At 51.1% G+C, this 106,529-nt stretch overlaps 2 protein-coding genes and 1 non-coding gene across 6 annotated transcripts; 1 reads left to right on the forward strand and 2 right to left on the reverse strand.

Annotated features, from left to right (window-relative positions):
* Positions 1 to 7,496: 7,496 nt before the first annotated feature.
* TRNAC-GCA (transfer RNA cysteine (anticodon GCA)) lies at positions 7,497 to 7,568 on the reverse strand. Its single transcript has one exon. It is a non-coding gene; the product is annotated as a tRNA-Cys (tRNA).
* Positions 7,569 to 9,556: 1,988 nt separating this feature from the next.
* Positions 9,557 to 72,462, forward strand: LASP1 (LIM and SH3 protein 1). Its single transcript, XM_075911465.2, has 7 exons — positions 9,557 to 9,714; positions 17,168 to 17,262; positions 45,509 to 45,593; positions 58,190 to 58,297; positions 67,185 to 67,335; positions 67,618 to 67,718; positions 68,439 to 72,462. Exons 1-7 carry the CDS (start codon positions 9,646 to 9,648, stop codon positions 68,610 to 68,612), a joined length of 783 nt encoding a protein of 260 aa, XP_075767580.1. The 5' UTR covers positions 9,557 to 9,645; the 3' UTR covers positions 68,613 to 72,462.
* Positions 72,463 to 83,288: 10,826 nt separating this feature from the next.
* Positions 83,289 to 105,384, reverse strand: FBXO47 (F-box protein 47). Of its 4 annotated transcripts, none has more exons than XM_025186191.3 (12): positions 103,083 to 103,126; positions 102,190 to 102,214; positions 100,390 to 100,427; positions 99,596 to 99,766; positions 95,896 to 95,972; positions 94,467 to 94,544; positions 92,037 to 92,145; positions 90,748 to 90,924; positions 89,005 to 89,151; positions 86,886 to 87,028; positions 86,289 to 86,448; positions 83,289 to 83,520 (listed from the first exon to the last, which is right to left on the reverse strand). In XM_025186191.3, the coding sequence occupies exons 4-12, from the start codon at positions 99,750 to 99,752 to the stop codon at positions 83,408 to 83,410; spliced, it is 1,161 nt and encodes a 386-aa protein (XP_025041976.1). In that variant the 5' UTR covers positions 99,753 to 99,766; positions 100,390 to 100,427; positions 102,190 to 102,214; positions 103,083 to 103,126; the 3' UTR covers positions 83,289 to 83,407. The 4 variants fall into 4 exon arrangements, with proteins under 4 accessions (XP_025041976.1, XP_075767615.1, XP_006126273.1 ...); XM_075911500.2 differs by having other exon boundaries at positions 100,221 to 100,427; positions 103,083 to 103,121; XM_006126211.5 differs by lacking the exons at positions 102,190 to 102,214; positions 103,083 to 103,126 and adding an exon at positions 105,305 to 105,384 and having other exon boundaries at positions 100,221 to 100,427.
* Positions 105,385 to 106,529: the final 1,145 nt, after the last annotated feature.

Consider the following 106,529-nt stretch of genomic DNA (forward strand, 5'->3'; position numbering starts at 1 on the left):
GGCACCTTGCTCTGGTATAAATTGCTTTGTGATGGGCAGGACCTCTGTTTTATTCCCATCCAAGCACCACTTAATCCAATGCCAAATAGTTCAGAGGTAGGCACTAACCCTATTGGTCTAACTCTGTAGCTTTATATCCACTGACCGTGTGTGTGGATTACAGATCAACTGTGGATACACATTTCGTATCTGTACCAGGCTCTGCCTACTCATCCCACGCTGGGCTACTTGTTTCAGCAATCTGTGTTGCTGGCCTGGTCAAGTGCAGACAGTCACATCTTACGACTGTGGTTCTCCTCTTGCAGGATGTGAGCTGGAAATTAACCGGAGCAGACTTAAATTAAAACCACTGCGGGAAAATAGAGTATGTGGCCAAAAATGGCAAATAATCACAGGGAAAATATAACACCTGTGGGAGCATCAGGACGGACAACTAGATACCATCAAGCTTACATCTATTGCCTGCAGAGCAACATGTCAACAGCTCAGACAAACAGATTTTTCCACAATGCAGAGTTCCATAGTGCAGGATCTGGATGAAATCTGACCCTAAATATCACATTACATTTATGATGATGGATTGTAAAGAAGCTTTTTTGGGAGGGGGGGGGGGTTCAGAATTCACTTTGCAATTTTGACAGTTATCAAATAGATTTGTTTTCTCCTCCCTGCCCTGCCTCCTCCAGTCACATTTTCCCATTCAGGATCCCATTGAGTGAGCTAACAATGTGGAATGTGTGACCTCTCACACAGATCTAAGACAGCCAGTGTGGTCATACCAATGGGGACAGGTCCACACCGGTGCTGGAAATTACTGGAATGTCCAGTATTGTGGGAGTGCATGAGTGGCCACACTAGCAGGCAGCAATGTCATAAGCACAGAGATGTGACTTTGCTCTGGGTTCAAGTAATAATTCATTTCACGTCTATAGCACTTTTCATGCGCTGCATGAAGAAAAACTTCCTTTTGTTTGTTTTAAATCTATTGCCTATTAATTTTGATGGGTGTCCCCTAGTTCTTATGCTATGGGAATAAGTAAATAACTTTTCCTAATTCACTTTCTCCATACCTCCATATTCTCTAACCCAATGCAGGGCAGGCCCAAGCATAACACTGCAAAATGTCCCTCATGTAGGCCAATTCTTTCAGTCTTCCTTCACAGGTCATGCTTTCTGGACCTTCCATCATTTTTGTTGCTCTTCTCTAGACCCTCCCCAATTTCTCCACGTCTGTTCCGAAATGTGGTGCCCAGAACTGGACACAACACTCCACGCGATACTGGAAGGGTTTTAAGTGTCTTTATTAATAACGTGTGCAGGTGTTGAAGTAGTTGCTTTGCAAAGCCTCTGAATTCCTGGTTGTAACAGTCCCTTGTCCCCAGAGCTTTAAACTGTAAACCAGAGCAGTTTTGGGGGATGCGGGCTCTGGGAACAGGCAGGCTGGAGGTAGAGAGTGCCTGGATTATAGTGTGTCACTTCTGGGGAGGAGAACTGAGACAGGGAGTCTTTACCCAAGGAGCTGGAGAAGCCAAAGGGAGAGCAGTGTACGGCCCAGCAGCCTGATGAGTGTCCACCAGGGGAGCATGATAAAATCTGTGTATATGACCATATGTCATGGGTGGGGCACTTTTAGGGATGAAAGAGCCACTTGGAGCAGGGGGGGAGCATTGCCATGAGAGGATCATCAGGGGGATCTGATTCCTGCCTCCCCTTGGCTGGCAGTCACATTGTGAAATCCTAAATGGAGCAAGGCCCATATTGCCCTGCAGATGTATCCAGCACCGGGTAGATTTGAAACTGGGACCTCTGAAGCTTAGTGTAGCAGTCACTACAGAGATAAAGCCAGCTGGCTTTCAGCTTAGGCCAGCGTTTCTTAAACTTTTTAAGACCGAGGAACATCAAACAATAATTTTTTTATGAGAAAAAAAAAAGTCACCTGCCCCTTTAAGGGTGGCCATTTTGAACTCTGTTGTTCTCCGTGGCACACCTCCGACTGCCTCGCTGCACACTGGTGTGCCGCGGAACACAGTTTAAGAAACACTGTCTTAGGCTGTAGCATTCCCTTGTTCTTATCTCTCACTCTAAGTGCCACTGCATGGTACAGTGAACCACACTAGGTCTACATTACAGAGTTTTGTTGGAAAAACAGCTATTTTTCTGACAAAACCTGAGAAACGTCCACACTGCAATCATGTTCTTTTGAAAGTAAATTGAAAGAACAGAGGAGTTTTTCTGGAGTTGGTAAACCTCTATGAAGAAGAAACCTTTTTGCGAAAGAGCTCTTTCAAAAAAAGGTGTGTGTGGACGGGGAAGAGGGAGTTCTTTCGAAAGAAGAGGAAAGAGGAAAAAGCACAGGTGCCCTGGTGGCCATTCCGCCCATAGTAATCACAGCTTACATGCGAGACAGCGTCTACTCAGTGTGGACTCTATCTGTCGTAAAAACAGATCACTTTTTCGATGCACTTTTGCAGTTTGGATGCTCTCTTTCAGAAGTTTTTTCGGAAGATCTCTTCCAGAAAAGCTTCTTCCGAAAGAAACCTGCAGTCTAGACATAGCTAGTGTGTGGGTTACACAGACTCTGTCTTTGCCGCTGAAAAGGATGGGTTGGTTTTCACGGTGTGATTAAAAAACATGAGACTCCTAAGCAGAGAAAAGCTACTTGTTGCAATTACCATGAGGTAGCTAGGCAACGTCAGCAATTATCCTCTCTCGGGCAGTGGGGGAGGGGGTTCTCGCCTCATTTGATTAGTACAACGTTAGGGCAACGAGAAAGCTCCCCCATGCCCGCCTGTCTCTGGCAAGTCTTTCAATGGTTTCCTAGCTGTGCCCCAGGTTTTTCAGCTCTGCCTAGTTTACCTTGGAGTAAACCCAAACCCCTCTTGCCTCCTCTTTGGTTTTGTTTACAGCAAGCCACCAAATAGGCAGGTGCATTATCCCACAGTAGAAACATCCTTATTTGTCCGTAAGGACAGGCCCAGAAGAGAGACAAGCGGTTAAGCAGTGTCCCATGTGCACGGAGAGGGGCTGTTATTCAACACATTTCACAAGTTTAACCAGAAGGGGCTCTGCCAATTAGCCAGGATTCACAACAGTCATTCGTTTTTTTTTAAATTTTGAGTTTTTGGCTGCGACTTGCTAGATGCAGCAGATTTAGCCCATACCAATGGTTAGGCCAGCGGTCACCAACCAGTCGATCGGGATCTAGGGGTCGATCTGGGAGCCTCTCACAGGTGATCCTGATTGGTCTGGCCAAGAGGCTACCAAGTGCTGGCACGTCAGCTGCCCCTCCCCACAGGGCTGTGCTTTGCCTGGGAGCTGCCCCTCCCCTTGAAGAGCCTTCTGCTTTCTCTGCAGGGCAGGAGAGGGAGAGGAGGGCGCTGATGTCAAGGTGCCCCCCCCCCCACACTTTGTAGCCCATCTCCACAGAGTAGAAAGGAGGCCCAACAGGACTTGGGATGGAGGTTGCTGACTGCTTTAGGGAGTGGGCCAGGGCAGAGGTGAGCCTGGCTTAGCCCCACTGCACCATCAACCAGGAGCCACCTGAAGTAAGCTGTGCGCCGCTGGAGCCCACATCCCACACTCCTACCCCAGTTACCTCCCTCCTGCACCCCAAGCCCCTACCCTAGCCCTGAGCATCCCTGCATCCAAACACTGTCCCAGAGCCTGTACCTAGACCCCCCCCCCCCCCCGAACCTCAGTTGGCTGCCCCAGGCTTACCTCTGAGCCCCTCTCACACTCCAGATCCCTTAATCCAAGACCAGCCCTCTGCCTCAGACCAGGAGCGGCCCTAGACTGGCTGCCAGCAACTGGCGCCCTAGGCGAACCATGCAATTGGCGCCTCCACCTCCAAACCCCTCAACGATATTGCGCCACCATTTGGCGCCCCATTTAACTTGGCGCCCTAAGTGACCGCCTAGTTCGCCTATATGGACGGGCCGCCCCTGCCTCAGACTAGTGAAAGTGAGGGAGGATGGAGTGAGCAGGGGGCGGGGCTCACAGAAGGGGCACGAAGGAGGCGGGGCAAAGGTATATGGGTGTGACAGAGATCTTGGATTGCACTTAAATTCAAAAAAAGTGATCTCGTGCTTAAAAAGGTTGGAGACCACTGGATTAGGCCCAGAATATCACAATTCCTGGTTGGAAATTTTTTCCATGCACCCACTGCTGCTACACACACGCAACACATGCTCACACACGCACACACAAAAAGTCAAGGAGGGTCACACACGAGCTTCTAAAGAATCCTTGTGTGGTTGTCATAAGGGACTACCTTGTATGTGTACATTTCCCCCTTAAAATTATATTTCAGTCCTATTGATTTTGTGAATCTCAAAGCATGTTAGCCAAAACGTGAAAGACATTTTCATCTAGAGGCAGTAAATTCTTATAATTTATTCTGGGATTGTCTAAACCTAATTTCCAGATAGAGCTACAAGCAAAACTTGAATGTAATATTTCATCTATCCTGTCTTCCAAGCCCTCCCTGAACAACACTAGCAAAATAACTTGACAGCTCAAAAGTCAATAATGGGAAATGCATGTTTAAAATAATAACTTCAGTAGCAAACAAATATCTTGCTTTTTCATGGCCACAGAATTAATCACTGACAATAAACATGTGGTTTGTAATAACTGAGAGAAATGCAATGAAACGCAGCCCAAATGCTATACAATGCACATTTCTGTAATATAAATTGTTGGCTTTGCATTCATAGTATGCAGCCGCAACGGTTGCCAAAGCTATGCTTAGAGGAGTGGCGGGGATTTTTCATATACATTTTCTTCTTAGTTAGATTTTTTGCTTTCACTGGGTTTCTCAGAATTGGAATATGATTAGATTTAAGTTTACAAATGTAAATCCTTAATCAAGCTGAGATCAGAAGTCATTAATAAACACCTCGGCGTGGAGGTTGTTTCCTTCATACAATCTCAGAGAGGTAGAGCTGTGTTAGTCTGTAACTTTAAAAACACCGAATTGTCCTGTGGCACCTTAGAGACTAGTCAAACTAAACAAAATCATGAGCTTTTGTGAGCCAAACCCACTTCATCTGATAAACTCTCTCAACTATATGGTAGATTAGGACTTGACGATGTATCTGTGAACTGACCGATTGTTCTATTTGCATAGTCAACCACTAAAGAGGAAGGTGGATGGTTTCATTGGTTTATGTTCTCTCTCACATTTTAAAATTCTGGATTTAGTTTTAAGTTTTGAGCGTAATATAGTTTGGTGCATTGGCCAATGGCTCAATCACTATTCATAAACTTGGCTTGGCTCTAGCCATTCATCTTGTCCGATGCTTTGCGTGGGAACCGTCGCCCAAAATACTATCACTTAACGGCCTCACCCTGGCAAGCCAGTAATGGAAATATACTGGCCCACAGACTCTGTTTGCCCTTTGCCATCTAGATGGAAACAAGGATTTTTTTTAACGTACCCATGAAAAAAATGACTCACTCGTGAGTCTGTGGACGAGAAGAATTTTACAAGGCTGTTGAAAACAATGTATTAGTGGTAGAAAGATCAGGAGATGTGAAGAGGCAAGAAATAAAAAACTTGCTTTCAGGTGGTTTCTAAGTTAATCAAGCAGAGAGATACAACCTATTTCCAATGACAGGTACTATAGACGGGCCCATACGTGGCAGGGTGTGTGTGCGAAGGGTGTGAAAGCACCTCCCCTGGTCCTCCATGGTCCCCCAAGGGGCTGATTCTGGCTGGCCGGGGGAAGGCAGGAGTGGCGAATTGCTCCAGCCTTCTTCCCCAGTGCTTTGGCCAGCCAGGGAAGGCTGGGGCTGATTTCCCCACCACCAGGAACGAGGTCGGGGGCGGGGCCCCTGGGGGAGGAGGGTGGGAAATCATCCCCAGCTTCTCCCTCCCCCCCCCCCCAGCTGGAGGCACGCTTACTTGGGGGACCATAAGGGGGTAAACTTGCGGTCCACATTTACAAAAAAAGCACCCATCCATAGAAGTTCCTGCCTACAGGCCTGATAGAAAAGACATTTCAGAGGGGCAGCTGTGTTAGTCTGTTTCAGCAAAAACAGTGGGGAGTTCTGGAGCACCTTAAAGACCAACATTTATTGGGAGAAGAATATACAGAGAAGAAAGTTCTTGTACCGACAGCAGGGAGGTTATATAGAGAGACAAGGAGATGGTCCAGTGTCTCCCGGGGGTTTTCACACTTCCAAACAGATCAACTCTGGAGTTCAACTCTGGAGTTCTATACTGCACCTCTCTTCCGCAAAAGCTTATACAAATGAAGCGCAGATTAGCATATTGCTGCGCTGCATTTGCATAATTAATTAGGGACCGTTTTTTGTGCAAGAGGCTTTTGCGCAAAAAGGAGCTGTGTAGAGGGCTCCTTTTTGTGCAAAAAACCTCTCTTGCTCAAGAGCCATTCTTCCTAATTTTTTTCAGGCGTTTCAGATCCATGTCTCTCCAAATGATCACAAATAAACGCAAAAGGGTTTGCAGAAATGGTTGTCTGCCTGAGCATGACCATTTGGAAACTGAATCTGATCCATAGACAGCCTGTTTTCTACAATAGGAAATTCCAGATATAGAGTGATAATTTGACCCTTTTGCCTGATTGGCTGGTCACCGTATGCCCAGCAAAAGAAAAACTACAGAGAAAAAAAATAAAAGGTGGTTAAATTATTGTGAACTAATCCTCATGAATGGGTTATTTGAATGATCCATTATTTAGTATTTCATGACCCTAGTTTCAGGCCTAGCATGTTTTTTGTTTTGTTGATGTTGATATTGATTAGTAGAGCCCTGCGAGGATACAAAATGGATTGACAACTGATGGGGTTTTGATAAATGTTAGCCAGTTGGGGCTTTGGTTGACAATCACAAAACTGCTGGGGGTCTGGGTTTCATTTTAGCCTAATTTCCCAAATGTAAGGTGAATCAGAGAATTGGTTCTGATTTTTGTGGGTCCCAGTTGGATCATTCCCTCCTCATGAATGAAATGCTAATTTTTGCATCTGTCTTTCACACTTCCAAACAGATCAATTTTGGAGCTCCAAGGGGTTTTTACTGAAAATAACATATCAGTTTAGAGCAGAAATTTCCTGAGCTTATAGAAAGAAATTATTATTGGATAATGTAGCCAATTGTCTTGCAAATGCAAGATATGATGCCCCTGACTGATACACAAATTATATAAATTGCATTACTCTGGGCTTGTAAACTGCTATGGAAATTTGTGACAATAGGCATCTTATTTTCTATGATAATAAAAACTGTTCTCCTTCAATGCACTCAGAATTTTACACACACTAGGCAAATAGTGTATCTTTGAGACATACACCCTCTACTGGGCAAAAAAAGAAAGCTGAAAAGGCTTTTCTGCAGCAGTGAGGGACTCGATGACGTTTAATACTTTTTGTAATGGCACCTAGAGGGTTTGTTTTTTTTCCTTTTGCCCAAAATGTGCAAAAATGATGCTTTCTTTTACATATCATTTAAGATAAAAAGTCACCAAAAATTTCGAAGGGGGCACCCGGATTTGAACCAGGGACCTCTTGATCTGCAGTCAAATGCTCTACCACTGAGCTATACCCCCGATGATGAACAGCAGCTCTCTAGGACGCTTTTTGAGAGCGATGCAACAATCTACTGGCAAAGAATGTGTTGTGTATTGTGTGTGTCAGTCATGCACTGCCAAAAGAGAGCGGCATGTGAATATTAAGTGTGTGAGCTTTTCATCGTGAGAAGGGAAGTGTGTGTGTTTGGGTGAGAAGTGTGTGTTAGATTTTTATAAAGGGATGTGTCTGGAGTGTGACTGTGTGCAGCTGCTAAGTGAGGCTTTGGTGTGAAGTGTGTTTAGGTGGGGCTGATTGTACACTGTGTGGTGTGTTGGAGTGTGCTGGGATGAGGAGTCATATGGTATGTGTGTGTCTATATCTGGAGATGTATTCATTGTGTGCGTAATGTGGGTGAGTTGTAGTGTAGGGTGTATCTGAGTGCCACTGTATGTGGAGCTGTTGTGTGTGTGTGTGTGGGGGGGGGGTGATTTTGGAGGGTGTGCGTGTGTGACTATTTGGAGATGCATGTATGTGAGGGAGACTGTGAGAGGAGGTGTCCCATGTGTGAGAGTGTGTGTCTGACTGTGCCCCTACATGTGTGGTGTGTGTTTGGATGAGGAATGCGGGGACTGTAGGTGGAGATGGGGTGGTGTGTGTGATAGGTGGTGGTGTGCTTGTGTGAGGGGTATGGCGATATGCTTTGATGCATGGTGCGCGCGGGGGGTATGAGTGTGTGGTGATGTGTGTGTAAAAGGGGTGTGTCTGAGTGTGTCTGTGGGGGGATGTGCATGAGACTGTGTGGTACGTGCATACTGAGTGTGTGTCTGTGTGTAGTTGTAGGCTGGGGTGTGTAGATATGAGAATGGCAGTGTGGTGTGTGCATGCTGAGTGTGTGTGTGGAGCTGTGGGTTGGGGTGTGTAGATATGAGAATGGCAGAGTGGTGTGTGCATGCCAAGTGTGTGTGTGTGGAATTGTGGGTTGGGGTGTATAGATATGAGAATGGCAGTGTGCATGCCGAGTGTATGTGTGTGTATGTGGAGATGTGGTTTGGGGTGTGTATATGATGAGTGTGTCGGTGTGGGCAGTGGAGATGTGTGGGGGGAGTGTGTAGCTATGGGAATGGCGGTGTGGTGTGTGCATGCTGAATGTGTGTGTGTGTGTAGTTGTAGGCTGGGGTGTGTAGATATGAGAATGGCAGTGTGGTGTGTGCATGCCGAGTGTGTGTGTGTGGAATTGTGGGTTGGGGTGTATAGATATGAGAATGGCATTGTGGAGTGTGCATGCCGAGTGTGTGTGTGTGGAATTGTGGGTTGGGGTGTATAGATATGAGAATGGCATTGTGGAGTGTGCATGCCGAGTGTGTGTGTGTGTGTGTGTGTGTGTGGAGTTGTAGGCTGGGGTGTGTAGATATGAGAATGGCAGTGTGGAGTGTGCATGCCGAGTGTGTGTGTGTGTGTGTGTGTGTGGAGTTGTGGTTTGGGGTGTGTATATAATGAGTGTGTCGGTGTGTGCAGTGGCGGTGTGTGTGGGGTGTGTAGCTATGGGAATGGCAGTGTGGTGTGTGCATGCTGAGTGTGTGGAGTTGTGGGTTGGGGTTGGGGTGTGTAGCTATGGGAATGGTGGTGTGGTGTGTGCATGCCGAGTGTGTGTGTGGAGTTGTGGGTTGGGGTTGGGGTGTGTGTGTGTGTGGAGTTGTGGGTTGGGGTGTGTATATGATGAGTGTGTCGGTGTGTGCAGTGGCGGTGTGTGGGGGGGTGTAGCTATGGGAATGGCAGTGTGGTGTGTGCATGCTGAGTGTGTGGAGTTGTGGGCTGGGGTTGGGGTGTGTGTGTGTGTGTGGAGTTGTGGGTTGGGGTGTGTGTGTGTCTGCGCAGGGTGTGTGTGGATCCGCAGCACTGTGTGTGTGTGTGTGTGCGCGAACAAGCAGCCGCGTGTGCCCGCCGGCCCCCCCCTCCCCGCGCGCCCCCGCGGCCCCCCTCCCGCCGCCGCGCGCGCCCCGCCGGCCCCTCCCCCCCGCGCGCCCCCGCGGCCCCGCCCCGGGTTTATTAGGGCGCCGCGGCGGAGGCGGAGGCAGAGCCCGCTGCAGCCGCCCGGGGAGACGCGCGGAGCCGGCCATGAACCCCAACTGCGCCCGCTGCGGCAAGATCGTCTACCCCACCGAGAAGGTGAACTGCCTGGACAAGGTGAGCGGCCGGGGGGATGCTCTTGGGGGGGGGCTGTAGGATTTTGGGGGGTCTAGGTCTTTGGGGGCGCAGGGCGTCTGGGGACTCGGGGTGGTGAATGCGGGGGATTTGGGGGAGCAGCGGGAGGGGTGCAACTTGCACCGTGCAAAGATGTTGCACTCCAGAGCGTGTTACTATTGCAACCCCCCCTTTCTTATCGCCCCAGGTCCACGCCCCGTCCCCCGCCCCTGGGATGCTACCTTTCCCTTTCGCTTTAGGGCACCGGAGATTGTGCTCAACTTTCTGCCGAGTCTGTGGGTGTCTCTTAAAAAGTCAGGCTCCAGCCCTGCTCGCTGGGCTCTTCTCGGAAGAACAAGTTCAGAGTTGGATACAAAAACACCTTCCTGGCCCCTCTGTGACACTCCCCAAGGGCTGACTCCGGCCCTGGGATTTACTGAATCCGACTCTTTTCCAGGCAAACTCTTGCCAGACTGTTTGAAGGTCAGAGGAGTTAGTTTGGAAATGACACACTGAATTAAAGCAACTTTGTTCATTAGGCTCTCCTAAGAGCCGGCTTGAAAAAGCAAATGCAGGCAGCATGCAATCGCCGATTGCTGGGGTTTTGTAATGTTTTTAGTCAATTCTGAGCACCAAGGCAATTAGCGAAGGAAATCGTAGCCACTCTTCTGGGGTTTTTTCTTCTTCTTGTGTTGGGAGTGAAGCTGGGTGTCTAAACAAATAAAATGGAAAGAAACAGTTAATGTTTCCCCTTGAAGTTGAGAACCCCTCATCTGTTTTAAGTTAAAGGGGTTTTTCATTCTTGTGTTCCAACTGATATGTCTGGACTGCACCAGATTTACATCTCTTATCTATAGATTCTGGCATGGCTCTCCTCTCCACGGTATCTGAATACTTTGTTTTTTAGTTACAAAATCAACAGTGGTGCTGTAGCACCTTAGAGATTAACCCCCCAAAATTATATAGATAATATCATGAGCTTCTGTGTGCACAACCCATGTCTTCAGATGACAAATATAGAGCAAGATTTCAAAATGCTCCAACATAATCCTGGCCTATAGCACAGGATTCCTTATTTATTGCTCCTAGTGCCTCTAGGACTTTGAAAGAATGAAATGCAATATTTCTCAGGGTTTTTTTAAATAAGCAAAATTCAGTTTTAAAATCTTACTGTCTGGCAACCAGCAATAGAGACTTTTGTTCCTTTGCAGTCTACATGATGGTGGGTACAGACTAGGGTAGCACTTAATAAGGAAAATTGACTGAACTAATGTCTTTCTTTCCCCCCCCCCCAGCCAGTCAGCCAGCCACAAGCTCTGCCCTTATTTTTTCTTCCAGCCTTCAAAGTGAGAAAAATAGCAAAGATCAGAGAAAGTAAATCTATTCCCTCTAATGCCTTCCTCAGGAAAGAGGTTTCTGCTATGGTGTAGAATTATTTCCTTTTACAGGAATGATCTTTCAGCACTGAGAGAATTAACCTGCCTTGACAAAATATGTGGATACTGATAAAGAAGCGTTAGTTTTATATAGACTTTATTTTGTTTTGGAAAGACCTGATTGCAATACAGACTTGTGGTGATGGGTTCTGTGTGTATCAGCCTAGGGCTGGCAAGCTGGGTAAATCTTGAATACTGGCATCTGTTTGTCACTGCCCCAGAAAAGTCTTCCATCAGTCCTCCTTGTGGCTAAGCTTCCCTGTGCTTTTCTCCACCCTCTTTTCCACCCACCACATCCCGGCCAGGGTCCTGGGATGACCAGTTTAGGCAGGAAGGAGAGAGCTGACTTCTCGCTACAGCATTCCTGAGTCACAATGGACCCTGTTGCTCACATTTTTAACACATGATGTTGCAGTTGGCCGATTTCATGAATCATTCTTTTTCAAGCTGAACTAAATAACTTTCCTGTCCCAAACCCCCTTCCTTCCCATTGTGTTGGGTCTTAATTGGGTTGTGACCACATCTTCTTCTAGACTTAAAGATCCAGTGCAAGAATAGTTGTGATCCCTGCTGGAGTTGTAGCTACAAGGCAAGAAGGAAATTGTTTTTCATTCCTTCTGCTGTGCAGCCTGCATCCATGGGTGCAGGTTTGGCTTAGTGGATGCTGTTTTCCTCTGAGCTGGCAGTTGCAAATTCCCAAGCCTGCCCAACGAATGCTGACCTTCATGTAGGGTGTTCTAGCAGGATCTATGCTGATCTTTTTAATGCTGCCTCTCTGTGCTTGATGTAAGCTGAAATCTGCAACAAACATCAACCGCTCACTTCTATTCTTTTCCCCACCCCCTCGTTCATGGACTCCTATCAGCTCTCCAGATATAGTGTCGGGTGAGGTGGCTGCAACTTCCGTTGTGGGAACGATCTGTCCTGTGCCACTCGTAAGGGGAGCAAGTGTGGCATGGTCTAGCAGTTGTGGCTGCCATCGCTAAGTTAATAAACCCACCAAAAAACTGGCGTCGGGTGACTTCATGGTTCTGACTTTTTTTTTTTTGCTTTCATTCCATTTGCACACTCAGTGACGATTGTTTCAAACCGTCTGCGGTGGGGTGTGTGGTCTCTGCAGTAGTCTCACAGGGACATACTAATGCTTTATTGCAGCTTTAGTAAGGGCTAATGATGCTAGTGGTGGTGCTATATACTCAGCTGTGCTTAGGCCGCTATATAGCCGCTTGCCCTTGTCAGGGCTGCCAATGCAGGGGGGCAAAGAGGATAGTTGCCCTCAGACTCAGCAGTTTTCAAAAAGGCCTGGGTCTCTGGGTCCTTTGAGTTGCTGATGGAGCCCCATGGGCCACAGTCCGGGTGGTGCTGGCTGACCTCAGTCCCCGCCCCTTTCTGTGGTCCCTGGAGCCCAGCCGCTCCCCGTCCTGCATAGGGCCTGTCAACAACACCACCAGCATAGTTCCCGCTAAGGTGCCCGTGCCTGCATGGCCATGCACAACAAATTCTTCCCCCACCCACCTCCTCTGGAGAGTCGCCCACAGCAGGCGGCTGCTCTGGAGGGCAGGGCTGGCTGAGGCAAGGTGGTGAGGGAGCCACTGGGGTGGGAGGCCAGGACCTGCCATGGCCATGTAGCTGGGGCCGCCATGTGGCGGGGGCCAGCAACGGGACCTGCAGCATGACAGAGGGTGTCTACTCTGGCGGCTAGGAATGGGACATGCCACCTGGCTGGGAGGCTGCAGGTCTGCTCCGGGGAACGTGTGTTAATAAATTGGGTGCCATGGTGACCCACCTCCAGCCCAGCCCACGTGACCTCCATATTGGTGCACAAGCCAAAACTCAGTCCGCTCATGGTTGGAAAATCTTAGAGGGAACACTGATCCCCAGCCTGGCTAACTGACTTGAGTGGATGCTTCTTCTCAAGGCGTGTTCTAGGGCAGGCAAGCAGAACTGCTTGGTTCCCCAACAGTCTACGAACTAGCAAATTGCAGTAGTCCTCCTGAGGATCCAGGCACAACCTGCTTGGGATGCAGCTGGCTGTGTCGTGGCGCGCGCTGTATCATGCAGCTACAGCCAGAATCTGCTCTGCCATGATGACCAAGGGGGTTGGAGGATGTCACGGGAATACAGCTGCTTTTGTGGGACTCCTCTCCTGTTCAGCTAGCTGGCAAGGGGTCGCTTTGCTGAGAACCTAGCGATATCTGCCTGGCATAGGTGACCCATGCGGTGCTGCTGTCTCCACCCACTTTCCATGCTAGCGTAAGCTCTTTGGGTTGTTTAAGACCACCCAGATGCCTCCTCCTGCAGTGGGGTATTGTAGCAGTGCCCATGGCAAACAGCACTAGGTTGCAATCGGTTTGAGGTGACAGTGGCTGGGGAAACACCCCAAATGCAGCTATAGAAAAGCTGGGTACCTACCGCTGATGCGTGCTGTGCTAGGCTGCCTCTTGGCTGGGTGATAGCACCAGCCAGGAGGGAGTTCAACAGCCAGAAGGGATGGAGAAGGCTGAGCATTCCTCGGAGAGGAGGATCAGTTTATCTGCCAGCTTGGCTCCAAAGATTTGTGGCATGATCTCCAAGGTATTTATGATCCCCCGCTAGCCTGGTAGTGGAGTGCCTTGCAAGCCTGAGGCTAGGCCTAGCAACAGCTCTGTGAAAGTAGGCCTGTTTTTCCTTCCCTCCTCCCCCCACGGTATGGGTGGGGAACAGAAGCACAAAGATAAGGCTAGAGGCGGGGTTGGGGAATCTCCGGCACGGGCTGGATGCAGCCCCTGGCTTGCCTGGATCTGGCCCCCAAGGCTCAGGTCCCACTCAGTACTGGGGAGCCTGTGCTGGTGCTCCAGCCCCCCTGCTGCTCCCCCATGGGGCTGAAGCCCACAGTCTACTAGGCTGAGGCCCCCCCCAGGCTCTGGTGTGAGACCCTCTCCACCTTCTCCTTCTCAGTTGGGGGCCATGTCACTTGTGTGTGGCCCCAGACTGATCGGTGTGTGTGTTCGTGTTCTTCTTCTGTGGTTCAGTGGTCCCTGACCCAAAAAGTTCCCCATTCCTGGGCTAGAGCCTTAAAGGTATGCACATAGGTATGGGGGTGGTGGTGGTAAAAGTACCTAAATATCCTTAACTCTGCCCTTCAGCCATTTGTCCAAGGACACACAGGGAGCCTGGTGGCAGGGAATTACACCTAGTTGTCCAAGCCTTGCATCTTGACCACTACATCATCTATGCTCTTGGGGTTTGTTTTTTAAGGATGGAGGAAAACGTGTCCGGGGTGTGGGAAGACCAAGGTTTTAGCTGAATCAAGGCTAACCATGGCCAAGGGCAAGGAGCCAAAGTCAAGAGGGATAAACCTGACCGGCTGCTAAAGAAAGCCCCCTTCCACTTGGTGGTGAAAACTTGTGGGGGAATTATGACATGGATATGCATGGGGACAGGGCCGGATTATGGCATGGGCTAGCTGGGCACCAACCTATGGGGGGGGGGAACAACCTAATGGCAGCTATAAGGAGCACTGTGTGCCCCTTACAGCTGCCATCACGCGCCCAGCTCCCAGTGGCCACCCTGCAGTGGCCGCCTGGGGTGGGGGCCACGTTAACCCCCACGGTGCCGGCCAGCAGCGCCCTAACCCATGCGGCCACGGGACTCTGCATGGCTAGGCTCAGCCCGACCCGGGCGGCCCTGGGTTGCGCACCAGCGGCGGGGGCCGGACACATGTGTCCTGCTGCCGCCAGCCCCGCGCACCCTCCCCCACGCACCGGGCGGGAGCGGGGCCGTGCATGCGTCCTCCCCCAACTTGGGGCACAATTAAACTGTCTGCCCGGGGTGCCGGAATGGCTCGGTCCAGCCCTGCGTGGGGAAAGGACAAAGAGGTTGCTCTAGGTAACTGAAGTGAGGCCGCTACCCTCTGCTCCAGCTGAGTCATCCTCGCTCTTTTGCTGGGCTGCAGCTGTGTTGATACACCAGGGCGTGGTGTCCACAGGCAGGTAATGCTGCCTCCGTCCTGGTCTGCACATGGTTCCTCTCGAAAACACTTCGCCTGTTGTGCTGGACCAGCGGGGCTTGGGGGGAGTTCAGAAGCTTAATGCTAGCACCCCAGCAGAGCAGCAAATTCAGCAGCTGTCCATGCTGAGCTTGCAGATTTTTATCTGGCGTTGGGAGTTGAGCTATGTAGATTAGCAGTGACTTGTAGCATAGGGTTGTTTCTTAAAGATTCTTGCATGATGGGCTGTCGAAATTGTTGGATCTCTCTCAAACATGTTACTCCACTAGGTTTTCAAGTGTCTCCCCTTTAGCCCCCTGTGTGGGGGGCGGGGAGGGAGGAGGGTGATCTGACCCTGGAATGAAGCTTGTGCTAGCCTGGGTGGGGTTAGCTCTGGGGTGGCTTTTAACTTCCTGCCCTACCTGCAAAGTCTCTGGGCAGCTCCCCTTCGGGTGACCAGCACGCTGAGCACTTGTGGCTGTTTCTAGGAGCCCCGCTGGGTGGCGGGGCCGCAGGCGTTGGTTTCAAGGTTACCATAGGAGGGGGGGGGGGATCTGGATTGTTTCTGGACTGGTGCTAGAACTTTGTCAGGACTCGTCAACCTCCCTGAGCTGTAACAAGTGTAAATATTTCTTTCTAATCCAGCTTAAGTAGTGAACTGGCTATATGTTAGTGTAACCGGTTAACCAGTTAAATGGGAGGGCAAGGGGGGGCTGTCCACGTTGGGCCCGGCCCAGAAGGTACCAGGCCCTGGGGGATTGGAGCAGACTCCTGCCCCTGGCGAGAGGGGCCTGTTCTAGCCCGTCACTGGCTAACTATAATGCCTCACCCAGTTAAGTCTCACCCTGATTAACCATTAACCTGGCTACTTCTAAGCAGCATCTTTGAGCCTTGAAGGCAGGGTAGGCCAGTCACCTGTACTGCTGGCCTGTTAGACGTGTGACTCATGCACCGGATTTCAGCCTCCATTTAAGTGCCGGACTGTGCATTTGGTGCCCATAAGGGAGCATCTGGCGCTGGGGCTGTCACTCGGCTCTGAGCAGGGGGAGACGAAAGCCTCTGGCAGGAGCAGGAGGATGGGGCAGCCTTTGTATTGCCCCACTTCTTATGGGCCCCTCCCTGAGATGTTTCCCTCCGGGATTTCAGCCTAGCTAAATGATGCCTTGTCGGGCAGACGAGCCATTCCGCTACTGCCTCTCTTCTCTGTGGCATGGCGGTAGGACTGATTTTTCTGGCAGGGCCAGTCACACTCGGCTAGCAGGAGAGGAGAGAAAACAACTAACTGCAGCTGTGCCGTAGGGTGGGAGGAGGAGGAGAGTGGAGCTGATCCAAGATGCCCCCCCAAGGGGGTGAGGATTTCCCTGCTAGGTTTCAAGTCGCTCTGCCTCTCTCCAGCCATATCAGCTCAGGCAAAACTGCTGCAAGGAGGCCAAGCATGCCTGGAGCCCTTTGGGTTGCTGAGTTTATCTTATCGCTGCTCTTCTGTTCTAGACGTTCTTCCCCATCTGTTCCCTCCCTCACTTGCCTGGTTTCAGCCTGGCTCCATCTGCCATTCATGCTTCCCCCCCCCCCCCTCTGTTTTCTATTTCCTCACGGTCTTTCTCCCCTCCCATAGATGTCTTCTCCCTCTTGTGTCTGGTCAGCAAACTCCCTCCCAATAACCACCCCCTCTTGGCACGAAATTAAGCCTGGCCCTAATTGAAACCATTGTTCACGCTGTCGGTAAATTGCAGCCTCTTGCTTTTGTCTCCTGTGTGTGTATTGTCAACTCTGTTGTGGGGGACTGTTTCAAATGCCTCGCCCGCTTTCTCCCCGTCCTGTCTATGTGTAATGGACTCCAGGTTTGCTCAGGTCCTAGGCTGGTAGGAACACTTTCATCTAATCTCGTCCTTGGCATGTTCCTTGGAAGGATCCTGTGTTGACTGCAGGCGTTTCTGAAAAAGCACTCAAAGCTGCTGCTTTGAGGAATGGCCTTTCTGAGGACAGGAATCTTGGGCTGTTAGAATTGCAATTCTTCCCACGGCTAACTGTGTCCTTGTTTGTCTGTTTGCAGTTCTGGCATAAAGCATGTTTCCACTGCGAGATATGCAAGATGACCCTAAACATGAAAAACTACAAGGGCTATGAGAAGAAGCCGTATTGCAATGCGTAAGTCTCTGCTCCTCATTCTAAAAAGTGCCATGCTGGAAATGTCATTCGGGCTGTGTTGGATCTGCAAAACTTTGCAGGGCTTGGTTTCTGGCTCCCTTGAACTTTGCTTTGGCACTTCCTGACTGCCAGGAGGTTCGAGCTGATGCCCGGGGATGCAGGAGACCTTCTGGGAAAAGGTCTCTTGATTCTGGAATTTGCTTCCCCCCGTTTTTTGCTCTTACAGAACTTGGGTGCACCAAAAGCTATTCTTGACTGCTCCCGTTCTGCTCTTATTTGAGGGGTAGAGACCAGTCACCTCTCAGTGGTAAGCTGACATCGTCTTGAATTGTGTAGCTTTGACAAGTTAGTTATCTTCTGTTCCATAGTGGAGCACTCTTCAGACAGGAAAGCAAACATCCACTCTGACTTAAAGACTAATTCCGGGTCCCTGGACAGGGTGGCTGTACTTTGGGGAAATGTCTGAATCCTCACCACATGGATGCATTGTGGTGATCGGTGTGGATTTTGCCTTAAGTCAGGGGTCTCCAACCTCTTTAAGCACAAGATCGCTTTTTGAATTGAAGTGCAATCCAAGATCTATCTCAAACCCAAATACCCTGGCCCCACCTCCTTTGTGCCTCTTTTCTGAAGCCCCGCCCCTGCTCACTCCAGCCTCCCTCCCCATCCTCTCTCATTTTCACCACACAGGGGCAGTGGGTTGGTGTAGGCTCTGGTCGTGGATTAAAGGATTTGGAGTGCGAGAGGGGCGCTGAGCTTATGGCAGGCAGTCAGTGTGCTGGAGGACGTTCTAGGTGCAAGCTCTGGGAGGGTGTTTGGATGCAGGGGTGTTCAGGGCTAGGGCAGAAGCTTGGGGTACAGGAGTGGGTTCATGACTGGGGTAGGGTTTCAGGATGTGGGTTCCAACTGGGTGGTGGGGCATTGGAGCTAAGGCAGGCTCATCCCTGCCCTGGTCCTGCACCACTCCCAAAAGCAGCCAGCAAACTCCCTCCATCCCAAGCCCTGTTGCCCCCCCCCCCTGCTCTGTGGAGATAGAGGGGGCACCTTGACATCAGTGCTTCTCTTTGCCTTGCCCTGCACGAGGGGGCGGGGGGCAGCTCTAAGGGCAGGAGATGTGCAGCAGTAGGGGGAGGGGCAGTTGAAGTGTCTGCACTTGGACCTCTGACAGGGGATCCTGACTGGTTTGGCCAAGAGTCTGTCAAGATCGACCAGTAGATCCCGATCGACTGGCTGGTGACCGCTGCCTTAAGTAGTTTCTGCAAAATCTCTTCAGGGAGGATGTCTTGAGCATTGAGTCCGTGCTCAGCCTAGGGAAAGGGGCAGGGAAGAATTCTGTATGCAAAGAAGAAAACTGGCCCAATGATTGGGTGCTAGTGAGGTCTTGAGAGATCCAGTTTCAATTCCCTGCACTGCCATATGTTTCCTGACTTGCTAAAGGCCACTTAATTTGCCCACGTGTAAAGTGAAGAGGAAAATAGCACTTCCCTATTGAGCAAGGACGTTGCAGTCACAAATACACCCTTTTGGTGCTTAAACCCTGCAGTAATGGGACTGAAATGACCAGGGAGAGATGGGGGGCAGGGAGGCTAGAAAGGAGTGAGCAGAGGGACTGGAAAGCAGAGCACAGCTCTGACCACGGGTACTTTGACAGGAAAGGCTTGAAATGAGTCTCTTCTCCCGCCAGGGCTTTTGTCGAATGCCCAACACGGCCCTTGAGTGCAGCATCCCTTCCAGAACGACCCCAGGCTTGCATTCTGAGTTGTTCTCGCCCTCTTGCTGCTGTCCAAAGGGACTTTCCAGTCCTCGTCCTGTGTCCATTCAACTTAATTCAGTCGCTAGAGAGGGTTGCCCCTTCCTCCTGAGCCGCCTCATTTGGAGTCCTCGGCATAATGCAACCCTAGCAAGCGCTAACACTGGGTCCCTGGTGAATCTTCTTTTAGCTGACCAGTGATAAGCTTTTGGAGCCAAACCAAGGGAAGCCTTTTGCGGAAGCCCTATTTCCAGTTGTACTGTAAACCCCTCTTCCTGTTCATAATCCTCAGTCTCCCTTAGTCATGGGTTCCCCCCCCCCCAAAAAAAAATCCTCAGCGTCAGACACACACGTAAAACTGATCGTTGTGGTTTCTCTGTGCAAGCTGAGATGTGCAAAAGCTAAATGAATCGAGAGGAATCTGGCTGTTTGCCCACTTCTGGGGTTACGTGGCCGGATCCTGCACCCTTGGGGGAGCCATCGTGCTCCCCCTGAATTCACAAGTAGGAATTGGACTGTCAGTTTGACATGGGGTGTCTTGCTAATGACTGTAAAGCAGCTTGTATCAAGGGATTTTTTTTTATAGCTGCTTTTCATACACCAAGTAATTCTTTCTAAGAGCTGTTAAGCTAAAGCTATTTAGCATTTGGATGGCGTGTTCCATTTACAAAATACTTTAATCCCGACACCCACTTTATTCCAAGAATGGTTTCCCCCTCCAGAGCTCTAAAATGGGGCTAGGGCAGAACTGGGAGAAGACCAGCCTTGTTACACCAGTGTAAGGCCACTCCTGTTGCTCTAAAGAAGGGCTCCCCTGTCGACAACCCTGTGGCCTATAGCAATAGGGGTAGAATGGTGACCACAGGCTGGATTGTGAGACTGGCCGTTTAGTGCCATCAAATCTGGGTCCTGCAGGCTCTTGCCTTGAATTTGTCACCTTGGTGACCAGCCGCCTGCGAGGTGGGGACTTTGATAGTTAAGCTGGGTGAACAAGTTGTCCCTGGCATGCAGGACAGGATGCGGGCCCAGCCATAGGACAGGCCAGCTGGATCTCAGTCCTGAGACATCCCAAACCTCTTGTCGTGGCTTGCAACCCTCTTGCAGTTGGGCTGCAAGATTGGGGCTCACCCCTCCACCGTGCTCCTCCCCCTGCTCTAGCCTCATCCTTCCCCCCCCCCCCCCCCTTCTTCCCTCCCACCCTGCCAGGCTAGAGTGCCATACCAGCTTCCTGCTGTGGAGGGAGGCCTGGCAAGGTGGATCTGGCTTGCAGGGACAGAAAGCAGCTCCATGTGCTGCTGCTCCCCTTCCCTCCGCTGGGGGGGAATGGGAGTGGAGGAATCCGCTTGCTTGAAGGCTTTTCCCACTGCTCCCATTGGTCAGAATTGCAGCCAATGGGAGCAGCAGTGGGCAGTGCCTGAGAGCAGCGGGGGTGTCAGAACCAGGTAAGGGCCCCCCATCCCCTCACACTGTTTCTGCACCCTCCCTCCTGCCCGGACCTTGTACCCCCACCTGCACCTCACCTCCTGCCCAGATTTGTTACCCCCACCCCCTCCTGCACCCATTTCATCATCACAGGTGGTTGGCTGGTGGTCCCCAGAAAGGTCTGCATGGAATTGCTCTACTCTGCACTAGTTAGGCCTCAGCTGGAGTACTGTGTCCAGTTCTGGGCGCCACATTTCAAGAAAGATGTGGAGAAATTGGAAAGGGTACAGAGAAGAGCGACAATTATTAAAGGCCTAGAGAACATGACCTATGAAGCCAGGCTTCATGAACTGGGCTTGTTTAGTTTGGAAAAAAGAAGATTAAGGGGGGACATGATAGCGGTTTTCAAATATCTAAAAGGGTGTCCCAAGGAGGAAGGAGAATTTGTTCCTCTTGGTTTCTGAGGACAGGACAAGGAGTAATGAGCTTAAAGTGCAGCAGGGGAGGTTTAGATTGGACATGAGGAAAAAATTCCTGTCAGGGTGGTCAAATATTGGAATAAATTGCCAAGGGAGGTGGTGGAATCTCCCTCTCTGGAGATATTTAAGAACAGGTTGGATAGACATCTGTCAGGGATGGTGTAGACGGAGCTTGGTCCTGCCTTGAGGGCGGGGGGCTGGACTCGATGACCTCTCGAGGTCCCTTCCAGTCCTATGATTCTATGAGTGGGGTAGGCCGTGGGCCAAAGCGTTTGAGAGCCCCTGTCTTACCTCTGTCCTGACAAGCCAGTTCTAATGGCAGCAGAGGTACGTCTACACTGCACGGCTATTTCGGGATACTGGAGGCTTCCCGAAATAGCTCCCTCGCGTCTTAACAAGCCTGTCCATTATTTACACCTTTTTTTCCCCAAAACAACAGCCACGCTGTTCTGGCATCCCTGTAACCTTCATTCCACAGGGGTTAAGGGATGTCTCAGAATAGCCCATCGTTTCGAAATTTGGCGCTGTGTAGACGTGCCAAACTGCAAAATGTGCAATTGGTGTTTCTTACTTGGCGTTTAGGATGCTGTGGAGATGCACCCCAAAGCTCTTTGAGGTGTCCATGGCTAAACTCTAGTAGATAAGGACGTTCTATTCAAGGGTTGTGCTTGCTGTCAGTCTCCAATAAGCAACCTCTCTCCCCTTTTTTCCCCCTTCCCCCTGGTCTTTGCTGGGTCTCTTGTGGTCAAGAACCCTTTAGTGGTTACAAGAGGGAAGTGGGTAGGACGGCCCGATGACTGAGTGGTGTGAGTGCCGCACAGAAGTGTTGGGCGCATTGCATGCTGCAAAAATACAAGATACAGGATCCGCTCTTTTTTTTTTTTTTTTTTTTTTTCTTCTAAAAACAAAGACCTCAAAGCAATGAATAGCTCCTTCCTTTGCATCCAAGACCTAATAGTCTCCACTTCTAGAGCTGAGCCCTCCCCAGCCCTTCGGGTCTTGAGGCCTAATGTGCGATCGCATTACTGCTGATTTCATGGGCTCTCTCTTCTTAATGCAGTGCTGCTACTAGGAGGCAGGGTCCTGGCTTTACAAGCGGTAGCTGAGCTGCTCCGAGGAGGGTCTGCTTTCTGGGCTATGTCTACACAGCAGTGTTATTCCGAAATAACAAAGTCCGCGTCAACTGCTCGTTGACAATGTCGAGCTGGAGGACTTATTCCAACTCCTGTAACTTTGCTTGTATGAGGAGTAAGAAGTCGGTAGAGCGCTCTATCCCAGACTTCCTGCTCGGCAGACCGCTTAACTCGGGTTTTGGCACTATTTTGACTTGATCTATGTCAGTTGCACTGCTCATCTCGGCTTTAGCCCTGCTGTGTGGACATGCCCTGGGTGTCCCTGTGTGTGAGACTGGGACGTGCAGGGAGGTTCAGTCAATAGCCAGACCTCCGCTGGGAAATGCTGCTGAGGAGGGGGTCTGATCTTGCAAAGCGGAGACCGCCTGCCTTACCCACGTAAGCCGTTCACACTCCTGATGTGACCCTCTGGGGGTGGGGGCAGTGGGGCGTGTGAGAACCAGAGCCTGCCCCCCAGAGTTCTGCTTTTGCTCTGAGCAGAAGGAACGGCCCGGAGTCCCCTCACCCTGCCGCTGGTGAAAGGGAAGTGGGGATAATGGTGGGAAATTCCTGAGATTCCAAGGCCTGTGCGCAACCTTCTCCCCTCTCGGTTTCTCAACCCCTTCCGCTCAAGAGACCCCCCTCGGCGGCAGAGCTGGAATCTTAACCCTGTGGTGACCCGAGGAGATGGTCTGCGCAGAAGAGGCAGCGGCGCTGTCCCTCGGGTGGATGCAGAGGCTGGAACAAAGCAATGAGATGCCCTAAACCTTGAACTTCCAGCTCCATGAACCATCCTCTCCACAGGGGCTGGGCTCTGTGTGGGAGGGTTCAGGGTGGCCGCTCCATGCCATGCCCTTTGTGGGGTGGGGCCCCATGGCAGCCACCTCAGTCGTCCTACAGACCATGGGGTGGCCTGGGGGTTACCTGAGCCTGGCGGTGGGGGGGGCAGCAGAAGTCAGGACCCACCCTCCCACCCATCCCCACCCTGAAGGGGTGGCAGCATGTGAAGCAGCTCAACCCTCTACCAGCTGGGCCACTTTGCTTCACTGAAGTGGGGGGCCCCAGCCTGCTCTGTTCCCCCCCCCCCCGGGGTAGCGTAGAGTGGGGGTGGGCCAGGAGAGTTGCCCAGGGCCCTGCATCTGGAGCATGGGGGGGTGTGTGTCTGGGGATGGCCTTGGTGACTGGGCACCCATAAGAACAGCCACACTGGGTCAGACCAAAGGGCCATCCATCCCAGTGTCCAGTCTTCCGATGCCAGAGGGAGGGAACAGAACAGGGAACCCTCAAGCGATCCCTCTCCTGTCCCCCATTCCTAGCCTGTGACAGACTAGGGACACCATTCTCACCCATCCTGGCTAATAGATTCATGGAGGTTAGGTCCATCAGTGGATCTCTAGCTCTCTTTGAACCCTGTTAAAGTCCTAGTCTTCACCACATCCTCTGGCAAGGAGTTCTGCAGGTTGACTGTGTGTTGCATGAAGCACTTAGTGACTCACTTAGGCTGCCCGTTACCCCATCCTCTGCCTCAAGACTGGCCTTCAGGGCTGCTCTAACATCTTGCCTTATTTATTGGGGTAATGGGACTTGGCACAAGTCAGACCTGGGCTCAGTCCTCTTCTGACCAAGATCGCACGAGGGCGGTGGAGGCTACCTCATCTCCGCTTCAGTCAGCGGTCTGTGAAATGGGTCCGTCGTCCTCACCAGGGTGGCTGGATACGATGGTAGTGCGAGACGCAAGTACCAGAGGGTGGACCAAAGCTGCCTGCATCTAGGGCCACGCTTGCCATTAAATCTGTGCTCCAGCCAGGTCTGTCTCCATCTAGCTCAGCTGTTCCTGCTTTCGCTTTCTGCCTTTCACGTCCCAGGAGCTACGTGGCTTTCTCAGGGTACTCTGGGGAGGAGGGAGTGGCAGAGGAAGGTGAGTGTTGCCTCCCTGTGACTCTGTTTCTGGCACTGGGAGATGGGGGGGGGGGCCCTTTTCTAAATGGCCCCCATCAAGGCGACAGCCGTGAAGGGAGCAGCTTCGGTCTGCCAAAGGGAAAGAAAAGCGGCGTTTACACACACACTGGCTACGTTTTCCAAACCCGACGTCCCCTCTGCCTCCAGGCTGGCCTCCTGCCAGCACCTAAGCGTCTCTCTCGGCCAAGGCAGTTCGGAAGAAGGCCGGGCTGCCGCGCGATCTGCTGTTGCTCCGTAATAAATCGCTGCCTCGCCTTCCGAAAAGGCTTGGCTGTTGGACGCAGCCCCTCCCCCTCCCCGCCCTGACGGAGCCGTGTGCTTCCACATCCTTTATTTTCCCAGCAAACTTGAGTGGCCGCTTTTTTTTTTTTTTTTTTTTTTAAACTTCCTTTTGCGTCTCTTTCTCCATTGGCTTCTGGCGCAAAGCGCGAGAACCACCGACACAAACCGTTCCGAGGCTAGGCCAGACCTGCCCCTCCGCCCCCGTGGCATTCTGTTGGGTCTCACGCACGCCTGGGGGTGTCAAAGCTCTGTACAGTTACATACCATAACGCAAATGGAAGTGGCTTTGGGGGAGGGGGGGGGGGCTTATTTAGGTTTTTTCTTTGAAGTAAGATCTTGTCCAGAGTGGGGTTTCTGTAAGAACTACAGAGGAGGGTGTTGCCTAAAGCTGAATATTTGCCAGGGGTCTAAGCCAGGCGTGGGGAAGCTAAGGCTTGGGGGGGCTGGATCTGGCCCCTGAGGCTTGGGGCTCTCTCCCCAGCATTAGGGAGCCCATGCTGGTGCTGTAGTCCCATGCTCCCCCTCGCAATTCTCTCCCCTCCACCCCATGGGGCTGGAGCGCCTCCCGACTGTGTGGGGAGGGGTCAGACCAATTGGATCTGATCAGGGGCTCTGCCTGGTGAGGGAGGGGAGCGACTCCATATGCTGCCCTCCCCTCCCTTGGCTGGCTCAGTAAAACGCTGCCTGGAGGCTCCCCTCCATCCCCCCCCAAAAAATCTTCTAGCCCAGCCCCCCCACAGTTCTGCTTGGCGAGGGGCTGTGTGTTTTTCTGCTTCTCAATCAGGCTCCATGTCGATGGGGGCAGGTTGGGAGGAGATTTCATGTGCTCCCCCAGCCCTGATGTTTTTTTAGAGGGAGTGGGGGGAGGGGAGAAGAGCATGCCAAGTCTACTCGCACCACCAGGCCCACAGGCACCTCGAGGGAACTGCCAGCTGTTCAGAACAGCTGGGGGCGGGGAGGCAAAGACTTTGTGCTCCCCCAGACCAGTCCGGGTCTGTAGGAGGGGAAGCATGGAAGTATCCTGGTCCTTCCCCAAGACCCCACCCCTTCCGGGGTGGCCCCCCCAGTCAAAAATTGCCTACCCCTGTTCTAAGCCCCCGTGCTTGCAGGTGTCTCATGCTTATTGTCCATAGTCCCAGGTCGTAGGTTTGGTGTCGCTGCAGAATAAAGCTCAGCTCGGATCTGCTGGGATGGGTCCGTGTTTTGCTGGGGCCATTCCCCCTGCTCCCAGCTGTGCGACTGCCTTCACTGGTCGGACCTGGAGAGAGCTGCTTGTTCAAGGCTTCAGCTGTGTATATGTGGTCCTTGGAAGTAGCGGGAGGGACAGCGGCCTCCCCTGCCTGGAATTCTTGCATGGCTCTGCTCCCTGGGATATGGAAATGCGGGGGGAGGGGGAGGGATTTTGGGCTCCATCGGTGGGTGCACGTGATGCTGAGCTGCATACATCCTTAGTCAGATCCATTCTGTGTCTCCCGTCGCTGTCTCTGCAAAGTCCCTTCCTCTGCCAATCCCAGGCCAGCCAAGGCAGGGCCCCTTCTGAGGGAGGGTGTCTTAACCCTATGAAAGGAGCAAGCCCTGATTCTTGGTTGGGGTTCGTGGGGCGGATTTGGGCTTGCAGTGATGTAACAAGCTAAGCAGTCTCCCTGGCATCAGACCTGGCCAAAGGTTCAGTGCAAACAAGCATCCGCCTGGGTAGGATCTGAGTGTGGCTAAGCGGAGGGGCTGTCTGTCTGCCCTACTGAGTTGGCTGCTCTTAGTCCTTGGCTGCTGTGAAGTAGCTGGCAGGAAGCTAATGGCCTAGTTGCTCAGCAATTTCCCCCCCCCCCCGGGGAAGAGCACACAGTGTCCTTTGAACTTGCACAGGGACGCTGGCGCTGACGGTGCTGCTCTCCACCTTTGCTGCAGTCCTCCAAAGTACCGAGTCTCCTGACCTGAGCATCAAAGGAAACCCTAATGCTCGTGTGCACAGCTCGCTGGTCTTGGCTTCCCCTCCGCCTCCACACCCCAAACAAGCTGTTTCTCAGCCACGGTGGGCTGGGGAGGGGGGGCGGCTTCTGTGGGGTGTTGGGTGAGAGGTGGGGCAGAGCTGTATCTCCCTCCCCCCCGCTGCACTGTTTGGGGGTGCTGGCTCCCTGCAAAGCCGGGTTGGCTGCCCTGCCTCTCTGGAGCTGGTCGGCGTGGGAAATCCAAACCCTCTCCGGCTCGAGCCGTCTCTGCGGAATCCAGCTGGCTGTGCTGCACCATACGTGGAACCTTATTGCTGGGGATTCAAATCTAGGCCAGTGGGTTTTTTTCCAATGACGGGTCGCCACCCAGCAGTGGGAGGTCGGGTCCTGGGACTCGTGGCTGTGGGGGGGCTGAGGCAGCTCCCTACCTGTCCTGGCACTGCAAACTGCAGGCAGGCCTGGGTCCTAGGTGAGGTGTGGGGGGAGAACGCACAGGGCTCCATGCAGTGCCCCAAGCACTAGCTTTGCACTCGCATTGGTTGGGAGCCTGCTTCTGGGGCACAGCCTGGTCTGGGGTGCTTGGAGAGGCAGGAACCTGCCTTAGCCCCCTTGCTGCACCACTGACTGGGAGCCACTGGAAGTCAGACCCTCCTGGCCCCCAGCCCTGACCCCCCCCTTACAGCCCAAAGCTCCCATCCTCCGCCCCACCCCGCAGCCCACACACCAGTCACATTGTGCTGGGTTGTGGCATCGACCATTTTCTTCAACTGGGTCATGAGAGAATACGTTTTAAAACTGCTGGCTTAGGTGCCACGGCGGGGCCCACGTTAACACTCCATCCCATGCCTGACCCGTGTCCTTATGTCTGAAACGTTCTCTGATTCCAGGGCACAACTGCAAAGACAGGTCTGAGATTCCCTCTAAAGAAAAATCTCTAATTTGATCACTTTTTCTTTTCCCTTTCCGTTCAGCGCAAACGGGCCGTTACCTCTCGGGCCAGCTTCCCTCTTGGAAAAAGTTAGTAAGCGGCAGGCAAAAGCAGAACTGCTTTGAATTTCAAAACAAGCCAACGATCTTTGTTCTTGGCACTCCTAATCGCTCCATCTGGTAGCAGCATATTACGCTACCGTGACCCTTCCAAGCTGGGGGTGGGGAGGCAGGGAGGAATAGTGCGGCTGGGACCCAGTCCAGGTGTTGATGTGATGCCTTTTTGCTGAGTTCCTGGAGCGGAGTAACTGTCGCTAGCTTTGCATAGCCACGTGGCTCCGAACAAGTGCGCTCTGTCTCCTTGCAAATGGGAGCTGGCACTTGGGTTTGCTGTTGGAAGGGAAGACGCCGCTATACCTGGCACGGAGTGGGGGCGGCCGCAGAGTGGAAGGATGCAGACGAGAATAGCTCCCTTCCTCCTCTTGCAGTAGAAGTTCAGGGTGGGGATTTTCTGGTGCATCGGTTTCTGGGTGGCGGGGAGAGGTGGTAGACAGACGTTCCTCTAAAGCAATCTGTGGGCTGGATTAGAAATCTGGGCTGGATTAGTGGCTGGGGGCGACAGCTGAAGAGTGGAGGAGCTTTTTGGGGGTGGCTTTATAGAAAGAGCGTGGGAACGACTTGTTCCGCTTGGAGTCAGACTCCTCACTGATAACGCCACTGGCCCCAGCTGCCATGGCTCTGCACAGGGAGGTACCAGGAGGGCCGGCTCTGTGTCCCTTGCTTGTTCTCCCTAGTGTCAAAGCCCTCAGCCTCCTTACTGAATTGGGGGGGGGGGGAGCCAGCCTGTGTCTGTGGGAAGAAACTGGGAAGCTTGCATGGCACAGGCGTGGGATTCTGCCGTAACCGACCTTTCTGGGGTCGGCTCAGATAACCTCCCCGAATGTGTCTATTCGCCTCTGCTGGGGGAGTTTTATCACCAGAGTCACGAGTGTAGCCCTGGCTAACTATAGGACACCGTAGAAATGCCGTAAAGCAGCACTGTGAAGCCCGGCAGAACTTGCTGGTGGTTCAGATCCCCGCTTGCTCCCTAGCGAGGCCCGACGCGTCTGCCCGCAGGCTGGGCCCTCAGGTCGCCTGGCCCAAGGGGCTCCGAACATGCTGCTGCCCTCCTTGAGGGAGAGCATCTCTGAACTGGTGCCCGTGGGTGAGGGGAGCTGTAGGCGCTTGCTCTGGCAACCTGCGGTGGGAGTGGAACAGGAATTGGCTGCTTTTCCCCTCAGGGAGAGGACTCCCAGGCTGGCAACCTGGGGGCACCGGGCCTATCCCTCGGTGGTCCGTTGGCTCGGCTGTCCCAGTTCAGTCGGAGCACGGCGGCAGGTGGGGCCGGCCGCAGTGTGAACTAGAGGCAGGCAGAGCCAAGCCTGAGGGGCGGGTTTGGCTTTGCTTCCTAGCAAACTCTCTCCCTGAACCGGGGCGTGTGAACGGACTTGTGTGCAGGGCGCTCTGAGCAGCAGCCTTTCTCTCCGGCCCGCAAGCGGCTCCCCGTCCCGGCTTTGAGGGCCCAGCGCCCGTCTGCACTGACGCGAGCCTGGAGGGGTCTCCTTTTCCCCCCGGAAAGTCGAGGGAGCGTTGCCCTTCCCAGGTCTCCTCCGCGAGCAGCAGACCTGCTTGTAACCGCTCCCCCACCCTCCACCTCACAACTCTGACTCCTGCGGCCAGCCCGGCCCTTCCCCAGGACCCGCTGTGCAGGCGCGTCTCCTGGCGTGTTTACCCACCTCGGCCTCCCTGGTGCCAAAACAACCCTGGAAAAATCCAGCTTCTCTGCGGCTCCCTTTTTGTGCCCACAAGTCCCCGCCGAGGCCCACCCAGGCTGGCTTTGTTCCACCCGCTCACTCGTTGCTGTCTCCCTGGGGAGGGCGCCCCGTGGTGCCAGATGATGAAAAGGGAGTGGGGATGAGAGTGGGGGTGGCCCTTCCTGCAGGCCATTTTCCTCAGCTGTTTGCTACAGGTCTTCCTGGACACCGTGGGGGTTGAGGTGAGCGCAAACGGCTCCCTGGGCTACCTTTCCTTTTTCCAAAATTATGGAATGAATCAGCCTCTACAACGGGGGTGTAGGAACCTTTTTTGGGGGGTTGGGCCACTGACCCACAGAAAAACCAGTTGGGGGGGGGGCTGCGCACGAGCGAGAAGCAAGAAAAAAACCCTCATTGACGTGACCCCCAGAATTGCGAAGGAGACAGACCCTCCCCATGTTCCCCTCGCGCACCAGAGTCTGGGGGGTTGAGCTATAAAGTCCAGTGGGCCCAGGCTAGTGGGTTTTGTGTGCTCCAGCCCTGGGGTGGGGTGGGGGTGGGGTTGGGGGGGGCTGAAGCACCAGCGCAGGCTCCCCTTGCTGAGTGGAGGGGGAGCCGTGAGCTTTGGGGCCTTAGGTTCCCCATCCCTGTGCTAAAAGGTGTTTGGCTGGCGCTAGCTGACAAGTCATTTGAGCCACCCTCTAGATTGGCAGAGAAGCAGTTACTCTCTCCTGCCTGGCTGGGGGGCTTGTGCCCTTTGCCCAGGGGCCAGGTTGCCCCATATCCATCAGGATGGCTGCAGGCTGGGACTCGGGTGGGGTGGGGCTATCGCGCTGCCTGCTCCCGTCCCAGGGGAAAGTCACTTGGAGGGTCTTTCTCCCGGGGGCTAGAACCTGGCTGACTGCGCAGAAGAGCTGAACTCTTGGGCGGCTGCCCTGGAAAGCTTCCAGTGCCGCCCCGCGGACTAGCAGAGCGCCCCCAGCTCGCAGCGTGTTCCTACGGGTGGTGCACGTCCGCACATGCCTCGGTGCCAGAGGGCACGTTGGTGCAGAGAAAAAACACTCCCTTCCCCTTGACGCGCGTCAGGAAGGATTCTGTGCCTGCCTTTGTATTGTCGTTGGTACAGGAGGGGGGATTCGTTCCCGCTCTGAGGAACACGGGGAGGGGGTCCCGCTGAGTTAGCAGAGGACGTTCTGTGGCGGGGTCCCCCCTCCTCCTGCCCTAAGGCTAAGCTGGCCCGAATCCCGAAGAGGGGTGTGTGGTGGGAGGGAAAAGGTGGGAATCTGCCTCTCTCAACTACTTAATTTGAATCCAGTTCCGTAGGGAGGCTGCAAATGGCTTTACCCATGGAGACGGGCACGGCAGCCTTTCCCTGGAATGCTTCGGAGCAGGGGTGGGGAATCTTTGAGGGTCGGGGGCCGCACACGAGTGAGAAGCAGGAAGACATTCCCCTCGCACCCCACAGCCTCAGGGCCTGGGCTAGTCAGTTTTGTGCGCTCCAGTCCTGCGGTGGGGCAACGGGGGGGAGGCCTGGGGCGCCAGTGCGGGTTCCCAATGCTGGGGTCTGGATCCAGGCAAACCGGGGCCCACATCCGCCTTACATTCCCCACTCCTGCTGTTGAGGAATTGACCTCCTTTCCCCTCAGCGCCAGCTCCCGGTGCGCTAGGGCCCTACAGGCCTGCTGCAGAGCGGAGGAGGTGTCTTTAAAAATAAATTAGTCTTTACGTTTTTGGGGGGGGGGGGGGGAGGGATCTTTTGTTTTGGTTTTTGTTTTGTTTGGTTCCCAAGAATTAGCAACTCACACTCTGCCAGGGAGGATGTGTATTTCTGCTCTGCCAATACTCCGCAGCCTGTTACTTCCGTTAACTTTTTCATGAGCCTTGATATAGCTGTGAAAAGGGGCTCGGGTCCCCTCGGAGGGGAGGCATGCTGTAGTCTCCTGGAGCTGTGGGTAGCAAGGGAACTAACCCCCCCCCCCCCAATCAGCTTGCTGTTCAGATCTGTCCAAGGCACCCACCATTATGTAGCTCAGGTGAGAAACCTCAGGCCCGGGGGCCGGATGCGGCCCTCCACTTGGATGGGTCCGGCCCCCGAGGCTCAGGGCCCTCTCCCCAGCATTGGGGAGCCTGTGCTGGTGCCACATTTCCCCCCCTGCTGCCCACCTGGGAGCTTGAGCCCACAAAAGAGGCTGCCCCCCAGGCTCTGGTGTGCGAGGGGAATGTGGGGGAGGGTCTTTCTCCTCAGTTGGGGGCCACAACAAGAATTGTGGGGGGTTTTTTTGCGCTTCTCTCTTGTGTGTGGCCCCCGACTGATTTTTCTGTGGATCAGTGGCCCCCGACCCAAAAAAGGGTCCTCACCCCTGTGTAGCGGGTGTGTTAGTCCCATTCCAAACAACTGTGGTTCTAACTGCTTTGCTGTCTGGACGAGTCATGTTCGAACTAGTCCTCAGAACGACATTCTGCTCTGTTCCCATCACTTGAACAGCAGCCAGGGCGGCCTGGATGCTCCGAAGGGAGTTACGTGCCTACTTCCATCTCTTCTGAGGAGTGAGGTGCCCAGATACCTTCTGAGGATCTCGGGTGACACGGTTAAGGCTTCCACCTTTTGGAAGCCTGCTTCCTGGTTTATACATTGGTCTTAAAGGGCAGGTCTGTCTGGAGAAAGGGACAGAACAGTTCAGTCTCTGAATTCAAAATAAACTTGTTCTCCGCTGTTGCAGATTGACAGACCTGGGTCTGGAAAAAAAAACCAATTGGGTCCTTTCTGGTTCATGAGTTCCCAGTAAACCTGAAGGGTAAATTAAACCAACAGAAGGGTAAATTTGAAAGGGTTATCGCTGCTCTCCCGACTGGGAAGTGGCTATTCCTGGTAGGGAAGCTGAAGCTTGTGTAATGGGGTAACCGTGTAACTGCTGAAAATCTCAGAGCTTACACCAGGGCTGGCATCCGGCCCCCCTAATGCTTTGATCTGGCACGCGATGCATCGGGCTGCTTTCTATTTATAGCCTGCTGGCGGTGCCATCGAATTTCCAGGCAGCCAGATCCTATTGAAATGGCTCCCAGTCGCGACGCTACCCCGGCAGAGGCTGTAGCTGCGAGCCCTTTAAATACCCGTAGTAACCCCGGGTGGCTGCTAGGCAACGCAGTAGCGGCAGGACCTGGAGCCAGGAGCCCTTTGCTGTGTGTTTAATTCAAAGCCTCCCATCCCAGACAATTCTGGGCGGAGGCAAGTCCTAAGCTCCGCCCCTTGTATCCCAGGCTCCGCCCCTTCTGCTTATTAAACAGTTATTTGTTTACACTCAAACATCCCTAATTCTTGTAGCTTGCAGGGGTTTTACAATTCCTCGTTCAGAGACTGGTCCTGGATGGGACCTCACTTCTACCGCCAACTTTTTTCCCCTCTGTGGTGATGTGAAAGCCAGGAGAAACTTGTCTGTACCTTGTATTGTCTGTATTTTCTACCCCTTTCTTAATAATTCCTAACATAGAATGTTAGGAATTATTAAGAAAGGGATAGAAAATAAGACACAGAATATCTTACTGCCCCTGTATAAAACTATGGTACGCCCTCATCTTGAATACTGTGTGCAGATGTGGTCTCCTCACCTCAAAAAAGATATTTTGGCCTTGGAAAGGGTTCAGAAAAGGACAACTAAAATGATTAGGGGTTTGGAACGGGTCCCATATGAGGAGAGGTTAAAGCGACTGGGACTTTTCAGTTTAGAAAAGAGGAGACTGAGGGGGGATATGCTAGAGGTCTATAAAATCATGAGTGGTGTGGAGAGGGTGAATAAAGAAAAGTTATTTATTAGTTCCCATAATAGAAGAGCTAGAGGACACCAAATGAAATTAATGGGTAGCAGCTTTAAAACTAATAAAAGAAACTTATTCTTCACACAGCGCATAGTCAACCTGTGGAACTCCTTGCCAGAGGAGGCTGTGAAGGCTAGGACTATAACAGAGTTTAAAGAGAAGCTTGATAATTTCATGTAGGTTAGGTCCATAAAAGGCTATTAGCCAGGGGATAGAAATGGTGTCCCTGGCCTCTGTTTGTCAGAGGCTGGAGATGGATGGCATGAGACAAATCATTTGATCATTGTCTTCGGTTCACCCCCACTGGGGCACCTGGTGCTGGCCACTGTCTGCAGACAGACTCCTGGGCTAGATGGACCTTTGGTCTGACCCAGTCCGGCCATTCTTATGTACCAGGGAAAGGGCACATCTAGCATCTCAAAGTGCTCTTCAGGCCAAAGTAAACAGAAAAAATGTAGAAACCTCTTCAAGTAATCCGAGGGTTTGAAAGTAACAGCCGCAAGCAAATTTTCACGCCGATAGCACTTGAACCACACTGCGAGGGCCAGAACAGAATCAGCGGGCTTTCATAGCTCGGCACAGGGTTTGTTTTTTAAATCATGTCAGTTACACCTAGGCTGCATCTACACTAAGAGTTTTCTTGGCAAAAAATATGCAGATGAGGGGCTCATTTACATGCGTTGCGATCTCATTTGCTTATTTTCTGCCGATCCGTTTTTGCGCTGGGGTGTTTGCACACACAAACTAGCAGTGTGGCTGTTTTCTTTTTGCGCAATCCTCCCTTTTTCTGCAAGATCTTTATGCCCCCAAAAAGGAGGTATACCGATTTTGCGGAAAAAGGGGGTTTTGTGCAAACAGAAAACATCCACACTGCCTGTTTTTGCACAAAAACCCCTCGTGCAAAAACAGAGTGGCAGAAAATATGCAAATGAGATCGTGGCTCATGCATATGGGCCCCTCATTAGCATATTTTTTGCCGAGGAAAACAGTGCAGACGTAGCCCTAGGTCCCAGAGTCTTGTCTATCCTAGGGCTCCCACTGATGCAGTGAAGTTAGTGATAGCCCCATAAGACCCTTTTGCGGGAGGTCTGTATGGAGGGCTTATCAGCTAAGGTAGGAGTCTGCTGCTGTCTTGCTTCCCACGGGCCCTCTTGCTTACAAAGAAAAGCACTTTTCAAGGCAGAGTTGATGACACCTAGTGTGCTAGATAGGCTGCTCTAACGGACGGCCCATCTCTCCCATTGTATGTGATCACCCTCGATTCCAAGGGGGTTGTGGATTAAAGAGCCTGTTCTCCTGTTGGCCGTGCACAAGGCTGTTTAGAGTCTGCTTTACTCCTTGGTCACATGTCTCTCTGCCCCACATACTTAAACCCTTAATCTGACAGCAGCCCCCCTGTGGTGAGGATTTGGGGGAAGGACATCCCATTTGTCAATTCATTAAACTCTAATCAGGCAGTAAACCTCCATCCAAGAGGCATGAAGTGTAAGGTGAATTCATCTCCCTCTGTTCGGCTGTTTCCTCTTATCAGGCGTGGGCAGTTGTTTAAAATTCTGTCCAGTGCTAAAACAGTTGTTGAGATGTGGGTGTCTGCCCTCCCTGCTTTTTCCAATTTGCTCTTGGGCTCTTACTGCCCTTAAGCTTTGCAGGGACTAGTCCAGAACTGGAGGCACCAGCAGGGCCGACTTATCCAGTAGGCACAGTGCCTAGGGCCCACAATACTTTTAGGGGCCCATGAAAATGTTTTAAAATCAGAAGAAAAAAAATAACTTTTAGGGTCGAAGAAAATGTTTTCATTTTTTTTCTCACATCAGAAAAAAATGAAACTTTTAGGGCCCATGAAAATCTATTCAATTTTGCCTAAAACAGAAAAAAAAATGTTGACGTATTTAAAGTTATATCAAAAATAATTTTTAATATTGATATTATTATGGTGGGAGGGGCCCACGAAGGCAAAAGTGCCTAGGGCCCACGAAAGTCATAATGTGGCTTCCGTTCTGTGATCCCTGCACGGCTCACGTGTGAGGCTCCGTTCGCCGCCTCCAGTCCCCTCGTCACACTCGGCCCCTTCTGCATGCCCGGAGCCTCGGACAAGAGACGGTGTCTTCCAACACGTCTTCAGCTGACAAAGTGGCGTGCCTCGCGGTTGCATGGCGTTGGCAGTCCGGGTTGAATCCAGGACTTCCGCCTCCATGTAGACGTAGCTGCAGACGCACCCGTGTAAGCCCTCTGGGGGCTGTCTCTTAATGAAGAGTTCGTATTTTTGTCTGCATTGCTATCCTTAGCAACAGACTCTGTGCAAACCTCACCTCTGCAGATGCGTAGGACTGATGAGTTCCCCACCGTTAGTCACCGCGACGCGATTGAACAGTTTCCCTGCGTTCACCCTCCCAGCGACCAGGGGAAGTTTTTCCTCAATGAAGAGGCAGGGTGGGCTTGAGACACTGAGTCACAACCTCCACGTTGGAATTTTTTTTTTTTACGGTGCATGCGTGAGACGGGCTGGTCCCCTGGCAGGCTTGCTCCTAGCAGCTGGGAAGACGCACAGAAAGGAGCCAGGTTTCTGGTTTGACTCTGCCTCTGAGGGGATGCTACCTCCCGCACCTCCGATCCCTGCTAGCGCAGCTGAAAATAGCAGTGTGGATGCAGCAGCATGGAGAACAGCCAGCGGGGATGTAAAATTCTGTTTAATTGGTTAACTGTTTAAAGGGAGGGGTGGAGCAGCACCCACCCCCCCATCTCCAGGCAGGGGTTCCTCCTGATGCTGGAGCAGCCTCTGCTTGCGGTGGTCTCCCCAGGCCTGCTGCAGTCAGGGGCTCCTGTGATGTCTGGGTAACCAGCCCCCACTGGTTAACATGAATTGATTAAACAGCCACATCCCTACGTAACCACCATGGGGTGGATTTGAACCTGGGACCTCTGTGGAGGAGCCTCTACAACTTGAGCTATAAAGCCAGCTGGCTCCCAGCTATGGCTGTAGAGCTGCCTTGTTCTTTTCGCTCCCTCTATGTGGTCTACATGCCACTGCATGGGACAGTGAACCTCACCCACCAGGTGCATGGGTTACACCTACACACCAGGGACCTAGGCGTGGACCTGCTAGCCTGTCTAATGCAGCTAAGGAGAGTCGGGTAGGTCAGCTCATGCTGTGCCTTGTGTTACAGTGTAGACGTAACCACAAGGTGCATCTCTTTACCTGATTTTCCAATGCACCTCGCCGCGGCCCTTTTGCTCTGCCTAGCGGCGTTCCAGCCTCTTGGAGGTATGTGGAGGAGAATCCAGCCTCCCCTCAGCTCTGAAGGGTTCAATTTCCCAAAAGCCAGGTGCAACTTAGCCCGGACAAGGGTTAACTTTTTAGCCGCGCTGCTGCATTGGTGCCGAGAACTGGGCCTGAGAAGAATCGCCTGCCTCACAGCAGGGCACAGTGTGTATCTTGTAGTGTGGCCTCTTCTGGGGGGGATGCTGCAGCTTTGCTTAGGACACCCATGTGGAGGGGACGCCACGGCCCAGCAGGTGATGCAGTAGAACCCAAATGTTCCATGCGCATCTGCTAGGCACCGATCTCCACTTGGCCTCCGTGCTCCGGGGGGCTTGCGTGCTTGTCCCTTGGAAGGGAAAGGCAGGGACTCTTCCCTCTGGGGCGATGGCAGCCTCCCCTGCCAAGACTGGGCCTCGCTGATGGGGGGGAGGCTAGGACAGGCCGCTGACCCCGGCAGGCCTTTCTTGGTTTGGGATTTCAGCCCTCTCTGCCAAAGAACACACCTCAGCCCTCTGCCGTCCCACCCGGAGCCCTCCACTTGTATGCCAGCGACCTGTCTTCCCTGGGAATCTGTCCAGCTGTTGGGGGCGGAGGAGGAGGGAGCAGAGATGGCATTCCCACACATGCTGCCTTGTGTTCTCTCCCTGAGCCAAGGCCACTCACCTCCGGCTTTCTCGTTAAGGCTGAATTTATTGGTGCCTGTTACTGTGACTGATTCTCTCCCTGCCTTGTTCCAAGCTCCTGTGCTGACCTGCGTCTGGGGCCACGGTTCTAAGTCAGTAACTGCCCGCCTCTGGACTGGCGAAGGATTTAAAGGTCTGTTCCTGTTCAGCCAGTCTTTCTGTCTCCTGCTTACGCTCCAGGCAGGCATGCGGGGATGGAAAATCGAGGGAAAAGGTTCAAGTGCTCGTCTCTTCTTTTGTATAGTCCCGTCTGATCCGGGCGGATGGCTTCCCCGCGGACGTGGGCGCGCTCGTGGGCTTTCTAGTCCTGTGCAGGGTTCTAGATACCAACGTTGTACTGCATCCGTCCCCATGGATATAAAGCAGATGATTGTGGATTTTCAGGGCTCTCGCCATTTTAGGGCTGGCAGAATTGTGTGTGTGTGTGTGTGTGGTGTGTACACACAACACCGGACTTCTTGGTGCCCCGGCCTCTTGCGTTCATGAGCCCTCTTCTATGAGCCGTCTCTGAAATACACTGGGGTGGCTGCTGTTTGAATGTGCACGCGGCTGTCACACCGCTCAGACAGTCTTGTTTTTAAGAATGTTTTGAGATACAAGCAAACAAATTGGCTTTTGGGGGGGGGAGGGGTGATAGAACCTGTCTAGGGATATGAGCGGTTACCCGGTAAGTATCACCCTGACCAGGTGATGCTTGTTGGGTAGTGGTTAACCTGTGCCCAGGACAGCCCCGCCCCCGCCCAGGGTCCCCTGGAGGCAGAGGACTGCTCCAGCCACCCTAAGGCAGGAGCCGGGAGCCCCCCATCCCGATTAACTGGTGAACTAGTTAGGTTTAACCTGTTAACTGATTAAACAGGATTTTGACATCCCTAAACCTGACCGATCTGTGTAAATCGCACCCTTGAGTTCTATGCGTCCTGGTGGAGGAAGGCCCCTGAGTCTAACCAGAGCAGCATCCCCCCTCCCCAAATATCTCAGCTCCCTGAGGAGAATTTTAAATTCCATCACCAGGTAAAAGCTTTTTTTCTGTCTCCTGCTTGGCTTGTCAGCGCTGTGACCACAGTGGGAGCCTCTCACACCAACACCCCGAGGCTCGGCTTGGAGTCCTGGCTCTCTTGCATTAGCATGCCCAGCGCATCGGATGCAGTTACCATAGTAACCTAATGATTAGCTCTCAGCACTAGCAGATTGCATCGAGCTCCTGGGCCGTGACTGAACCAGAAATGCAGCTCGGCGCCATGCCGGGGCGGCGGGAGAAGAGTTGAAAAATTGCATTTTTCCCTTCATCAATCCCATCTCTCTTGCTGCAGTACAGCAGCCCCCCGAGTGAGCCCACATGCGGGACGGTCTCTCTTCTCTGGGGTCAGGGATGTCTGCCCTCCCTCCACATCTCCATGAGTCCTACAGGGAAGGGGATGCTTCCCACTCCGAAAGTGAAGCGTAGGCCCAGTCGAGCGCTTAGAAGCAGGGCTCCTGATCTCACACCCTTCACTAGGCAGGTGTGTCTGGTGCATACAAATATATCCTTTGATCTGGAGACAGTGAGGTCCCGTTTGGTGTCATGCGGGGGGGAGAGAAGAGGGGATCATTCAAGTTTTGGTATCCATTTCAACTGCAGTGCCAGACTGAGAGATGTGAAATCCCATTTAATCGGTTAACCAGTTAACCGTGACCCTTAACCAAAATAAGGCAGGGGGTGTTCAAGGCCGTCTGCACCCCTCTCCCCCGCCCACTCCAGCCTGCTGTGGACTGGGGCTGCCCCAGATGCCCACAGCGGGCTGGAAGCTGCTCCAGACCTCACTAGTTACCCAGAATCGGTCAGCATCACCTGTTCAGAGGGGTGCTAATTGCTTCACCATTCACACCCTGCTCGGACGTGCTCCGTCGGGGCAACCCAATGCCTTGCAGGTGGCTAGCGGTAAGTGGGGCCCGGTGGGCTTGAATCCTCTGGTTCTCACGCCCACCGACAGAGAACCCGGCTTGGCGGTGGCCTCCCAGAGAGGTCTAGGTTCTCAAACGGCCCTTTGTTACTGTTCCAAGGGAGTCGGCCTTGGGGAAAGTGTAGCTTGGCCTGGGAAGTTGTCTAGAATCTGCAGGGGGCTTCGGGTGGGGCCATGAGAGGAAAGGGCAGGAGAGCAAGGTTTGCTCCCCACCCACACCCCGTGCGTCCTCTCCTGCCCCAATAAACAGAGGCCAGGGGTGTTCCCACTGGCAGGCAGCATCTCAATGGCCCGCTTCTTCTTGAAATGCAGCCTTGTCGCTTCCAGTCAGAGACGCCAGATGAAACGAGGGCTCTGCTGCAGGCAGGGAAGCTTTCCAGGGACGAAACGAGGTGGGAGTGGGCAGGGGAGGAGGAAATGACTTAGTGTGGGGGCGGGGAGAGCCTCCCCATCCCTTCGGGGTATCGGAGATGCAGTGCCCTGCAATGCCAGGCAGCGCCGGAGTGGGCTTGCAGCCTGTTACGGAGGGGCCACCTCTCCTGCCTCTGCGCTGCGTGGGGGACGGTTGGTCCTGTCTCGGCTGTCCTCACTGGAGGAATCCGTGCCCTTCTCAACCAGCGCGTTGGAGCTGGGGCGCGATGGACGGCGGGGAACCATCGGGATACAGCCGTGCTCTCTGTAGCCTGGTTCCGTGTTCAATCTAAACCGCTTTAATAGGCGGCTCCAGGCTCGCTGCTTCTGCACCAGTCTCCCCTCATCTTCTCCCGACTTTCATGGTCCTTGGACGGGGTCTTGAGCTACCCCAGGGGCGGGTTGTAACCCGGCAGTGGTTTTCCAGGGTTAGTCCCCGGCGAGCTGCCGCCTATTTACCTGCGCCGCCGCAGGTCCAGCAGTTGCCGTTCCTGGACAATGGGTGTGGAGCGGGACACCGTTTTCCCACATCTCCCATTGGCCCAGAACAGCCATCTGTGGCCAACGGGAGCAAGGATTGCTGGTACCTATGGCCGTGCAGGTAAATAGACCCAGGAGCTAACCCTGCCAGACCAGACCGGTATTTGCTCATTGCTGCGCTCTACCCTTTCTTAAGCCACCTTAGAACTCTTCCCTCAGGGAAACCCTTCATCCACAAAGCGCAGGGAAGTTGTCTAGACGCTGTTAACAGCATCCAAAGATGGGCCGAGATCTGTGCCAGCAAAAGCGAGCTCTCCCCACAAGACTAATGACCAGTGTGCCCTGTAAGCTGAGTGCTTGGGCGGCCACCCAGGAAAGAGTCCAATGCCGCCCCGCTCATTAGCAGAACGCCCCCATAGCTGGCAGCATGTGTTCCTACTGGTGGTGCACAACTGCGCATGCCTTGGTGCACATAAAATTTGTTCCACATGGATGGAAAAAATTCGAGGCAGCCTTGCTCCCGACCAGTGGATTTTTGGAGAGGAAAAGGAAAGTACTTTGAACAAACCTTGTAATTCTGCCTTGGGCGAGCGTAGATGTTGGGGGGGGGGGGGCGGCTAAAACGGCAGCTGTTTAGCCACATTGCGGGTCCTGCTGGCTAGAATTGATGACCAGACTTTGAAACAGGTGGCCAGCTCTCTTTCAAGTGGCCAGTGTGGCGGGCAGGGCGGTGCCCAGCCGCTCCCCCTGGCTCTGGCAGGGAGCTGAGCCACCCGGGCCGGGTTAGTCACTGGACAGCCCTCTGCTCCTGTGTTCGGTGTGGGTACGGAGTTGCATCTGTAGGGTTCCGTAGCTTGCGCTGAGATGTGGGGCCCAGCGGGGGTCATCTCAATCCGCGCTCATCAGATTAATCTGAATTGGAATTCTAAAAAAACCCCCAACCAAACGTGGTTTAAGCCGTGAGTGGTCTGTCGCTGCTGCAAAACTGGCTCCCACCCGCTTCTAAATCTCTCCTTTCGCCAGACTTCTGGTGGGGGCCACGCAGGGATGAGCAGGTTTATCCTGTCTGGCTGTGTCTCCGCTCCACACCCCGGTGTGCGTGTGTGTGTGTGTGTGTCAGTCTCCCCAACTGCCTGCCAGTTTCCGGCTCCTGCAACTACACATTGCTGAAGGTGGGAGCAGATTCGCCCCCACCCCCCCGGACTAGACAGCTGTGTCCCCTGCCCTAGCCAGGACGCAGCCTGTTTGTAACATCCCTTGCTGCTAGGAATTTGTGCAGGCAAGGCAGGGGGTGGGGAACGGAAGGGCCTGCCCGCTGCCACCCTCCTCTGGTTGGGGGAGGGGGATCGTGCTCACGCTGCAGGATTGGGGGAGGGGAGACGGCGGCATGCTGTGGCTGCTCTCCTTCTAGAAAGGGGTTTGGGCTTTTTTTTTGCTAAGTACTGAGGCAGGGGCCTATTTTTAGCCTTGAATTTCCTGCACGGCTGCTTTGCTCACAGGTAGGGGTTGTTGCAGGAAGAGGAGCCGGGGCCTGCGGCCGGGTGCTTGCTGTCCTGCACCAGGCCGGAGCTGTGCAGAAGCAGCAGCTGGCAGCTAGGACGCCGCTGCCCGACTGTGTGGCTCACCCCTAAGACTGACTTGTTCCACTGAGTCACAGTTGGCCCATTTGGGGTAGAGGTGTGAACGGGGGAGGTGTTGTGCATAGAGCCTTGCTCGTGCTCTGAGTCCCCTGCCTGTCACTTCAGCCCCCTCCCCTCCCCCCTGCGTATTTACAGATGACACCAGTCTACGTGACAGGTGAAAACAGGCTTTCCTGCCCCCCCAAACCAGTGTTTTAAGTGTAGGTGGGATTCTGGGTATCCTCTTAAAGGGATACTTAGACTCTCCAGGGTCTTAATTCAGTTCTGTGGGGACCTAAATGTGGCCCAAATGTTTGCTTTCCTTGTGGAAGGGGTCACACACCCTAGCCCCAGACCTGGCTGGCTATAGTGCAGGGCAGGGATGGGCAACCACAAATAGTGGAGAGGGGGCGCATGAGTGGTCCTCCTTCACCTCCGTGGGCCGCTGCAGCTCGGGGCCCCCTGGGGTTCCACCTGCAGGCCCCTGGTCTGCCGTCTCCCCCACACCTCTCCAGAACCCCACACTTACCTGCTCCTAACCCCTCCCTCCCAGAGCTGGAATGCTGCAAACAGCTGATTTGCTGCCTTCAGCTGGTGGGGGTGAGGGGGGCAGGAGGCAGGGATGGGGAAGTGCTGGGAGGGAGGGGGAGGCATAGGGACTGCAGGCCTCCAATGCCCTGGTGTGTGAGAGGCGCTTGGGGAGGGGGCAGCCAGGGGGTCTGTGGGCCAATGGTGGAGTCCCAGTGGGCCCCATGCAGCCCAGGGACAGTAGGTTGCCCACCACTGGTGTAGGGCATTTTGGCTAGAGGCTACGGAAACAGGCCTGCATTCAGTGCTATGCCAGACTTGCTTTCTTTCCCTTCCCTGGATTGGGAATGTCCTGATTTCAAGGAAAAGGCTTAAAATTCCAAAAGGAACCTTAGAGAAAGACCACCTACTCCTTCCTGCTTGGGTCTTCCTTCAGCGACGGCAGCCTGTTCTCCGAACAGAGCCGGAGTGGGCTGGTGAGACACAGTGCCCTCCTTTCCGGTGCTAACGCGCCGTGGAGGAGTGGAGTGTTTCACATAATAAACACAGGCAGCTGGCTGGCATCTCAATGCTGTGGCTTTTCAGGAGAGTTTAGCAATTTCTTCCATCCCAAGCTAGGAAGGTGAAAGTGACCCCCCGGGGGGCAGCAGCAAAACAGGAGTTTGCAAAGAACTTGCTGGAGGTCTCTGCTTCATTCATGGGTTTCAGAGCATGTTACCTTGTGGGAGCGTAAGGTGGGGTTTCAACCCTCCACCTCCACTGGCCTCGCTGCAACAGGAAGTGGCTTTCCCCGGCTTCCTGCGCCTTGCTCTACCATCCAACCCAGGAGCCCTCCTACTCGACTGCATGGCGGCAGCTCTTTCAATCTGTTGCCTGGTCACTTGCCTTGGGCTTTGACGGCGGGTGAAGTTCCAGCTGGGGAAGCCCCGCCCCTTCCACCTAAGGCCCCGCCCCTGGTACCAAGGCCCCACCCATGTCCAGCTTGATCCTTCCTGGCCACCTGGAGGGCTGGAGCTGCCGGGCTGAAGCCTGGGCCCTGGCTCCAGCCTCACGCCGGGGGTGTGTAGGCAATTTTGGGAAGGCTATGCCTTCCCTTGCCTATGTTACCGGCTGTCCATTAGGACCTGCTCGCTGGTGCCATCCCACAAAGCAGTTACACCAGGTCTAAGGCTTGAATTTCCCTTGCACGTCTTCCCGGGCAGTTTGGGGCATGAGTAGTTAAGACTGCAGGTGACCTCAAGCTGCCTTGAAATTGGAAGAAACAACTTTCCTGGCACTTCCTTCTCCTGGGCCTTGGTGTTCCCCAGGTTGGAGGCAAGGAAACGAGCGCGGCTACACGGGGCACGGGGTTCGAACCGGTGGGGTTTTAAAAATGGCGGCGCCCCGCTTATGCAAATGAAGCCCGGGAAATTCAAATCCCGGGATTCTTTTGCAAGTGCGGTATGCCTTCCTTACCCTCCTAGTTCGAAGTAGGTGGGTAGTGTAGACATACCCAGAGAGAGCACCATGTAGAGCCCGGAGTCAGCTGGGACCACCTGATCCCAGGTTCCACGCAGCACTGCCACTTTGAAACGCCACGTGCAGCCTGGAGACACAACAGCTGGTCCCGGGCTGCAGGCGGCATTTCAAAGCGGCAGCGCCGTGTGGAGCCCGGGGTCTGGCCCCAGGCTCCAAGCAGCGCTGCTGCCTTGAAGTACCCCCTTTTCATACCCTCCCTTGCTGCCTCTATTTGATAGAGGCAGCAAGGGGGGGGGGGGGAGAAGCGACTGGTCGACTAGTCCTTCACACCCCTACCTTGACTCCCTCGGTAAAGAGGGCTGTGCAAACTCTCTCCTGCTCTAGACGGAGAGTCTCCATCTCACTTACCAACCTCCTCTTGTCTTCCAGCTGCAGGATCCAGCCTTTGCTACGTGTACTCAGGTGCCTCTAACTGTTGATTTGTGTTGCCTACAGCAATGGCTGCATGCGATGTTCTCATGCTTCTACATCAGGGGTGGGAAACCTCAGGCCCCGGGGCTGGATCTGGCCCCTGAATCTCGGGGCTTCTCATCAGCATTGGGGAGCACGTGCTGGCACTCCAGACCCCCCCGCTCTTCCCCATGGGGTTGGAGCACACACAATCTACTAGCCTGGCCCCCCCAGGCTCTGGGTGCAAGGGGAATGGGAGTTGGGGACTTCCTTAGTGAGGTGTATTTTTTTGCGCTTCTCACTTGTGTGCAGCCCCCGACTGATTTTTTTTTCTGTGGGTCAGTGGCTCCCGACCCCAAAAAGGTTCCCTGCTCCGATCTACGTGGCACTTGGGGACATAGCGATTGGCGTGCTGCCAAACGTGGGTGGCATTCTGTGGCTGTACAGAACCCCCTGGGTGTGTGAGTTCCTGGGACTCCTCTAAACCAGTGGTAATGCTAATGCTGCCCCAGAATAGCTGAGCAGCACAAGCCGCAGGGAGGATGCGGCCAAATGGCTTTATTGCTGTACCGATAAGCAGTGTTCCCCTAGGGGTCTTAAAGTTAGATTAACGAATCGAAAAGTTGATGGGATTTCCATCGTCGATTTAATTAGTCTCTAAGGGCGTCTCCGCCTTTGAACTGTACCAGGGCTCTTGCTACAGTTCAAAAGCAGAAGCCCTACTGATCCCATGCTCCCTGCCGTGCCTCAGCCTTTGAAATGTACAGGGCTCTAGATTTCAAAAGGGAACCCCCCCCCCCCCCCCCGCTTCCTTTTGAAAAGGGAGTCCCCTGCTGGCTGCCCAGCTTCTGCTTTTGAAATGTACAAGAGCTCCAGTGTACAAAAGCAGAATCACAGCAGAAGTGGCGCAAGGAGACTGCTTCAGTCCCTGCTTGCACTGATTTCCACTGTGCCTCTATCCCCCCCTGCGGAGACAGTGCTGGGGGGAATCGGCTTTTAAGATGGCTCCCCCTTAGCACGGGCTCCTGCTTCCCCCTCCCTCCGCTGCCTCTCTCTGATAGAGGCAGCAGGGTGGAGGCAGAGGGGGAAAGTGACTAGTCACATCACTAGTCAACTAGTCTCTTACATCCCTAGTTCCCTCTAAGCTGGGCGCTCGTGCAGCCGCTCAGATATTCCAGTGCTGCCTATCTGATGAGCAGAGCGCCCACAGCTAGGTTTTGCACATTCACACCTGCCTCAGCTCATACTCCACACAGGGATGGGGAAGATTAGCGGGAGCAGTGCTGGTTAGCTATACTGGAAGGAGACCCCTTTGTACCAGTAGGACTGCGTCGGCACCAGCTGACTAATGTTTCTACCTGCTGGAATTAAAAAAACAAAACAAAACTTTTTTGTTGCACTCCCTTCGTTGAAACAGCGAAGCCGGCACAACAGTCTGCGTAGACCGGTCCTTGCAGCCACTGCCGCGAAGGCCATGGCACTCAGGAATGCTGTTTCTTGTACAATTGCAGGGTGTCAGGACGGCGTGCTGGGCTGGTCCCAGAAATCTGCCCCTTTCTTCTTCCTCTCCGAACAGGAGGGGTACTGAAGGGTTTCCTCTGAATAGTTAAACGCTCTTTGCTTGTAAGCGAGCTCCGTTAGCAGCCTTTGCTGGGAGGCCCTCTGGCCACTCCGCTGCTCCTGCTGCCTTTCGCAGTACTCTGCAGCCGGACTCGCAGCCGGGGAACTGTCCTGGAACTAAAGGCCTTTGGGCTCTAGGAGCCTGTGCAATCCTTGGTGAGTTCCAGGCTGAAACAAAGACCTGAACTGGAGGGGTGGGGTTAGGAGTGGGGCTGACGTGTCCCTGGGGCAGGTCCATCCAGGCGGCCCCGTGCGTGGGCTCTGTTCCGCGTGTCCAGGCGTTGGGTTGGTAACGGCTCTTGCTTCTCCTCCCAGACACTACCCGAAGCAGTCCTTCACCATGGTGGCCGACACTCCGGAGAACCTGCGTCTAAAGCAGCAGAGCGAGCTGCAGAGCCAGGTAAGACGCTGCCCAAGGCTTCCCCGCCCCTTGGCCAGGCTCGCCAATTGCTCTGGGCTCTGCCCCTCCGTCTCTAGCTTATTCCGAAGGAGGCGAGCCAAGCTCGGGGGTGGGTCTCAAAATACTGCCTGGGTCTGAAAGCCTGGCCAGTCCTCTGACCAGCCTGGCCCCACTACCTCGGCTCTGGTGAGCCGAGCTGCCTTGGTGTTCTCCCGTCTGGTTTTTCTGCTCTCCAGTCCCAAACCAGCATCCCCCGCTCTTGGTTAGACCAGAAGCCTGATGTACAGCTGTTGCCCCTGGACATGTCACTGCAGAGGCAGAAACAAACAGAGGGGAGCAAAGAGATGGGTCCGGTGAAAGTCTCCAGGAGGGCGAGGGGGGGGGGGGCGGCGACAAATCACTGCGCTTGTGTGGCCACGTCTGGACATCCCCCTCCCAGAGATGGAACCGGGTCTGCAAAGCTCCCGGCTGCTAGGCAGAGCTCTGAGCTGGCTCTGGCGGCACAGTGGGGATGGGTTTTGGCTGTCGAGCCATGAAGCGCTTGAGGCGGACCAAGAAGGTCTCTTCCTTCCCCGGAGCCGCACTTCGCTCTCGATCTGCCAGAGTTCCCTTGAAACGGGGCGTCGCTTCTTTGGCAAGCGCCGGGCGTGTGAATTCTCAGGATCCCTCGGCTGGGCTGAGGTTTGAGGGGAGGGAGCGGGGCCGTGGGGAGGGAGTTGAAGCCGGACGTGAGCTCAAGGCCTGGATCTCATGGCTGCTTAGAGAACTCTCTGGTTGTCCTTGATTGGGAGGGAGGAACGCAGAGGAGTGACCCGAATACTCTGCCAGGGCTGGAAAAGGCGTCCAGGAACAATTTTTGCTTGTCACTGGTTGCATGAGAACACAGGATGTGGCAATTGTGCTGAGAATCTAGTTTTATTTCTCCCCCCTCCCCCCCAGTGAAAAGGGCCTGCTTTTATGGGACTCACCAAAGCAAGCTGTCCTGGCTTTTGCAAGGCACCCCTGGGCTTGGAAAGCCCCAGGCACATGGTGCCCTCCCTCACCCCATGGGACTAGCCAGGGTGCTGATCCCAGGGTGAGCAGGCCTCATTCCGGACCAGTGTGTCCCCCTCTCCACTGTGCTGGGAAGAGCATGGGGACCGTCCTTTCCTCTCCCCCATGAACGGAGACGTGCCAGGGCGAAAGGGCAGATGCTGGCTGCTGGGCTCTCTCCTGGGAGGGGCCCTGCAGCTCTTGTTTTGAAACAGCTGCTTTTGTAAGGTCCCTTCCTTGCTGCATGTTTCTCAACAGCCCCGCCTTGCACCAAGGCAGCTGCCTGAGCCGACAGGGCTGCCCTGGAACCATCGGGGAGGCAGGTGCTGCCTCTGCAGGGTCCCAGGCCGGATAGCTTGGCACTGAGAGCCCAAGAGCCGGGCTACATTAGAGACCCGCCCGGGGCTGTATTTCAGCAGATCCCCATGGGGCACAAAGGCTGTTCAGGACCCTTGTGCAGCTGGTGTCTCCGCAGCTCCCCACTTAGAGCAGGGATGGGCAATTTTTAATTGGGGGGGGGAGGACTCCAAGAATTGGTCAAGGGCCAGGGTCTTTCATGATTGTGATGGAGGAGGGGCAGGGTGTGGGGATGCTCAGGGTAAAAGATTGGGGTTCAGGAGGGAAGTGGGGGGGTCTGGAAGGGAATGTGAGCGGGGGCAGTCGATTGGGATTTGTCCATAACATTTTAAAAACCGATCTCATCTAGGATGTTTGTTAGTAACCGGCGGGCACCGCGGTGGCACGGTATCCGGGCGGTGATGGGCCATTCTTGATGCCAATGCTCTGAATACCGGGGGCAACTTTTTGGACCCAGCCACTGGAGGGGCTGGCTATGTACCTCTAGGTTTAAACCCCCCCCCCCCGGTTCATAAATCCAAATTTTTCCATTTCAGATGGGCTGAGACCAATGGTTCCGCTAATTTTTTTTCCGTCCATGGGCGGAATAAATTTTACGTGCACTGACACACGTGCGGATGTGCACCACCAGTAGACACACATGCTGGTGCCTGTGGGCACTCTGCTCATCAGCTGGGCAGGTCCTGAATCTCTCCTGGGTGGCTGCCCCAGCGCGCAGCTTACAGGGAACGCTGCCTGAGACTCTACCGGGAAATCTCCATGCCGGTTTATGGGGGAGGTGGGAGGCCTTAATGAGGAACTTTTTCCTTGTGTACATAGGAAGGATCCTACAACTCTCCTCCCAGGAATCTCCTAGTCTCCTGGCTAGCGGCTGCCCTCCAACCCAGAGGGGGCTGTTTTGCCAGGCTGTGGACATAGCTAAACATCTTAAGGACCCCTGGAGTGAATTGTGCCGTGGCAATGTCAGAGGCTGTTTTTTTTCCTTTCTCTTCCCCACCCCCTTGCCACATAGCAAAGCTGTGCTCCTGGCAGCGTGTGGCAGGCACGCTGGGTGCCAGATTCTCTGGCATGTTGCTTCTCCCGCTGAAGGGCTGGGGCCCGGGATATTTGTTTTCACTTCTCTAGGAGGCTAGAACAGGAAGCTAGCTCGTGCCACTTCCTCCAAACTGTATGCTCTGAGGAGTCTGTTTGGGCCCAGATAGCTAGGCCCAGGAGAGAGTAAAGGGTCAATGCCCCACGCAGTCGTAGCTGCAGAGGGCGTCCCTACTAGAGCAGCATCCCCCTCTCCCATGGTACTGGGAGGCTCAGAAACCACTCCCTGCCCCAGGGACGTGTGCCGGGCACTGTTCCCTGTTGGCTGAGTGATTGGGCGGCCACCCAGGACTGATTAGCAGAGCCCCCACAGCCAGCAGTGTGTGTTTCTGTGGGTGGTTCACAAGCCTCAGTGCGTATAACACAACTTATTCCACACATAGTTGGGAAAATGTAGAGGGAACACTGGTGCAGGGCCCATTGTGAGAAGGCTTGCTGCTCAGCTGAGTTAGAATAGGCCCGTTGGTGCAGCAGTTTCCATGTTAATCCTCTGGCAAATAGCAATCTCTCTAAGGCTCTGCTTCTCCTACCCAGAAGTGCCACCTCCAGGGTAGGAGGAGGCAGCCGTGGGCAGCACTGAGCAATGCTTCTTGACAGGAAACAGAGTCCGGTGGAAATGGCCCAGGCCGAGCTGAGCAAGGAAGGTTGGTCCAGTGGCTGGGGTATCCCTTTAGCACTTGGAGCCCTGGGTTTGGTTCCCTGTGATGCCAGAGTCTGTGCAACCTCCGGCATCTGTTCTGTGCCTCAGTTGCCCCTCTGCTCAGGGCTGCCGGGGAGGGAGGCCTCAGACATATCTTGGATGAAGAGGGTGGCTCCCTCGCAGCTACCCAGGAGAGATTCAGTTGCCGCTCGGCTGATTAGTAGAGCACCCACAGCCGCCAGGAGCGGTTTCTTCTGATGGTGCACCTGACAAAATGTATTCCGCACGTGGATGGAAAACACTGGAGGGAACATTGCTCCCTCGGTTCTGTGGGATCATGAAGCAATTTTTAGAACGCGTGTCCACGATGAAGTGCCCGCTTGGGGGGGTGCCCAGTGTAAGATGTCTGGCCAGGGGTGTATCTTGGCTAATCACAAAATCACTGGTCACTTCTGAAATCCTCTTGCATAAGCCTGCGCCTCCGAGCAAGGAAAACCCTGCCCCCTTCCTCTGACTCAGAGTCGAAAGGTGCCCATCTGCTGAATCCCTTCCCGCTGGCTTTTCAGAGGCCTCCCCCCACTTAAGATCCTGCCCCACAGTGAGTGGTGCTAGTATCTACCCCATACGTTTGCCCAAACTGTCCCCTGTCCTGCCTTGGGCAGGGCACCGCTCTCCCTGGAATAGGAAGTTCCTCCAGCTTGGAGAAAGGTGGCAGGGCGGATGCGCCGAACGCCCTCTCTCCAGCCTTGTTTACATGCTGCCTATGGCTGCAGGCTCAGGGAGCTGCCTGCGGAACAATGGGATTGGCTCCTGGCTGTCTCTCACGCCCTGCTCAGGTGGGCAGAGAATCGATTTCTGCTGCCACCGCCCCCTGTGGAACGGCAGGGATGTCACCGTTCAGTCGACTTGACATCTGGCCTTCTCAGTTAATCCTATTAACTTCACGCAGTCACCCCCCCCCGCCCCTTGCTGCCTCTGTATCAGAGGCAGCAGGGGGGCGATGTGGGAGCGGGCACATGCGGGGAGTCAGCTTTTAAGCTGGCTCTCTGTCCATGCCAGCTTCCGCGGAGCCGCATCCCCCAGGGACAGCGGGGGTGGGCAGGCAGAAGCCAGTGCTCGCAGGGAGCTGGTTTGAAGCTGGCTCCCCCCCCGGTTACACATTGACACAACTACCCGGCTGTTAATATCCTTAGTGAATGGCCTTGCTAGTGACCACTCACAGACAGATGCTGTTGGTCTGATGGAGCCAGACTGGGCTTGGCGTTGTGCTGCGGGGAGGCTGTGCCCAGAGGAGATGCTGAAGAGGAATCAGTCACTTTCCCCTGTCTCTGTTGGAGAGAAGGGATCAGGGGCATGTTCGGGTGGGAAATGGACAGGGCAGAAGCATATGACGGGCTCCTCCAGCCGAGCAGATCTGTGTTCACACGAGAATCACGGACAGCCTTCCGAGAGGGATTTTTTTAACCCATTCTGCCTGGAGCATCTCAGCCAGGCCCAAGCGACTTACAGGCTCTGACTTCTGAGCCTGAGGGAGGAGAGGCTGCTGCTGGATGCTGGCAGAACTAACCACAAGGGAACTTGAGGCAGCTGGAAGAGGAAGAGAGGGGAGGGGAGCAAAGAAAACTCCCAGAGTGAAATGCCCCTGCCCTGCAGGGAGGATAAATCTCAAACATGCGTAAGATAAGATCCTAATTCCTCGCATCTTCCCTCTGCCTGTGTTCTGCTTACAAAGGGAGTCTCCTCTTTTCCAAGCACCAAATCAGAGCTCTCTAGTTAGTGCAGCTCCCTTTATCTACACTGACCGTGGCCTCCAAGTCTGAGAGCTGCCAGATCTGCCCAGCGCTGAGCAAACCTTGCACCGCCTAGAACCTGGTGCCTGGCGTCCGGTGGGGCAAAATCTGGGAGGCCGACACTGGGCAAAACCTGGCTCCAGCTGGCGTAAGGGCGCTCGTAGGGCGGTGGTGACGCGAGGAGGTTTGCTAGGGCAAAAACATCACTTTTAAAAAAGGTCCCAGCCCAAGCTGGCCACTCGGCACCTGCAGCTTTTTTCAGCTCCCTCTCCCGGCTCCTAGAGGGCGTGGCGGAGCGCCGCTGGCAGAGACTGGGAAGCACCGTCTCTCTGCTGTGGGTTTTCAAACTGGAGGTGTGTAGCGGGGAAGTGCTAATTGCCAGGTTCTAATTCTGGCTCTAACTTCCTGTACCCGGGTGTTGTTTTGGGGGGGGTGGGGGTGGCCTCCGGCCCATCGGTTCTCATGCTGCAGTAGTGCATGGTAGTGCTAACAGGAGTGACTTCCCATGTCTGGAGGTGGATGGCCGGTTTCTAGTCCCCCAAACCAGCACTCTGAGTAGAAACCCCGGCTAGTCCCAGTGGGAACTTTCCTGTGGCCAGGGGAGCTGCGACCGAGCTGTGCACCCTGCTGTTACCAGTTGCTACAATCTCCCTCCCGGCTCTGGGTTTCTATTTATGTTGGCCTAGAAGGCGCCTCTTGGGCGGGTCGCTCTCGGAAGCCCATGATTATCGCTCCTGCAGCTAAACGAGGCCCGCAGAGTGACAACTTTCACGCCTCTGCGCCCGGCCTGCTGCCCACCCGGGCCAGAAAAATCACAGGGTGTCCAGCCCGTGGCTTCCCTCCCACACACTCAAAATTGGTACCTTGGGGGAAATAGTTGGATGCCGCCTTTCCTGTTTGGATGCTGCCGTTCCTGTCCCGGAGTGGCATTGACCTTGCTCCATGTGCCCCTTTCTGAGACGAGCTTCGGTCTCGTTGAGAGTCCGTTCAGCTCAGAGACGTTCAGACACCAGCTCGTTGCTGGACGTGAGGGCTCACTGCTGGGGTGGGGTAAAGCAAAGGGGCCTTTCCTCTGTGTCCGCCTTTAGGCAGTTGGTGGGGTACATGGGTACCGTGTTATGGCCGGGGATGTGATTAGGGTTAAACGGTGAACAGCTGAGCCTGGGCCTATTGGTGAACCTTCACGGTTACACTCACAAGCCGGCTTCTTGTTCCCACGAGCTCCCCCATCCCCACCCGTGTGTAACCGCTGAAATTGTCAGTCCTTGCTAACTTACAAAAAAATAAAAATCCCTCCTTATGGCAGTTTGCAGATCTGCCGCCTGCTTCAAGAACGTGGGAGTCTTCTCTCCTGAATGAACTGGTTTCCCTGTGAATGGTGTGTGGGGTGGGGGAGATTCGAACTGGATGGGATGCTACATCCCGCTTGCCACTCGCCTCCAGCTGCTGGAGGGCAGCAGGGAGACCCGGCCAGCTGCACAGAGAGCCAGGGCTTGACTCGCAAATGGTCAGGAGACTTGGTGGAGGGGAGATCAAGATCCAACAGGGAGGCAGCCTCTCTCCCAGGGCGGAGCATTGTCTCGGCCGGTGGGTCTCCAGCTTTTCCACGGCCCAGGGGAAAGTGGCTGCGGGTCTTGCCGGCCCGCCTGCCAGTCTCTCCGAAGGGTAGTTGCGCCGTTCGCTAACAGGGCTCGAGAAAAGAAACCGTGCGAGTAAAAGGGCACAGGTCGTGTTTTCACATCAGTAGGGCTCTCTCCCCTGCTACAGAGCTGAGGCCGGGAAGGAGGTGGTCTTCCCCCAGAGCCAGCGCTGCGGCTGTAGGCAGCGCTCGCCTTTTTCTCTGGCCACCGCAGCCCTGCGTGTCCCAAATCCCACCCCACTGCCTCCTCACCTCCCCCCGTCTTCCCTCCTAAGCCACCACCTCCCCATACAGGTGACGGCCCAGGGTCCAGCCACCCAGTTAGTGAAGACAAGCCTGCCAGCCACTCCTTAGTTGGGCAGCCTGTCCCGCCCGGGTGCAGAGCACCTGAATGCAGCTGGGAGCCCCGCGACCCACCGTTTGAGAGCCTGGGGGGTGGCTGAGGGTCAGATCTCCTGGTTCTGTGTCTGGCATTGTCACTAACTTCTGGGGTGGGCGTGGCAGTCACTCCCCCTCTGTTCCTGCATCTGCATTAACTATGCAAACAATACGCACCTTGCGGGGGGGGTGTGGAGACCTCAGGCCAGCGCTGCTGACGGGGCGCAGGGAGCTGTTGCCTCGGGTTCTGGCAATTTAAAAGGGACGGGGGGCTCCAGGCCCTTTAAATGGCCACCGAAGTCTGGCATGGTGCTAATCCGGGCGTGGCACTGTCCAGGTGGCACCGAAGCCTGGCTATCCCTAGCTCCGCCCCTTCTTCCTGAGGCCCTGCCCCTTTTGGGGCGGAGCCAAGCGTGCGCACACGCGCGCACACACACACAGAGCCCAGGGCCCTGGGAAGTTAGCCAGTTTCTAGGCAAGCTGGAAATCCCAGGCTGAGGGCTTTCCTTAGCTCTTCTCCATGGTGGTGCTTTCCTGGGCACTGTCTCTAAAGCAGGGGTGGGGAACCTATGACCCAGGGGCCAGATGCAGCCCCCGGCTTGCCAGGGCCCAGCCCCTGAGGTTGGGGAGCCTGCGCTGGGCTGCAGCTCCCTGCTGCCCCACCATGGGGCTGGCACACACAGTCTACTAGCCTGGTCCCCCCTAGGCTCTGGGGTGCGAGGGGAATGTGGGGAGTTTCTGTCTGTCAGGGGCACGGCAGTGAGGATCTGGGAGGGGGGGAGGGTGGTTCCTTCTCCCTGCCCTTGCTCTACAGGCAGGGGACTGAAGGGCATTCCTGCTGCGGGGAGGAGTGGAGCCGGCCTGTGGGTCAGAGGGCCTGGGCTTGCCCCCAGGGTGCAAGCTGCCCTTCCCCACGCACGCCCGGTGCAGTGTAGTGCATGGGAAAGCGGTCTGCCGCCTGACTCCGTCTGGCCTTCCGCAGGCAGCAGCCGGCTCCCGCCGAGTGCCCATATAAGGGCAGAAAGAGCTGAAAGGCTGCCTTGTGTGAGCACTTCCTCTCTGCGCCTTGCTTAACCCTCTGTGCGGCCTCCGCAGAAGCTGCTTTTCCGACACCCGGCCCGAGGCTCGCCGCAGCTTGGCTGCCGGGGCCACTCGTGGGAGCCCCCGGCAGGGGCACGGCCCCCCAGGACCCCTGCCAAATTGTTAATGGCTCAATGGGGCGCCCCTTCCCTGTTCCCCCTTGCTGCTGCACCCCCTTCCCCGTGGCTGTGCATGGAATACACTCCCGCTCTCGTCCCCCTCCGGCTTGGGTAACGTAAGGCCGTGCCAGGCCTGGTGTCTGTATCCTAGCTGGCTCCGCCATGCCCGGGTCTCCTCTCTCCACCCCTCCCGGCGCTCGCCCCGAGCATGGGAATCTCCCAGGTCCTGGAAGGTTGATTGTGCCGGGACCATGGGGCGTCAGGGCCGGACTCCCCTGTTCTGCGAAGTCCTGAGAGAGCCCCACGCCCCTTCTCCGGCACTGCAGGGCATCGTCGGCGCCCCACGGCCCGTGGCTCACTCGGAGTCATGTGGCTGCGCGCTCCTGCCCTGTGAGCCGGTGCTCCTGAGTTCGCAGTGTGAGCGGGTGGGGCCGGAACAATTTTTCTAGTGCAGGGGGGTGCTGAGAACCACTGAACCAAACTGTAAACCTGGGGTGGGGAACGGAAGGCCTGGATGCGGCCCCCAAAGCTTGGGACCCCCCCTCAGCATTGGGGCGGGAGCACACAAAATCTACCAGCCTGGGCCCCCCAAGGCTCTGGTGTGCGAGGGGAATAGGGGGAGGGGCTTTCTCCTTCTCAGTCGCGGGTCACGTCCATGCGGGTTTGGGGTTTTTTCTGTGGGTCAGTGACCCCCGACCCTGTATATAATGCAGCAGTTCTCAAACTTTTTGGCCATGGCCCCCTTCCACTCAGCGCAGACCTTTCCGCAGACCACCAGCCAATCACCGGTTGTGACAAGATAGGTGCAGGAGGGAGTGGTGCTGTGAGGTGTGGGAGGGGGTGTAGGATGCAGGGGCAGGCTGGGGGGGGGTGCTGGGAAGGAGGGACCCCCCAAGCCTGTGGCCCACTGCAAGACGGGGTTCTGCTCCCTGAAAGCAGAATGGAAGCCTCTGGGGGGGGGGGGCTGGTGTGTGGAGCAAGTGCTCCATGGGGGGAGGAGGGCGGGTGAAACCAGACCTGGAACGCAATGCAAAACGTGTGGATTGGGAGCAGCTTCCGGCTTGGCCTCCGACTTCAAGGCACGTGCGCAAAGGCAGGCCACGCCCAGAGTCTCGCACACGCTGCTTTGTCAAATTAAACTGCTGGTCGCTCCCGGCCCTTGGAGCTGTTGCCTCTTTCAGTGCCGGTTCGGGCAGGTCCTGGGGCCGCCCGGTTGGACTCCTCAGGAGAGGCCGTCAGTACCAGGCCTGGCCTCGGAATCTAGAAAACGCCAAGTCTGATGTAAGCCAGTGGCCAATGAAGCCGGCTTCCTAGACCTGCTTGTTTGACTTTCAAACCAACGCCTTTGTGCTTTCTCCTCCCTCCTGCTTGGGAGGAGCCTGAGAAACCCTCCCCACAGCAGCCTCCTTAGCCTCCGCTTCTCTTGCACGCGAAGCGGCTGTGTCGTGCACCGCTGCACTGTGCTGCGCTTTGGTGTATACAGCATGGAGTGCCGTGGGTTCCTGGCCTTTGACTGGAGGCCCTGGGGGGCTTTCCAGCTGGGCTGCTGGGCTACTGCTGGTTAGCAGGTGTCCACTGAGCCCTGCAGAAAGTCTCTTGTAGACGGGCGAGGCTGGTTGAGAGGGAGCCTGGGGCTTGGCCGGCTGGGCGTGTTAGATCATCCATTGCCTGGCCACGCTGCACTTTAAAAGGCGCTCGCTGCCCTCCCCAGAGCGTTTCATTCCAGCCCAGGCCCAGGCCCAGGGAAACTGGCCCCGGCAGAGCAAGTTGCTTCCCGTGCTTCAGTTTCCAGAGGCGTAGGAGCCGTCTGGCCCCGCTGCTTTGCGGAATGTGGGATCTGTTCTCTCCAGACCGCTTGAAAGAGTCTGGGTTTAGGCTGAACGAGGGGTGGTGAGGAGGGAAGAGGGAGGTCCCCAGGCTTTCCCTCTGCGTGGTGTGCAGCGGACCAGGCCGAGGAAACAAGGCCTGCAATCTGCCTGGGCCACGGGTGAGAGAAGCCAGGGACCTGTTCTCCTACCGCCCCCGCTCGTGTGGCTGGCCCGCGGAAGGGTCTTCGCCCAGGTAGTCCGTGCCGCGTGCGTGGACAACTCTCTGAAGGCCTGGTCCAGGCAGGGGTTGGGGCTTGCTCCCTGGGACCCTTCCCTGGCCAGCTGGGATTCGGCCTCTGCAGTGCTCCGGTTAGGCTGCAGGAGGGGCAGGGTTACAGGAAACGGATGGAACTGGCCAGACACCAGCGAGTCTGGCAGCTGCTTAGAGCAGCGTTTCTCTTCCGGCTCTGAGGTAGCTGAGGAGAGGAGTCCGTGGGCAGGAGTGAGGTGTCCACATGCTCCCCTGCCCTGCCCTTTCCTGCTCTCCTGCCCGCCCGGCCCCCTCTCTGGGTAGAGACTCCTGCTCCGGTTCCTCCCTTTGCCGCCAGCAGCAGGGCTCCGGAGCGCTCTGCCCCAGAGTGCCCCAGCTTCACGTGGGGCCAGGCGGGGACTGTGGAGGAGCCCGGTCGAGAGGGGGCCGTGGCCCAGGGTGCCCGTCCCTCGGGGGACAATGGGCTCAGAGCTGAGTCAAGTTACTGGCCTGCCTTCCCAGGGCTGGTGTGCGGTGACCAGTGAATGCTCCAGGCCTGGGCTTACTTGCTTAGTGGGATCCCAAGGGGAGAGGGCAGAACGTGTGAGCTTTGCGGAGGCTTCTGGGCAGCTCATTCAAAGAAATCTCTGCGGGGCCGTGACGTTGGGGCTGGTTTGGTGCCTGCCAGTCTTGGGCTGTCGGTAGCCCTGGTTCTAAGCCCGCGGTTCCCAACCCCTGCTCTGCGGACGGTGCCGGGCTGCCAGAGCTGAAGCCGGCCGTTTGCGGCGGCTAGGAGGGCTGCGTTGGGGGACGTCTTTTGGTGGACTGGTAACATTATTTGCATATTTATTATTTACATAACGAATATGCGAAAATGTAACTGTTACCAGTCTGCCAAAAGTGTGTGAATGGCTTTGCCGGTCTGCGGTGTAAAAAAGGTGGGAGCCCCTGTTCTAAGCAATCTGCCTGGATTTGACCCTCGCAGCGGTGCCCCCAGAAACTGAATATTCCACAGGTAAAGCAGGGCCGTCCTGCGAAGAGAGGAGTCTCTGAGGCTGAGAATCCCAGGCCTTGCCTGCAGAGCTATACTGAGCAATGGCCGTGCTCGGGGGCTTATCTGGGCTTGTTTGCCTGGGGTCACAGTGACTCTCTCCCTAGCCTGGAGCTCTCCAGTCACCCACCCGTCCTGTGGGACACCGTGGCCGCTGAGCGAGGGGGCTAGGGAAGGCCCGGAGGCAGGCAGCCGCCTCCCACACGGAGGCTGGGAAGTGCTGCTTGGCCTGCTACTGCTCCGCGAGATCTGGTCTATTGCTGACGGGTGTGTAGACAGTGGTGGCCGGCTAGCCAAGTGGCCGGCAGCTGAGCCTGCCTCCTCGTGCCGGGCGCCTCCGCTGTGAGCTGCAAGCAGAACCAGCGCGGCTGGCCCCAGCCGTCCCTTCCTCGCCGGAGGGGTGAAGTCAGGCAATGCGTCTCAGCCTCTGTACAAGCCACTGTCGCTCTGGCTGACTTTCTGGGGAATGGTGAAACTGTAGTGGGGGGGAAGCAGGGGTTCCCCACAAGCCCTGTGGGTGGCATTAGCTCAAGGCGATAGGTCTGGGTGTAAAACGCAGTTGTGTGCTGCTGAAACGGATGCCTCCCCGAGGAGAGATGAGGCAGGTCCCTCTGACTCAGAGCCTTTGAAAAATTAAAACACGACGGACTCCCCCTCCCCGCCCCCCAGGAACAGATCTGTTGATCCCCATGTACTAGCCCAATACAAATCGAGGCCACTGTGGTCTGCTTCCCACAATTCCCCCTGCCGTGTGACCTGGTGAGGATCGTCCTAACCGTGTTCCACCCCAGAGGTGGCCGATTCTCTAGTTTGTTGCTGGAGGGCTGGTGTGTCTGTCGGGCAATAGCCCACTCTGCCATGTTGGCTGGGAAAAGGCTGCCTTGGGGGCCACATGAAAAGCTGAAAGAAGGGGGCGGGTGCCACGTAGGGTGCATCTACGCTGCACTGTCATTTCGAGATAACAAAGCGAGCGGCTACACAGCCATTCCGTTATTTCGAAACAGTCTCGAAATGACGGACGGCTTCTTCCGAAATCTGTAAACCTCCTTCCACAAGGAATAACGCCTCTTCCGAAATAGCTGTTTCGCAGTAAGGCGTGTGTAGACGCTCCTGCCGCCCAGGGCCACTCTGCGTTATTCCTCCCCAGTGCCTCCTGGGGCTCTACATGGAGGTCGTGCATCTACATGAGGGGAGCCTGCCCCGGAGTGATTTGGAGGCTCCCCTGCCGTATAGATGCGCTATTCCGAAGTGAGCATGCAGCGGAGACGTGCCCCTAGAGACGGTGCCTTGCCCCCCGCGGCTCGGCAGGATTCTCCCGGTGCCTACAGCAGCATGTTTCCTTTCTCTGTCCCGTGCCCAGATTCGCTACAAGGAGGAGTTTGAGAAGAACAAAGGGAAGGGCTTCAGCGTGGTGGCCGACACCCCCGAGCTGCAGAGAATCAAGAAGACTCAGGACCAGATCAGCAACGTACGTAGCTTTTGAACCGTGCGCCCGCCCTGCCCGGGGCTCTCTGCTGGGGACTCCCCTTAAGAACGGGGGGGGGGGGCGGGGAACGGGGGACCGAGGAGCAGCCCTGCAAATGCTGCGGCTGGGAAAACCTGCTTTGAGATTGCTCCCACTTTTGGCTCTTTCGAGGATAGTTGAGGGTGCCGCTCTCCTGCTCATGCACGCCCGTTCTGTAAGCTAGTGCAACTGGAATGCGAAGCCTGTATGTTCCCTGCAGAGGCCTCGTGACGGGAGCTGCGGCGATAGCTGGCAGGACTGGGCGAGTCTTGACTATGCCACAGATAGGGTGGGGGAGCTGTCAACCAGCATTCTCTGTAAGCTGTGCACTTGGGTGGCCACCCAGGAGAGTCAGGTTCCGCCCAGTGGATAGCAGAGCGCCCATAGAGCTCCCAATTGGCAGCACGTGTTTATATTGGTGGTGCACATTGTCACATGCCTTGGTGCACCTAGCAAAATTTATTCCGCACATGCAAAAAACAATTAGAGGGAATGCTGCTCTTGGCCCGGTGGGTCTCAACTCTGCCCACGCCCTAACATCAGCTGCTGACTCCCCAGGCTGTAGGAGAGCTGTCTGAGTGCCCAGTCGCATCTCAGGGTGGGAATACTGGCAGGCAAAATGACACACGCGTAACTTCTTCAGCCTGGATGCTTTCTCGGGAGCGCTCAGCCCAGTGCATCTCTTCCCCCTGCTGCCTCTGGCTCAGACAGCTGCGTGGTGTCCTCCACCAGCTTCCCCTGACTGGACCCTGCCTCCAGTTGTCCAAAGCTGGCTCCAGCAGCTGGGCTGCTGCAGAACCTCGCTGCAGCTGTTCGACCTGGCCTGGGCTGAAGAGAGGCCGTAGCCAAGCTCAGCCTGGCACCTGCTGCTCGCCAGCAGGATGGGCCGCAGCTCAGTTTCCTACCTGGCACTGTCGAGGACCAAGGGCAAGGCTGCCAGCTGGCCCGTGCTGGACACAGCCCTCCAAAGGGACCTTCTCTAGGGCCTCGCAGAGTGCAGCCTCGGGCCCCGGCTATGTCTTAAAGGGGCTTCAGTCCGTAGCCTCATCACATGATGGCAAACGGGGCCCAGCGCCGAGTGCCTCGCCCCTAGCACCTCTGAGCTGCCCTCCAGTGAAAGCAACTGCCCCCAGCAAGGCAGCTGGATGGCAAGTGGGGTGCTCTAGCGAGCCCTGTGGTTGCCCCATCCAGCCGGCGACTGCCAGGAGTACAAACCCCGGCCAGCCCTGGGCCATTGCTCACTGATTCGCTAACTAGCCCTTCAGTCAGGGCTGGGGAGCCCTTTTTTGGGTTGGGGGCTGCTGACCCACAGAAAAATGTGACCACGAGTGGCGTGGCGTGACGTGAGCCCCGACTGACGTGGCCCCTGACTGAGAAGGAGAGAGACATTCCCCTTGCACACCAGAGCCCAGCCTAGTAGATATATGTGCTCCAGCCCTGCACCAGTGCGGGCTCCCCAGTGCTGGGAGGGCCCTGAGCCTCGGGGGCTTGATCCTGATGAGCCGGGGCCGCATCCGGGCCTTAGGTTCCCCACCCCTGCCTTAATTGTTCTTCTCCTCCCCCTCTCCTCATCCAAACATAAGGCTCATGTTTGAGCCAAAAGCTAAGCTCACACTTCGGGGACCCACGGAACCCGGCCATTCAGCCCCCTTGAAAGGGGCTGGGTTGGGTCTCTGTGCACCGGTTAGTTCCCGAGCCTGGCTCATGGCCTCCAGTCGCAGTGGGTTACTGTCCCTAGGGCCAGCTCGGCGCACACACCCCACACCCCAGTGCACGTGGTTTGGTGCGGCACCTGCTTGGGGCAGGGAGTGCTGGGTCTCCAGCACCTGCTTCTCAAGCCTTTGCAGGGGCGAGATACTGAGAAAACTAACCTTTAGCTGCTGCCCTGTGTGTATTTAACTTATCGGACTCTGCGGCTGATGCAAAACATGGTGCGGACGAGGGCAGGAGCCAGCAACGGCTGCCTGTCAAGCCAACCCGCAAGGCTGCAGCTCCGCACATGATCTCACCAGCTTTCCGCTTGACAACCTGCTTCCATGGGGTCCCGGCCCTTTCTTTAGGCAGTGGGGGCTCTCTGGTGCCCTCTGTGCTGACTTGGCTGGCAAAAAGAGACCCCCAAAGCCCTGCCACCGAATACTCATGGAGCCTTGGGCCTCTCCCCTACACGTGGTTGGGGCACTCTGATGCGTGGCTGTTCTCCAGAGGCCTGGCTAGCAGGGCCCCCATACCACGCACGTGTGTTTCCGTCAGCCAGCTGACTGCAGCGGTGCATGGGCGGGGGCTGTGCCTTGTGGAAGCAGCTGGGGCTGGGGTGGTGTGGGGCGCTGTGTCTACCACAGAAGAGGAGCCATCGCTTTGTTCGGGGCAGGACCTGAGGGAGGGCAACAGGTTCCAGTCAATACAGCCAGGGGCCAGAGCCGCATGGCGGCACCAAGGGAGTCTACGGCAGCTCATCTCTGCCCGGGGGGCTCAGTCCGGCTCCTGACACGGAGTGCGGTTTGCTGGGGATTTCAGGAAGGCAGCACCAGGCCGTTCACTTTTGCTTCCCTCACACACATGGCCCTCCTCCACCCTCCCCACCCCAGGCCTGGGAGGTGTCCCCCTTGTGCAGCCCCATGCCTCTGATAAGCTTCGTTATTAAATAAAGATTCAGCCCCTCCCCCCCCAATGAAGAGCCTGGGGGCAAGCAGGCTGGGCTTAGCTGAGGGGGTCCCTGGGCTGTGAGGGGCCCGGCGTGTTGAATTTTATTTCTCTTAATTTTGCGGGGGGAGGAGGGATGCCCCTGACGAATGCCGTTCTTTGCCCTCCCCCACCCTTCAGCGTCTCAGCTCTCTGTCTCTCTCCAGCCTGGCCTTTCTCCTGTGCCTCTCTGCAGAGACTTACAATCCAGCAAACACCGGCTGCTCCAGACACCCTCTGGGGCAGGCAGACGGCCTGAATGAGCAGGGAGAGACCCAGAGTCCTGATTCTCTGACCACTCGACCGGCCATGGTGGCCGCCGGTTACAAGTTCCACCTCCAGGAAGGAGAAGTGGGCTGCAGTTTTTCCCTGCCTCACAGAGCAGATTTTGCTTGGGGAGTTTCCCTCCCAGCAGCTGAACTCTGGGCCAGGTTTTCTCTCCTGCCGGGCACTTAGTGCCCTGCTGTAAATAACTGTTTAACCAGCCAACAAATGGGTTGCAGGTGTCTTCTCATTGGCTGGGTATTCATTAACTGGAGTAGCTATTAATTTGCACTCTCCTGCCCAGGCTGTCTGTTAACCCTTCGCCCTCCTGGCCTGCCCGTTGAGCAAGAGGGAAGCAGGAACCGATTGCCCAGAGCGATGGCTGGGAGGGACTGTTGTGTGCAGCCTGCAGGTCATTGGTGGCTTCACTTCTGTGATTAGGACCCTTCTGACTCCAAGACCAAACTCTTTAATTGGCATTGGGCAGCGCTGCTGTAGCCTGGCAGGCTACAAGGTGGACAGGTAGCCGGGGAGTCAGCTGACCACTAGCCCCAGAGCATGTTGGGTAAGACTTCCCAGAGTGCCCCTGTACCGCTTTACGTCCCCTTTGCAAGAGCGTCGGCGGCGGGAGCCCTTTTCTGCTGCCGAATGTTGAGCATTAAACACCTTCTCGGAGCTTGTGGGGGCGGAGGGACTATTTCTGGTCTGTGTGGTCAGTTGACCCCCACCCACATCCGTGAGCTCGCTCTGCCAGTTTGCAAAGATGTTGAGGGTAGGTCTGCCAAGGACCTGAACGCCCCCCGGCCCCGTTAGCCGGGGCAGCTCCGTGTAGAGAGGGCCTGGGACACACAGCTGAGAGGTGGCCCGGGAGCCCCTCTTTGCAGTAGGGTGTTTCCCCCCTACCTCCATTGTTGCTACAACCTGTTCAGATCCATCAGTGACTTGGAAGAGCTGTTGTCCCCGGCTGTGTCCACACCGGGAGGGTTTGGTGATCAAAGTGCTGTCAACAGGCAACAGCGAAAACCAGTCAAACCGGTTTTTCTGCCTCCTGTTGTCGACATTTCATGGCCACATGGCTGGCTCCCCTGTCGACAGACAGAGCAAAGCATTGTGGTGGAGCATCCCACAGGGCAGTGCTGCGCTTCTTGGGATTCCCTTGTAGCTCTGAGCTCTCCATGCTGGGGAATGTCAAAGCAGCACAGCAGCCTCTCCAGCCCTCCCCCTGCAGCAGCAGCCTGCCCGCCGCTGGGTTCCTAACAGGGCAGAACAGGAGCATCCCAGTGATTTGCTCTTTGTTTGTTCCCCAGAGGGAGCAGCTCACTCCGCTGTCAGACACTTCCCGGAGCTTGGAAAGGGGAGGGGTCCATGCCTGCAGGGCAGCAGAGATCCTGAAATACTGAGCACAGCCATCAGGGCAGCATTGTGGGATACTGGCGGAAGTCAGTTCTCTCCTCAAAACAAGCAGCAGAGTCCACACTGGCTCTTTGTCAAGAACAAAGGGAGGGGAAAAGACAAAAGTCTCTTGCAGGGCTGGAAGTTTGTTGTTGCCAAAACTGGTTGTTTTTCCCGACCAAAGTCACAGGGCAGCAAAAACACTCTAGCTGTTTTGTTGCCAAAAGGCAGGTTTGGGTGACAGAACATGCCAGCGTAGACAAGGCTCCAGAAAGAATAGCCGAGTGAGACTGCGGCTTTAAAATGCGGACGCTCTCCTGCATCACGGTTATGGTAGACAGGACTCTACCGCTGAGTGCAGCCAACGGCTCCATCTGGGGTGGCTGGGTCCCGGCCTGGCTGGGAGTTGGACTCCTGGGGTCTCACGGACTCTCTGCTGTGGGAATATCTCTTGTTTTCCGTGAAGGCCCAGGAAGCTGAGCAGAAGGGAGGAACATGCCGGCCTTGCTTTAATGGGCAGGGGGGCTAGCGCTCGCCTCTAGAAGATGCATCAGTCCCCTCTGGTTGGTTCCTTCCCAGCAATCTCGCTGGCCCTGTTAACAGTTCAGGGCTCTGTTGAGGATTTGCCATTGTGGAACTTGCTCAGTGAGGGGAGAACAGCTACTGGCCTCGTCCCTGCCAGCCTGTTCCTCCACTCCCCCAGGGCTGCCTCTGGTGCTTTTCGGCAGAGCATGCGGCATCTGGCTTGGGAGGGGGGTCTCTGCAGTAACCGGTTTGGGAAGGGCGGGGTCTCTGACACGTGCATTAACGGGCTTCACTTTCACTTCACAGAATCTTGGTTTCACATCTGCTTCGGCCCCCATGGGAGGTGGGTTTGGTGCACTTGGCTCAAGCGCCGAGCAGCCCACAAATAAGCAGGAAAGGCGCAGGGCTGGACTAGCGAGGGGGGCTTTGCAGCTCAGGATGTCGGTGCACGGGAAGCACAAATTCTGTCTCGCTGGCTCTTGGGCCAGCATCTGTCCTTGCTTATAAGCCCTAGCGCCCACTATGCCAGGTGCTCAGTGCTTGGGGAGGGAGTTGAATGGGGCTGGTGAGATTTGCCCCCAGCCTCTGGTGTTGGTGTGGGTAAGAGCTGGGAACACAAGTCGTGCCAAGCTCCCTCTGATGGGAAGGGCAGTGTGAGATGCCCTGTTGAAGCATCTGACTTGGGTCAGGATTTCCATGTTCTCAGTCCAGCCCTGCCTCTCTGCCGCCTACCATCTGGCCGCCTCCCTGGCTCTGCCCTCCATGTGCTGTCTAGTTAAGGATGGTAAAGGTTAACCGGGTAAGAGGTTAACTGGTAAGCATGTGCCATAGTGGCATACTTACAGCTAACCGGTTAACCGGAGCCGCCTCCTCCCAAGGCAGCCCAACTGGCAGGGCTGTGGTGGGCCCGGAGCAGCTCCCACAGCCAAGCGGTTAACCATTCCAGGTGGCTTTTACGTCTCTAGTCTGGGTGGGTTGGGGGCTCTTGTCACAGTTAACATCATGGGGTCTCCTCTGCTCTTTCCGGCAGAGCATCTCCAGGCTGGCTAGATAATCTCCTTTTGGCTGGCTGAGAGCCAGCGTTCCAAGGGTTACTGGGGCGTGTGTGGGGGGGGAATCTAACTGAGGAGGTGTGGTGAGATGACTCTAATCTGTAGCCCTCTGTTTAGATCCTCTGCTGGGATTCCCCTCCCACCCCCTCTGTTTGTCTCTCTTTTTGTTACAAATACTCAGGCATTTGAATTGAGTAATTGCCCTGCGACTTCCTGGACAGCAGTCTCCCCGCTGGCTGCCAAGCTCCAGAGCCCTAATTGGTGCTTGGGAGCATTCCCAGCTCCAGGGATCTGAGGCTGAGCTGCTCCGGAGGCCAAAGCCAGGAGCAGGGGATTCTCCCAGAGCAGCCTGAAGATGGGGGTGGCCCAGCCCTCAGATCCATTCTCGCACCAGCTGTTAAAAGCAGCTGCTGCTAGCAGGGGTCATGGAATCCTAGAACCCTAGAACTGGAAGGGGCCTCGAGAGGTCATCGAGTCCCGTCCTCTGCCCTCACGGCAGGGCCGAGCACTGTCGAGATCAGGGCTACTCAGCGCGTGGCCTGCAGCCCGTTTATTTGCGGCCTGGTGGGAGGCTGCTGAGCTGAGAGCATTGGCGGAAACACGGCAGGAGCGGCCCAGGGCCTTGGTAACCGTGTGACTCTTTCCCGCCTGTGGAGCAAACTGGAGACGGGGCTGTCTGCGTTCTCTGCACCTGTGTCCTCACAGGAGGAACACGGCTGAAGCAGGGCCAGCTAGCTTGGTCCTCAGCAGCCGCGGGCAGACCGGGACGATATGAGGCCTCTTTTCCAGGGGACATTGCAGGCTTGTAGCTCGTTGCCATGGTGTAGGGCTGTCAACAGCAGCCGCGCAGAGAGCCCGGCGGGGGTCTCCTCCCTCCACACATGCGCTTCCCGTTTGTGTGGCTGGACGGAGTCCCGCTGCTCTCAGCGAGGAACAAGGATGCAGGGGGAGGGGAATCGAGAGAAGGGGCCGAAGCAGAGGCTGGTGCTAGGTAGTTCTTGACTGGCCTTCCTCTGCCGGCCTGGCTCCAGACCCTGCCTTGATCCAAGTGGGAATGAGCTGGATCCAAATAAACTTCCTGCCTGTCAGGGGGGTTAAACACTGGAATAAGTAGCCTGGGGAGGTTGTGGAATCTCCATCCCTGGAGATATAGAAGAGCAGGTTGGACAGACACCTGCCAGGGATGATCTAGATGGTGCTTGGTCCTGCTGGGAGGGTGGGGGACTGGACTCGATGGCTTCTCGAGGGCCCTTCCAGTTCTAGTGCTCTCTGATACCAGGCCAAAGAGCGTTGGCATGGGGGAGGGGTATCGGCAGAAATGTGGGAGGGATTCTAGGATTGGAATAGAGGGGGCCAAGTTCACAAACTGGCTGCTCTCCCCTGGCTTCCTCATGTCCCGTCAGAGGCTCCCTCCTTGCCCTTGCTGCCGTTAGGACAGCTCTCCTGTAGCAGATTTCTCTCTCTCTCTCTCTCTCACTCACTCGCGCTAGGGATGCTGACCAGTTTCAGTTCACCGGTGGGATGGGCAGGGGGCTGCTCCAGACCCATGGGGCCCCCCACAGGCTGCTCCGGGCGTCCAGAGCTGCCCCTGTCTGCGCATCTCAAGCAGGGGCTGCTTTGGCCAGGCTGGGGGACCCTGCCCATGGCGGGGTCCCTACATCCTGGCCAGGGCAGGAGTGAAGGGCTGGAGCACTCCCCCCTTTAATTGGCTAACTGGTTAAACGTCACCTTTCATTGGTTAACTCATTACATGGGATTTTACATCCCTCACACCCTCCCCCGCCAAACTCTGTGCTGAGCTGGCCAGAAAGCTGCCAACTGCTGCCAGGGAGGGATTTGCAACCTCTGTCTTCAGCTGCTTTTCAGAGCTGACGCTGGGCAAGGAAACTGGCAGCTGGCACCTGCCCGAATCTGTCCAGACCAAGCGCAGGGTGGGCAGAGGCTTGGGCTTCTGTGGTTTTGAAACCTCCAGCTGGGCAGAGGGGACTAGAGCCACCCACTCCGCTCCCCCGACACCCGCTGTCTCTGGACTTGCCAAGAGCCTGCAGTGCCACCTGCCGGCCTGCAGCGTGAGCAGCGCCAGTCGCTTTCCAGCGCTGCCTTTCTCCAGTAGTGGGTGGGGATTCCCTGCACGCCAGCCCGGGGCTGGGAGAGAAGTGCCTAACATCACGCTAATGCTGTGGCCTTTCGGGAGGGCTGCGTGGTAGAGACTGCCTGGTGGCCTCCTAGGTGGGCGGGAGGTAAATAGCCCGTCCTGGCTGGAGTCCAGCTGCCCCCGGTGAGAAGGGCTGTGGGATTGATAACATTTCCAGCTGCATGAAGCACCGTGCTAGGGACTGGGCATGCTAGAGGAGAGCTGCAGCACCTAGAGTAGGGGTGGGCGGAACCTTTTTTGGGCTGGGGGCCACTGACCCACAGAAAAATCAGTCCGGGGCCGCACACAGGTGAGGAGCAAAAAACCAACCAAAAAAACCCTCACTGCCGTGGCCCCCGACCGAGAAGGAGAAAGATCCTCCCCACATACCTCTCCCGGAGCCTATAGGGCCCAGCGTAGGAGATTTTGTGTGCTCCACCAGTGCGGGTTCCCCAATGTTGGGGGGAGGGAGCTGAACCTCGAGGGCCAGATCCAGGCAAGCAAGGGGCCATATCTGGCCTCAGGGCCTGAAGTTCCCCACCCCGACCTAGAGCCTTTCACTGAGGTTTGCTCCAAATGAAGCAGCTTCCTGCCGGGGCCAAGCCTGGGGATTGTAAAGTCCCTGGCGTGGTCTCTGCTGCAGGAATGGGTGTGATCCGGCTGGCTTGGGAGGAGGAGACTCGGAATGGATTAAAACCTGTCCATCAAGGGCCATACTCTCCTGGAGCTGTGCCTGGTCCGGGCAGCCTCCCCTCCGCCCTAGGAGCCCCCAGCCAGGGGTTCACTCTGCCTCTCCCTCTTGCAGATAAAGTACCATGAAGAGTTTGAGAAGAGCAGGATGGGCCCGAGCAGCGGCGAGGGCGGTGAACCGGAACGCAGGAATTCGCAGGACGGCGCCAACTACAGGAGACCCGTGGAACAGCATCAGCAGCCTCCGGCCCAGCCCAGCAGCCCTGGTAAGGAGCCCCACGCTCTGGGAAGGGAGCCCTGGTTAAACAGGTCCCAGTCCGTCTCGTGTGCCTCCTCCCTCCGTCTTCTGACTCCGGTGCCCCACCGAGGCCAGGCGTCGCTTCTCGGGCTCAGTGGGGCTACTGAAGGGCATGCCTCGCCTTACAGAACTTCTTCCCAACACGTCTGGTTTCAGCCGCGGCACGGCTCTCCTGAGATGCTGCTCCGGGGCTCTCTAACCCCATACTCGGTCAGCTTGACACAGCTAACCAGGCGTGTTTCTTTCCCAGGCTACCAGCAGCAGCCTCCATCTCAGTCCTTTGGCTTCAAGGAGCCTGCAGTGCCAGTCTCTACACAGCGTAACGCCCCGTCTGGAGGAGGAGGAGGAGGAGTGAGTATAGCCCCAGTGGCGCTGAGCCTGCCCAGTGCTCATGCTAGGTGGGGGTCTCCGGAGTGGCTGCTAGCACGGTCAGCACTTGGCTGCGGTCATGCAGCCTGCCCTAGCTGCTGCAGCTCCCCTTGCATGCAGGCCTGCTGACCGGGCAGGGAGCAAAAGGGGCGGCAGCAGTTGGAGCCCTAGGCCCTTTAAATCACAGCTGGAGCGCCGCACTGGGTTCTGAGGGGTGGGGCGGGGGACGTGCTCGTGGCGGCATGGCTGGCTGCCCCGCCACGCCCCTTCCGGCTCAAGCCACGCCCCTTCCGGCTCAGGCCACGCCCCTTCCGGCTCAGGCCACGCCCCTTCCCGGAGCACAGAACTCCCCCCACACACCTTGTTCAGGGATCCATGCAGGCTGTCGGCTCCTCTACTTGCATGGGGGCGAGGGGTCCACAGACCCTTTCTGCCCCCCCCCCCCTTCCGGGGTTCTCCTGCTGCAGCTATTAGCAGGCACTGCTGGGCTGTGAGCTGGGCCCAGCCCCATGGCGCCCTGCCCTCTGGAGAGCCCAGGAGTGGCCCCTTCACAGCTCCGTGCCCCTCAGCTCTCCTGAATCACAAACTTTCCCCATGGAAAGCTCAGTCACTCTCGGGTGGGCTCAGCCGCCATGAGCAGGGCGTGGGAGGGGACCTGGACCCCCTCCATGTGTCTGACACTTCTCTGCCCCCCCCCCCCAGAAGCGGTTCCGCGCAGTCTACGATTACAATGCTGCCGATGAAGACGAGGTCTCCTTCCAGGATGGGGATACCATCGTTAACGTGCAGCAGATCGACGACGGCTGGATGTACGGCACGGTTGAGCGCACTGGGGACACCGGCATGCTGCCTGCCAACTATGTGGAGGCCATCTAAGCATTGGCGGGGGGGGGGGGGGGGAGCGTGGAGTGGAACCCGAAGCCCCCAGCTCACACGAGGTCCCCCATCCTGTCTCTCTTGTCCAGCATCCCTTCTCTGCCGCGTTCTGCCATTCCTCCCTCCGAGCTGCACCCCTCGCCCGTCAGTACTCTGCCCCGGGCCCTGGTTTCTCTTGCCAATTTCATTTTGTTTTGTAGCTATTCCAGCTCTAATGGGACTAGGTGGGAGACCTGTCCCGGGCCCCAGCCTTGCAGCTTTCCTCCTCGCTAATCTCTTACCCCTTCTCCCCCATCTTGGGGAAGGGTTGGGGGCAGGAGTCTAGCTACCAGGCTCTCCATCCCCAGGGACTATGAGGGAAGCAACTGGAATCGCTGCGATCCTGCGCTAAGACAGGATCTCAGCTGACCTGCCTGATTGGACCAAACCCCTCCCTCTCTGTTGGGGACCAAGCCAAGCAACTGGAAGCAAAGCAAGAAGGGACCAACGATTAGGTGTCCCCGGTTAGGGGAGGGGGTTGAAACGCTGTCTTTTGGGCTAGTGGGGATCCCCCTCTCTGGAGCCAGCTGGGGGGGAGGTTAGCTGGCACCCGGATTGCCTGCAGGGACCTTGTACTGGGCCATCCTCGGTTGCCTCTCCCACCTCATTGCCTCTCTTAATGTTTCCATCCCCGTCTCTCTCCCTCTTCCCATTTTTTCCTCTAAAAACCTTCATAGTAAGTCAAAACTTCAGCAAAATGCGAGTGCTGCAGAACCGAAGCTCAGTCCCTTTTGAAGTGTCTATTTCGCGCTGTTCTTCTCAGGTTTTCATTGGCTTCCTGGGGCTGTGCTACTGCCTGCCGAGGGCTGGGATTTCTGGGGCCGGAGAGAGGCAGGAGTGTGGGGGAGGGGGTGATGGTCCTGCAAACAGGGTCAAAGCAGCATCACCCAGGCCTGGCCAGGCCACTGGAGCTACCATGAATGGGGCCAACTCCTTGCAGGGCCAGTTCTAGGCTCTGGGGCGTGACTGCTGCTGTCTTGGGAGTGAGGAGTAGCCCAGGGACTGCTTATGTCTGAGCCATGGGGCGGGGCAGATGGTGCCTCCTTGCCTCCCCCATGGTCATCCAGGAGTCCCCCAGGGGGCTGGGAATGAAAGTGATACCCACAACCCTTCTAGAACCAAATACCATTCCAGTAGCGAGGAGAGGAAGGGCTCCTGTGCCTTCTAGTCAGTTTCTACCAAGCAATTTGCTGCTGCGAACTGGGGGTACGTCTACACAGCAGCGTAATTTGGAATAACTGGTGTTACTCCAAAATAACAAACTGCGCATCTGCACTACAAGCCTTCATTCCAAAATAACGGTGAGCTGGAGGACTTCTTCCTCCCACTCCTGGTAACCCTCGTTTCACGAGGAGTGAGGGAAGTCGACAGAAGAGCGTATTCCTCTGACTTCCTGCTGTGTAGACAGCGCCAAAAGTGGAATTAAGCTCTTTCGACTTCAGCTACCCAATTGACGGAGGTGAAGTTGCGCATCTTAATTCGACTTTAGCCCTGTGGTGTAGACGTTCCCCCAGGGATCCTGCTCGTTCTCCTTTCCCCGCTGCTGGACCAGTGTGCTTTCCGCATGGCCATGTGGAGCAGAGTCCGGGGGGGTCTTAGGCTCTAGCCTGCCCCCCCTGCTCCCCCAGCGCTGGCTGGAGCCATTGCCTGCTCAGTCTGGGTCTGCTTTCGTCCTATGGCCATGAACCAGCTCAGCTGAGCGTGGGGGAAACGCGATGGCTGGCAGAGAGAGTGGGAAGGAGGAGCGAGGTGGCTTGTGTTTCATCTGGGCAAAGACCAGGAGGTGGCTCTGCTGAGATCCAGCGCGTCTGCTTTACGGCGGCACATGCCTTGCTCTGCAGGTGCCACTCCTGGGACTGCGGTTCTGAAAAACCGGATGGGGGCAGGGAAGTAGAACAAAGGCAGAAACACACACACACACCCCAGCGGTCAGCCAGTTCCATCCCCTTTCCCAGGGGCAGCAGGGCAAGTTCTAGTCCCAATTCCATTCCACTTTGAACTGGCCTGTTTCGGGTCCACGGCAAGGGGACCAGGAAGGGAATGAACAGACGCACCCGGCCCCGTTTTCTCTGCATTGTCTCATTGGATCCAGGCTGGTGACAGACATTCCAGGCGGCTCCTACATTGGATCGCATCGTGGACCAAACCTTTAAAGCACATTGCCCCACCCCCCATATTTTGGGCACTGGGGCCACTATAACTGGAAATCTGTATGCCGGGAAGAAGACACTTGGTTAAGGAAGCCGAGTATTGAAAAGAGCTGGCTGTGAACCCTCTCTGCCTTGATCCAGGGGGCGTTTTCCCAGTGGATCAACCCGGCTGCCCTCTGGGTTGGCACTCCTTGTGCCTTTCTCCTTCTCAACTGGAATTCCATGTACTTTTACTGCTCTCATTATCCCAGGAGGGTGACCTGAGGCTGCACGGCAGGTGCATGCAGTGAGGTGGTCTGTAAGCTCTAGGCCCAGCTCGATGATTTAATCTCTGGCTTCGAGGGCAGCACATCAGTTTCAGGAGTCTTCCCCCTGCTCTGAGAGCACAGGAGACCTCTGCTCGATGGTGCTGCACTGTTCTGGGTTTCCCCCTCAGCCCGCTTCCCCTCCGTACACTTTGACTTTCTCGCTGACCTTTCGGCGGGGAAGGGAGAAAGCGGCAGCTAGGTTCTTAAAATGGGGAAGCCACCCCTGAAACATGGAAGAGGGCTTTGCACACACCTCCTCTTTCTCACACTCGTTTCACTTTTCAAAAGCACAATGGTGATGCAGAACCGCTGCCTAAAGGACACTGAACTGAAGGTGGAAATGGTTCAGCATTAGGGCCTAACGGGTGGGTAGCAGCAGGGACCCTTAAAACCTGTCACTTCCAAGTCTCTCTCTGGTAGCCGCTACAGCGAGGAGGCTTTTATGGGTAAGAGGGTCTCTGATCGTCTGTCCTCGGATCGATGTACTGAGCTAAGAGAGGTGAGGAACGGTCCATCCCCCTGGAAGAGCCAGCTGGGAGCAGGGCTTGGGGATAATAGTGAACCTTCTGGTTTTTCACCTTTCCTGTTCAGCAAAGGGCTCGTGGGAGATGGGGTGGGCCTGGGTGAAGGGGGATGTGATCAGCCTTGGGCAGAGCATAAAAGTGGCAGGGTTGGGGAAATTGAAATCTTTGGTGCTGCTGAAGTGTGTGAGCACAAGACCTGGCGGAGGGACTGGGGGAATGGGGAGAGACACATTCCTGATCATTCATACTCTGTTCTTCTAGCCAGTTACCATCTGGGGAGGGGGATGGGCGTAACAATGTGAATAAACCTTTTGTAACGGACCAAATAAAAACACAGGTGACTAAGTTTGGGCCTAAAACTTTTTTAATGCTACCTTGAAACTGTTGTCTTTATCCTCCCCTTCTCCTTTCTTCCCCTCCCCCTTTTTTTTCTCCTGCCATGGAAAACAAACATTTTACTGCTTGATTTCTGCCTTCTCTCTGACTTATGCACTTTTTTGCCTTTTTTTCATAGCTGAAAAAGCACCTAAACCTGTATTTAAAATAAGTAAAATCTTAAAAAAAGATAAAAGCTAAATTGCATCATTGTAACCATTTCATTAATGTGTTTTGTTTTTAAACAAGTCTTGTACCTCTTAGCTTTCTGAGTTGCATTTCAGCGCCGGGCTTAGATCATTTTTTATTGGTGGGGGATTTTTTGTCTGTATTTCTTCCGATGGGCCCCCCAGAAAATGAAATTTATTTGGCCTTTTTAACTGAACCATTAAATGGAACAAATCAACAAATGCTTTCTGGTTTATTCAAATTTAAAATAAAAGTATAATTTTTACCTGCTGACTGCTTTGGTCTTAATTGTGTTTTTAATTTTCCTCTGGTTTTAAACAAGCTACCAGTTTTGCTGGAAGGGAGACAGCAGTAAGTTAGAAAAAGGAAACTAGTTTGAGTCAAAGGTTTAGTGTTTTGTTTTGCCTTTTGTAATCCAGATTTTGCAGTGACTGGATTCCGAGGGGGCAGTGGGACACCCAGTGAAGTCTGTGGGAACTAAATCAACATGCATACTTCTAGCCTATTCCTAACTACTCTTGTAACTGCTACCAGGCAGATTTTAACATGGCGTGATCTTACGCAAAAATTCTTTAGAGCAAGAGTTCTTGCGTTAAGTAGTTGCGCAAGAGAGCGTCTACACTGGCATGTGCTTTTGTGCAAGAGCATCTATGCCAGTGTAGACGCTCTCTTGTGCAAGAAAGCTCTGATGGCCATTTTAACCATCGGGCTTTCTTACGCAAGAAATTCATGTTGCCTGCCTACACTGGACTCTTGTGCAAGAACAGTTGCACAAAAGGGCTTATTCCTGAGCAGGAGCGTCAGAGTTCTGGCGCAAGAAGCCCTGATTTAATAATTAGAACGTCAGTTTACTTGTGCAAGAACACGCTGCCAATGTAGACAGGCAGCAAGTTTTTGCGCAAGATCGCACCAGTGTAGACACAGCCATGCAGTAATCAGGCCTTGTTAACCATGCAGGGAATTAACTATGGGATGATTTACCCTCCCTACTTGTTTCCCCTCACATAGTATAAACACACAGGACAAAGTATCAACTCTTCTGAGCAGGGGCTGTCTATTTCTACTGCTATTTCTAGCATCACAGGCAACACGTCCGCTGCAAGTCCTGACCTGTGGCAGTGCATCTGAGCTGGGCCTATGGACTCAGGGTGTGTGCTACAGTGCTCAGGAGAGCTGTGCAAACGTTTGGGCTCAGAATGGCTGTCGCAGCTGCTTTTAGACGGGCTGTGAGACTGGAGCCGGGCTCTGAGATGCGCTGCTGCAGGTTTTCGCTGGCCGTGTAGACGTAGCCTGAGAGAGTCACTTCCCCCTCCATTTCCCACACCGCTACAAAGGGGCTCATGGAACTATTTTATAAAGCCCTGTGAGAGCTAGGGCTGAAAAGGATGCACCGCTGACTGAGCTCAGCCAGGTACCGCTTTTGGCTTCCAGTGCAGGGGATGCTGGAGAAAAGACCACGGGCAAGCTCAGGGTCTATGCTGAGCCCTAAGGCCGGTTCTGTGTACGAGGGCTAACGGTAGCTTGGCTCACTCCTTCCAAATGGACTTGCTGCTTCGCTTTCATGGCAACGCGATGCCTGCTGTGTTTGGACACGTCCTCACCCCCCTGCATCTTTGAGCCCTTTTGACTCCTCCCCGCTTCCAATGTAGCCACCTGTGAGCAACAACCCCCCCCCCCCCGCACTTCCCAGCATGTCAAGCATCCCCTATTGCAGGAGTGGGGAACCCAGGCTGGATGCGGCCCCTAGCTTGCCTGGATGCAGCCCCTGAGGCTCAGGGTTCTGTTCCAGCATTGGCAAGCCTGTTGCCCTACCACGGAGACAGAGTGCACAAAATCTACTAGCCCACCACCCCCCAGGGTCTGGTGTGCGAGAGGAATGTGGGGCATGTCTTTCTCCCTCTCAGTTAGGGACCATGTCAGCGAGGGGGCTTCGATTTTTTTTCTTCTCACTTGTGTGCAGCCCCCCCATTGATTTTTCTCTGGGTCAGCAGCCCCCCCGACCCAAAAACAGTTCCCTACCCCCTGCCCTGTTGGAACCACGTTAGCCTGCTAATCTCCACTCCTGTGCTCTATGTCTTTCCCCCAGCCACTGAGGGGGAAACATACGCCTGTAGCCAGGAGGTGGACTGCAAAGCTGTGGGTTCCATTTCTCCTGTCACAGACTTCCCTCGTGGCTTTGGGCAACCACTTAAAGCTCTGTGCCTCAGTTTCCCCTCTGGAGATAAGTCTGTCTTTGGTTGTCTGGAGCATAAGCACTTTGGGGCAGGCATGTAAGAACACACTACTGGCCCGACTGAGCAAACCATTGGTCCATTTGCCCCAGTCTTCTGACCGTGGCCAATGGCAGGTGCTTGAGAGAGAATGAATAGAATAGGGTGATTTATGGAGTGATCCATCCCCTGTCATCCAGGTTTTAGCATAGGTTTAGGAGAATAGAGCATAAGGCTTCTTCCCTTCCCATGTTGGCTAATAGCAACCGAGGGATCTAGTCTCCAAGAACTCATCTAACTCTGTGTCTCATGATGCGTCTGAGCAGCATCAAGTGCAACAGGGTCTTGTTCTGGGTTGCTGCCTCTAGGTGTTACTTTCATAATCATATAGCTCACCCTTCCACAGGGCTCAGGGCACGTGTGTCTGAGCTAAGAACCTATTTACTGTTTTATGGGCAGAAAGCCTCAGTCCACCATTAAGCCTGTTCCCACCTGCCGCTAACGACACAGCGGAGCCCTGTGTGGATCAGGCTATAAACAGCTGGCTTTGAGGAGAAAACCATGGTCACTGCTGCTGTGTTGGAACGTGCCTCATCATCCCTGTGCCGCTCCAGCCAGCCATGCAAACATACAACAAGCCCCATGTTCTGCAGTGATGCCCTAACGGCACAGCCCACGCCTGCCTTGGGATGCCCAGGAAGGCACCAAACTTTCCAGACATGCTGGAGTGATGGCTGATGTTTATAAGTCAGCCCCACCCCTGCAGGCCCCCAACGTCACCCAGAGAAGGAAAAATCTGAGCCACGACAAAATCAGCCACAAATGGGCTGTCTGAACCAGCTGGGACTTGGGCTGCTCAAAACAGCGGGTAGCAGAGCAACACTTCCTGCAGGTACAGCATTCATTACTGCTAGCTCCGCTGCTGGCTGAGTCCCTTTGTGTACTCTCAGATCCTTAGGAGTCTGGTTTTCAGCGCTAGGCACCTCCTCCCCAGTTTGAACCCTCGCTTTCCATTCCCCTCCCTTTTAACTCTACTCTCAGCCTTGATTAAAAGCTACAGTGCAATCTGATAATGCATCTGCACTCGGTCCTGGGCATGGCTCTCTGTCCTCCAGCTGAGAGAGGAGGGAGATACTGTGGGGGTTGGGGAAGGAGATCTGGGCTAGTCCTCCTCTCTGCCATTGCAGCCAGCTTGCCTGCCTCCTTCACTGCAGCAGCCTCTGCAACTCCGCAGCCCAAACAGGCAGCCCGTGCCCCTGCCTCCGCCACCTCCACCATGCTGGATATTTTCATCTTAATGTTTTTTGCCATCATCGGCCTGGTGATCCTCTCCTACATCATCTACCTGCTCTAGGAGCCCCACCTGCCGTGCAGAGGAAAGATGAAGCCTGGGAAGCCAGCCATCCTGCCAATCAAAACATCTTCCAGGTGAGGATTTGCTCCTGCCTGTCACAGACCATTTTAACGGCCAGGGAATAAAGCAATGGTTAGTGTTTGTTCGCAATGCTGTTTTCAGCCACTGCTTTCTGACCCAGACATACTGCAGGCGATGCTGTAGCCCTGTCCTGCTCAGCAAATGATGTGGGAGAAGAAACATTTTTTTAAATCAGGCTGCTTAGAATAAATATATACAAATCTATTATTTTTTCTCCAGCTCCAGCTACCAGTTGCTCGCACTCAAGGGCTTTCTGCTGCCTTTAGTAACCATGCTGCATGCCCTAGTGATTTCTATTCCCAAAGAGAAAGAAGTAAAATATAACGTTATAGATCAAATAAGTGAGTCGGGTTGCATGCTGTGAATGGCGGCAGATGGGTCTTGCAATATCTAGCATTCTTGTGCATCATTTTAGCAACAGACCACACATTCCGTCTGCTCTGCCCAGGTGATAAAAATCCAATGCCTTTTGTCACTTGTGTTTATATATGTTCAGTTTTCCCTTCCTTAAGCCTGTCTGGGGTTTCTGCAGCTCTCAGGCCTGGGTCAGCCAAGTGTCACCTTATCCGCAGTGGCAGCCGCAGCTATGCCTTCTGGAGAAAGAGTTAACCCTTTGCAAGCAACCTGCTTCCCAAGCAGCTGGAGAGAGGAAAGCGCCAAGAAGAGCAGCCATTGGACGGTGCAGATGTCAAGACTTATAAATGCCCTTCACAGAGCGTCTGAGCTGTAGAGCAAATACAAAGCAACATGGCAGCAAGATGGAACAGAGCGAGAGTGAGAGCGCGTTATACTGAAACCTCATTATGGAGAAATGTGTTGTTTCGTTTGCCATGACAGTATTAAGGAAATGTAACGGTTCATTGTTTTGTAGCTGCATAGCTACCCTGATCCTTGGCAAAATAGTTGTTGTTTTTTAGTTTTAGAAAGTATAAATATATTTTTAATTAAAAAAAAACAGAAAAAAAATTAAAAAGCTAAGAAAATGAGAGCATAATCTGATTGTCATCATAGTATCTTAAGTGAGCACGTCACCTTGCTTTCATTCTAACTGGCCACTCACTGCTTTTCATGGGGCATTACTAACATGCAGCTGCTTCTGGGGTGGAGGGTGGCAACCAGCTAGCATGCTTCAGGAATGGGAGCAGGGATTTCAGACAAGGACTGTAAAGGAAAATCCTTATGCATATGAAAGATGTGAGGGTAACCGTCTTGTCCAGTTAATCAAGACAGATGGTTCTGTGTTTGAAAAATGCTTTAAAACATGTTTCTGCCACTAAACCAGTTGGGAATGCGAGTGCCCAGTTTATATAGACAGGGCACCAACCAGAAGTCAGATTAGCTTCACAAACCATTAGATAGTCAGCGACTCATACGGTGATCATGTGCAGGGAGAATCCTGGTTGGAAGGTGTATGATACTATAGTATGGGCCCATCTGTTTTGAGGGTGGGCATCCCCACAGCTCCAAATAAAGCCATAGTGAGTTATGTGTCTAAACCTCCTACTGTACCCAGCCAGGAGTCAGATCTATGAGAGGGCAGAGCTTAATTTACCACTACTTGGAGAGGTTTGAGCAAGGGTCTCTGGGACCTTTTGGGAAATTTCCCTGTAGGCCATTGTGATCCTGAATGAAACCAGGATCAGACTCTGTATTATCCCTTTTGCTCAGCCCTTCAGTGTGTAGGACCAGGAGGGGTCTGGAATAGTTAACTAGTGGGAAAGAGAACAGAGGCCCAAACACTAGCATTAAGTTTTTAAAAAGTGGCCACTTTTGGTGCCCATCTTGGACCATTTGGACAGTCCATATTTGTGGCTATTTCCACAAAATTTGCCCCACTGCCAGTGTTTGAATTATGGTAAAAATGCTGGTAGGCCCATCCCTTTTGTGCAACTGTGAACAGTGCAAGCATACCATATCTGCCTGAGCACTGCAGTCATCATATTTATTTCTTCCTCATCATCCAGATTGCTATCTGCATGCTGGATTATAACAGCAGACACTTTTTATTTTGGACAAATATAGGCAGTTTTCTGGAATTAGAAATGGAATGAAAATCAACAGCTTGAAAGTTTTAATCATCCACTATTGTGTAACAAATATCACATGTAATGTTTATTTCAGATTGTATTGTATAATGAAAACAATCCTCCTAGAAGGTAAGATGGCTGGTCTCCGGCATTTAAATCTTGCTGGTAAGAAATAAATCCCTGGCACAGAAGTTTTGTAATGGAAAAAATTGTGATGCATCCTTAACTCACATGACACTAGTGTGATTAGGAGGAAATTTACTCTGAATAGTAATGTTTGTGGTTTAGATAAGCACTTTTGGAATACAAGTGGCAAGAGTTACTTGTTATCTGTTAATAAGACATCTACAAAAATATTTACATAAAGAAGGGCACGCTAAAAGTTCAGTAATGCTGGAATTATGGTTATCACTGCAAACTGAGTACTTGACATAGTGCAATTTCCTGTTAATACAACATTTCCTGAGGAAGAAGTGCAGTGTGTGTAGTTTTGCCTGTGGATCCAAATTGTTGTCCTCCCCCTGCAGTACATCTGTTTTAGTCCAAATTGTATTATACAGCTCACCAACTGCCATGGTCCAACTGTCAGGGTTTAAAAAAGAGTGAGACCCAAAATGAGGAACTGAACCCTTCTCTTACCCCTTCCAAATAGCTGAAATTGAAACTCTAAATGTTATGGGAAGAACTTCTTCAATATAAATAAAATTTTCAATAACCTCAGTTTCATGAGTCTGTATATTTGATATCAATAAACTAGTGATAAGGAGTGATGATGTCACACTGTCATCCTGCAGGAAATTTTTTTTTTATATATATAGAGAGTGATAATTATTACTCATAACAGTGAGGGATAACGAACAAGAATGTATCTTTAAAATATTGTTTAAAATCCAAAGCATCAATTTAAAAAACAATATTAATGTATTAGTATGTTTAATATTCTGTTTTTAATTGAATGGTTTAATCTCTCACCTTACACCTCCACCTGTACGTGCAGTCAAATTCTGATCTTGGATACATGTAAAAAAAAATACTTTTTAAATGGAAAGTATTAGGGGCCATTACCAGCTCGTTACTAGTGAAATTGGCTGGGTGCAGATCTTCAGCTCCTGCGAATTGTCAGCTCCCACAATTTAGGTGTGCTGATGATCATTTGCCTCTTGGAGATGAAAAAACGGTTACTCATCTTCTTGTAACTATTATTCTTCAAGATGTGTTGTCCATGTCCATTCCAAATCAGATGTTTGTGCGCGCACATGCACATTAGCCAGATTTTTTTCCCCAAGCAGCTAGCCATAAGGTTGGCCTGAGTGCCCACTGAAGTTGCACCCCTATGGCACGCAATATAGCACTCCATTTGCTCCCCCCCTGCTTTCAGTTCTTCTTGCCGGTTGCTCTGATAGAGGAGTAGGAGTAGGAAAGTGACTATTGGAATGGACATGAACACCACATCATATATATAGTAGCCCAGTGTCTGAGAGTCTGTAACGCCAAAATGCTGGCTGTTCCCTCTGGGGGGCGCTATTGCCTGAAATGCTGGCTGTTCCCTCTGGGCGGTGCTGTTGCCTGAAATGCTGGCTGTTCCTTCTGGGTGGCCCGTGCTGCATGGGGAGCGCGGGGCCCAAACGGCCGCTTGGTCCCCCGCGGCGGCCTGGCTGAGCGGCACAGAAGTCAGCCGAGTGCCACGGTGGGAGGCGAAGGGGGGGCGGTGTGATAACGTGCGGCGTGACAGCGGCTCCAGGCCCTGCCCCCTGGCTGTGAACATCGCCACCCCGCCTCCCTTCGCCTCTTGCCGTAGCACTCTGCTGACTTCTGTGCCACTCAGCCGGGCCGCCACGGGGGAGCAAGCGGCCGTTTGGGCCCCGCACTCCCCATGCAGCACGGGCCACCCAGAGGGAACAGCCAGCATTTCAGGCAACAGCACTCCACAACCTCCCTAGGCAACTTATTCCAGTGTTTAACCTCCCTGACAGGAACTTTTTCCTAATGTCCAACCTAAACCTCCCTTGCTGCAGTTTAAGCCCATTGCTTCTTGTTCTATCCTCAGAGGCCAAGATAACACGTTTTCTCCTTCCTTCTTGTGACACCCTTTTAGATACCTGAAAACCGCTATCATGTCCCCTCTCAATCTTCTCTTTTCCAAACTAAACAAGCCCAATTCTTTCAGTCTTCCTTCATAGGTCATGTTCTCTAGATCTTTCATCATTCTTGTTGCTCTTCTCTGGACCTTCTCCAATTTCTCCACATCTTTCTTGAAATGTGGTACCCAGAACTGGACACAGTACTCCAATTGAGGCCTAATCAGCCTCTGTAGAGTGGAAGAATGACTTCTCGTGTCTTGCTCACAGCAAAGCAATACAGTCGGGGCAGAGGAAGACAGTACATCTACAAGGGGGTCAATATCCTCTACCACCTCCTCTGCCTGTATATTGAGAACCTGGGCCACCCTTCTGAGGAATTGTTGGAGGACTTTACATCTTTCAAGGACAGGGCTGGTGTTGAGCCCATGAGCATGTCATCAGGGGAAAAGGAGGAGAAGGTGCCTATCGACTGTTGGATCTCCTGCTGTATAGGACCTGCCTGGATAACTGTTTGTACTCCAATACCGGAGTATACTAACAGCACCTAAGACGGTGCCAATGGTGCTGGTGCCGGAAGCAGTGCTGGAGCTGATGTTGATGCTTGTGCCAGTGTCGGTGCCAGTGTCGATATCAGTGCCAAAGTTGCAGGTATCAATATTGATGCCAGTGCCGATATCTGTGCCGAAGTCAGCCCTCTCGGTGGTGTCGGATTTGGCAATGGTGTTGAGGCTGGAACAGTTACATGTGGCATGATGGCTGAAGGGGTTGGAGGCTCTACCACTTCAACTGTCACTGCAGCTGGTAGCATCTGTGGGGGAACGAAGATGACTAATACCACAGATGGGCTATGTCTAGACTGGCATGATTTTCCGGAAATGCTTTTAACGGAAAAGTTTTCCGTTAAAAGCATTTTCGGAACAGAGCATCTAGATTGGCACAGACGCTTTTCCACAAAAACACTTTTTGCGGAAAAGCGTCCATGCCAATCTAGACGCGCTTTTCTGCAAAAAAGTCCCAATCGCCATTTTCGCGATCGGGACTTTTTTGCGGAAAACAAATCTGAGCTGTCTACACTGTCTCTTTTGAGCAAAAGTTTTGTGCAAAAGGACTTTTGCCCGAATGGGAGCAGCATAGTATTTCTGCAAGAACACTGACAATCTTACATGAGATCATCAGTGCTTTTGCGAAAATTCAAGCAGCCAGTGTAGACAGCTGGCAAGTTTTTCCGGAAAAGCGGCTGATTTTCCAGAAAAACTTGCCAGTCTAGACACAGCCATGATGTTTGGCTCTAACCTTGGCTTTATGACAAACTCAGGGAGTCCAAAAGGGCCAATGGGCCAGGGAATGCCACTGAGTGGGCCATGGTGCCAAAAAGCAGAGCCAATCATGGGTGGATGTTCATCTCTTGCTCGTGCGCCGACAGGATCTGCTCAGTTGGACTCTGATTCTGAGGTGTCCATACAGACAGCCAAGAAGAAACTGAATTTCTAGGCACTGAATTTCAGTGCGATGATTTACTCCTTGGATCCCATTGCAGTGCTGGTGAGCAGTGTGTTGGCAAGGGTGAGCATCGAACCATCATGGCTGGCTTGCCTCTCAACAGCACCCTCAGTGGAGCTGGTACTGAAGAGGAAAAGGGGGGCATAGTGTACTGTACATCAAATCCTGGGCTACTTGAAAAGCCTCAGGCAGGAAAGGCATGACGATGTCCCTTGCTGACTGGGCTGGTGGTGGGGTGTTCAGCTCCTGGGTTCTTCCTCCCAATTCAGGTGCCGGTACCAAAGCTTAGTGATAACTTGGGTTTCATCCTAGGCTTGTCTTTGGACTTGGTTATAGGAGTCCTCCCTCTATCTGGTATCTTCTTCTGTGGCACTGGTGGATTGGGAATGGCATCGCCAATGCATGCTGCAAGATGAGCCCATCAGGTGCTGCAAGTCCTTAGGTGGCGCCTGAGGTTGAGTTGACGGCATGGAAGCACCATGCACCGAGAAAGGAATGCTTGGTACCAAGTCTGTCAGTGTGTGGTCTGGCTGAGGTTGGAGTGCTGCCTCATGAGCAATTCCGTCAGGTGTTGATCTCTGTCTGTGACTGTGTGAGCTGTTGCACTTGCGAGCAAGAACACAGGGAGTTCCAGCTAACTGTCACTGGCAGTAAGAAGGAATTGAAAGGGGAAAGGTGGCTGGCGGGGCATTATATTGAGTGCCATGGAGGCATGACTCCAGTGGGCGCCCTGGCCAATCCTACAACTACCTGCTAGGGGAAAAGTCTTCTGGCTAACATGCAGGTGTGCACACAAACGTCTGATTTGGAATGCACATGAACAAACACTCAGAGAAGAATAACAGTCTCTGAGGGCAAAATTTGGCACATATTTGAATAATTAATAAATATTTCAGTTGGGGGAAAAGGTATTTTAATAATATGAAGAAAATAGCCATCCTATAAATAACCCAAAATGTAATAAATACTGTTTAGCACATATTAAATATTTTCATTTTTTAAAGCAATGTACCATAAATATAATTTTTTTAGACTAGAATACATATCTGGTACTTTAATAAAAACCAGTGATCTTCATGAATTAATATCTACATGCATTAAACATTGTTCAACTTAGCAGACATAATTTTTTTAACTATTCAGTTATTATATTTAGTACAAAGGTGCATTCTGAAGTTTCTTCTGCTTTATAGATGAAAAGCATGTTCTGTAAAAAAAAAAAAAAAAAAAAAAAAACCACAAAAAACAAAACAAAAAACCAACCTTCCATCCTTAAAAAACTATGGCTTTTTCCAGAGAGCCTTTGTACTGAAACTTAATGCCCAACCCATGCAGATACCTACGGCAGAGTTCAGGAGCGAAGAATATCAGAGTGAATTATAGATACCCAAGTGTAACTTGAACTGGAGATACCTGGCAATGCCTTTCTCATTATATTGGTTTTTAATTAATGGATTCCAAAGAGAAAACAAAATTAAAAGAGCAAAATATTTTCTGTTCTGAACTAAAACAACATTCTTTAATTTGTGGTTGTACATCAAATCTCAACACCATGTCATTTTTATTTTGTATCCAAACATACACAGTGGGAGAAGAATGCAGTGTGTATTCCCACCCATAACAGTCAAACCATGGAATGTCACAGATGGGCTCCTCAGCACATCTTGACACACACTCTTTGGCAAGTTTATTGCACAGATTGTGCTGTAGTTTCTTATAGTTGCCTCACTACATCTTTATAGGTTTAAGTAATTCTTCTGCTTTGTATTTCACTAGCATCTCCCGTCAGCCTTCTGCTGCTTCTGCAAAAGTTATACTTCCAGATTTAACGGGTTATTATATTTTCTATTTTTGATAGTGTGATCAGTAGCTGTTAAAACTTGGCAAGAAGCTGCTGGAGAATGAATTTAAAAGATAAGTGGACACCTATATGAATCACTGTAGTAATTGTGAGTATTTAAGTAGAGGTACTTCTCATGGTGAGATATAGAATTTCCTTATGGAAGTTAGATTGTGCATTCACCAGGTGAAATAAATTCAAAAAGCTGCTGTCTTCTTCCTCACGATCTCCTAAGCACCAGAAGGGAAACATTAAAAATAGCTAATGAAAACAAAGGGTTCATCTGTAAGAAGAACTTAGAAACTACTTAGTATTTTAGCAGAGGCCAAGTATAACTCAGGTACCTCCTGACACCAAATGGCAGAGGGATGGGGAGAATAGAGTTTAACAGGGATCCCATGTTAGATACCCACAATAATTCACCAAAGCATGGCATGCAAAATCATTACAAAAAGCTAGTAGCCCACAAGTCATTGAAATATATACATTGACAATATTTGAGAAGTTATGTATCTATACTGTACTGAAAATTATGTTCTTAAAGCCTTGGTGTTAAAAACACATCACCAAGAGGTGATATACTAGACAGATTTTTTTCAGGTAGATGGTAAGTGTTCCCTAAGCTGCTCAGCAGCACAGCATCACAGATGATGTTCCATGCATGGAGCTAACTGACTGGGCAGGGCTGATTAACCACCTGTGAAGCTGTAGCAGATGTTTATTTTTCTGGCTCTGTATTGTGTCTCTCTCAATGTAAGTCTATTTACATACTGAGCCACTGTCTAATCAAGATTGAAAAATTGACAAGCAAATCGAAAATTTGCAAGAAAGGAGTATAAAGGGAAAACAACACGTGGGGGCATCACATTTCTGAAGACAAATGAAGGAACTTGTATATCTTTATTTCTGGGAAGTCAGAACAACACACTTGTATCCTTTACCGCAGGGGCAAGTTGGCAATATGTCTTGTTTCACGAAAAAGAGATCATAGCGTGCCAGGCTAGAAAGCACTGCTGAGCAATACTTTATCAGCCATGAAAGTATTTTGTTAAGCAAGTCTACACTCTAGAATGTCTGTTATCATTTTATTATATATGCAGTCATTTGTGTCCAATACTTCTACTTGCTATCATTTGAATCTCTTTTCTTTTTTAAATAAATGTCTGCTTGTTTTCACTCTGAACATAGCTAAATGCTGCATGTCAAATGGATCACTTAGGTTATCTAACGTGTAACTGATCATTTGGAGTGCGTTGCTTCTTTGGGAGCAGTGACTGTAGGAATACTGTGAGTGTCCAATGAAACAGGCTAAACACTCCAGGATAGGGTTGCCAGATGGTTTCAACAAAAATACCGGACACACTTGACATCACAATCTATATTATATCTAATTTAGAAAATACCAGACATTTATATTTTCTCAATTTGTTTCCCAAACAGAAAGCTCAAATACTACCTGGCAACCCTACTCCAGGAAGATGATTAGATGGCTCAGGGTTTGGGGTATGCTTGTCTATTGCTAACCTGACGAGGGACAGCAGAGCCTGCTTAGGCCAAAAGGTGAATATTTAGTTGTGCTGCCTGTGGATGGTGGAGTCAGGCACTTGACCCATGGTAAGCACCGACAAGATGTCCTCACGCTAAGAGCTGGTGGTAGTGAGGTGCCTCACAGCCCTGGATACCACTGGGAAGCATGGCACCAAATTAACTACTTCCATTTAGATCTATTAGACATCAGATATAGAATCTGATGGTGGGACAGCTATGAAATAACATCACAGACTCTCATAAACAGTTTGTCCAGGATTGAACAAGAACAATCTTGCTTTAAGATAGAAATCTGTCCTAACTGAGCAACCTGTTCATCTTTACTTCTTGCAATTATAAAACAGTCTTGAGTTTATATCAGAGGTGACAGAGTTTGGACCATGGAGGGAATGCAGCCCAAGGAATTTAATAATAATAAATTTCCTGATGCAGCCACTCTGATCTTGAATGGAAGGACAGCCCAAAAGGACTCCAGATCCCAATATGTGATACTGGCACACGGGGCTACCAATCCTGGTGGAGGGAGCATGTCACTCCCTGCTTTCAGCGTCTTCCCTGTGGGACAGTGCCCAGCTTGTTCCCTCTGCCCCAGCCAGGGCAGCTCCTCCCAGCTCCCCTCTCCCTGCAGCCAAGACAGCTCCCAATGTGCCACCCCGCCGCCAGCTCTGGGCAGATCCCAGCTCCCAGGACCCCGTCCCCAGCCATACTTTCTCCTGCAGCTGGGGACAATGTTGGGGACAGGGTTGCCCAGTGCTCTGGCCAGGCCACAAGGGACAGGAGACCAGACCAGCCCTGCCCCAGGCTGATCCCACTGGGGCAGAACTCTGCCTGCAGAGCAGGGACTCCCAAACTCCAGCTCCAGAGTCTGTAACAGGGTTTATTTATTGTAACAGTCACTCCCATATGGCAGCCAGCTGCTGCTCCAAACAGGGAATGAGTTAGTGGCCCATGGGCTGCGTGTGGAATGGAGGCTGCACCTCGCCAGAAATGCAGGGAGTTCGGCTAGCGGGTCCAGGCAGGCTGGTCAGGACCCAGCCTGCTGGCACCTGGATGACTGACTCCAGAGGCCCATGGCGCTCTCTGGTGGGTGTGAGTACACGGCGTGTGTGGATGGTGCAAGGTGGGGGTGGAGCAGCAGGGACACGGCCATGACAGCAGCAGATCCTTCACAGGCTAGATGACAGCCAGGTCTGCTTTTGCCCCCCGCGCCAGGCCAACTTGAGTGTACATCTACCATCACAACAGGATGGGTAATACTATTAATTATAAAAAGAATATCCCATCTTTTTCAATTAATTCCCTTCAAGGGTAGCTCTAACTGATTAGGAAGGGGGCCTGGCTGGAGCTGTGATGATCCAGGAGCGCCCATCCCCTGTTCTGCTAGAGTCTTGGCTAGTGGGCATGTCCCATTGAAAGAGCTCACCTGTTGCAGACAGGCATAGATACTCACCAGACATTACTGACTGTAACATGTCCATGATCATGTGAGCAAATGCATTTTCCACGCTCTGCAGGAAGTTATTCCTTTCGCCGGGAGTGCTGAAAACCTTACAGACTTTCTGCATCATTTTTACTGCCCAATCCATGCAGTATAGGTCCTTTTCACAGACCTAGAACATACAAGAAATATTACAATACATATTCATAGTGGAGATGAGCTAAAAAAATCCCATGAAAACAACATGTTGATGTACTAAAATTCATAGTAGACAGTTCTGGCACTATTCCACAATACAATGGGCTTTAATCTTACTGTGGAATCTATTCCAGGGCCTATGTGAGAGGATGCTCTTGTAGAGCTGTTCTGTCCATGCAATGAAGGAGAGAGAACTCCATTTCCACTTTATGCTAGAATTATTTTCCCCTAGGGACAGAGTTGATACCTTCAAGCTCTGTATAGGGGCCTTTGAAATCAATGGGCCTGACTCTCTTTTGCCCAATGTTGTTATTCGTTCTTAGTGTAAGGAAAATCAGGCCCTAGCCCTGAGAAAGCAGAGATGCAGATTTAGTGGCAAAATGCCAAAAACTTCTATTCAGTGATACTCACCAAAGCCAGAAAGACTACTAGCCTGGCCAACTCAACAGCCCGCCCATTCACAGCTTTACTAGCCATGAAGGTGAAGCAGATGTTGTTTCCACTCAATATGAGGAGGCGAGCATTATTCTCCATGAGCCACTCCCGGGGAACCACTTTTATAATACAAATACAAAGGATTATTCATTACCTATGATTCAACACACTGTACATAATTTAGTCAAATATAGGTTAGAAAATGTAGGTTACAATTAAACTAAAAGAAAATTATCTGAACAAAATTCTGAATGTATTTTAATTTATGAATCACTGCATTTGACAGCCATCTGACACGCTTGAGAGGAAAGCCCATTCAAACACACCTACAACACAGCTGGGAGCTACAGAATTACTATGGTCCCAATGGGAATTGTTTGTGTTAAGGCTGATGATAATAAAATGTATAATACAATCTCTCCAAACTCCAACCAAACTTAAAGTATAACACCATCAAATTATGGATTCCTTTCCAGAGACCAGCTTCTTTCCCAGTAAAGGCCACCATACTTTCTATTTAAAAAGGTCAAAAACACATCAAAAACTTACCTATAGCTCCAACAAAGGCTTAGACGATTAAAAATGAAACTACAATGGATACCAGTTATTAGCAAATTATTGGTTGCCAACTAAAAGCTTCCACTATCCAAGGCTGTGTCTAGACTACATGCCTCTGTTGGCAGAGGCATGTAGATTAGACACATAGGCAAAGTCAAATGAAGCCGCGATTTAAATGATCGCGGCTTCATTTAAATTTACATGGCTGCCGCGCTGAGCCAACAAACAGCTGATCAGCTGTTTGTCCACTCAGCGCGCTAGTCTGGACGCTCCCCTGCCAACATCAAAGCCCTTTGTCGGCAGCCCCGTTATTCCTCGTGGGATGAGGTTTACCGGGGCTGCCGACAAAGGGCTTTGATGTCGGCAGGGGAGCGTCCAGACTAGCGCGCTGAGCGGACAAACAGCTGATCAGCTGTTTGTCAGCTCAGCGCGGCAGCCATGTAAATTTAAATGAAGCCGCGATCATTTAAATCGTGGCTTCATTTGACTTTGACAAAACAACAAATCTACATGGCTCCGTCGACGGAACCATGTAGTTTAGACGTACCCCAAAAGTTCTCAGTAATAAACAAATGGCCCTTGCCTGAGACAATAGCATGGGGCAGCTAAGAACCTACTGCCCACACAGGAAATAATGGGCTGTGATGCTAACATCCTTGCCTAATGGGAAGCCCCAATCAGAATCCCTGCAGCCAGGGCTTTCCATGGGGAGAGAGCAGTCAGGTCCTGCCAGGCTGCTCAGTACCACTCTCTACACATTCTATGCTATGTCTTGTCCTGACACTGATGGTGAGCCCAGCACATCCCTGTGTTTCCCTTCCCTGGCTATATCCCTATAAACATGCCTGCAGCATGGGCTTTCTATAGGGAACACGGAGGACCCAAGGGACAGTGGAGTACCACTCCCTGAGCTTATACAGGCTGAGGACTCAACAACAACAAATTCATTACAAGTGGAACCTCTTTTCCAAAAAGGTGCCAATAAAAATGACACATCAATCAGTTAATATCCAAATACCTTTAACATTAGTTCAGGAGAAAGTGTTGCTAATAATCAAAAATTATCTTTATCAGGATTATCAATAACCCCCATGCATTAGATTTGGAAAAAAATCAAATGTATTTCTTCCTATTTATCCTTTTTGTACTTGAGAGCAAATACATTGGAAAGTTCTCTTTTTTCCTGCTTATCACTTTTTGGTTCTCAACCCCAAGAATAAGAATGCCCAGGGTACAAACACTATAGGAAAAATGGTAAAAATCAAACTAAGATAGAGTCTCCTGGATATTTAAAAAAAAATCATGAAAACATGATTGTACTACTATGGTAATTTTGTAAAACTTTTGTTTTGGACAAAACCTAAATTTTGGACCTGAACTGTGCCTCAGTGTCCCTTACACTTGATAACAGAACACTTATTTTTGAAGATTTTCATGTGTTATTACTTAAAACATTTTACTTTTTTTTATAAGCCGTGTTGGTATCTTCTATCTCTGACTACTGCACAACCTCCAGTTATATAAAATATAAATATACCTGACAATTCATCCACAAGACTGATAACATCATCTGCTGTCCACTCTTTAGCTTCTGTGTCATACAGTAGTTTAATAGCATCAGCTAGACCCTTTAAACTGGTCTCATCAGTTGGTCCGTCTATCATTTTCTGCCAAACCACATGTCCTGGGTAACATTAGTCACAATCACCACTAAATAACAATGTAGTTTGCTAAATAAGGAAGAATTATACTGGGGCCTCAAAGGATGGCTTGAAAAAAGAAAAGGTGATTCAGGCAAAAGCAAAAGTCCCTATTTGCACAAGAGCATTTTATTTTATCTCATTTGTGGCAGAAGAGGCAGTGTAGACTACAATGTGAATTAGAATTATTGGGTACTTTAGGGAAACACAGAATTAATATTTAAGTGAGGAAAACAGTGTGATTTCAGAGGGTGATACACTTGCTTGTGGTTCAATGCTGAGGCGACCTTCACACCACGGGTGTAGGCAAACAGAGGAAAAACATTGCCTCTGTAATTTCTTTAGAAGGTCCATGTTAAACAGGTAAGGGGTCAATTATTCTAAATATTATACAGGTTGAACCTCTCTATTCTGGCACCCTCGGGATCTGACCAGTGCCAAATGAGAGAATTTGCCAAACCAAGGGAGGTCAATATTGTCTAGCAGCATTGCCAACACTTCCACTGCTTACTGGGCTCTTAGAAAACATTTAGGGGTAAATTAAAGCTAAATAACAGCACAGAACACTGAGTGCCAGGACCTGTGGCCGTAAACAAACTTTATAGGATCACAGAAAACTTGACCACACCCATGATAAGGGGACAGCCAGCTAGCTAAAATCATGTCAGACCACGGATGTTGCCAGACCAGAGAGAGCCAGACTACAGAGTTTCAACCTATACTTTATTATTTAGAAAAGGCCTGCTTTCTAGAGGTGCTGCTGGCCGCACATAAATAAGTAAAGTCAGAGTTTTTGTCTTCAAAAGTTTACAGTAATATAGCTGCACCTGGAACAAAACAAAAAGTATTGTGAAATAGCTAAGATGTTCTGTATGTCCTTCATTTATGAGATTAGTTGGCTTGATTCCCCTCTCACACTGGTGTAAATTAGGAGTAATGAGCACCAATATAAGCATTCTCAGTAGAATGTCCAAGCAATTACCTGGAAGTTTACAGTCTTCACAAATTAATATGAATGGTGTGGTCAAATCTTGAAAAAGAATAAGTTTATTAGGAATGATAAGTCTGCAAAGAGGTAAATGTTCCCTTATAAAAAGAGAAATGCAATAAGCACAAAGTGCTTTCCCACCTGGAACGAAATCTTCCTGGCATATGGGAAGGCCCATAACAAAGTGTACCACAGAGTTTCTGCCATACATGGAGCTACAAAGCAGAGAATCTACAAAGAGAATCTACACCCAAAGCTCCCTGCACACTGTTAAGAAGTTCCACAGCAACTCTCTCTATAGGAACTCAGAAGAGCTGTTGTGGAGCAGGCAGTAGCGTACCAGAGGAGGGAACAACAGGTTCATTACTTGTGTGTATGCTTTGGCCCAAAAGCTCAAAATGATGGGTAAAAAGGTTGTTGTTCTGACTATGACTCATGGTCTACAGTTGTGTCCACAGACATCTCAGATATATAATCCTACCACTTGACTGAGGAGGAATCCATCCCACACAACCCTTGCATTGCTCTCCTGAAAGGGCATAGATCAGAATTTCTCCCTCAGAAAACAGGCTATTATGTTAAATCTACACACCATTTATAGAGGAGACTGGGCCAAAAATGATGTATAACAACCGGGCTTGATTAACCATTGGCCACGGTTTTAAGATACGAGTCAGCCAAAATGCAGAATCACTTCGATGAATCCAGTGATTTAGCAGGACACTGCGACAGAATAACCTTATCCGTAATTCCAGCTTTCGGGCGCTTCCTAAGATAAGAGAATTTGTATATTATGAATCCATAATCACTTTGGCGATTTTAATATATTTATAAAGATTGGTAGAGAGAGGGAGAAAGGATTTTAGGTTATATTGGCAAATAATGCTAGATTTGTAAAGGTATTTAAACTCCCTACAGATGTAGATAGGTGCCTACTAGGATATTAGAGATTCCAGATGCATAACTCCCACTGAATGAGTGTCAAATTGGAGTAACTCAGACCATAAGGTCCGAAGTTCTAAGCTGTAACTATCCCATGCTTGCACTAGTTTCGTGCACTGCTTCAAACCACTGATTCTATCTGCCTGCCCAATGCTAATTTTTTGCCACTTCTCATGCTCTGTTTCAGGGTCATGCCATTATTTTTGGCATTGCTGTGCTTCTTTCTGCCAGTAATTCTATTAAATGGTGCCTAAAGGAACAAGTAGAAAAAGTTGACTGCATGCTTGCCTTCTACAACCTCTTAGGTGGGAACCCACATGTGAACATTTCCAATGAAATACTGAGTACTGTGCTGGACAATTTCTGGAGGGGCTACATTTGGTTTTAGAGTGATGCTTCAGGATATGCATAAAATATTAGTCCTGATTTTCTACTGTACCACATCAGTTTTATACTGGTGTAACTATTAATTGCACAAGTTTTGGTGTAAAGCAGAGGAGAATTAGGCCTAGTGCATGTAAATTATATATACATTTGATAATGAAATGATAAGATCCAACAAAATCAATTGCCTCTCAAAGAGATACACTTCGCCACACAGAACACCCAAAGATAAAAGTCAATTGCTTGTTCTCATCAGAAAACAACTAAATTCAGTTAATAGTGCAGATTTCCTTCAGTTATATTCAACATGTTACCAACTTCAGAGTACTCATTTTTGGCATGTCTGCAGCTAAAGCACCATACATATGGATAAAGGAAGGATCAAGTGCTGCAGGGATCACAAGGCTCAAATCATCCTTGAATCTAGGGTGCATTTTCTCTGTAATAGTGTGAATCCATTTCCTGAACTGGCAGCAAAAGAATGCTATAACTACCATGACAGCTTCTTTCATTATCATTTGTATTTTCTAGGATTTTTTTGTTTCAGGTATTCACCTGGTTTGCTGCTGACAACTGTCTGTACTTTGCGGGGTAGATTGCTCAGCTCACAGAGGAAGTTATAAACACGATGGCATTCTAATTCATCCCAGCCTGCTGTCAGGGTCTGACAACACCAAATGAAGGACAGATATATAGAATTAAATCACAATGCCTGTTATTATAGCCATAAAAGTACAATCAATTTTTCAGTATTTATGGAAAGAACACATTTCAGCAGAGACTAGTGCATCTGAACTATTGTGTATTATTTTAATCCTTATCATTCAAAATGGACTTCTTGCAAAGTGCAAATTATTATTATAAATGCCCTCCTCTCCCCCCAGTGGCTATATCTATATGTCACTGAAATCAGAAATAATCATGTCACACACACTTGTTGCATAAAGGAATTTGCTAAGTCTAAAAGGGAAAACAAAAATGTTAATATAAGCTCTTTTATTCTATCAGGCCCTCAGACACTTTGGGCAGTAACATAGCGGCTCAACAAAACAAAACACAGCAGTTTAGAAATACAGAGCTAGATGATAATCCCACAGATTGGAATTGCTCTAGATTTCTACATGTGTAACTGATATCAGTAGTCATTATTTGACAGATGGTCTCATATCAGCAACTCATGAAAATTCTGAAAAAAGAGGAGGAGGAGAGTTCTGCTCCTGCTGCTGTTTCTTCATGGAACTCTAGTGATCTAAAGTGAGTGAAATGACTCACGAGGAATTTCCTCATTGCAGGGCCAGCATAAGTCTGACATAGGCAACCCTACGCATCACACACAAGCCCATAGCCCCCTGTTCCTGATGGTGTCAGGAGAGAGAGAGGAAGAGGGAGAGTGTCTTGAGTGCAAAGCCTTCCAGCACCATTAGCTTCAGCTGCCATGAAGGGTTCTCTAATTCATACCAAAGGGAAGGGCTGTCTTTATGAATTCGGGTACTCTGCACAGCCTGCGGACTTGCATCCCCTAACCCCTGCTGGGGAGTGGGGCAGCAACTCTGCAGGAGAGGGCTGTGCGGGCAGGAGCTGTGTGGGCAGGAACAAGGCAGGGACACTGATGGGGAACAGGCGGAAGGGGAAACAGTGCAGCACACCAGAGCTGTGAGCTAGGAGGCAGACCTGGAGGTGGAGGATTGGGGCCACTGGAACTGAAGGGCCATCAGAACAGGGGGTGGGGGACTGAGGGATTCAGCCACTGGGGTTGGGAGGTGAAGTGGGAAACCTGGGGGCTGAGGATTTGGGCTGCCAGGACTGGGAGGCGGAACAGGAGCAGCGGAGCGGGGGATTGGGGCTGCTTAAGCTCACACTGTCCTCGACTGGGGCATATGCAACATAGGGCACAACTTAATTTAGGGCAAAGTGGTGGCCCAAATTCAGTGGTGGTCTACACAGCTGCACATTCTGCATATGCCAAAAGATGGCCCTAACAAAGGGGTTCATGGGCCTTTGTATAGCTCAAAATTTGAACTGCATTGGGGTTGCACCTTCTGGCCAAAGATAATTTATGATCTTTGGACGTGACTACGCAAGAGACAGTTGCTAACAACATGAATATCCTGATGCAAATAATTATCTATAATAGTTAGCTAGGGCAGGGAATAAACCAGACAATCATGCGATTCTGAACAGTATCTTTGTCATTACTAAAGATATTTTCATATGGTATATTTCCAGAGAGTGTCTGAACAAGTAAGTTCTTCTAAAACACAATGTAGCTTAATTTAAAATGTTCAGAAAATGCTTGTTCTTCAACAAAGAATATAAGCTTTTTTCGGGAAGTTAGACAAAGCAGCTCTCAAGTAAAGCGACCCATAATGGTGATCCTATCCATTTGACAATGAAATACCATCCTCAGTTAGTATTAAAGAAGCCCTATCCTTGTCCCTTATAACATATTTGCAATCTTGGTAGTCATTATAGTAAATACAGTTGACTGCTGAAATAACAGATTTGTCATTTCTTTCTTTGCATCTCAAATAGCTAGAACAATTCCTCCATTTAATTAAAGACCTTGGGCTAATTGCCTTTAAATCAGAGAATCTCTGGTTAGGGTGTTGAGAATTTGATATTTGAAGTAATGTAATGAAAAGGCCATATATGTATTCTTCTTTGGTAATAAATTTGCTAATAATAAGATCCAGAATTATAAATTCTCTAAAGTTAAGTTAAATATTTTTAAAAAGTCAGAAAGAAATGCGGAACTGAATAAATGCATTGTCTGGGACCTGAAAGCCATGTTAAACTTTGAAATGTCTTGCTAAGCAGTTTTAGCCCACTGCTTTTCAAAGTATAATTAAGTTGGATGGTGATTATGTTTATCTGCACTTTTTAAAAAGGCTGAGTATTTCAGCCTTGATAGATTTAAAAAAAGACAAACTTTGGTTTCTCTTATACTAATGATACCTGCCTTCTCTTTGAGAAAATACACCATACCTGTAAAAACACACCATAGCACTGTAATCCCAAGCAATGCAATGGGCTTGGGCAACCGCTGAGTTTAAAACAGGAAACCTGCAAAGACAAAACATTGTTGCTTCTTTTAATCAATGTAGAGTAATTGGAAATAAATTCACTTTTATGCTTGAAGCTTTCCCACATCACTGATCTACAGCAATGCAGACCCAAGGGGCTATTTTCCAAGGTAAATAAGGGATTTCTCTACACTACATTCACTCAACCCTTGCATCTCTTCTGAGACAAAATTGCCAATTAGGATTGTGTTTTTATGATGCGGCCATTGGTCCTCTCAGAACTTTCACTCAGTCCACCTTAGTCTTCAGACAGATGTGATATTTTATTAATAATGTCTGTTATACATAATCATTTAGCCCTTCAGAAACCAATACAGTTTAACAACATAATGTTTTGAATTAATTATGGTTAAAATTTTATCCCTGTGCAGAGAGCCTGCCCAAGGCATTATGCACCACTTTCTCTTCTAAGCAGAATTTAAGTGGGATATAGGTCTTCTATAGGATCTCTTCATGGGGCTGAATTTCAACCTACATTCATTTTATTACAAAGTGGCAAATATTATTTGTGCTGAGTGATGTGCTTTAAAAATTAACATAAAAGACATTTTTATAGCAGATTATATTCACGAAGGCCATGTCTACACTATGCAGAAGATCAACAATACCGAGGTCAATTTTTTGGGATTCAATTTAGTGGGTGTAGTGAAGACCCACTAATTTGAACTGAGAGGGTGCCCCTGTTGGCACCGGTACTCCTGCACCTCATGAGGAGTAAGGAAAGCCGATGGGAGCGTTTACTCCCGTTGACCTCCCACTGTGTGGATGGTGATTTAAGATACATCAACTCTAGCTATGTAATTAATGTAGCTGGAGTTCCATATCTTAAGTTGACCTTCCCCTTTAGTGTAAACCAGGCCTAAGAGTGGAGTTTTAAAAACATTTGAAGGAAATTATTTTCAATAGGAGTTGAGCAACTAACCCCTTTAGATATCCTTTGAAAATCCTAGATGTATGCCATAATTTTCAAACAGTGGGTGCCTAAAGTTAGAGATGGTTCTGAACACCACAACTCACTTTGACTTCAGTTTAAATCTGTGGGGGCTCAGCATCTTGGAAAAATAAACCACTTATTGATTTAAATGCCTAATTTCAGGTACTCAAGATTGGAAATCATAGCCTAAATATCTAAGGAAGAATTTTAACCAAGAGACTGATTCCAAATTATTAAATTCGTATTACACTGATGAGCATCACAGATGCGTTAATAAATTAATTTACATATATTACATTAACAAAATTGTTTTATTGAAACATTAATATAGGTGCAAGTAATACTTCAGAACAATATTCTAGAAGTGTTAAATACAGAGAAATGAGTGTAAGCTTACTTCTGAGAGTATCTTGTGTATGTACTTTAGCCTGTCTTTTGTGGGCAGTAATAGCGTGCACCTTTTAAGCAACAAACCTGAAACAGAAACACATATGTAATCATTCAGGTGAGGTAAATAATTTGGCCAGATGAAGCATACACTACACAGGCAGTGCAATACCATGCTATTTCCTCAAGAGAAGAAAATGGTACATTACAGTGGGCTGTGCACTGGAAAACGGTAGGCTAGCTTCTGTAGTAGAGATGCCTTTTATGTCAGAAAGCATGATGGGGAGTGCATAAGGCTCTCATGATATAATTTGTTTACTAAGTTGTTTTAAACTCCATGCGAATCACAGCTGGAGCCCTGCAAAATTATTATATTGTTTTTTGAATTACAGCTGTTAGAAATATTTCAATTAATAGAGGCACAAAGAGTAACATTTGAAGAGACACTGGTTTTCTAATTACATCGTCAAAAGCTGAGCCTCCAACATCTTTTAAGCCAACCACATGGTCAAACAGAAGTTATTCTGAACTGTGATGATAATATAAAACATAGCTAGGAGGCAGAATTTTTTTCTTCTACATGAGATTCAAAGCTAGAGAAGAGCTTATGATATAAAGGGCTGGAGTTCATTATACCGCAGAACAGCTATTTGTTTTTCTATGAGACTGGAAAGCCAAAGGGTTACAAATCTTTCCCCTCAAAAACATCTGGTAGAACAACATATATTATATATACCCTTCTTTGTTAATCATGCAAGAAATCCACAGAAGAGTACTCAAATATTTTCTAAGTATCTCCTAAATATCATGTTATTTCCTTGGTGTCAGAAAGTGCTTTAGATACTTCCTGTGATTTTGAATGGACTATTTTCCCAATATAGAAGTATGTTGTTAACATTCTTAAATGACAGACATTGATTTTTTTTTATTAAGCTGGTATTTGATCCAAAGCTCCAAAGAATCAACTTTCTATTGACTGGGACTTGTGATCAGACTCCTAAAGAGTAGATGAATGTCTGAATACAAACATGAGTAAAGTCACCATCAACATGCAGATAATTGTTATTACCAGTGCAAAGGTTTAGGCCTGCTTTTATATGGAGAAATTCACACTAGATAAAAGCAAAGGGGCAGCACAAAAATTATGTGTTACCCAAGTACAATTTAAGCACCGAGGGTGAAAAATCCTGGTCCCATTGAAGCCAATGGGAGTTTTTGCTATTGATTTTAATGTAGCCAGGATTTTACTGTGTGTGTTTAAGTGAGATTAATGCAGTGGATAAGCCTTGTGCTGGCTATCTAAGGAAAAATTGACTTTTGTGTAGATAGAGTCCAGACTTGCCATTATTGTAGTTCAGTGATGATCAATAATTTTCGATGGGGTCCACTCCAAGACTTTGGTAAGTGGTCAAGAACCACACTTTTCTATGGAGGGGATGCGGGGTCTGGGATGGAGGTTGGGTGCAGAAGGGAGCTTGGAGTTGAGGACTGAGGTGCAGGAAAGGTGTGGGGTCTGAGAATGGGTTTGGGTGAAGGAGGTGGTTGTGACCTGGGGCAGAGGATTGGGGTGCAGGGGCATGGGTGCATGAGAGGATTCTCACCTGGGGGAGGGTTTTAGAGGGGGTGCAGAGTGTGAGAGGAAGTTGGAGGGGGTCTGGAGTGCCAGAAAGAGGCTCTGGCCAGGAAATGCTTACCTAAGCAGCTCCCAGCCAGCAACACTCTCAGACAGGCTTCCCTGCCAGCAGCCCCAGACTGCTGCTTGGCTGTACATGTGGCTCTTTGCACTGCTGGGAAAGGGGAGGGAGGGAGAGGCTTCATGTGCTGTCCCTGCTCATAGAAAAATCTCTTAGAAACTGGCTAATAGGAACTGAGAGATTTTGCTAGGGATTAGGGCAATGTGCTGAAGCCTCTCTCTCTATCCTCCTCCCAGCAGTGCAGAGAGCCACAGAGAGCAGCTAGCTGCTTTGCAGAGCTGGCCTTAGGGGTAGGCCGTGACCGCATGTCAGCCCAACCTCCTGAATCCTTCCCGCATCTTTTTTTTTTTTTTGTTAGACAAATTTTCTCAGGCTTTTTTTTTTTTTCCCCCTGTTTAGGGCTGCCAATTGGTTAGGACCGGCTCTGCTGCTTTGATTGGCACTACGGTCTGCTGCAAGAGTGAGGTGTGGGCTAGATCAAAAAAACTTAGCAGGCCAAATGCGACCTGCAGGCCAGATCTTGCCAGTCCCTGATGTAGTGCATGTGAATTTTGGCATTGATTTTCATGGGCGCAGGATTGGGCCCTTTCATATTTTATAATTTAGTAAAATGTAAGTCAGTCCAAATATCTAAGTATGTCATGTTTTAATGACTGTACTTATTATAATAAAGAGTTCATACAGCTGTAGTTAAATAACAGTTGTCTTTTCTAATTCCAAGTTTGTTATTACAGTGTGCAAAATTGTGCTGACTGTTTTTTTGGCAAAAAAATTAGTTAGCCAGATTTAATTGTATAGCTAAAATAAATAAACACTGAAATTATCAATAATATATAGTAAACAATCCATGTAAATGGGAAGGAAACTCACATTTGACCTAAATAACTTTGACATTGTTTCTTTAACTTGGGAATCTTTTGATTTAAAGTTAACTCCTGAATATAACCTTGACTTAATTTTGTTTTATTGTCAGGATCAATTTAATTATGAGACCTTATCAGTTAAGGAGGCTTATACTATTAATTGTTCAAATTGGGATTTCATTTGTTTCTCTTCTAGAAGGATTACAAAGAATGAAGAGAGGGAGATAAATGATAGTCCAAGTGGCATCAGGGAAGAAACACTGCATTGCTTTTGATAGACAGGGAGGGAGATAAAGGGGAATTTTGCTGCCAAGATTTGGTAGTAATTTAGTGCAAAAGTTAAAAATAAAATAATTATTTTTAAATGAAAATATGCAGTGTTACTCACTACTCACATTATTTTGACCTACATTTATTTTTTGCTGTGCCATGACATAGTTGTGCAGGTGAGAATAGGGCAGCAACAACACACTTCTTGCATTGTATCTGAACCCTGACCTACGGATGAGAGGAAAATTTATTCATCATGCCCACTTCAGTTCTTCATTTCTGATATAAGGCTGGCAAGGAGAATGTTAATCAGTGGCAGTTGTCATGGTGCTTTTTGGGATAAGTTTACTTCCCATCTAGGAACTGGAACAAGATACTCTGTGAAGTGAATTGTCAATCAGGTCTTTGATGGTAATGATTCTTGATCACTCCAGAATTAGGTCAGATGTGAGCATTGATAGAGGTGAAATACTCTCCTTTTATCCCATTATTATGCCCATGAGATATTCATTCACCTTGCCTTTTTATATTCTTTAAAAATTAAACAAGGAAGAAACAAAACATCTGCTAGCTTGTGTATATTTATATAATATATATTAATTATTATTAGAGGATTAAAAGAATTCTCAGAGGAGTTGAAATAATTCTTTCAGGATGAAACACACCTAATGCAGAGCTTAATTGAGATTTAGGTGGATATGCACTTTGTTGCTGGTTCTTTGCACAAGAATGAATTTCAGCCTCAATGACAGTCAAACACCTATACATTTCAGAAAACATCTTCACCATTTTAAACTGCTATCAATCACTAAATATCACAGTAGAATCTCTTTAATCAATCTTAGTTCTCTACTGATTGTTACTGTTCTTATTATAATGTCACCTAGAGATCTGTAGTGTTCTAATATACAGGATCCTTCTCTCTTGCCAGATATCTCAAGGTTATGAAAATCTTGCAGTAAAAGCCTTCTGTTTCCTGATGAGGTTGAGATGTAATTAATAAGGCGGTTGCTGATGGCTTTCGATACCATGCTTAGCATGCTAATATCCGTCACTGGAAAAGCAAAACCCAATATTATCTGTAAACCTTTACTGTAAAAACACTACTTATCAGTAGTTAAGAACTTTATTATATATCTCAGTACAAGCAGGCCAAGAGATTTCAGTAACAAGGACAAGTATCAGTTCTTTGGACTCCTTTATCAACAAATTATGGTCATTCTGGATTTTGCATATATTTGTTAAATTGCAATCTGTATATATGGCAAGCAGAAGAATAATTCAAAGAGTTCCCCAAGTACTATCATTCCTTTTTTTTTGTTGATGAGGTTCTTCAGGAACCCAAGTTGAAAATGAACAAACCAAATGAAAATCCCTTAAATTCACAGTAAAGTGAAGCATTATTGAGTCAGGCCCAGAGGCCTCAACTTGGCATTTAACTAAATAGAATTTTTGCCTGTGATCATTTTCATTTATAGACAGTATCATAATTTCCCTCAGTTTCTCACCTGAGAGATATTTCAAAACCATTTGAAAGATCTCTAATGGCAATGCTTTAAAATTCCCAAGCGTGGACAGTGACTCAGAATCTGTGTCCACAGTGTGGCAGAATGGTTTGGAGCGACGGCTACTGCGTCTGTATTTCTGGTTGGGAATCAAGGTGAAGCTGGTACTTACAGTGGATGTCATCTTTCTACTAGTCCCATAAATATTTCCTAGAGAGAAAACATGAAGGCATACAGGGGAGGAAATTAAACCCATGAGGGATATAAAATGAAATAACTCACGAGTGATACAGTAATGGAATATGAAAATCTTAGTAAATAGATAAGAAGGATCAATTTTACTTTAAATGTAACAAAGTGTCATCTAAATACATTCCAAAATACATATTCATAGTTTCCTGTTCCATAATTCTTTTCTTTTCCATATAACCAATAAAGCCAATCTCCCCTCCTCCCCCCACAACACAGAGTACAAAAAGAGAGAATGTACATATACTGTGTGTTTGGGAAATTATTTTTGCTTTCTAATTCAGTGCTGGGGGAAGAAAATACCCTGATTACAAGTTATAAAAGTGAAGAGAGGGTGGAGATAGTAGTGGCTAGTAGTGCAGTGAGGAGGGCTTTAGGTGGTTTGAAAGATAATTAAGAAAAAATGTAAGAGGTATATGAAATGCTTCAAAATGTATTAAGGAGCTATTATAACACATTCAGTACCCTAATGGTACTTTACCCTTCCATATAACAACATTAAAAATTAAGGAGGCCATTCAAAAGATTTGTATGTCTCTTGTCTGTCCGAAGCTCTCTACTTATATGTATTCTTGTACATGACAATAAAAATAAAAAGATTAAAAGTAATGTAAGTAAGCACTTTCCCTGAAGTATTTAAACTGAGGCATACGGTAGCTTAATTCCTGATAATAACAAATATCGCAGTAGAGCATATGCAAAACATTGTAACATGGCACATTGCTGCCAACTTCAAAGAGTTTAGAAATCATGAGAAAAGTCTCATAACGTTCTTAAGATTGGCTCTTAAATTGAAGAGAATAATAAACACTGTGTTCTTATATTTTCCTTCTGGTTTCTGAGCTTTTATGGTATAGTTGCTTAATATGTTAAAGCTTTTCTCTGTAACTGTGAGGGCTAGTAACTTCTTTTTTAAATTAATGCAATCTCTTCTTTTTTATATTAATGCAGTTGCTTGATTCTAGCAACTGAGGCTTTCAGGCAATCACCAAATGTTGCAAGACCTGCAGTAAAATTGTAAGTGTTGGCAACAATGGTAACAACACAAGTGGACTCCTTTCTCCCATCAATGCAGTATCAGTTACAATCAGTAGGAATTATACTCATCGTTTGAAGCACTGAAAATGTGCTGATGTGCCTTAGTCAGTTGACAGGTTACATTTACATAACCTAAGCAAAAAACAATTTGAAAACATCAAGCAAACAAGCCACATTTCTCTAACACTGAACCATTTTGCATAATATAGTGAATTAATACAATCCCAATGGAAGAGATGTGTACACTGAGTGAATTCAACAAATTATGAGCCATTTAATTAAAGCATTACAAATATGTTTGAATGAACAGTATTTTCTCCTCTGTGCCCAAGACAATGTTTCAATTGTTCACGAGAGGGAATTTCACTTTATAAAATGCATATTTAAATTAGTTATGAAATAATTCATGCTATCTGGAAAAAGCAATAGCTTAACTTTTTACATGGCTTATGAGCAAATTTAATTACTTTTAAAATTACAGTGTTTTACTCAATTTTCAACTACTTAAGCAAGAAGGGAGAGAAAATGAATTTGATACTTGTAATTTAAAAGTAACAAAAATATTCATTTAAATAACATCACAGATGTATATAACTGCACCCTTGAAAAGCATTGAAATCCACAGTTGAAGTCAGTGAGAGTTTTATGTAGACAACTGCAGGTGCAGGGAAATAAAAAGCCTTACCTTGTACATAAAGGCAGTTAAAGGCCTGTTTTAGTAAAAGAAAAATATAACTTTTACCATTAAAAATCTTTCAAGGCTGGTTAAGTCCAATACATTCTACTGATTCAAACCTAAATAGAATTACAATCTCAGGGTATTTTTTATTTGAAAGCAGTCAGCACTGGTCTAACTCTGCACCATTAAAATTAACAGGATTTTAGAGCACAGCTGAAATAGTGTGTACAGAAGCAGTCATTTATACATGATGGGTGGGATTTTTAAAAGCACTCAACACTGCTTCCATTAAAGTCATTGGTAAACCTATTATTTTCACAATGGACAGAGAGAGACCAATTTAAATAAAAACTGAGCAGGTGACAGAAGTTTTACGTTATGGACCACATTTTAGAGCCCTTTATTCAAAGCTCTGTTTAATTTCCATTTTTGGTTCTCTGAAGAAGCAGGCCGTGCCCACGAAAGCTCATGATACCATCTACATGTTTTGTTAGTCTTTAAAGTGCTACCAGACTATTTGTTGTTTTTTTAAGTTTAATGTATTTCATGTTTCTCAGGGAGATCAGCAAAAACATGATCAGATTAAATTTCACTTAACAATTTTGTTCAGCCTCGAACCTATATGTGGATCCCTCCTGACTGGAAAATTACTTACCAAGAATGGAAGAGGGACATGGAAATGTTAATCATATAAAATCAAATTAATTATAATAATTAATAACAGTGATTTTTTCTTAATTACTCTGTGCATATTTATTTATAGGGCAGAAGACATCAGCAATCAACATTCTTTCTATGCTGTTTTCTATCTATAAATAGTCCATATATTTTTCACAATCATTACAGCTTTTCTGGGATTTGCATTATCATTTTACTAATTATATAATACAGTTATTTACCTCAGATTGCAGCTTTGGGACTTTGTATTCTCTCTCCCCTAGGCATTTCACAAATAAATAAATGAATTACCATGGACATAGATAGGATTTTTCTTTCTGTTTCTCTTTCCACACACGTAAAGATATGGGAATTTCTTAATCAGGGGTGACTCCATTTCCCTTTGCAAACACTTAAAGATATGGAAGCTTCTGAATCAGGGAGGAGTGACCAAAGATTGTGATATGGGTGACTGAAGTGGCAGCATGCCAGCTGCCCATAGGCTGCACCTAATTTGCCATTAAAGAGAACTGATTCACATTTACATTAAAGCCTCTTCACACCAGATTTGCAGTGCCTTAAGGTAGATGAAATGCAGTATGATTTATTTACGTTTTAAGGATGCTTTTAACTGTGTGAGTGGTGTAAAAAGGTCTTAGTGGAAATGAGAATAAGTACCAAAGGTATCTAAAATAACATAAGTCTCCTAACATTACAGATTAAAAAATAACCGCCCTTGATAATCTTAATATTTGCACTTATTTGTTTCCATGTGCTATAAGGCATTGGTTTTTTGGCTTCATGCCAAAGTTTATGTCCTTTGATCCATGCTGCAGTCCCAGGAAAGGGATGTTAACATCTGCTTGTTATCATACAAGTTATGTTTGCCCCATTGGCCACCTGTAAGAAACCACTATGGGTTATCTATGGCCTTTTAGTTGTGTCACTCACTACTAGCCTTTGGGTAGCATGTCATGACTCTGTTGACTCGGTGTGATCATTGGGCTGCACTGCACACCCCTTAGGCTGCATTTGTACCTTGGGCCTCTCTTAGGCTTTGTCTACACTTGCAGATGATCAACAAAACTTTTGTCCGTCAAGGGGTTCAAACACACCCCGCCCATAATGACAGAAATTTAGCTGTGGCAAGTGCAAATATGAATGCAGTTTTGTCTGCCGACAAAGCCGAATCCGCTCGTGAAAGCTAGAAGTATTTTGTTGGCAAAAGTGCTGACAAGTGTTCTCACACACCAACTTTTCGTGACAGGGCTGTATTGAAACAGCCTTGTTGCTAAAAGCTGTGTAGTGTATACATAGTCCTAATAAACACTTTAGGCTGTAGTTAATCCTCTGGCCGGATGATAAGACTCTATGGCAGGGGTTCTCAACCTTTTTCGGTCCCCGTACCCCCTTGGCGAAGCTTCCTGTACCCCTTATTCAATATGAAAGGAAATAAATTCTAGACTCTAGAATCCACAACTTTTTTCACTAACACTACTACTTTTGGAATATTTCAATTAGGATAATCTAGTTATTTACAAAATATTCCCCATACCCGCTTGACAAGCTTCTCGTACCCCCTGCGGGTACACGTAGCCCAGGTTGAGAACTGTTCTATGGGTTATATTTTGACCTCCGTTCTATGCACTTCCTCTCCAAAACCTGCCACACCTCAATGATAATAGATTACAAAAATGATTTGATGCCTCCAAATAACTCTATATCCATTTGATATCAAACAGATATAAACCCTGTTTCACCCCTGGGGAAAGTCCTGGGAGCGTGGTGGAAACTAAGGGAGCTCAAGCAAAATCATAGAATCATAGAATCATAGGACTGGAAGGGACCTCAAGAGGTCATCGAGTCCAGCCCCCCGCCCTCAAGGCAGGACCAAGCTCCATCTACACCATCCCTGACAGATGTCAGGACAATGTAGCACTTTAAAGACTAACAAGATGGTTTATTAGATGATGAGCTTTCGTGGGCCAGACCCACTTCCTCCGATCAAATAGTGGAAGAAAATAGTCACAACCATATAGATACAATTAAAAAAAAGGGAGCTCAGACCCTGCTCTCCAGATTTGTTAGGGCACCCACTTCCCCTAAACAAAACAACCAATCAAGAAACCACAGAAAAAAATGCATTAAATTGGCTGAATTTGATAAACTGCAGGAAAGAGTATATGTTGTATACAGGGTTGGCTTTTTTTTTTTAATGTACCACATTTGGTTTGAGGCTTTAATAGTTTTCCTCAAGGGAAAACATCTAGGTATGTGTGTGAACAGGAACCCCTCTATATAGAATTGTGACAGCGATAACATATTTTCATCCCAGCAATACTTGATAAATTCATTTGATAAGCTAATTAATTCATGGGCACTGGGAGGGGGAAGTGGCCAATGTACATTTTTGCAGGCAGGAAGTTACCACAGAAAAGGAACATTTTATGCTGGTGGCAATTACTTCAGGGGGTTTTCAGAGCTGCTTTATTCATGTTTGTTAACTGCCCATTTTTAAATCGCCTCACGTTTCCCGCCTTTTTGGGGGGAGGTGCCCGTCAGCCTAAGCGCCGGGAGGGGGGCGGGACAGGAGAGGCTATAAGGCTCGAGACAGGCTGCCCGCCAAACTCAGGGCACGCCCCCTTCATGAATAATTAACGAGACCTCTCCTCCCCCTTCACGTTGCGGGTTCCAACCCAGAGAACCACGCCCCTCCCTCCCTGGAATCCCCGCGACTTGCACTGAACAGCCCCGCCCCTTATGAATAATTAATGAGGGGGAAGGCTCACCTTCCCTTTCAGCTAGGGCTGCTGGCTGAGGGGAGGGGAGTCACCCCAGCCCAGCAATGGGAGGGGGAGGGTGGGAGCCCTTCATGCCTGGTTCCTCCCCCCCCCTCAGTTGGCTGTGCCTCTACCATACTGGTTACCACACCTACAGCTACCCAGCTTTGTGGGCTGGTGCAGGGCTGCGACCTGGCCAGGTCACCATAAGGCAGCTCCACATCACACATAGTGACCATGGCAGTGCAGGGTGTCACCCTGTCACCACGAGGCAGCATCAATTTAAGGGCACCCGGTTGCCATGGGCAGCAAAAGACAGCAGGGTGCTCCAGCCCAATGTTACAGGTGCATGGCTGTCATGGCAATGCAAGAGATCATGATGCCACAGGAGAGAGCTGACTGCTGCACCGTGAAGCACTACCGCATCACAGGGGCAAGACTACTGTGACTCCACAAGCTGCATTAGCTGTGCGCTTGTGTGGTCACTCAGGAGACATTCAAATGCTACCCAGCTGAGTAGCAGAGCTCTGACAACTAGGTTTTTTATTTCTACTGGTGGTGCAGATTTGCAGTGCACATACAAAATTTATTCTGCACATAGACAAAAAAATGCACACATGGTTAGAAAAGATTAGAAAAAACATTGTCCGATGTCACAAGCGCACAGTCTCCAGGAGACAGCACCATGTTATGGTTATAGGGTTGCTGTGACACCACAATACATCATCATCATCTTGCAAGCACTAGGTCAGGGACACTATAAGCCATCAGTTGGCCAGAGATGTAAGGTCACTCTGTCATTGCAAAATGTCCCCATAACACAGGCACTTGGTTACCTTTCATAAATACAGGATTATCTCAGAAATTGTATTGCTGCACACAATTACTGCACTTTGATGTAAGGCAATA

This window comes from Pelodiscus sinensis, chromosome 29 (assembly GCF_052426305.1).
Source record: "Pelodiscus sinensis isolate ZL-2025 chromosome 29, ASM5242630v1, whole genome shotgun sequence".
Classification (NCBI taxonomy): domain Eukaryota; kingdom Metazoa; phylum Chordata; order Testudines; family Trionychidae; genus Pelodiscus; species Pelodiscus sinensis.

Bases quoted from the DNA above. Each gene is read 5' to 3' on its own strand.
- LASP1 (XM_075911465.2), top strand. From the start codon at position 9,646: ATGAACCCCAACTGCGCCCGCTGCGGCAAGATCGTCTACCCCACCGAG. The intron at 9,715-17,167 runs GTGAGCGGCCGG...GTCTGTTTGCAG, and splicing joins AGGTGAACTGCCTGGACAAG to TTCTGGCATAAAGCATGTTT. The intron at 67,336-67,617 runs GTAAGGAGCCCC...TTTCTTTCCCAG, and splicing joins GGCCCAGCCCAGCAGCCCTG to GCTACCAGCAGCAGCCTCCA.
- FBXO47 (XM_006126211.5), bottom strand. From the start codon at position 100,401: ATGACATCCACTGTAAGTACCAGCTTCACCTTGATTCCCAACCAGAAA. The intron at 92,146-94,466 runs GTATGGTGTATT...TGGTGTTGTCAG, and splicing joins GCTATGGTGTGTTTTTACAG to ACCCTGACAGCAGGCTGGGA. The intron at 89,152-90,747 runs GTGTGTAGATTT...AATGTTACCCAG, and splicing joins CCCAGTCTCCTCTATAAATG to GACATGTGGTTTGGCAGAAA.